Genomic DNA, 141,579 nt, shown 5'->3' with positions numbered 1-141,579 from the left:
TAAAATCCTTCTCCAAAAAATGCGTTGAGATAGAATAAGCCACACAAACAATTTTTCCAAATATTGTTACTCTTCAAATAATAATTGAAGGTATCCGTTTCAAAACACAAGAGCTTATTTGATTTCTATTTTTATATAATTCCAGACTAGATGGAGAAACCCAAATAGTTTCCTTGGCAAAGATATTTGGCATCAACAGAGGGATAGCATCAAAATCACGAGAAGTGATACTACAGCTTTAGACAGCATTAGTGAGGCCACACATGGAATATTACATCCAATTCAAGTCACTGATTTTTTAAAAAGGCTAAGGCCCTAGAAACAGTTCCAGAAAAAAGCAACAAAGATGATAAGGGATCTGGAAACTAAAGAGTATGATGAATGACTAAAGAAACTAGGTGTGTCTAGCCTAACAAGCAGAAGGCTTAAGGGTGATATGATAGTTGTCTGCCATGAGGGTCTCTCACAGATAAGAGAGAGTCAACTTATTCTCCAAAGCACCTAAGGACAAGGGCAAGAAGCAATGGGTGGAAGCTTGTGGAAGAGAGATCCAACCTGGAATTAGGGAGAAGTTTCCTAAGAGAACAATTAATCAATGGAACAACTTGCTCCCGGAATTGTGGGTACTCCCTTGCTGGAGGTTTTCAAGGAAAGATTGGACAACTATTTGTCCAGGATGGTATAAAGTCTCTTGCCTTGAGCATAGAGTTGGACTAGAAGTCCTCCAAGGTCCCTTCCATCTCTTTGAATTCTATTCTATTCCATTCCATTCCAACATCATAATAAATATAGAGCTAGTACTACACTCTAATATTTCTAATATCCACTTCAAGGAGATGTTCTGCATGGGGGTGAGGGGGTGGGATGGGGGCTTCCTTTGAAATTGACCCAGAGTTTAAGTACCACAGAACAAAGAATGGTGGTCTTGAGCCTGGTAGGATTTGATTTGATCAGATCAGTGTTGAGGAAACTACTCTGGCTGTCTTTTTTCATCTCCATGGTCCTCATTTACAGCTTATATAAAATTCCATAAATCTAGTATATATAAATGCATTATCATTATTAATCATTTATTTGACTATAACTATTATTACTTTGTCTTATACATAATACTCAAAGTTTAAGTTTAACTTAATTTTATTGTGACATTTCATGTCATCATCTTGTATCCTTCCAGTAGTAGTGCAGTCCAATATCTCTTGCCATTTGTAAAATCCGTATTCTAGGTGTTTTCTTGATAAGTCTTATATAAACTTTTCTTAGCAACTTGCTGTTCATTGCATATTTTGTAAAGACTTGAAACCCTCCATCTGTTCCTTTCATCAGCTTGCCTTTGGTTATCACTGGTGCTTCTGCCAAAGATACTCTCATTGTTTCTGCCACGTTTTCTCCCCTTTCTTCATCTATGTTTTGAAGCATGAGATAGAGATCCAGTTTGTCTAACTCTCCTTTCAGTATTCCATACATATCATTTCTCTCCACTCTCAGTTTGCTGTCAGTATCAACAATTTTCTTGTCACTTTGGTCATATTTCTCTGCAATGTTTTGAGCTCTATCTTCAAGTTTCATAATTGTTTCACCAATATCCTCAACTCTTCCCTCCATTCTTTCTGTTCTTTGTTCTATAACCCCCCAGATTCTTTTCAATTTTTCTGTGCTTATTAGGACTTTTTGAATTTCTAGCATAATTTTTTGCAAAGTTATTTCCTCTTCTTCTTCATATTGCAGGTTTTTCCAGGTTGTAAACACTGCCACTAGGACATCCAAGGCCTTTTACTAGGTTTCAAATACATTCACTATAATCTTTCAAGTCAAGGCTTTTTCTTTACTGTAGTCCAGTTCCTGATAATATTCCAGAAGAGCACCTGTGTAAACAAACTGTACTCTTCCCACTATTCTTTCAATAAACAAATTCTGAAGCCTTGAAGCATGAGATATACGTCAAATATTTTTAAAAAAATATTTCCAAGCCTCCAGCCTCTAGATGGCAGTGTTACTTCTTTTTCCTCTGCTTTTAGCTCTCTCTTTAAGCTTTCTTTGAGTTAAGAAAAAAATGTTTAAAAAGAACAATCCTGCCATGTGTTGAAGAAAAGATAAGAAAGGAATCTTTTAACCAGCTCACAGCCATGAAAAGAACAGTTCCTCTTCAGAGCAACCCTGCAAATTTGCATTCAGCATCTCCAAGCATATTTATTAGGTAATTATATCAGGGTCAACATTTATTTCCCATTCAGTAATGTAGGATTACTAGCAAATCTCAATCCTATGTGTTTTTAGGCAGAAATAAAAATAATTATAAACATATTTTACTACGCTCCATAGGATCTACTTCTGAGTAAATGGGTCTAGTCTTTCAGTGAAAGGTCCTTTATGATTAAGAGGTAAGTATTGCAAAATTAAGATGATTTATAGCAAACAAAGATGCTTTTAGCTCTCTCTTTAAGCTTTCTTTGAGTTAAGAAAAAAATGTTTAAAAAGAACAATCCTGCCATGTGTTGAAGAAAAGATAAGAAAGGAATCCTTAATCCACAAATATAAAAAATGAGAAAAAATAGAAGAAGAAGGGAAAAAAAGACAAGTCCAATTTAAAAAGTAAGAGGCATTTGTAAAAATTTCTTCCATAAAAAGGAAACAAAATTAAAGAAAAAAAGAACACAATAGTTTTAATTCAGGCTAATCCACCCCTTACTTTCTTCTGTCTTCAATTTTAACTTTACTCTAAATCTTTTTGGGTGTTCTCTAAAAATAAAATTTATTTCACCAATTCCGATACACTCTCTGTCCTGCTGAGCTTCTGTTCAGGGGTCTGTCCCAACCTTATGCAGTTTTAAAATGGCTGCTTCTCTTGTAGCCTGCAAAAAGAGCTTTCTCCTGGATCGATCAGGGACTTTGTGATGTCCCTGAGATCAGCAGGACATGCTCTTCTCTATCACCGTCTCTTCAGGACGGTTTAGGTCCAAAAGGATCATCCAGCAACAGAGATAGCAACAGCAATCCTGGAGCTCCAAGATTGCATGTTGTGTTGTAGCGACGTCAGCACCGCCTTTCCCTTTCTCTCATTTTTTTTGTCTCTTGCTGACAATACAATATTAACATTAGTAAACTGCCTTTTGTTGAAAACCAAGTTTGTAGAAAGGGCGTTGGTACTTACCTGATACATCTCTTCTAATAAGGTGGAGATAGCATCCATGAATGGGTTAACACGGTCTGTGCTCTGATTGGACTGAGTCTGATTATTAATTAATTACCTGCCTATATAACCCGCCTTGTGAGTGTCCCCACCCAGCTTTCTGGTGAAGTAAATAATCACAGATGCAACATGTTTTCCAACCATAATTTACTTGTACTCAAATTCAATAGACTAATGAGAAAATTTCAAACTCTCCCAACCATCGATCAGAATAACAGTATGACAACAATAACCAGGAGGAATAGTCCTCCTACACGGGCGGATGCTATTTCCACCTTATTAGAAGAGGCGTATCAGGTAAGTACCAACGCCCTTTCTCAATAAGGGTGGAGATAGCATCCATGAATGGGAAATACCTAAGCCTGGCTAATTCAAGGGTGAGCTGTAGACTTGAGCTCTGAAAACTTGAGAGCCTACAGCCTGTAAAACCCTGCGCCTGAACGCGACATCTGCTGATGCGAATTTATCTAATTTCTAATTTCTAATGAATGGCGAAGGGGACACCCACGCCACAGCCCTACATATTTTGCCAAGAGACACCTGAGTGGCCCATGTCATGGTGGTAGATGCACTCCTAGTAGAGTGGGCAGTAACACCCTCGGGCACCAGTTCCTAACAGGCCTCATAGGCTGCTGCTATGCATTTACATACCCACCTTCCTATGGTGGCCACGGATATCTTCTTACCCAGTGTGGATTCTAGGAATGAGACAAATAGTGCCTCTGATCGGCGTAAGCCTGACGTGCATTGAATGTAAATCTCAAGTGCCCGGCGCACATTCAATATGTGCCACCGTTGTTCTAAATGGTGCACTGGGGGGGCAGAAATTGGGAAGGGCCATCTCCTGGGCCCTATGGAACCAGGACCCCACTGACAACTTTGTGGATCACCCTGGGTAGTAGAGGCACCAGGGGGAAGGCATATAGGGGGCCCCTGGGCCAGGCGCAGCAGAGGGCATCCATACCCTTCAATCCAGGTGCGCAGAACCTCAAAAAGAACGTGGGGAGTTGGGTGTTGTGCTGAGAGGCAAACAGGTCTACGATCGGGTCCCCAAACCGCTGTGCAATCTCCTGAAAAAGGGAGGATGTAATTGCAATTCGGCCTGGTCAATTCTGGACCTGCTGAGCCAATCTGCTTGTACATTAGCCTCCCCCGATATGTGTTCCGCCCTGATGGATAGCAAATTCCCTTCTGCCCAGGAGCCCAAGATGTTGGCTTCTAGCATGAGATCCCGAGACCTAGTGCCCCTTTGTCTGTTAACATGGGCCTTGGCTGTTGTGTTATCTGTGAAGATGAGCACGTGCTGACCCTCAATGGAGTTGAAAACTCAATAACGCCAATCTGATAGCCCGTAGTTCTAACCAGTTTATGCTCATCTCCGCCTCCTCCTGGCACCACTGACCCTGGGCCATTTGAACTCCCCTGTGCGCACCCCAGCCACAAAGGCTGGCATCCGTGTTGATAGTGACCCTGTGGAGGACTCTAAAATGGCATCCCCTCTCTATGGCCCCAGATTCCCACCAACCAGTTCCTTGAGCAAAGACACTTTAACCAGTGAGGTATTGATCCTCCTCTTCTGAAAGGGGAGTAGGAACCACTGTAATTTTCTCGTGTGGAGACGAGCCCAGGGGACAATATGGATGGCCGAAACCATTTTACCCAGCAATTTAGATAAAGTGGCAAGAGACACCCTACGATGCCCCCTCACTCCGGTCACGACTGCCTGCAGGCTACGTATGCGATCCTCCGAGAGGAAGACCTGGCCAGCCACCGAATCTATCCAGGCTCCTAGGTGGAGAATTCTGGTGATAGGTGTGAAATGACTTTTGCCCTCATTGAAGGAAAACCCATGGGCCCGAAACACATGTAATGCCATGGTAAGATCAGCTGTGGCTGCCTCCCGGGAGCTCGACTGGACCAAGATGTCATCCAGGTAAAGTTGGACCCTGATGGGAATGGTGCATAAGTATGCAGCCAGGGCTGCCAAAAACCTTAGTAAACACACGGGGCGCAGAAGAAAGGCCAAAAAGCAAAGCCGTGTATTGATAGTGGTGAGAATCATTACAAAAACAGATAAACTGTCGGTGCTCCTGCAAAATAGGAACGTGCAGGTAAGCCTCCGTGAGGTCAACAGAGGTAAGCATATCCCCATCTCGAACACCCTCCAAAATAGTATTTAGTGATTGCATCTTAAAACGTCTATAACGAACGTGACAGTTTAACCTTTTAAAATTCAAAATGACCCTCGGGCCCCCCGAGGCTTTGGGAATGACAAACAAGATTGAGGAAAACCCTTGTCCGACCTGCACGGCTGGAACCTCCTGAATGGCTTTAATATCTAAAAGATGCTGGATGGCCAATCCTATCAGGAGGTGCCTCTGGGGGTTACCAAAAACCGGACACCTAACAAAGAACTTGGATGTTATGGCTTCCCTCCGATCAGCAAAAAATTGCAATCTGCCGCCAGTGGGAGGCCCGTCCCGAGTCAGATTAGGGCTTGCGGTAGTTGCGGTTACCGCCCTCCCGAAAGGGACGCTGAGATTGATTACCCCTCTGTTGTCAGTATGGCTGCTGCCTTGACCGCTGGCCGTAATTAGCCTGGGGTTGGCAGCCTGAGGGGGAGTAATCTGAATACCTAAATGACCCCCCATACTCCTGAGCCCCCCAAAATCTTCTATCGTTAGCGGAGGGAGCATGCCCAGATGTTGGCGATGACCACTGCCTCTGCACTGTGTCCACAAAGAGCTGGGGAGCCGGAATGACATCGGCTTCTAACTTGTGTTCTTTGAACAGAGTGCTGGCTGTAGCTGGTTGTGGTGTGACAGCAGAGGCCTCTGTCTGAGTCCCCAGGTCAGAAGCTGCCTTGGCCTTACTCAGCAGTGGCTTGAACAACATGGGGGGGGGGGGGACTGTGCAGACTGGCTTGTCTGGGGTTGCCCCTTCATCGAGGCCGGCGATGGGCTGTGCTGTGCCTCGATGAGAGATAGATGATCAATCCCATCCTATGTCAGGCGAGAAGCAGTTCGGGGCGTGGCCACTAGCGTGGCCTGGACTTTCTGTTGGAGCCCAGCTACAATACCGTCGAATGGCTTCTGCAATGAAGTCCTGAATACCCAAGGAGGGTGGCACTGTGACCATGGGGGGTACACTCAGCATCACTGTTGGGGGTCCCTCTTGCGGAAGGCCAGCCGCAGTCGGGGTGAAGGTGGCCTCGGGGGTCCTGCCCAGCATGCGTGGCACAACGTCACCCCAGAGGCCAGATATATTGATGGGCAGCATTGGGCTGAAAGGCACTTGCATGATGTCCATTTGCAGCAGGGGCAATGGACTGGGGCAAGAATTTGGGACCTCCCCTTTTTTTGCGTGTGTAGGTGAGTGCCCTTGCTTCTCCTGGTGTTTAGTTTTAGCTGTGGTCTTAGCAACTTTCTTGGAGTTAGAGCCCTTGTGTGATGAGGAAGGAGGCCTTAGCACTGGCCTTGTCCCCTGGAGCTGCCTGCGGCAGAGAAGACCTGGCTTGGGAATGAGGAGCCTGGCCTACCACAAGGAGGCCCTGGTTGGGCTCCGCTGTCTCTGTGGGCCTCGGTAGTGACCTCTGGAATGCTACTGTCTGCCATCTCGCTCTGACTGCAGAATTTGCGAGGTAAAATGGCACCCATTATGTGGCTTCGCCCAATTCAAAATGGTGGCTGCGCCTCTTATTCGTGCTCTTTGCCTCAGGCTTTGCAATGCCCCGGGCCTGTAATTGCTGAAGAGTGCTGACTGCCAGTCGACGCTGAGGTCTTTGGCGCGGCCCCGGCATCCCTGCGCTGAACTTTGCGCCCAGGAGGTTGTCAGGCGAACTGGCACCGGCGCTGTGATTTGCGTCTCAACGTGATCAGCCTCACTAGGGGACGCATCGGCTGACCCGACAGGTGTCCCAATCCACGCTATCGCACAATTAGCCTTGCAGCTGGAGCCACGTAAAAAGGCCTCTTGACACTTTAAAGTGCCACAGTCTGTGGATAAGCCTCCAAGGTACAGATGGTCGTTCCCTCCAGAAGCAAAGGCAGGGCCTCTGGGGCAAAGCCCAGCGGCCAGTGGGTGACAATCTGAAACCCACTATTATAAAGGTGGCAGCCAGAAACTCACGTAAGTTGAAGTTCAGCAGGTATAATAATAATTGAAGGAAGGAATGGATAACACGACCGTCCCAGAGTGAACTGAGTCGGAAAGCTGGGTGGGGACACTCAAAAGGCGGGTTATATAGGCAGGTAATTAATTAATAATCAGACTCAGTCCAATCAGAGCACGGACTATGTTAACCCATTCATGGATGCTATCTCCACCCTTATTGAGAAAAACATAAGAGCTTTCAGAGCTGTACTGCATAGACCTGAATGTCCACAGGAAGGCAGCAAAGCATTGTAGTTTCTGCATCTCTTTGCTACCATCTACTGGTCATTTCGATTTTTGGACTATAGATGTCATAACCTTACAAGTAACTATGCCATTTGTTTCCAAGTGCCAACACTAGGCCTGATGATGAACTTCTGATTATTCAATACAAGTTTTGATAAGACATTTAGTTTCTGTAAGGAAAAAGAACAGAACAAGTAATACCTGAGCTACAGCAGCTTTGTCCTCTGTGGCCAGTGATTGTGCTGGTTAAATTTTTTGTAAGCTGTCGTTCCAAACATCTGGAGGAAATCAGGTTTAAAAACACACCAAACAGATTAATAAAAGCCCAGATAAATCAATAATAGCAAGTTGTGTTGTTGCAATGGGACTCTATTGGCATTTATGAAACTCAAGCCAGAAGTCAACTTTAGAAGTCATCCAAACTCCAGGAGGAATCCCAATTGTCCAGAATGAAAATATCAGATTCATTAGATTCATTTGGAAACCTGTCTTATTCTTTTTTTAAAAAATTGATATTAATAGATTGCAAAATTGAACCAGTCATCAAGTTAGCTCATGGAGCTGATAAGAAAAATATCTAAAATGTGTCATGTTAAAAATAAATGGATGACAGATGTATTTTAAAACGGCACCAAAATAAAATTACACGGCAATAACTTACTGAGGCTGTAGAACTATGGAGAAATCACTGTTTCTTTGATGAAATAATCAACATAAAATAACATTTTGATATTAAGTGAAATGGCAGTCATGGGATGTTGTTTGGTAAGTTATTGGTTCTGGCAATGAAAACAGATTCACATATACTGTTGAATTCACACCCCCTGCAATTTTCCAGCATCTAATGTGTTGTGTACATTCAGCAGGGGGGACTGTTCTTAATCCTTGCAAATAAGTGTAGAACAGCCTTTGGGACTTGGCTCACCCATGGCTGTGCCATTGCTCATTCCTTATGTCCATTGAAAAGATCTCTAGAACCTTCTGCTTTTCAGCCTCTGATATTCCCACCATGGAAGCCAGCCCTGAAAGAGGCAGCCACAGGTTGGAATGATAAGCATGCACGAGCCAGACTCAGGTTTACTCAGACTGAGTTCCAACACTACCTTTGGTTCCTGAAATTATGTCCTATTGTTGTTAAGAAAGAATAAGAAGAACTGGTTTACCTAAAGATTGCTGCTTGGGCTTACGACTGGTAGAGGTTAAAATGTTAAATCACTCAAATATTGCCATATGCTAAATAAAACAAAATAGATTCAACTATTTGGATTGTATTAAAGGAGAGGGAATGAGCTAATCCATCAGAGTTAGCTTTTTAAAAATAAAATACTCATGTTACTGCATGCATAAGCATCAAATCCCATTTATCCAAGTGCACTCAATTTACAGATTTTTGGGGTGTGTGTGTGAAGTATTCTGGATTGAGGTCTATTTAGGTTATTTTGTGAATCAGTAAATGTTACAGATTAAGTAGTCATATTAAATGTATTAAGGCAATGGATTCAAGCTTCTTAGACACTGATATTCTATTTATTCTCTTGATTCTGGTACCAAAAGCAGAAGAAAGCCCCATTTTGGTAAAATCTATGTTTTGATGATTAGCTAAATAAAGAGTAAGGAAGCCCAAAACTCTTCAGCCATTCCTTTCTCTTTTCCGCTAATTGAAATGAAAAGTAAACATTAAAGACCAACCACACAGCATATTCTCCTTTCAACTTCTGTTAACAGGGGTATTAAAAGACTTCCCCAATATCAGCTAGAAAACACCAAGTCATAAAACCCCTACTTAAAAGATGGAGAGGTGTAAATTCAGCACATGGGACTGTTTTCATCTAGGGAACCAGTTGATTAGAGGCCAGATGTCTTAATGAATTGGGAAGTTGCTGTCACGTCTCAGGTAGTTGAGATTGCCACTTCTCAGAGGATCAAATGTTCACATGGAAGGGTTTCGAAGAGCATGTGATCTTACAAGTGTGTGAACAAAGCATACCACTTGCAGAAGATCCTACTCAGAACAATACTGGTGCTTAGGGATATACAGACAGTGACCGCTTTAACTTCGCTTATAGACAAGTGCCAACAAAGTCAACATAGGTTGCCTGCTTCCCTGCCAACCTGAAAGACAAAGCCTGCACAACCTCCTGGATTCATTCATGTATTTGAGACTGGTGGTTACACAATAGCTGCCTTTTTTCTCAATATTCATATCAAACAGTCTCATGAAATAATCCATAAATCTTGGAGAGTGATGGCAATGTTATGCCACTGTGTTTTCAAGCTCTGGTGACTGTCAGTTTTAACCTGCAGGCATTTTCCAGCTCAATAAAGATGGTAACCTTGCTTCACAGATGGTTCAAACTCAACCTTTCCCAATCTGATACCTTCCAGAAGTGCCAGCTTTTCAATCTTCCACAACTTTGTCTCAGCTGTCAAGATGATTATGAATGACAAATCATGACACTAGTAGCCAGACTGTAGATTGCATTCTCAAGAAAATCCATATTGTTTCTGTCTAGTATGATTAGCTCCCAGGTTGAAATGGTTTAATTCCAAAGGAAGAGTAGAAATAAATGAGTTGTGATTATTTGTTTAACCATACTTGTAATGTTTTGCACTATAATCTTTACAGATCAAATTTATCTGGTTGTTTGTATTTAAGAGATAATTTCCGTTTTGGCTGCTCTGGATCCATTCAGACTGTCTCTAAATAAATAAAATAAAAATGATTAAGTATGGGTAGCCAAGACTGGTCAAGACTTATGTTGAAAATCATATTTGATTAAATAGATGAAAGGAATCATGAATTAAAGTACAGTTTTATTACAGGAAAAAAAATCAGTGCAATCTTTTCTGATGCATATCTCGAATGGAATCCCCCCTCCCAAAAATTGAATTTGACACAAGACTATCTCTCTTTAAGATTTAAATTATTCAATAGAGATTTATGAAATGCATAAAACAAATCTTAATTTGTTTTCATTTCAAAAGTATCCACTTTTTTTCTGCTACTAAGAAAAGCATCTGCTTCTTCTCTGTAGCATTTTAAAGAAAAAACTGCTCATTAGTAACATTTTACTACTGATATTTGTTTATTTTAGCATCGTACTTATGCACTTGGAATTAGGACGAAGGAACTCATTATCAACAGTGAATGAAGACTGAATGTCTGCCTTCAGATTGCTGAATAAATTAATGGAGTGAAAAATAAAGCTGCCATTCAGGCAGAAAATGCCTCTATCATTTTTCAAAGTGTCACTGAGCAGACCTATAATATTAGCTCCATAACTCAAATAACCTTCAGTGTTATGGGATTACTATATGACAAAAATGATCCCACCCAGATTTGTGAGAGGTGGAGGAAAAGGTAGAGGTCAGAGATACAAATTTGTGCTTTTAAATTTGCTCAAGTTACACAGTATGTACAACTCACCCATTTCAGCTCTTTCCTTTTCTGATCAGGGCAAAAAAGCAAACAGATCCATGAACCTATTTACAGTATATGAGCAATTTATAGTGTCCTCCATTTGTCACCTTAATATATCACTAATGTGGATGGACATTACTGCACACTGCCACCATAAATTTGTGTTAATGCTGTACATTGCTTCAGTAGTACGTTTTATATTTTATTTCTTCTTTAACAGCTTAGAGAACATTTAATATTCATTTCTGTAACATTAGTACTTCTGCAGCAAGTCATACAAACAGCAACAATTTACCTCACAACTGTACATTTGTCAATATTAGATCATTTCAAACATGTGCTTTCAAATAGGCCTTAACAAATCTAATCAGTAAATTAAAATCCATAAATAATAAATGTTTACAAGTTTCACTATAGGAAGCCACTTTCTACCACCCAAGCACTCTAACCAGTAATTGTCCTTTAATTCGTCAGACATAAATCACAAATATGAACTGGAGGAATTAGTTGGTAATCTTTCCAAAAGCAAAAACCTGGACCCCCAAAATATATCTCAAAAGTATACCAGACTTTGAAATGACATGATTTTAAAGAGAGCCCGTTTCTACTTTTTCTCCCATTTATTGGTCTCCATAAATGGCTGCTTAAAAGAACTGGCTTGTGTCCTCAACTATCCATGCGTCAAGAGAACAAACAATACAGTACTTATAGCAGGAAGAAACATCTCTCTTGCAACCTCTGCATGGCCATCTTAATATCCACAGGAGAAATCAGATGTGTGGGAAGCACAGAAAGTGCAGAAATGAAAACAGAAAAGGGATTACCTGTGGATGTGAGGTTGGAGGCAGCTCACTGCTTAGTCATTTATGACACTATTTAGTAAAGAGACCTGTATGACATGGAATCCCTTTGGCTATGGTAAATAACCAGCTCTATTCCCAAGCTGCCTAAAAAGAGACTTCTGCTAAGCCACTGTCTGTGATAAGCAACAGGAAAAAGGAATGGAAAATTAATTTTATTCTTACTAGCACTGAATAAAGAGATGCTTAAGATGCATGGGGGGGGGGGGTTATGGTCATTAGAGGAGGAGGAGGAGGGGGGGAGGAGGAGGAGGATACAGCCTGACAGCAGGTGGGATAGAATTTCATCTGAATTGGTGATCCTCTAGACTGTAGCCTCTGGTCTGTGCCCAATAGTTCAGTCCTAGCACCACTACTGAGGACAAAACAACTCAACTATTAATAGCCACTAATTGGGGTCTCAAGTTTAAGAAGCTACTCTAGAATAGAATAGAATAGAATAGAATAGAATAGAATAGAATAGAATAGAATAGAATTATTTATTGGCCAAGTGTGGTTGGACATACAAGGAATTTGTCTTTGGTGCATATGTTCTCAGTGTACATAAGAAGAATAAACTACATTCATCAAGAATAAAAAGATATAATACTTAGTGATAGTCAAGGTTACTAATAAGCTATCAAATAGTACCAGTAAATATAAAAAAATATAAATTGAAAGATACAAGCAACATGGTTATAGTCATAAGTGGGAAGAGATAGGTACTACCAAGGAAGAGAAGAATAATAGTAATACAGTCTTAGTAAATTATTTGACAGTGCTCTATTTACCCTTCTCAAGATTTGGAGAGCACTGCATTTCTCCTTGCCTATCAGAACTCTCTGAATATGTTTCTCTGGATTCGTTTCATGCTCTAAGGAGAGGTTACCAAAACATTGGAAAACTAAAACCACTGAACACACACTAGGAGAGAAACATGCTGAGATAATAAGAGGCACAGAAAAGGCAGAGGTGAGGATTTTGACCTTCACATCAAGACTGGTACAATTCTACATCTCACCTATCACACTCCTGGTGCTTAACATTTGATGACACATCCTTTGGGAGAGGTAAATTCTGCTCACAAATTTTAGTACCACTTTTGGAAACAGTTTTATGGAGCATCACTTCCTGCTTAAGCTCGTTTATATATGAGACTAAATTAAATAACATTTCCTTCACCATATTCTTGAAAATATCGTTTGGAGAATAACTAGACAACTATAATGGGAAATTATTAGTCTTCTCACAAAATTGCTCTTCATATTGTTCCCTGGGGAAATGAGGATATTGAAACTCATTTTAAGCCATTCTTCAGCTACAACACAGAAATATCCTTATTCCTCTTTCAATACAGTGCTATGTCATTTTTCATGATCACAATAAAAGCAAAGGGAAGAATGACCAAAAAACCCCCACATAAGAGCCATGAATATGCCCTAGAAATTAAATATTGAGTTTTGCTCAATGCAATGTGGATTGAAAATTCTTCCTCACTGTAAAAAGAAATGCATGAAAACAAATAATAAAAGTTTATGGAATTAAAATAATACATCATCCTATAATATCTACAATAACTAAGAAATTGTTCTTAAGGGCAAATTATATATTAAGTTGAGCACATATTTTTAATGCTGTTTAAACTGGTATTTAGTTTGAATAAAAAAAATTGTCAGCCCAAAGCATATTCTTGATCCCAAACCAATTCCCATCAGAAATCATCTTTGACTTCTATTTGTACCAATTATGCTTATAAGTCTTTCCTATCCTTTAAACAGGTAGTTAAAATATTTTTGTTCCCATTAGATTTTAGTACAACAAAATGCTTAATGTTCATAGCTATGGCTGTTTTATTTTCTTCTGACACTGAATGTTGTATTCCATTGTATTCCTATTATATTGTTATATATGGCTTTGAGACCTTTTTATGGAAATAAAATAAAATATTGAACTAAAGGGCTGTGTCAAATAGTTCCATGTCAAATATTTCTATTTGATGGTGGTTATTTTAACATTAATGTAAATTAAAAGTAAATACTATCAACAGAATGCTACACACAGTCTGAAGATAAGGTATGGGTGAAGGAAGGGAGAGAGGGAGGGAGGGAGGGGAAGAGAGAGAGAAAGAGAGAGAGGGAGGGGGAGAGAGATTGTGCAATGTTGCATATCACAGTTTATACTCCAGAAGCACTTCCTTCATACACAAATTAAATGGGAAGTGTAATCAGAGATGCCCATGGAAAATATCAGACCAACAAGAGACATCAGAAACAACAACCCCTAACTACGATTATAAGGCTTTTGGAATAATTTATTTTTAAAGTATGGGGTGCATAGTGTATCTTGCAAACTCATTCAATTTTATTTATCAAATTTGGAAATTTCCCATCTCCCACGTAGGGAGACTCTGGGTAGTATGCAAGTAAAATATTTTTTAAAAGTGTATAAAATGTAAGAGGCAAGGTTGAATAAAAATCAGTATTAAAAGGTAATTAAAAGGAAAGTGGGAGGCTTTCGGAGTGCTAACCAACCCCATAGCTGGGTTGTCCTGAATCCCAAGCAAAGCAGCAGTCATTTTTCACATCTTTCTAGGCTGGGAGAGTGGTTGCCTGCCTCACTTCTGGGGGTGAAGGGATATTCCGTAGGGCAATTGCAATGGCAGAAAAGGCTCTCTTTATGGACCCTCCAATTGAAATTCTTTAACTGATGGGATCTGTAATATGCCTTCCCTGGCAGAGCGGGTGGGACAGGCTGATATAATGGGAAGAAAAATGGTTGTGTAGATAACCTGGTCCTATGGCATGCAGGATTTTAAAAGTCATAACCAATACTTCCAATTGGACCCAGAAGCAAACTAGCACTCACTGCAGCAATGTATAGCAAAATGTGCATATTTAAGGAAACATATAACATGTTAACAGCACATTCAATGTAAAATAGTTATCAGAGTTTATGAGCCTGATCAAACTCATCAAGATACTTTTTTCTGCCATTTCAAGGCTGGGCAACTCAGCAGTGGGAAGGGGTTTTAGGACAGAATTCTGTAGGTTCCCTAAGACCTTGAGTGAGTTTAGAGCAAAGGGATCATTGAAATCAAAACTGGTCTCAACTTTAGCTCAGCAGTTTTAGCTCAACTCAGTTTTGGTCGCCACGATTTGGAAAAGATGTGGAGACTCTAGAAAGAGTGCAGAGAAAAGCAACAAAGATGATTAGGGGACTGGAGGCTAAAACATATGAAGAACGGTTGCAGGAACCTGGTATGTCTAGTTTAATGAAAAGAAGGACTAGGGGAGACATGATAGCAGTCTTCCAATATCTCAGGGGTTGCCACAAAGAAGAGGGAGTCAAATTATTTTCCAAAGCACCAAAAAGCAATGGATGGAAACTAATCAAGAAGAGAAGCGATCTAGAACTAAGGAGAAATTTCCTGACCATTAGAACAATTAACCAAAGGAACAACTTGCCTCCAGAAGTTGTGAATGCTCCAACACTGGAAGTTTTTAAGAAGAGATTGGACAACCCTTTGTCTGAGGGGGTTTGACTAGAAGACTTCCAAAGTCCCTTCCAACTCTGTTATTCTGTTAGTTGTATCCAAAAGTGTGTCTTTTGAAGAAATGGCATCTGCCAGAAGAAAAAGATTTTTCTTCCCCCTGCCTTCCATCAAGCTCTTTCAAGTAGAAAGATCTAGGGCACATCTGGCAGAGTGCAAAATGGAAAAGAACAGGGAAACTCCCATGAAATGAGCACAAGCATGTTCATGTGATGTTGGATATGACCAACAATATACAACACAACATTTTCCAAATAGTATTATTAAAGAGTTGAAGAGACTAGAGATAAAACACAAAACTTTCCTATAAAACAATTTGTGTTTACAGTGTCCTGTAAAAACCACTTGGGAGATTTGGGTCAACCACTTGGGAGGTTTGGGTCAACTTACACCGCAGGATGCTTTTGTGGTGAAAAATAAACCCTATGTATGCAAACTTGAGAGGGATGAGGTGGCTCAGTGGCTGACACTGACCTTGTCGATCAGAATGGTTGGCAGTTCAGTGGTTTGAATCCCTAGCGCCGTGTAACCGAGTGAGCTCCCATTACTTGTCCCAGCTTCTGCCAACCTAGCAGTTCGAAAGCAAGTAAAAATGTAAGTAGAAAATTAGGAACCACCTTTGGTGGGAAGGTAACAGCGTTCCATGAGCCTTCGGCATTTAGTCATGGTGGCCACATGACCATGGAGACGTCTTCGGACAGCGCTGGCTCCTCGGCTTTGAAATGGAGATGAGCACCGCCTCCTAGAGTCGGGAATGACTAGCACATATGTGCAAGGGGAACCTTTACCTATGCAAACTTGACCTCCTGGAAAAACAGCCCAAAATGTACATTTGTATGATACGAAGTATGGTATACATTTGAATGAAATACCTTTGTTATCAAATAAAAAGTGCTCCTTAGAGCACAAGCGGAATAAATAATACTCAGAAGCCCCCTTTTCGCCTGCTTCATTCAACATTTGATACTGCCGTGCTTTTGCTTTTTTTTTAAAGGAAAGCCAGCATTCAGAAAAGGTGCAGAACTCATGCCTTTTTGGCGCGCTAGCAAAGAGAAGATGCGTCCGGAGAGACGGGATGCCCGGCTGGAAAAGGAAAGAGAAGCTGCCCTCCTGACTTTTAATTCCTCACGGGATGTTTATGTGATGGGTTTCCCCGCCAAATCCCCGTTAACATATCAAGCAGCCTAGCCCGACGGCTTTGCCAGGCGCTGCCCCTGCTCCCTGCCCGGGCCTCCCCCTCCTCTTTCTCGCCCTCGCCTGCGACTCAGCCGAAATGGCCCTTTAGCCGAAAGGCGCTAATTATCCTGGAGGAGACGCCGGGAGTTCATTTGGGCCTCCCCGAGTGAGCTTCATTTGAATGCCCGCCACTCCCTTGGCACCCGGTGGCCCCTTTGGTCACCAAGCCCTCCCCACTCCTCCCGCTCCCATAAAAGCCTCTCCCGGGGCCGGGGAACCCCCCGACGTGGCTCGCATGCCGCCGCGGCTTTTCGTCCGCCTAAGCCTCCGACTCAGGAAGGGCCAACGGAGAGCATGGACGCCGAACCCCCGCCTTTCTTCTCCTCCTCCTCCTCCTCCTCTTCCTGGGACTGGAAGGGCAGCGGCGGCGGCGGCTCTCTGGAGCTGGGCCAGAGCTCGCCCGCGCAAAGCCTGTCCCCGTCCCCGTCCTTCGACTCGTACGCCTCTTCGCCTTATCCCCTGCTGGTGGACGTGCCCTGTGGCCCCGGCGACGGGAGCGAGGCGGGGAGCAGCCTGGGAGGGTACCCACTAGGGGAGTTTCCCTCCGTTTACCTTTCGCGGCCCGGGCAGGGCCCAGGTCACAAAGGGCCCAAAGGGCGGATGTCGGTGCAGCGCAGGCGAAAGGCCAGCGAGAGGGAGAAGCTGCGGATGAGGACGCTGGCCGAAGCCTTGCACACGCTGCGCAATTACCTGCCGCCCATGTACACCCAGCGGGGCCAGCCGCTCACCAAGATACAGACGCTGAAATACACCATCAAGTACATCGGAGAACTCACGGATTTGCTGAACACCGTCAAGCAAGGACAAATGCCTTGAAGGCTTTGGGGAGCTTATGCCTTCTCTGGAAGGCAGCCGCCTATCTATCCGATGCTCTTCCCCCCACCCCACTTCCACTTGACAGCCTTCTGCTTGTCTTTTTTTGTGTGTGTGTGACATTTTTACGAACAAATGTGGGTCAAAACCACTTTCCCCAGTGGGAGGACAGGCTTTGTAGGGAACAGTACCGAAAAAGCGGTTTGTCAGTTGCTTTCTTCTGGGATGTGTCTTTTTCACTGACTTTTTGATCCGCCGTCCTGGGATTTCCTCGTGGTCTCCCATCCAAGTGCTGCTCCTACTTCACTTTCAAGATGGATCGGGCCCGTGCTAGTTGCCCAGAGTTGGACAATTATGGACTTGTTCAAAAGACAATTTGGGTCAATCTGTCATTCTAAGGAGTAGCTCATGACAAGAGTTTGTGGTATTTTGGGATGCTGCACAGAAGGCTCATGTTGGACAGACATTGAATCAAACATACTGTTGATGGGACTTCCTTTTTTAAAAAAATGCAATTAATGTTAGTGTGCCAAATTTCATCTAATTGGGTATGTCTTGAAGTTGCAATCAATGGATTTCTTAAAAGAAAAATATTTCTCATATCCCTATCTATTTTTTAGTTATGTCTGTTGGTTGGGAGGCCCCTTTATATCAGCAAGAATATTTTTATGCTTATACATTATGGTACATTTCAAGTTTCGATGGGAAGAATCCTAAAATGTATCAAAAGTTGGTTCTGATTGGAGCTACTTGTGTTACAAGCCTATTGTAATTGAGTTTACGTAGATGTAAATTGCATTTTTGATCAAAAAATAATCACTGTGTTTTTTAGTATGGGACATCATCAGTCTGGCCCAAATCGGTTCTCTTCATAACATGGAGGTTAGTTTTAATGTATATTCATTTACTGATTTTGTAAATATAGAACTATTTTTAAATTGATAATAGGGGGTTGCTGAATCTCTCAATCATCAGAGCCAGGGGAAAGTAAGTTGTGGGCGGGCTGATGTTTTTTTTTTTAATTTTTGTTTGTAAATATCGATAATCCATATAAGGGATATGCTAAATTGGATATAGTCCAGCTAGGATTAATCCCAATGAAAGCAATGAACTTAATCATGACTGGGCAAAAAAAATCATTGACTTCAGTGGAAATTATCCTCAACTATTTATTCCCCCCCCCCCTACCAAGTGATATACACATTTCTCTATAAACCTAAGTGTTTACCCAATAGCTGGTTACAACACCCCAGATGTTTTTAGCATGATAGAAGTCGATTGTACAAATTCATTTGAAATGCTTCTGTAGGGGAAACTCTGAAATCCAAATCAATATGTATGTTTTCATCTCATGTGCAGACAAATTGTGACTCCTCATGCGAGGATATATATGCCATTCACAGTGGAACCTTATGGGCACTGACGCATTGATTGTACACCGTTCTTAGATGAAAATGCCTTTGAACAGGGGCATTATCAAATCTGAAGCAGCCCTATCCTGGTAATTTGATTGCTGCCTTATTAGTTGCAAGGCACACATTCAGCATATTTTCTTTATGCTTGAGGATATGTTAGACTCCACATGCATGTGTTAAATGCCAGACAGCAGGTTTCCTGCTCTTGAGTTCAGTCTGTCCGTTGCTGAGTGAGCAGGGCTCCCTTGATAGACGGTATCTGCCCAGCTGATCTGGCAGCAGCACATTGCCTAGGGAGTTCATCACACACATTTCACTTTGAGAGATAACAAACTTTCAGCATGATAACAAAATAAGCTATATCCCTCAGAGCCATCGGAGTAGTCTGGGCTGAGATATCAGGAGATGCTAAGATTTGTGATGCTGCATTTAAAGTATAGTGTATCTAACTTTTGGTTCCCCTCTGAATGTGACTGTTATTTTTCCAGAGAACATGCTGGCAAGTTTTCTACAGTATTACAAATGAAGGGGAGGAAAGTAGATTTGCATACTCACAAATCATGTTTTATTCATGTATATTTCAAAAGTATCTCAGGGCTTTGGGGACGAGCATAATCAGCTGGAGAGAATAAAAGAAAGAACAGGAAGGTTTTGTCTTCTTAAATAAAGCATCATATAATCTCTTAGTCTTGATAAATCATTTCAAGTGATAGCAAAGCTATGCAATGGCCTAAAACCTATCATTACAATGCAGAAATTCTCCTTAGCCTAACAGCCAGCTTTCATTTCCAAAATCATGCCCTTAGCAAAGGCTATTATCTTTTTGGAAAAGCTGTGTGTTGTTCCATCACATGGAGGGAGAATGCTGCTTCAGAAGCGGAGTGTCGATCTTAATTCAACATAACATTCAGGAAATCAATGTCAGAGGCTACATATTGCACATCACAAGGTAAAAAGAAAAGAGAAAATGTACATTATCAATTTTGATAGAAAATAGATTGCACATGACCTCCCCTTCCCTTCTTCCACCCTCTCATAGCAACCAAAGCAGGAGAAAGAAGAACTGGTGTGCTGCTGCAATGCAGATGGATAGTGAAAAATAAAAGAAAGCAAGTTCACCCTTTCCCTGGAACAGAACAAACAGTAGTCCCACATTATACAGTCCATGACATGAGATGAAAAAAGAATGATTAGAAACAATAATACAGAGGGCTAGGTTTTCCAGAGTATCTGATTTGCACTACTAGCACATCCAATTGCACGGTCAACAGTTTGGGTTATTTATTTCACTTTCTTTTTACTTTTTCTTATATAGATAGAATGGATATTTTTTTTTGTATTTTCTCCTTTCATGTGTTAACTGCAAACATTTTGAATTAAAAAGAATAGGTTTAAAGAAAGGGGGCTACCGTCATTCCTTCCCACTCTGACTTTTCCATTTGGTATGGGATTTATTCTCAGGATATTAGTGAGTTGGGGTTATGATGATGAACCAAGAAATGAATTTGAAGGATGGTTACACACCCAAAATTTTTGACTATATCTACGGAATTGCACCTGCCAGTGAAACTTCTCTCCATAGAATTCAAATCTGCTTTTGAGGGGGGTGTTGGTAGTCATGCAGAGGAGTGAAGGGCTAAGCAGGGGAAGCTGTGCGCGCGCACGCACGCACACACACACACACACAGACACAGATCTAGAAAGAGTGCAGAGAAGAGCAACAAAGATGATGAAAGAGGATCTTGAGGCTAAATCATTGAATGGTTAAGGGAACTAGATATGTTAAGACTAATGAAGAAAAGGCTCAAGGGAGACATGAAAGCCGTCTTCCAATACTTGGAGGAATGTCACAGGGAAGAGGGAGTTGCTTTATTAACCATACTGATGGGTGGAAACTCATCAAAGGGAGATTCAACCTGGAAAGGAGGAGGAATTTCCTGACAGCAAGAAAGATTAGTCAATGGAATAGCTTGCCTCATGGAGTTGTGGGTGCCCCATCATTGGAGGTTTACAAGAAAAGATTGGACAAACATTTGTCCAGGTTGGTCAAAGAAATCCTACTTTGGACAGAGGGTGGGACTAGAAGACCTCTAAGGTCCCTTTACGTCGCATAATTGTAAGTATTTTGAATAATGTTAGATTTGGCCAACATTTCAGTAAAGGTTGCAGGAAAGGCGGGGGGGGGGAGTCATATTGATTTGTTTATAACTTATTCTAGCTTGTATTTTATTAAAAGTGATTATGTAGGGAAAATACAATAATAAAATAATACAAATGTCAAGAATTAAAACAATGCACACACTTAAATTACAGTACTTACAAACATATCAGATTACAAATAATGATGATGATGATAATAATAATAAACAGGACAGGTTAATAACCAAACCAGACTGTGCCGTGTTGAGTATGAGTTCAGCCAATGAAAGAAAATAAATGGAAGGATCTCAAAAACAGCCCAAAGAGGATGGGTAGAGGGCAGTGGATGGGCAGCCTATAGAAATTGTCCTTTGGGTGGAAGGAAACGGGAGAGGCATGTAAGGAGAAAATAATTGGATGTTCAGAAGGAGAAGGAAGGGGTGGAGCAGGAGGAGGAAGAATAGGAGGAGGAGGAGGAAGAGGAGGAGGAGAAGAGGAAGAGAAGGAGAAAGAGGATGAAAAGAGAGGAGGAGGAGAAAGAATCCTTTCTGCAAATGTGTTAAAGATTCTGCTTGTTAAAACTAAACAGATTTTGAGACTGAGATGGCATTACACTGGCTGTACAGCTACAAAAAGGCTACTAAAAATCAGGTGGATATCAAAATATTAGAAAACACCTAAAACCTGCAAAGTTGAGTGGAGGGAGAGAATTAAGAAAGAATGGGGGGAAAAAACCCTCCAGGATAACTTGCTTGATTTAATAAAGATTTCAAGGAGGATGGAGCATGCTCTGTGTTGCTAGGTGGGTGGGGAGGAGTGACAATTGTCAAAACAGCAGGTGTGGTGGTCTCCCTTCTTAGCCTTTCACCCCTCTACATGAACCACAACACAAAGAGCGATGTATCCCTGGTTTTTGGAATGGTTGAATTAATCTGAAAGCGAGCCTGACTGCCTGTCTGAAAGAACCCCTCAAGGGGCAAGTCTCTCTGACCCCCCCCCCACTTTCTAAAAGCTTAAATAAGAAAAGGTCATCAGAGAGAAGGCTTGCTGTCAGTTTGAACCCCATCTTTTCAATCCCTTCTTGGGGCTTTCCAGACATGTTGTTGAGCTGGCTGGGGACTATTGCATAGTCCAATAGCTGTAGAAGGCCCTTTAAACAACTGGCCCTTTAAAAACATTTCCAAAAGAAAAACAGAAATGGCACCTCCCCACTTCCCTCAGCCGCACAAAGGGAAGCTACTGGTGCCTTTGTCTGAAATTACCCAAAGTGCCCTCTGGAGGGAGCCCCATATCCCTCCCAATGGGAAAGTCAGTTTAAAAATGATGCTTTGGGGATCTGTTTTTAAAGAAGAGATAATTGTAAACAGAGAGGGGATGAAAAATCACTAGCCTTGTTTATATTTGTGGTGGAAGTTGGAAATAACTTCTTTATATATTTCTTTTACTTTATTCTTTCTTTTTTCTATTCTTTCCCTCTCATTTTTTTCCTTGTACCCTTTTCCCTTCCTTCCTTCCTCTTTTCCTTTCCTTTCCTTTCCTTTCCTTCCTTCCTTCCTTCCTTCCTTCCTTCCTTCCTTCCTTCCTTCCTTCCTTCCTTCCTTCCTTCCTTCCTTCCTTCCTTCCTTCCTTCCTTCCTTCCTTCCTTCCTTCCTTCCTGTCATCTTTTTAAGGTTCAGTTCATGTTACATTTTACTGTTACAATTAAATAGCTTTAATTGTATCTCCTTTAAGTTATCTCCTTTACTTAATTTAATTTGGTATTTCCTTTAGCTCAAAAAAAGTAATGTATTCCAGGCTCAACTTCTGTCATTTTGCTTCTGGAATGCATTTCTAATTTCCACCAGGGTTGGACATTGTTTTCCAAGGCTCCACCAACGGTCCAAATAGCATCCTCATAAGAGATAGCAGCCAAGTGTTATATGATGGCAGTTAATATTTCACCTGAGATTTTTTTACACTAAGTTACCGGGTAGTACATCTTATTTATGTTCATAATCTAGGGGCGTCATCTTGCACTCCATTTAGAATAGGATTTCTATTTTTATTGGCAAGTATCATGTACAAACAACAATTTGAACAATTATGACAAAATATATCAGGGACTATATAGTGAAGAAACCCTATATATATATCATGATTAAAATCTAAAAAAATAAGGAAAGAAACAGAAAATAATAAATGGAAAAGAAAGATAATCTAATATATTTAATATAAAATTAATCCATAAACTTATTACTAATTCTAAACCACAAGGAAACATATGAAACATATTACTCCATCTTTTCATTTGGACAACAAAAAGACGTTTAAAAAAATGGGGGGGAATAACAAACACCTATCTTGAATTCATTCTTTAATATTAGGAGGATACATTTCTTTCAAATTATACAAAATTATTTTGGTTGAGTCCCAAGCTCCATATGGCGAAATCTCTTCATAAAATGACAGATTCTATATTTTTTAAAATATAATTCAACGTAGCTTAACCGTCTTTACTATTACTAGATAAATCATGTCCTACTAGGTCATTGGTATTTCCACCCCAAATTCCTCAATGCTATGAGCAATAATTTTAATGTTCTGCCTAAAAATTGGGATGTATTTGCTCTGCAAACAGCCAATGTTGAACTGTAAAGCACAAACATCAGGCCAGGAAATGATTTATGACATTTTGTATTATGTCTTAAATTGTTTTATGATAATGCTTAAATCATAATACATTTTGAAAAAAAAAATGGCCAAATTTCAATTCCATGAGAATCATGGGTCCTGGATTTTGGATATTTCTGTAACCTAGCTCATCTGAGTATCTTGGTTCAAAATATTTTCCTACGGTACACCGTTTCACTCAGTTAAAGATTACAGGAATCATAGTTTTAGTATAGTTTACAGATATTTGTTTCCTGAAATTGTACTAACACATACTATAGCTTGAAACTTGAAAGGGGCTATGGCTGGACAAGACCAAATGATATGAGTTGAAGTTTGGTCTAGTGGTCAAGGCACCAGGATAGAAAGCAGAAGATGGAGACCATGAGTTCTAGTCCTGATTTAGTCATGAAAACCAGTTGGTCTAGTGGTCAAGGCACCAGGATAGAAAGTAGAAGATGGAGACCATGAGTTCTAGTCCTAATATAGTCATGAAAACCAGTTGGTCTAGTGGTCAAGGCACCAGGATAGAAAGCAGAAGATGGAGACCATGAGTTCTAGTCCTGATTTAGTCATGAAAACCAGTTGGGTGATCTTGGGCCAGTCATTCTCTCTCAGCTCAGCTCACCTCACAGGATTAATATTGTAGGGACAATAGGAGGAAGAAGATTTATTGTATATAAATTCGTCACTTTGAGCTATTTGGAAAAATAATAAAGGCAGGGCACAGGCAAACATACAAATAAATGAATATATATTTCTTACATTTTAAAGTAGAATGTTCAAAGATGGTTTTAATTTAAGATGGTTTGAAAATACTGTTTCCTGTTACAAAATGCTATTTTGTACACAACTGCTTTTCAATACGCTTCTTTTATTTTAAATTCCTAAGGGCTATGTTACCGGTAGCCCCCCTTGTGTTCCAAATGTAGTACAATATTAAGATATTATAGTAGAAACAGATACATAAGCCCATACCATAGCACATTGATTAAAGTTACTGATCTTTCCCACAGATCTGAACAACTACAAATCAATATGGTTTGGGACAATCCCACAAAAACTGAAAAATCTCGGCTTCTCCAGGGAGGTGTTTCTTACATACAGTATTTTTAAACAACACACCCAAGACCTGGAAGTCCGACAGGACCAGCATGCTCTCTCTAAGAATGTCTTTCTCACCAGCCAAGCCCCCTTTTACAAACCAGCAAAACACTTACACATTGTTTCCAAATTCCAAGGAGCACTAACTGTTTAGCTTTTGTATTTAGAAGGCCAATACAAAAAAAGTCCCCAATAAGGTAAGTCTGTGCCCTGTGGAGAAGGGGCTGTTTAAACTACAACTCGTGTCCTTTTAAACTGTACCCTTTTCTAAGGATGCAAGGGCCCTCTATAAGGACTTAAGGACTATATTGCCTTACCTGGTAAAAGAGCAGGGAAATTCTAATCTTGTTAATGTGCAGCTGTTGTTATCAGATCAGTGTGATTCAGTCTCTTTAAATGTAGCTAAATTTTGTTATAAAGGTAAAGGTAAAGGTTCCCTTGCACATGCGTGCTAATCGTTTCCGGCTCTACGGGGCGGTGCTCATCTCCGTTTCTAAGCCGAAGAGCCAGCGCTGTATGAAGATGTCTCCATGGTCATGTGGCCGACATGACTCAACGCCGAAGGCGCAGAAAGCGCTGTTACCTTCCCACCAAAGTGGACCCTAATTTTCTACTTGCATTTTTTACATGCTTTCAAACTGCTAGGTTGGCAGAAGCTGGGACATGTAATGGGAGCTCACTCCGTTACGCAGCGCTAGGGATTCAAACCACCGACTTTTCTGATCGACAAGCTCAGAATCTTAGCTACTGAGCCTAAAATTAGGAACTTTTATTATTCAGTGATGAAAACATCAATTGTAACACTTTATCTTGCTTTGTTTTTACTTTATTTTTTATTTTTAATGTGGTTTTTTTTGCACTTCTGGTCAGTAGTCATAATTGAAATATTCCTTCATTCATTAATAGATACAAACTGATATAATGTTAGTGATAATTGTAGATATAAATATCTAAAGTTAACTTACAACAGAGAGCTTTTTGGGAAAGAAGTAGAATATAAATCTTAGCAATAAATTATATGAAAACCAGTTTGATATAATGGCAAAAGCACCAGGCTAGAAACCAGAAGGTTGTGAGTTAGTTGGGTGACTTCAGGCCACTTTCTCAGCCCTTGGAAGAAGGCAAACCATTTCTGAAAATTTTGCCAAGAAAACTACAAGGACTTGTCCAATTACCAAGAATTGAGAACGATTTGAAGAATGATTTGATCTGCATCTGCATCTGCATGTACACACACACACACACACACACACACATTCACACACTGCAGTATCAGGAGCTCTGTTGGTTGCAAAACTTCTCCTAAAACTAAAGTAGGCTGAGGAACCATCTGTAACAGTTAATGACCAATTGTAGGACAATGAAAATAATGATGCCAGCTGGGATTTTTACAAGTGTCAACTTAATTGCAAGGAGAAAGCAGAAGAACGCTTATCACCCAAAATATTCTCTCTCATTTTCTCTAAATTAGTTTACAATCTCCTCTAATGAGACTCAACAAAATATCACATGGAGGCTTCCTAGCCAATGATGATTAGACAAAAGCAATGAGATGGCTGTGAAATCATTAAGATTGTTGTAGAGACACACACCAGAAGAAACTACAGAGAGTGGGGGAGGGGAGGGAGGGAGGGATGGAAAGAGGTAATCTTAATGTTATTTGTGGATTTTCTCCATAATTGCCATTTTGTAATTTCACCAATCAAGCCCTACTTACATTCAGCCAAGTTTTATTCAAGATCCCGCTCCCCCCCCCCAAATTGTAGGTTCACTGACACACTCTGAGGGCTGGATGGTGCTGATACTTCATGGCTCTGTTTTCAGAATATCCCCTGCATATAGATGGCTTTATTCATATTCCAGTCTTCACTGAGTAGCAAGAAAGATAATTTTATAGCACTTAGGAACAATATTTCCAGCAATGAAATACTGCCGATTAAAAAAAGAAAATATGTTAATTTATAGTAGTTCCTTTTGTAATACTATAGAATGAAAAGATAGTAATGTTCTTGCAAATAGCTTCCTTCTCCAACTTGATATCCAACAAATATTATGGCTGGAAAATATTGCAAATTGTAGTCCAGCATATCTGAAAGGTATCAGTGAAGTGACCAATGAAGTTTGCATTAGTTTGAAAAATGTGCCCAATGTTGATCTGTCCTCCCCCTCCCAAAACCAGGACCAGTAATCTTGTGTGTGTAACAGGTCCTATGTATGTTCATTAATGATGTAAGTTGACTTATTACATCACTGGACTCTGTTGCAAAATTTACAAATAACAATGTAAAAATAAAAATGTAAAACTCAGCATAGAGTTGTAAATCCTCTCTTTTCTCCAAACTAATTTTTTTTGTTAATTAATTGCTAAAGTTACAGTGATTCTAGGCAACAACAAGCAGATTAAAAACAAAAACCACTACGTTGAAACAATTAAAAAAATTGACAGTTGGAGAACAAAAAAATAAATCAGAAAAGAATAAGAGGAAAAGACTCTTTCAGTCAAGGTTAAGGGCAGCATATGTTTTGCTGCCCCCCTCCCCATTCATTTGAATATATAAAAGAACAAAAACTCAAGGTGGTATTTCTTAGCAGTTAATTTTACTTAGGTGAACTATACTTTTACTAAATTATAGGCATATCATCAGCTTTTTTGGAAGCCACTCAGTTTTATAAAGAAAGGCGAAGCATAAACGATCATAATCATATGATTTTGATGATTTATCACCTGTTGCTTGTATGTACACAGAAAGATTACCCACCAGAGACAAATTCCTTGTGTATCCAATCACACTTGGCCAATAAATAATTCTAAATCTAATTACAAATGTATACACACACCCAGGAATTAAATATGGGTTTTGTAGCAGAACTGCTGAGGCATAGAGGGCTGGAGATCTCAAAGGACCCAAGAGGTTCTCTAGAATTTCATACCCTGGCTTCATCTCCAGTTTTGCGGTAGCAGCTTGTTAATTCCCACTGCCTCATCTAAAGGCATGGTTCAATACCATCCTCTCCCTAACCCAGTGCATGAGAGGTAGGACTCTCTCATATTGTTCTTTACGACAGTTCAAAGGTAAAGAATGCATAAGTTGAAATATTTTTTTACATTGCATTCTCTGACCGCATAGCTTATAAGCAGCAATTCAAGATTTCAGCCCATCTCCCCACTTTGAAACCTAAACCAATCAATACCAGGACCAAACAAGACCAAACCTTATTTTCAAAAGACAAAGATAAAAAGTCTGCAGTCTGAAAGAGATATTTATTGAGAACATTGCAGTTGTTCTGGCTGGCAAGAGAACTATATTTCTAACGAGTTTACATCGTACAATCAATAGTATGTTGATATTTATGTTACAGCATTGGTAGTATTAATTGGTTATAATGTTAAAATATTACTTGACAAAAGATGGACAAAAAAGTGATATGATACTGTTCATGTATTGATGTTGATGTATATATATAAATAAAAAAAAACATTAAAAAAAAGTGATGATAGTGGTTCTATAGTTAAACATGCCCACTTGAATGACCTCCTATAAAGTGGAGACACGGGCTACTGAAAACATTTGGTCCCAACTAAAATGTTGTACAGTACTTAATGATGGAACACAATGTAAGTAAGTGCTGAAGTCAATGCTTTGGATATCAACATTCTCTGGATGAAAATGGTGATAAAGTGTTATAATACTTATATCACCTGAGTTTTAAGTTTCTTGAATATCCTTAATAAATGCTACCATGTCTATAGTGTTGTTTCTATTATTCAGATTCCTAACATTATATTTGGATGCACCTTCATATCCAAGTTTAATTTCAGAATGACAACAAAATGCAACAATGCATCAGGTTACATATTAAGTCAAGGATCAACAATATGCCACTTCCAGGCACCGCTATGTACCGATGCTATAACACTGATGTGCACCAGGTTCTGGGTCCCATCTAAACATTTCTTTAATAAAAATAAATACATAAACAAGAAGCTGGTGCAGGCAAAGCGAAATATACTCCTTCAGCATGTTATTTTCAAAAATGTTTTTGAGCCCCATGGATAGCAGGTAACATTTTCAGAAGGATAATTTATCTATTAGTGCTTTTTTCCCCAGTAGTCACAGCCAGTAATTTTATTAACAGATCATTCTTATAGGGCAGCCATTTTATAAGTGTGCCCACTAAATGCACTGAACATTTTGAATGTGCTCCTATCTCTAAAAGATTGCTTACTTTTGTTCTAGGAAGCAAGGGACTATGTAAACCTCCTATGGGAGACTCATATGGACATTAAATGTGTGGTAAAGGTAAAGGTTCCCCTTGCACATATGTGCTAGTCGTTCCCGACTCTAGGGGATGGTGCTCATCTCTGTTTCAAAGCTGAAGAGCCAGCGCTGTCTGAAGAAGTCTCCGTGGTCATGTGGCCGGCATGACTAAATACCAAAGGCGCATGAAATGCTGTTCCCTTCTCACTAAAGATGGTTCCTATTTTTCTATTTGCATTTTTACATGCTTTTGAACTGCTAGGTTGGCAGAAGCTGGGACAAGTAACGGGAGCTCACTCTGTTATGCGGCGCTAAGGATTCGATCCACCGAACTGCTGACCTTTCTGATTGATAAGCTCAGTGTCTTAGCCACTGAGCCACTGAGTCCCTAAATATGTGGTATAGTGCTTACATTTATTTATTTATTTATTTATTTGTATCCTGCCTTTATTAGTTTTTTTTAAAATCACACTATCACCGCTCCTGCGCGAGCTGCACTGGCTTCCTGTGGCCTATCGGGTGCGTTTCAAGGTTTTGATAACTATCTTTAAAGCGCTCCATGGCTTAGGACCTAGTTACTTGCGGGATCGTATTCTGCCCCATACATCCCTGCGACCAATTCGCTCGCACAGAGAGGGGCTCCTCCAGGTGCCGTCCGCTAGACAATGTCGTGGGGCGGCGCCTAGGAGTAGAGCCTTCTCTGTGGCGGGCCCAGCCCTGTGGAATGACCTCCCTCCGGATATTAGGAATACCTCTGACCTCCGCTCCTTCCGTATTAAGCTTAAGACCCACCTATTCCAAGCAGCTGGCCTGGCTCAACTTTGATTTAACCATATCGCTCCTGACGGGTTTTTAACTGGGTTTTTTAATTACATTTAATTTCTAGGGGTTTTAAATACAGTATTTTAATTGTTTTTATTAATCGATCTCCTCCTTATATATATGTATGTATGTTTTAGTGTACCTTGTTATATGTTTGTTTTGTTTGCATATTTATTTCGAATGTTTTGTTGTACGCCGCCCCGAGTCCTTCGGGAGAGGGCGCAGCTAAGAAATAAATATATTATTATTATTATTATTATTATTATTATTATTATTATTATTATTATTATTATTATTATTATTATTATTATTATCAGCAAAGATATCGAACACACTTTCCTCCTATTTTCCACACAACAATCTTCTGAGGTAGGTTGGGTTGAGAGAGAGAGAAAGTGATTGGCCCAAAGCTACCATGCTGGCTTGGACAGCAAAGCCAGAACTTGAACTTCACAGTCTCCTGCTTTCTAACCTGCTGCCTTAACCACTAGACCAAACTGGTTCTGGTTGGACTGACACTGAGAAGACAAAAACTGAAAACCTTTATTCAGTGACTTTGGGCCAGTCATTATCTCCCTCAGCCCAATCCATCTTCACAAGTTGTTGTGAAGAAAATTTGTAGAACAGAATGTTACATACAATGCCCTTAGCTTCTAAAGAAAAAACAGGTCTAATAGTAAATCAATAAGTGCTGAGACTGCATCCCCCAAAAGACATATGTGAAACTAAAAACCATGTCAAGTTTGAAAGATTCTAGATATTATGTGGAAAATACAGCTGAAATTGACCAGAAAATCTTTTCAATTTACCACACCCTTGTTTTTGAAGAGTTCAGAAAAAGTTATTCTTCATAGTTGAGGGCCTTTTCTGAACTCAGCATTTGATTCTTGAATTGTGAAGTGCCTATTATAGCAAAGCACAAAATACATTTAGGGGTTTATAGTTATAAGAGGAAAATTCTTTCCCGCAACCCTAAAATGTAGCATGTTTCTAAAAGAATGCTATCTGTGCCACATGAGAGAAATTCAAGAATTTCACTTCATGATTGCTTTGCTCAATGATAGCAATAGACCATAATTGGTCTCTCAACTAACGGTACAGCACTTAAAGCTCATTGTGTATTCCAGATTGATGCCGAGAATGCTGCCACAATAGTCCCAGGCTGCCTTGATAACAGTTGTGAGATGACACAAATCCAGCATTGGTACAAAGAACCCTCTTTGCAATTCGGCAGGAGTCTTTTTAGAACTTATTATGGCAGGGATATCTTTGGCGGAGGTGGGGTGGGAGTGAGTGGGGAAAGAGGAGCGATAGCAACCAGATTTATTTTTCCTCTTGAATCCCTTCTACACTTTAAGGCTATTCTCTTCAGCAGGAGTCTTTCATTCTCACTTCCATTCCATGCATCAGGAGGCCGAGGTTCACTGAAACACTGGTTCATCACTGCAAAGTTTGACTGGAATAGAAGTAAATATAGCAGGTGCTGGAGAGGTTAATCTCAAGATGTGTCTGGGGGTATTTTGTTTTGTGGCAAGAACAGGGCCTGAGTGGCAGTGATGGGTTTCTAACCGGTTTACTATTGGTTCGCTGAGAGAGGGCGTTTTGTGCATGCGCAAAGAAGAGACCGGGGAACTGATTTGGGGGTGTGACAGGCCTGGGTCGCTGCCGGTTGCACTGACCCAGGCTGGAAAACCACTACCGCTAGGAACCCACCTCTGCTAAGTGGGCAAATGTGAGCTCTGCTGGGATTGGATCAAAAGTCACAGGGTCCAGCTTTCAACCTGTGCACTCAACCAGGTGTCTCCAGAAAGATCATAAACAAGGTATCATCTTCTACAGTACTTATTTCTCAGCGTCCTCAGCATTTCAGTTCTGAAGTTCATGTAGAACACTCATGAAAACTGTAGTAATCATGGTTAGGCTTATCTTCATGGCATGAGGTGGCACAGCGGTTAGATTGCATTATTGCAGGCTAATTCTGCCGATTGCCAGCAGTTTGATCCTGTCCGGCTTAAGGTGACTCAGCCTTCCATTCTTCTGAGGTTGGTAAAATGAAGACCCAGATTGTTGGGGGTGATATGCTGACTCTGTAAACCCCTTAGAGAGGGATGTATGAAGCGGTATATATGTCTAAATGCTATTGCTATGTATGATGTCTGGTTCTTGAGAACTTCCATCATGCAGTGGTTGAGATGTTGGACTAGGACTGGGAGATGCCGATTGAAATTAATCCTCTGCAACTCAGTTAATGACTCTGACCAATCACCCTTTTTGCCCAATCTCCCTTACAGAAATGTTATTGTCGTTGTTGCTATTGTTGTTGTAAGGATATACTGAAGGAGAGTCCCATGTAAGCTTCTTTGATTTCTAGGAGAAAAGGTGAAGCAAAAATAAATTCCCCTTAGAGCTGGTAATCAAGCTGTTTGACCATTCCAGTTGTGACTATATCACTGTCTCACTATATCCTGCACATTTGTCCCACCCTTTTGAGAGGAGCAGCCAGATAAATATGATAAATAACTTAACATCTGTTGGCAATTTCTTCTCTGGGTTTGTTATTTTGCTTTAAAGGTTTCTTTAATTGATTACTATATTATTTAAAAGTACAACAGCACTCTTACAGTATTCCTTATTGTTCCTCTCTGCTCTCCAAATTTCTAGACTATTGGTACAGGAGTGACATATCAAGCCTTGGAACATAGGACCAGGAACTTCTTACACATAAGGCTTCAGCTGTAACCACCACAGTGCAAGATATTATGACATCATTTTGCTGGGAATGAATTATGTAATCTTAAATGCAGTTGCAGTTTAGTTTTAATTAAAGAATGTAAGACTGCCAAATTTTAACCGGGCCTTTCTTTTACTCATATGCTTTTTCTCTGAATGAGTCTTTCTGTTCAGAACGATGTTTCAGTGGGAAATGTGATTTATTTTAGAATAACTTTAAGTATGTGTTGATTTTTGTACTGATTAGGTCTTATTTTGGGGGGGAAGTCTTCCACTGTCTCACCTCATGGCAGTGGCACCAACAGCCTCGCCCAGCAGGAGCCATGTGGCTTCAAGAAAGGCCTCTGCATCTGAGAAATGAACTCCAGATTGACATGCCTGGCGCCCCTCTCTCCCCCCGCTGTTTCACCATCAGAGGCCTTCGGAAAGGCTTCTGATGGTGAAAGGGAGGCTGGAGGGTGCTGCGCCCGTCAATCTGGAGTTCATTTCTTGGCTGCAGAGGCCTTTCCTGAAGACCTCTGATGGCAAAACAGAGGCTGGGGGCAACGCACAAGCGGTAGCAAGAAGCCACAGAGGAAGTGGGCTGACAAGGCGAGGCATGTGTCGGGGTGTGGGAGGCCTGGCTGCAACTGTCGTGAGGTAGGTTGGTGTGGGGCACATGGGGAAGCTCCACCCTAGCTTGATTTTTACCCATGTACCTCTCCCCATCTTGTGCAACCAGGTGCAACAGAGTGGGCGGGGTCTTAACTAGGGCTTATTTGGGGGATAGGGCTTATATTGAATGCACGTGTAAAAATCAAGCTAGGCCTTATTTTCCGAGTTGGTCTTATTTTCAGGAAAACACAGTAAATGTATTTATTATGTAAATAATAATGTTGCTTGAAGCAAAGAGCAAGATGCTTTCCTCGGTGCCATATCTGGTGGCACCAAACCAGATTGGCTACTAAATCTCAAATCAGTACTGGCAATGGAACAGATTCCTCCATAATTCTTGAGGACATCAGACTGGTTAGGGTGGTTCATCTCTCTTCAACATCTATTGTATAAGCAGCGCATGCTCTGCCAAATTCAAAACAATGGTTCTGATAAGAAAGGATTAATTAATTCCATGCATACCTATATGCATTTATTTGTGTGGATGTGTGTGTGTTCAGATTGCATATCCATCTTCTCACAAAGTCAGGAAATCAGGTGCTACCACATATAAGGTTCATTTTGTATGCATCAAAGAGGAGCACGGCCCATTCTATACATTTTTGGTATATAAATGATTTATATTCCCAGTGTATCTCAATTGTACTTAAGTACATACAGTTAATTACACACAGTTGCAACCTCTTCAGACAGAATGAGGGCATCACAATGGGGCTGAATCCCTGCACATTTCATTTTAATTATTACGGAGCATTAAAGCTTTTGTGGCTTGGCCCTATTTTCATTGTGAACCTTCTGCTCCTAGAAATGTGCAGGGATTCAGCCCCTCCTAGCATGAATGTTGTTTTGCAGCCTTATATATTTCTCTATAATGCTATAACGTATTGTGTCTTTCTAAGTTAATATAAAATAATATATTGATTTTATTGGAGGTAAATATATGGATTAAAATCCCCTTTGTATTCAGATGCATTAAATCACAATTCCTGTTACTCTAGAACAGAGGTCTTCAAATTTGGTAACTTTAAGACTTGTGGACTTCAATTCCCAGAATTCTCCAGCCAGAATTCGATGCATCCAGCCAGAATTCTCCAGCTGGCTAGAGAATTCTGGGAGTTGAAGTCCACAAGTCTTAAAGTTATCAAGTCTGGGGACCCCTGCTCTAGAATGAAGGTGATAACAATTTAAATCTAAGTAGACAACCTGTGACCAATGGGGTCATTCTTTTCACATATAATATAGGCTGGTACCATTTTCCTTCTCCTCATGACCCTCAGAACTGCCCCAGAGAAGCCTCCTCTTCCTCCTCCTTAGCTGACTCGCTAGCCAGTGAACTGCCTGCCATTTTGCTGGAAGGAGAAAGAACAAAAGGGAGCTGCAGACCATGAGGAAAACTGTACCCCGACTCTGCATTCCAGCATGTCCCCAAGGGCCTATTCCCTGCAGGGAGAAAGGGGGCTCACCCATCAACCACCAGTGCCCTCCAGCCAACCCTATCTTGCCATCAGGCGTCTGAGTCACTCCTTTGTCCATTTCTCACTGATCACCACCATTAAGAGTTTTTAAATTTCAGCATCAGTTGCAAAGCAGCCAATGGTCTCAGAGAGAGGCGGGAAAGAGAGTGGTGATATGCCCTCCCATTTTTCTTTCTACCACACACAACCTTCACGTTTCTGGGAAGTATAATTGGAAAAGTGTGATGGCGCTGAAGCAGCTACAACCTCACAGATTACCCCTACATGGCATGGGACCAGGATACCTGAAAAGCCATTGCTCCCCAATGGGACTACCCCACTCGTGCCAGTGGGAGAAGCCTGCTATGTATCTTATTTACAAATGAATTCCAGCAAGTGGATTCAAAGAAAAGAGCCTGCTGTGTTGTGGTCCCATCCCTGTGGAATTCTCTATCACCAGATAATTGCTTCTACCCTTCGGGAACGACATTCAAACTTGGATTTGCTGGTTAACCTGGGGCCCTGAGAGGTATGCTCACCGATGGAGGTGGCTGGGGGTGTAAGAAGACCTTGTTTCCCTATCTTTCCCTATCTTAGTCTCTTAGTTCTGGTTTCAATATAATATTAAAATCTTAATCTGTGTAGTTTTAATATTTTAATAATTTTTCAACTTGTTTTATAACTTGTAGGCTGCCCAGTCACCTTATAGGGGAAATGGGCAGCATAAAATTTAGTAAATTTTTAAAAAATCATTCCCATTGGAGTCATAGTCCCTGTAAGTTAGCCCATTTGAGTTACCTTTGTTTAATCATTGTTGCCCCTATACCTTCCAATTTTGCCCAATTGAAGGTGATAATTAGACAACAGAGTTATAATAGCATTCTAGATAGATCTGCTAGGCACTAGACAGGGAAGGTCTGGCCTAGTGTGACATTTGATGGAAGGTCCAATACAGTGGCTGGTTCCTATTGCTTCGGGCGAACTGGTAGTGGTTTGGTGCCTGGGTCACTGGAACCAAACCAGTTCTCCCAGTGGCAGCATAGGCACCACCAGTTTGTTTTTTGCTTCTATGCATGTGCAGAAGCATTTTTATAGTCCTTGAATGTCAAGATGCGGCTCTGGTGATTGCATCTGCTCTATGGGACAACCTGCCTTCAGTGGCCAGTGGTTAAGAGTATCCTGAAAACTGGTAAAGAAATGTTCAGGGAGCTTTCAGAGAATAATGGACTAGATACTTTTTTTGATTTTGGTAAGTTCAGTTTCTGTTTTATGAATCTTTTTTTTTAAAATCTATTTTTGCTTTATTACATTTTCTGATATTAGCAATCAGGGTTCTAGTGTGTCATTATAGCATACAAAAACATGTAAATAAAGATTATTTCCAAACAAGCAATTCCTTTGATGGATGGGATGAAGTTCTCCACCACTGGTCTATAGTCATGGGTTGAGACGCTAAATTGTGACACTGGCTGGTTCACACAATATTCTAAATCTTGTTTTGTTGCATATATATTTTGTTGAAGAAGTCACAATTGTCTCATTTTCCTAGGGTACAAAGCCAATAATCAGAATTTACTATCGTAACAGCTTGGTTTGCACATAAGTCATAATGTGGTTTTTTTGGTTTTGGCTGAATGTACTATGTGAATCCAAGTGTTGTTTGTAAACCATGATTTATGGCTCAGAGTCTTGTATGACCCCAGCCAGTTGAAGTTTAGTCCATAAACCTTAGTTAAAGAAATTGTGTCAATCCATCCATCCAGAATTTATTTCAGTACGCAATGAAACTACAAAAGGCATCATCTATATCTTTAGACTCTTTTTAAACAGGAAATAAGGGAGAAATAAATTGACTCAGATGTCTAGGAAGCTGGATTTTTTACCCCTACTGTGATCCAAATAACTCTATATGTGCTTCTAATTGCAAACTATTATAATATAATCCAAACTTTCCTTTTTGTCTAATATTTTATTAGTTGTATTTCCATATTTGTGCAATCTACTAATTCATTTAAAAAGATGTTTCAAATTTGAGTAATACCAGTTCAAAATAGTGTTATTGAGACTTATAAAGGCATTATATTGGTAACACTCATGATAAACAACAACAACAAAAGGAATAAGCTGGAAGAAAATTTTTTAAAAATGGAAAAACATAGGAATAGAATTAAAAATAAAAGCCATGCCAGCTGATTGAATTTGGGCAGGTTACTCTCTCTGTCTGTTCAACTATTTCGTAGGGTTGTTGTAGTGGGGAAACTAGGAGGAGAAAAGGAGATTAGATATGTTTGTTGCCTTGCTTAGAAAAACAATAAAGACTGAATATAAGTAAAATACTCATAAAAGTAAATGAAACAAAAACCTGAAGTACAGATAGTCCTCAGCTTATAACCATTTGTTTGAAGTTATAATGGCACTGAAAAAAGTGATTTATGACTATTTCTCATACTTACGACCCTTACAGCATCCCCATGATCACATCAAAAGTTGGATCCTTGACATCTGACTCATATTTATGACGGATGCAGTGTCCCGGGGTCATGCAACATTGCAACCTTCTGATGAATTGTAATTGTCAATTGGAGATGCCAGATTCACTTAACAACCATGTTATTCACTTAACAGCTGCAATGATTCACTTAGCAATTGTGGCAAGAAAAGTTGTAGAATGGGGCAAAATATTACTTAACAGCTGTCTTGCTTAGCAACAGAAAAGTTTGCACTCAGTTGTAGTTGTAATTCAAGGACTACCTATATACCTTTGGATCCAGTTACCACAGGTGGGACTACTCTGTCTGCAATAGCCAAATGACTACTAAATAATAATAAAAAAGAGCTACTGGGAAATTTAACTCTACTGATTGTCCAGATATATGGTCCTGCCATAGCTACTTCTAGAAATCAAATTGTTTAATTGTTAATCTTTTTTTTCAATGTTGTCCCTTCTTTGCAAGTGGAGGCTTGGTTTTTCATTTCATAAATCCATACACGCAGCAACTCTCCAGCCCAGGCTGTGACACTGAACAGAAGCAACACACAGTTAGTCTTAACTTCTGCATCTCAATACACAGTACAGAACAACTGAGTTGACTTTGTGTGGCTCACTCTCTCAATAGATACAAAAGTAAGGTAAATTGCTCCAAACTCGATTGCAGAAAATACTTCAGCAACAGAATGGTCAATGCCTGGAATGCACTACCTGCCTTTGTGGTTTCATCCCCAAACTCCCCAAACTTTAACCTTAGTCTGTCTACTGTCGACCTCATCTCACACCCCATCCTAAGAGGTCTGTAAGGGGCGTGCATAAATGCACCAGCGTGCCTATAGTCCCTGTCCTACTGTCCCCACTTATTCATAGCCATTTCCTGTATTCTTATTTATGTTTATACTTATATCTGTTATCTTATACATGCTTGACAAAATTAAAAATAGATCAGAAGAAAACTGGGGGAAATAGAAACTTCCATTATTTATGGAAAAGAGTAGCAAATCCACTAAACAATCTAGGATCCCAAATACTTCATCCTCTCCTCAATCAACCCTATTTTCTAGAACATAGAAATATGAATTCCACGTGTTCGTCTTCTTAAACTTGGGAGTGTTCTAAAACCCGCAGACTTCAGTCCCAATCCTGCTCTGGTGAACCTGGAGCACCGCATAACAGCCATTCAAAATTTCAACGTTCAGAACAATCTTTCTGAAGACACTTGGCTCTAAAGCAGCAGTTCCCAACCTTTTGGGCACCGGGGACCGGTTCCGCGGTTTCTTACGCCGACCAGTATCGGGGAGGAGGGTTTTTTTCGCGCTCTACCTGCATCCCCGCGCGTGCGCGGATGGGGGCTTCCCTGGCTTGCGCGGTTGGAGGAACACCTTCTCTAAAGTAAAAAAGAGAGAAATGAGCTCCGCTGGGCAATGCATTTCATTCTTGGCAGTACAAAGTAGATGCCCTCCAGAACTGTCGGATCAGTTCCAATTCCACAGCACAGGGATAATGGGACGAGGAAGTTGAAACACACGGAGGGTGCCAAGTTAAGGAAGAGTGGAATAGATTTCAAGAACTGTGGAAAAAGCTGGTTGGACTCTCTTGTACAATACGATTCTTTTGGCAACCTGAACATTTCTAAGTGCTATTAAGATTTTTAATCTGTTGAAAACAAATACTGAAGGCATAAACTGAGAATGCCCGGACATTCCTATCCCTCAAACAAAACAAAAGTACCTTAAATTATTTTTCTACAGGTGCCACATGATGGGAAAGGCCACTGGCCAATGAACCCTAACCCAAAGCTATTTACAAAATTAGGCACGGTGGTCCCTGAACACCTTTGAGGGCATCAGGTTGGAGATAAGCCTTTCTCAGCCCTACCTGCAGATGGCTGGGCAAGACTTTAACCCTTTCTACATTCAACCCCCACCTTCTCCCATTGAGCTACGGTGGGAGTTCCCGATGGGCGTGCTCCAGTACAGCCTTCTCCCAAAGGTGCTTTTTCAGGAGGCAACGGGACTTTCTTGTTTTTCTTCTTTGAAGTCCTTTCGCTGCTCACCCAAGCAGCTTCTTCAGCTCTGACAGGATAGTGGGGGAGCTGAAGAAGCTTCTTGGACTAGAAGCGAAACGTCTTCTAAAAACAACAAAAGAAAGTCCAGCTGCGTCCTGAAAAAGCACCTTTGTGACAACCGTGACCTTCCTGGACGACTGAAAATCTCTCCAGACTTTTAGCACAGCGTTCGTTTTTTAGCATGGTTCCCAATCCGGTCCTTTCATTGCAGCAGAAAGTGACTGCACATATATCTTATTATTTTATTTCCTGGAATACTGGAGTCGGGAGTGTGTGTGAGGGAGAGACAGGTGGAAGACAGAACACAAACAAGTCGCCCTGCACCATTTTATATAGCAGCCTTCCCACCAACCTGCTTACACGCGTTGGACTTCAACTCCCATCATTCCCGATCTGCAAACTTGTTAGCCGCGCTGGCAGAGAGAAGCGCTCCCTTCCCGTCGCGTTGCAAACAAAAAACAAAAGCAAAAAACAACCCACCGCCCGGGGGAAAGGGAGCTCTCACCTGCCCTCCCGAAACTGCTCGCGGTCGCTTCCCCGCAGGGACGACGGAGGGGGACGGGGCACCACCCGAAGACGGCGGGAGGGAGGAGGCCCGGCGTTCCTCAAGCCCTGCCCTTTTCCTTGCTTCGCGCTCCTCCTCTGCCTCTCCCCCCCCCCCCTTCCACTTCCACTGCTGCACCGGGACGTCTTTCAAAGCTGCGGGACGCCCATGTTGTTTAGGCTCTCCGCTGCGGCGCCCACAAACAGAGCCCCCTGCTCTGCTCGATCCCGTTGCGCTCTGCAGGTATTTGCAACCCTCTTTCCCGGAAGAGGGGCGCGCTCGGTCTCTTCTTCCAACCCTCCGAGGTGTCGCTGCTGGGCATCCGCAAACCAGCCCCATAGCCGGTAGCGCCAAAGTTTCGTGCCACCGCTTCATTTTTTTCCTCCGGCTCCCCACTTTTGCTGCCTCCCACCACCCACATCCCTTCCTCTATCGTCCCGGGGCAAAGGAAACTTCGCTCCGTGCGCTGCTGCAGCTCGGATGCCCTTCTTCGCGGCTTCTGGTGCTTTCAAGTTTTCCCGGCACCGGCGAGTGATAAAGAGCCTGGGTGGTGTGATTTCTCTTTTTCTCGGTTGGGACGTCCTTCTTTATACCCGGCTACAAAACGGAATCTCTCTCCCGGTGAAGGAGGAGGAGGAAAGGAAAGCAGAGTCCGGTTTTATACTAGTTAGAAAATCGGAGCCCTAAGCCGGGACGGTGCATCTGGGACTGACTGGGATCTGAAATCTCCGCTCGGACAGCCGGGATTTGGTTGGGACGTCGCCCCTTTGCGTTGCAAGTGTGCAATGGTTTACTAGAGGAGGCGCTGGCTGCAGGGCAGCGTACTCTTTATCTAAACTCGCCGGTTCCCAAGGCTGAATTTTAACTAAGTTATACGTGTTTTGAAGTAGGATTAAAAGGCGCCGCCGGAGGGGAGGAGTGTCAGTTTGAGGTGGATCTTTTCTTAAAAGCCAGGCGTTAAAGTACCGTACAGGCACGGTAGAATGGGGATGAGGAAAGTGTGTGTGTTGTGTGTGTGTTGTGTGTTGTGTGTTTGGATGGAGGTGCTTTCCTTCACTTTGAACAATGGTGATCCCGTTCCTTGCGAGATATTTTACCTTCTAAACTTGAAACTGCTCTAGCTAGTAGCGTCTGTGGAATTGGACTGTCTGTCCCTGTTTCTGACTGCGCTTGGTGGAGAGAAATGTGTAGGGTGCCCAGCAAGGGTATTGTGCTCCCTTCTGGTACGGTATGATAGCTCCTGAAAGGCTTGTTATTTCCAAGGGAAGAAAGTCAGGCTGCAGAGAGCTATCGTATTTTCCCAAAATATATTTTTGATAGGAGGTTAGATTGATTTCCTTTAAAGCATTGTTTACAACTGCAACCATTGCACTGTTCCTTAGCCTGTCGGCTGTAGTAGTAATTGGAGCCCTAGAAGCAGAATATCCTTTTCAAATCAAGAGTTTGTTTGCTTTTTAGAACATCTTACTTGAATTTTAAAAGTGTGTTTGGAAGGGTTTAATGTTTTTCTTTTATGGTTCTTCCCAGAAGATGGAAGGAGAGTTGATCAGCAATAAACATGTCAGTGGTCCAAGTCTTACGTAAAGAGAAGTATGGGAACAAATTTCCACAAGCAAAGGAATAAAGCAGGCAGAAAATTCAGATGCATTAATGACAGACTATGGAATGAGCTTGCTGTACAATTTATATTTCTATAATGTGACCCATCAGTGAGAAATTGCAGTATCTGTTTCTGCAAACATTGACCCTTGTTCTGCCTTGCTGTGCTGAATCTTAGTCTAGTTTGTCAGCAAAAGTGGAAAGTCATTAATTACATGAGTACTGAAATATATTTCAATGCATTTCAGCAAGAGAAGGAACAAGGGGGAGAAGAGCTGGATTGATGACTGCTGTGGATTTGTACCTGTGCCTCTGTGGTGGAATTGGGTGGCTTAGGTTTTTATTATGGTAGATGTTTTATGTGTCCATTTTTTTAAAAAATAATTAAACTGCAACTTACATGCTTTGTTAGTAGAAGCAAGTGTGGTAGAACACAAGGGGATTTCTAAGGGCTATATGCCTTGTTACAGTAGTAGTATATTGTTATGCCTTGTTAGTTCTTAAAAAGAGCAGTTGTGATATGCATGCATTTCCGGGGAATCTGAAGCAATATTGTAGCCAAGAACATCATTAAAGGGCATTTTATGAGAAAAGAACGCAGGAGGGACAAATAAAATTTGTTCGCATCACATTGTGGTCCCAGTCTGGGTTCTTGCCCATTCCTAACTCTGATTACTTTTTGGATAAGAAAGAACAAGCTGCAGGCCCCCCCTCCCATGTCTTCCTTTACAGATGTTGAGTTATAGTTTTGCCCAGCATCTGTGACTGGTTTCACTATCCAGGCTAAAAGTCAAAGTTTGGGTCTTTTAGAAATTCCCAAGTGGCCAGCAGGGATATTTGTGAGGTTTTCCACATGCGCCTGAAGTTTTAGTGGATGACATGAAGTCTTTACCCTTGCTGCAGAAATTGTCGTGGGAAATTGACTTTGCAGGTAACTGCATAAGATGGCCTATTGCTGGATGTCTTGCTGAACTTGCTTTCTGACCAGTGATGACAGGCTGAGAAATTTTTGCAAGCTCATCTGCAGAGTTATGCAACCTGCCAACCTCTGGGCCAAGGTTCCAGAAACGATCAAACTTTGCAGCGAGATATTCCTTTCTACCTTTGTAAAAAATTGGAAATGGATTGTTTACATTTGGCTACAGAATGCATTTTTTGATGTACATCAAATCAGGATTCTATTCTACACCCCCACCCCACCCACACCCCGGAACAAACTTAAGAGTCCTTAATTCACTGCAAAGAAATCCAGTAATTCCAGTGTGGGTATACCTTCGGGTTTACTTCTAGACCGCTGCATGTAAATTTAAGACTTGGGATCCAATCACACATAGTTTCAGTCTGATAGCAAAACAGATGAGGGTTTAAAGAGATGACTTGTTTATGCCTGTTTAAGAGGCAGCCTTGTTATTTAAATGTGTAAATGTACCTTATGCAAGTGAAAACATTTTCACTTCTGTTGCAATTGAAATGAAGAAACTTATACTTCACTTTAGAAAATAAATGTTTAATTGACTCTTCCAGGGTATGCAGAATTAAGTGTATTCTCTTTAGAGTCTAGGGAGTGCAGCTGATAAGTGGGCCCCAAAACAAGTGCCAAATTCTGAGTTGCATAATCTCATTGTATGTAGAAGCAGTGAGAAGCCAAGAATAATCTCAGCTTCTTCTGATTGAGTACTTAGGTTTCTTTCATGGACATGTTTGGATAGACACACCGAACTTTTAAGTATACACTTACTCCTTTAAAAAGAAAAACATACATTGAACATCCATCACAAGGTGTAAATGATTTAACAACAACCAGAAAATGTGTGTAATGCTGGGCTAGAATTATTTCCTAAAATGAAAAGTAATACAATGCTATAATCTTGCTGTATGTATACTGCATGGGGAGGAAGCTTCATTCAACTCCACAGATTTCTTAGTAATACGAAATAAGAGCTTCACTACAAACTTTGTAAAGAAAAAGAAAACCAACAATAGTGATTTGGTGTCAGGAATAAATTTTACTGAAAGGAGAAAAAGGGAAAGAGAAAAAGGGCAGTGAATGAATGAGCTGACAGATGTTTAAAGAATTCCCTTCTTACTTTTTATTTCTTATTGTAGTTTTCACTGTATAGGAATTTGAAATTGGTAGTAATAACAAGAATGCTAATGGACTATAAAACCAGGACTTCTCTTATAAATAGAAGATGACCTTTAGAAAAGATGAGAACATCTGATTTGAATAATTCTTTAGAGACAAAAAGTACAGAGGGTAGGTCATTTTTCACCCTGTCTTGACCCCCTGAGAAACACAAGCTTGTATCAGGAAACATTCCCACAATTACAGTTCAAAACACAAGCCAGCATGGTCCAGTTGAGGAAGATGAGATGGGGGAACTGAATGAATGACTGGCATTTGGCCCTCAGGGTAATCCTAATTATTTAATACACTCTCCCACAGCAGTGAAAAGTCTTAATGGCCAAATCAATGTCACCTAGGAAGTGTAATCATGTGAAAGCTTTTGGCTCCAATTCAGCTTTTGCTGAATCACTTTGCTCAGAGAGTCTCACTGCAGCGATCTGGAGGATTAGCTGGGTGACTGATGATATATAGTAATGGCTTTGCAAGTCCTCACAATACTCCAAAATGAAAGCGGGGCTGGATTAGACATTTTACCTTTTTTCTGGCAAAAGCCACCAAGGATCGCCCCTCTTCCTCCAGTCCGTAATGTGTGGGTTCCACTGAGTCAGAAAAGCTGAATGAAGCTGCGTGTATAACATCACCCATCATCCAACATCAAATCACCGAGTAGCCAAACTAGAAAGGACTTATTACCAAAGCTACATATATTTTCAATTGCTCTTTGGCTACAAAGCATCTGTAGAGAGATTGATACCATTCAGGCTTCTACCTAGATGGGTTTGTTTGCTTTTGCTATAGGTTTTTTCAGCAATTTAAACAGCCTGTGCCAAACTGCAGCTGCAGGAATGCTTTCTCCAGCCGGGCGGAATTGAACCTCTACAAACGATCTCCTTATTGTGTTGCTGCAAATATGATCTACAAGATGGAAATTTCTTAAGCAATATCATTCCGTGTTCTGTCTTTGATTTTGTAAGGCAGGGCAATAAAACTGGCTGAAGTAAATGTAAAATGTTTTTTTCTTCCTTTCTGAAAGGAAAAACAATGATGCTCACATTTGAAAAGGAAATATTTTGCACAGTTTGCTCGCTGGGCTGCATAAACTGTTATTCCTAGGTAAGAATAGCATTAGCACTTAGACTTATATACCGCTTCACAGTGCTTTACAGCCCTCTCTAAGCGGTTTACAGAGTCAGCATATTTTCCCCAACAACCTGAGTCCTCATTTTACCCACTTTGGAAGGATGGAAGGCTGAGTCAACCTTGAGCCCGGTGAGATTTGATCAGCCAAATTGCAGGCAGCTGGCAGGCAGGCAGCAGACGTAGCCTGCAGTTCTATACTCTAACTACTGTTTCACTACAGCAAGAATAAGAAACATTTCTAAATTGGAGAAAAAATACATTTATACATACACAAGTGTCACCTTAAGTAATTGGTCTCTAGGTTCATTTAGGATGGTGATGAACCTAGAGACCAGTTTACTTAAGGTTTCATTATGGCTCGGTGACACTTGTGGGACAAGTTCCCAAACCATCTTCCTTTTGCTTTGTTTTTTCCCCCTCTAAAACTGAGTTTATTATGATATTCCTTGTTGATTGTGCTTGTAAATTCTAATTAGAGTGGTATTTTCCAACTGTATGTCAGCTCTCACTTGTGGGAATTTTGAAGTCTGGCCTTCTGGAAGTTTGGTTGACTGAGAGGAATAAGGATGGGGCCTGCCAGAATTTCTGCAAGACAAAGACAGTGATCCATCATTTAAATAGCAGAGCAATGCTGATAAAGAAGATTAAAGGAAAAACAAATAACATATCTTCTGGATCACAGCCAATAGGAAAAATATTAGCTTCAACCTGAGGTCCAGAATGGGAGCAAAGAAGATGGGGGGTTAAAGAAGGGAATAGGTATTTGCAAAACGTTCTGTGTGTAGAACTGCTCATGTCCAAACTGGGCATTCAAGCATGGATTGAAGTACACTTGGTTTAGTTCATAGGCAAACCTGGTGTAGAGATATTCTGATGTGGAAACAATGGGGGGGGGGAATGCTTGGCAAATGAGGGGCAGAGAGTTTGGGTAGGGTTAGGGTTAGCTTGTAGGTTGTGGGGATGAGGGCAGAGAAAGGAGAAGGTAAGGAGGGTGCCCCTTGGGTTAAGCAAATATATTGTAATCTTTTTATTCTAATTCCCAATTCATTAGAACCTTCTAAGTTATTAAAACGTAGTGTTTTAAGAATCTTTGGCCATGGTCTCCAGGAAGTAGATCAGAACCTCTTGAAGAGTGCTAGCTCAACTATTTCACAAACCATTTAGACCATGGGTGTCAAACTTGCCGTGTCACGTTGCTGTCACGTGATGTTTCGTGATGCTTTCCCCCTTCACGGAGCTGGGGTAGGCGTGGCCTACACATGATGCATCCGGCCCGCAGCCTGCCAGTTTGACACCCTTGATTTAGGCCATTTAAATTTGAATGGACCATTTAGTACTTTGCTGAAGATGGCCACCTTAGAATTAGCGTCAGGTGCAAGCAATCAGAACCACTCATCAATATTCTCAAGTAGAAGCTTTATTGTTAGTCACCTATGTTACAGGAATCTTACCAAACTCACTAATTCCCTTGGAAATGTTCAGTTAAGGCTTAAGGATTCTGGGGAGAGATAAGGCCTGTGTCACGTTCTGCAATGCAAGGCCTCTAAGCTCAGTACCTTCTTAACACCTCCTTCTAATCTAGCTGGATATTCCACCATCGTTGGTAATGAAATATAACTGAGAATTCCTTTAATGATGTTAGATGTATATCTGTTTTTTTAAAAAAATATTGATTAGAAATCAACTAGTTTTTCTGATGTATTTGTGTATAGTATTTTGCAATCTGGAGACTCTTCCTTTGCCATGAGTATAGGTGTGAAACTGTACTGCAAGTCTCCTTGGGTGAAATTGCTGGTTAGGTGATACTATATTTTTAAAATGTCTTTTGACTTCAAATTGTTGTTACAGTACAGTTATAGTTTAGATGAATGTTGGAGGCCTCTGGTGGAAACAACAGTTAGCAGCTCGCCTCTTTTGTATTAGAAAGCCCCCTAGAAGTCTGGTATGGAATTTTTTTACCATGTTTGAAATGCTGATTGCAAGCAAAAATGATTTTCAAAAGCCCTTGGCATTGGAGAAGGCAAATTAACTCCAAGAGGTTCAATGAGCTAATTTTCTCCATCCAAAATATTGAATAGAAATAGAAATACTTGGAATGGAATGGACCTTGTGTATTAATCTGATGCCTATCAATGTATTGGAAATGTGTTACAATTCACTTAATAGTAAATATTTTTATTGCCATGGAAATTTGGGGAGGGAGATGCATTGTTACTCATGACTCTGGAATCATTCTTGAGAAAGAGTAGTAACTATTATACATTCATAGTGAATAGCGGAGAGAGGTTAAAAGGGACTTTATATGAAAAATTATACAGAAGTTATATTTAAAAGATTTTGATGGCTACCCATTTTGAAACACAACTCTGGATAGCTCACAACAGTCGAATCTCAAACTATAACAATTAAATAAAACCACAAAGCGCCATAAAACATCTGGTGATATTGCGTTCCTCATTAGTTTGTTTATTAAAATTTCCATAACGATAATTGTACACTTTTTTATTAAAAAGAAGACAAATTAGTTATCCTTAATCTGCCTACATCTCTGCTGGCATATCACCTGTGCAAGCTACTTGATCATGTTATGCACAGTTGAATTATGATAGGATTGAGTACCCATGCTGGATGGAGTTTCAAGCCAAATGCAATGCAGTGCCTTTTGCGAGAATTTATTGCGTGTACATTTCCGCACGTGGCTGAGAATAGGTGCAAAACTGATTTTTGGGACAAGTAGTCCCAGTTAACTTAATCTTTTCTATTATTTAATGGTCCCAGCTTGCATTTTTCTGAAATGCCTGATCTATAACTTGCAGATCTCCCAACCAGTCAAAGTATTTGATCATAGTGGTTGTCTTGAAGGCAACGGATGGAGAGGAGTCTAGCATTAACCTTCTAATTAGATGCACTATGTTTTATTCAAGTGATATAAACTGTCAGGATTTATCTTTATTTAGATCAGAGTGCCTAAAGCTGTGTTGATTATCTTGGCCCAAATAAAGCTAGGCTGTAGTTGAAGCAATACTTATATGTTTTAGGTGAATGAGCTTCATACAAAGAATCATAGTGAATATTTGTTTATGGTATATTCTAACGTTCCCTTTTTAAATTGCCCAATTCATGTCTTGCACATTCTCACATTTCAAATTTTGTGGAATCAGCGTCCTACTGTTGGAGGTTGAACAAAATGAAGCTAATGATCCATATATAAATACAGTGAACTGTCTTCCCACTACATTTTTCTTTTTCTGCTTAGCAGTCCATTAACCTTAATTAACCTTTTATTTTAAAAAACCTCTTTTTTTTGCTATACCAAAGTCACTACAATGTGATGTTATTTTTTTTTTGTAGGAGCAGCCATCTCTTGAGTGCTCACTAGTATCTATAGTATAGGTCAGTGATCGCTAACCTTTTTTTGGCTTGCGTTCCAAAAGCGGGGGGAGTGCAGGGGGGTCGTGCACAGGTGTGCCACACCCATAATGCTATGTGTGCGACCCAGTGCACATGTGTGTACACCCCACACACACACATGCGCGCGACCAGCACTCCCTTCCAGAAACTTTCTAGGGGCCTGGGGAGGGCGAAAACAGCCTTCCCCCCCCCAGGCCCTCCTCCAGTTTGTTCGTAGGGCCGTTTTTCGCCCTCTGGAGCCTCCAGGGAAGCCTCCTGAAGGCTCCGGAGGGTAAAAAACGGCCCTATGAACAAACCAGAAGTCCGTTCTTTAATTTCCGGTTTGCCCGCTTGGCCAGTTTTTCGCACTCTGGATGCTTCAAGGAAACCTCCGGGGGGACAAAACAGCCTCAAAAGAAGGCCGAAGCCAATTGGCCAGCGCGCACATGCGCTGGAGCTGACAAGGCAACGCCCAGGGCAATAGCTCTGTGTGCCACATAGGTTTGCCATCATGGGTATAGGTAGTCCTTGTCATATGGCCACAGTTGGAACTTGAATCTTGGGCACTGGATGAGTAGTCATTAAGCGAGACATCTATGTATCCTTTTCAGGATTTTATTATTAACATCAAAATAGAACACTTTGGGTCATTTTGGAAATGGTATAATACATTTCTATAGGATTATTTGTTTAGTGTATGGCATATCATACATGGACTAGCAATATACGTATATATTAACATTTCATCTAGAGGAGTAGAACACAATGGAATACAAATGTTAAAAAGATCTATCTTCAAATTCCAAGGTCAAGGCCATGATCTAACCATTGAAGCAAAGCATCGTTTATATTTTAAAAATCAGATACTGGAGTGATATATGCCCTCAGCTTACAGCCGGTCATGATGTGATCTACAGTTTGACATGGCATGCTGCAGAGGAGGCTACTATGCCCCATTTATAGAGAAACGCCATGTTAGGTGTGAATTCTATTCAGGATTGTCCACTGCTGATGTGGTAGTTCGAAGCCTGGCATCTTTTTGTGGGGTCATTTATGTTACTTTTATTGTTTCAGATGATACTGTTTTTGACAAGTCAATGTTCTCTATCACTCCAACATACAGACACAAAATAATAATAATTATTATTAGATTCTCTCCCCCTCCCTTAATACTTTTATAAGGAACTCAAGATGGCAAACATATATGATGTTCCTTTAAGTCACAAGAAGACAAATTTCACTGAATGGCAAGACCATTTTCCTAATAGTAACACCATTTGGAAGGGAAAGTCAGTTACTCAGAGAAATAGTGTTTGCTGAACATGACCAAGCAGACCTTAAATAGTCATATATCACAAATACTTTAATCTGAATGACTGCATTGAACAGAAAATTGGATTTAATAACCTCAGTGGCCCCTGCCAACATTCAGAATTTATGATGACTATCAACATCTTTATTTTTGTGGAGGGACCTAGGTTGTAGCATCAACTGCTATTGGTATTTTATTTGTATATCATTTATGTCATAATAAATTAGAATTACAGAGTAATAAACTTAAGAACAAGCTGCTACTGAAATTGAACTCCTATCATTGTTAAAGTTTAGAAAGGAACTTAAAACATATTTACCCAGAACTTTTAATGTTCCCTCTTTTATTTCAAGTTTCTTTTAAGCTTTTAATGTTATTGTCATCTATGTTTTAGTGATTGTAAGTCTTCCAAAGCCAATGAGAGATTGGACAGAATGTAAATTTTCTAAATAATACTTAATTGCAGTGATTATCCTGATATTTTGTGGCACCTGCAATTTGGCAGTTCAAATCTCACCAGGCTCAAGGCTGACTCAGCCTTCTATCCTTCCAAGGGGGTTAAAATGAGGACCCAGATTGTTGGGGGCAAGAGGCTGACTCTGTAAATCTTTTAGAAAAGGCTGTGAAAGCACTGTAAAGTGGTATGTAAATCTAAGTGCTATTGCTATGTGATATTTTGAAGGTACAATAAGTTAGATCTAGAGCAGAGGTGGGTTGCAAATCCCGGTGCCACCGATTCACTCGTGCTCGTGCATGATGCTTCTGCACATGTGCAGAAGCGTCTGTGTGGATGGGTGGAGCCTCCCGCCACTGCCACTACCAGTTCGCCTGGTCCTGGCCGAATTGGGAGCAGCCCACCTCTGATCTAGATGTGGCTATAGGAAATGTGTCTCCTGTAAATGCCAATAGCATATATATGTATAAATGTATATAAGTGGGGGTTGCGTATTTGTGTTTGTGTATGCAAACATACACATATACACACACAATCTCCACAGGAGTTACTTGGTGCTTTGTGCCTATAAAAAATCTTTATAATCCTAGCTATTTATTTAAAAAGAATGTCCAGAGACATCATCATTTCAAGATGGGAATTCTTATTAAAATGTAGCAATATACAAAATTTACCTGTAAATGAATAAAATAATTTTTAATTTTGCAACTTGAAGGGTTTTCTAGTCCTTAGGATTAGGATTTTTGAGCCTTAAATAAGGATGATGCTATGCAGAGAAAGAGCATACGGAAGTCTGAGTCAGCTAATAAAACCACAGATTGCATGAGGAAACCCCGAAGTAGAGACAAACCATTTGGACCACAAAACCTCAACCATCAAATCACGGTTTCCAAGGGATCTGCACTGCAGATACATAGAAGTGAGAACCTGTGCGTTTGTTATGGCTGTACTGCAGAGGTGGGTTGCTACTGGCATTACTGCCAGTTCGGCACATGCGCATTTGCACCTAAAAAGGTCTGTGCATGTGCTGAATGTAAGAAAAGGGGAAAAATACATTTCTGCAATGGAGATTGTTCTGCACTTGCGCAGAAGCAAAAAATAAAGATGGTGCCGCCTCAATAGAACCGGTTCGGGTGCGTGGGCAGCCGAGTTACTATCTACTCGGCCAAACTGATAGGAACCCACCTCTGCTGTACTGGTTTCCCTGCTGTGCTGCGACATTCCTGCCCAATTTGGTGCCGGATCTTGTAATTGATAATCTTAAGTAATTTCAACTTGGCTCAGGGGCGGGTTCCTGCCAGTTCTAACCTCTTCTATAGAAGAAGTTCCACAAATCTACCGTGCCCTTTAGAACCGGTTCCAGCTCCCTCCCCCTGCTTGTCCGCACCACGCTTGCCCCACCTGCCACTCACTGATTGGCTGGCTCACCAATCGCCTCGCCCGCCTCTAAGAGTCCTATCTAAACCTTAAAGTCTTAAAGCTGTCAAGTTTGAACACCCCTGGGGTTTTTTTTCTAAAGGGTTAGGGGTGCAAGGATCTTGTAACTTGACAGCTTTAAGACTTGCACACTTCAGTGCCAGAGTTCCTGAGCCAACATGCTGGAGGAGTAATTCTGGGAGTTGAAGTCCACAAGTCTTAAAGCTGTCAAGTTTGAACACCCCTGGGTTTTTTTCTCTCTAAAGGGTTAGGGGTGCAAGGGTCTTGTAACTTGACAGCTTTAAGACTTGCGTGCTTCAAATGCCAGAGTTTCTGAGCCAACATTTTGGTTGCTAAGCAAGAGCGCTGTTAAGTGAGTTTCAACACATTTTACAAGTTGGCCACGCCCACCCAATCGCATGACTGTCAAGCCACTCCCACTCAGTCACATGACTGGCAAGCCACTCCCACAAAGCAGGCCACACCTACAGAAGAGGTTCTAAAAAATTTGAAACCCACTACTGGCTTGGCCTTATGTGGGAATTGAGTTTTGGGAGCAGCTCAACAGTTTATGGCCCCAATGGCAACCATGGATCAATTCAGAGGTCATGAAAACCTCTAACATGAATCTTTTGTAATCACATTTCTTATATCTCTTTTTTTTCTGATCAACATTGCTTTCATCACCACTTGTCTTAAAAGCTGTGTGGGTAATATAATAATCATGACCTGTTTGTTTTGTTTTTTTGTCCTCAGGTATCTTTGAATGTTTTGGAACGTGCAAAATTTTGGCAGCTTGAAAGTCATTTCAGTTCTGGTTTGGTTGCAGCACCTGAATACTTGTAGATACAATCTGCTACAGTAGGAAATGCTTCTAGAACTGGCAAATGCCTTAAGAAGAGACTTTTTATCTTTCCTGGTAAGTAGCAAAATAAGGATTGTCAGAAAACGAAGAGAGGGGAAAAAAGGACAATCAGTTATTTCCCAGTGAATTAAAATGTCAATATTAAGTACTATGCCTTTGCTTGTTTTAGGGATATTAAACTGGACATGATCACATAACCAGTTTAATATCAAAAACAAATAACAGGAGAGATAAATGGATGCTAAAAACAAGCCTTTGCAGACTATAAAATCATATCTATTATTCATACACCCACACAAGTCATTGATGACGTTACCTAATTGGGTAATGAAACATCTGCAAGCAAACAACCAAGCTCATAGAACACCGAGGACTTCACAGTTCAACCCTGAACAGTATATTTATATATTCTCTTCTTTGGGACCCAAATCCTAAGCATGTTCATATGGGATGAACCAGTTCCATGTGGAGGAGACAGTCCTGAAGATACCTGAGAGCCAAGCCTTCTAGCTTTTAAAGGTTAATTTTGGCCTTTTGGATTCTCCCTGAAATCCTACATGAAACTAATCCTGTGCCCACAACACAAGCATTATATGGTTCTCACCCACCACCGTGTGGGTATCTGCATTGGGCAGCAATAGCAGTTTCCAGATGGATTTCCAAACAACCTCACATTCCAATTTCATTGTATACATGATGTACAATGACAATAGAGGCAATGCTATACATAGAACATGTGGCAGTAATGCATTCTAGGTGTGGTAAGTGTGAGTTGTCAAGGCCTCTTGCTTCAGATATCCTGGCCATGGCATCTACCTGTCAATCTAGCAATAACTGGGAGTCGTCCAAATTGCAGATCTGTTCTTTCAAATAAAATGACAGAGTTAGAACTAGAACAGATCAGGAACCAAAATCCATTCTGGGCTTTTTTCCTAGTGAAAAAAAGGAAAAATAAGTTTGCCTGGAAAAAAGGTGTTAATTATCTGAAATATTAATATTAATTCAAGTGAAACAACTGTGAGAACAATAAAATTACTATTTTGTATTTTTAGATAGCTGGGTTGATGGAAAAGGAAAGAGAGTGTGAGGCATTCTTTATTGTATTTGCTACTTCTAATCTAATTAACTGTCTTTTAAGTAATTTAACAGCACGTCATTGAAAACATTTAGTACTGCAAGATCCAATATGGTTTGGTCAACAGAACCAGAAATTTAGTCTTTCGAGCTTTCAAACTCATGCTGGAGCCCATCCTGGAGAAACCTCTCTCTACCGGAATATGTTCTGCTAGAGAGAAGTTCCTTGAGAATGGGTCCAGCATGAGTCCGAAAGCTCTGAAGACAAAACCGCTGGTTCCGGTGACTGACCTATAATGGAACCAGCAACATTGTTTGCCTTCATTCATGATATTTAGTATTGTTCATAATTTTCCTCCTTCCATTTTAAACCGTTGCAATGAACAGACTAGACTAGATTGGGTCACCTGCCTGTGTTTTGTGTTGCCTTTTTAGGTGCAGTGTAATATTATGTGCCTTGCAAGCAGAGCTCACGGTGATCAAAATGGTGTATGGTGAATTCTTCCACAGACCAGGACAAGATGAGGAGCTGGTCAATTTGAATGTTGGTGGTTTTAAACAGTCCATTGGTCAAAGCACACTGCTCAAATTTCCTCATACAAGGCTTGGGAAGCTACTCAGGTGCCATTCAGAAGAGGCAATTCTGGAACTTTGTGATGACTACAGTGTGGCAGACAAGGAATATTACTTTGATAGGAACCCTTCTTTGTTCAGATACGTGCTGAATTTTTATTACACAGGTAAACTCCATGTTATGGAAGAACTTTGTGTCTTCTCCTTTTGCCAGGAAATAGAGTACTGGGGGATCAACGAACTCTTCATTGATACGTGTTGCAGTGGTTGGTACCAAGAAAGAAAAGAAGAATGTCCTGATAGAGAATGGGATCAAAGAAGCCCAGGTGGGAGTCTAGATTCCTCTGATGATGAGACCTCTTCCATCTTTGAGAAGGAGCTTGAGAAGTTTGATAACCAGTGGTTTGGAGAGTTGCGCAAGAAAATATGGATCCGAATGGAGAACCCTGCGCATTGTTTATCAGCCAAACTGATTGCTGTGTCTTCCTTAAGTGTGGTCCTGGCATCTATTGTGACTATGTGCATTCACAGCATGCCAGAGTTCCAGAAGGTGGGTGTCAATGACAAAGAGGTTGAAAACCCAATCCTGGATGTTGTGGAGCTGATATGCATCATCTGGTTCACCTCTGAGCTTATAATCAGGTTAGCTGCTGCTCCGAGTCAGAAGAAGTTCTGGAAGAACCCGCTGAATATCATTGACTTTGTATCGATCATTCCATTTTATGCCACTTTGGCTGTTGACACCAAAGACGAAGAAAGCGAAGATATTGAAAACATGGGGAAGGTGGTTCAAATTCTGCGCTTAATGAGGATATTCCGAATATTGAAATTAGCACGGCATTCTGTTGGATTGCGGTCTTTGGGGGCAACCTTAAGGCACAGCTATCATGAAGTTGGACTTCTGCTTTTGTTCTTGGCTGTTGGGATTTCTATTTTTTCTGTTCTGGTCTACTCAGTGGAAAAAGATAGCGACAGTTCAGAGCTGACTAATATCCCTATTTGCTGGTGGTGGGCCACAATCAGCATGACTACCGTTGGCTACGGGGATACTTTCCCAGTCACCCTTGGAGGAAAGATCATTGGCACAAGCTGCATTATCTGTGGAATATTGGTGGTCGCTCTTCCCATCACTATCATTTTCAACAAGTTTTCAAAATACTATCAGAAGCAGAAGGATATTGATACAGATCAGTGCAATAACACTCCCAAGGAAAAGACAAACGATCTCCCTTATTTTAACATTAGGGATATTTATGCAAAAAGGATGCACTCCTTTATTTCTAGCCTTTCTTCCATAGGAATTGTAGCCAACGATCAAGATTCAACCGATGCTTCCAGTATTCAAGATCTTGATGATGTTTATAACGCAACATCTTTGCAGAATGGTACAGGAAAATGAGTTGAATCTCTCTCTCTCTCTCTCTCTATTTCTTTACGGTTTCCTTCTAATATCAGCACAGCTTTTTTATAAAGACCACTTAATTCTCAGGGTATTTAACTCGCTGCCATATTAGGGCATTCTTTGCTCTGAAGATGTCGCACATTCTTTACTGTTTAGATGAGGCTTAAGGATAGACAGAGGATGGTTTAGCTTTTAACATGACATAGGAAAAAGGGATTGAATGTTTGTTTCTGGATTTACATCAGTGGTGGGTTGCTAACCGGTTTACTACCGGTTCACTCATGCACATGACCGCAATGCTTCTGTGCATGCACAGAAGTTTGGGCAGGTGGGTGGAGCCTCCCGCCGCTCCCACTACCATTTTGGTCAAACTGGCAGCAACCCACCTCTGACTTACATGTATTAAATTGAGGTCTCCAGAGAAAGGAAGAATTGTGTGCAAGTAGGAAATGTGCCCCAATGAGGTGGAATTCTTGGAGATATTCTTGGGAATGTATAGATGAAAACCTGTTAATGTGGGTTACAAATGCTCTTAACGTCAATCATGGGTGCCTGCTAGCACAGAAACTCCTGTTCCACAGAGAGGCTTCGTTTCTCAGCCATACTTCTGTTGGTCCCAAAGGTGCTTTTCCAAGAAGCACCTTCCATTCTGGAAGCATTTATTCCCTGCCATCCAGCCAGAGCTGAAGAAGCTTCTTGGATGAGAAGCCAAACGTCTTCAAAGAAAACCAGAAAGTCCAGTTGCCTCTTGAAAAAGCACCTTTGGGGCAACCATGACCTGGATGATTGAGAATCTCCATAGGCATACTTTGTTAGGTTTCCTTAAACTTACAAAAGTGTCAGGTGTTAATCAGCAACCCCAACTGAAGAGATAAGTTTCATCTCTGCTTCCCATTTATAAAATGCAATGTATAGCTTCACATTTATCTTGCGAGATGTGGACATCAAACTTGCATGCCTGACCATAAGAGATTAATACATTGTATCTCCTAGGCAGCCCCTTAGGCTTCTGTTATGCTGTTTGAATCTGCCTTCTTGTGAATCAGATTGTGGTAACAATGGGAGTGTCAGGTTGTCATTTCACTGACCTTGAAATTTTTACATAAGGTAGAGCTATAAGGATCCTCAAAGCCATAGTTTGTTTACAAACCTGTACAATCCAAATCAAAGTCTCATGATTACTGAGAATAACCCACATAGTGTCCTTTGAATCAGCAGAGCAGAACTATATAACAGGAAGTGAATTTCAGAACTGTTCTTGACCCACCTTAAAACCTCACCTTTCCATCCATTCACATGAATCTGGTCTTCCATGGCTATTTCTGCTTTGGCTACTGGGGAGAATAGAATAATCCCTGGCAACCAAGAGGTTTGGCTTTGGTTGCTCAGGAAGAATAATGAGCTCATGGAAGAGCTTCCATGAGGTCAATATTTACATTTCTACACAATAATGACCAATTCCACCATTGGTCCAAGTTCTGATCTCCATGTTTGCATCCTTCCTACTTCCACCTAGTAATAGAGCTGCTGCTGTTGTCACTACTGTATGTCACAACGCAGTCCATAAAGGCAGAGTTGCTTGTTAGATTCTAGGTAGCCCATTGCCTACTGTTGACCAGGTATCGCAAGTTGCCAGCTGTGGCTCCAGGGCCAGAAAAGAATGGAATGGTAGCAGCAGTATTTGCAGTACAATAGTGCCAATTGCATGGGTAGTGGAGAGGCAGTTCATCCAGACAGCCTTATTGAGAGTCCCAGTGCCTAGCTAGCCACATAGAATTGCTGCTCAACCTGACCTTCTTATGTGATAAGAAGAACCTGGGAAGAGAACAGGAGACTATAGAAGTTTTGAGGCTGACCTCTTTTCCTTCTTTATTGATGAAGCTCAGTTGTGCCTCTTTTACTACTCTGGATCCAGAGGTGGTATTCAGCCGGTTCGGACTGGTTCAGGTGAATGGTAGTGACGATCTGCGGGTCATTCACCCATGCCAGCTCTATGCCATCCTATTTAGCCACGTTTTCTAAGCCGTGCACATGTGTGCAAGCTGCATGTGTGAGCAAAGTGCGTGTGCTGAAGGCGCACATGCTCACTAAGCAAGTGTGCACGCGCGCAGTGAACCAGTGGTAAACTTACGTGAAACCCACCTCTGTCTGGATCCAGGACTATTTGAGGGAATTTATTCCAGTATGATAAAAATGTGGTGATTCTTTTTTTCTTTAGATTGGTTTCTGGTTTGGAAAAGCACAATCCCCTCTCTTTCCTTAGTGTGGTAGACTTTGTCAAATGACTGAATAAAAAGTCTGGATGTCAAGATGTGCCTTTGCGTTATGGGGAGAGTTGTGCCTTCTCGCCTGGGTACTTTATTTGTTTTGGTAATGGTAACAGGAATCAGGATGATCCAGGAAGAAGCTAGTTTATTTTTTTTCTATACCGATAACATGGAAGGAATTCATTAGGAGCTGCTACAAATGGTACTGCCTTTCTTGCTTATGGAATTCATTCTAATAGATTGACATCAGCCAACCAGTGTCTGAAATCTTGGGGAATCCTTGTATAATGTCAGATTACCAGATGAGCTCACACACAGAGAGCCAGAGAACCTATTGCAATACACTTTCTGCAACAGAATGACCAGGTTCCAGTCAGTGATGGGATTCAAATTTTTTTGCTACCCGTTGGGTGGGCATGGCTTGGTGGGCATGGCATGGCTTGGTGGGCGTGGCAGGGGAAGGATACTGTAAAATCTCCATTCCCTCCCCACTCCAGGAGAAGGTTACTGCAAAATCCCCATTTCCTCCCGATCAGCTAGGACGGGGAGGCAGAGAATAGATGGAGGCAGGGCCAGTCAGAGGTGGTATTTACCGGTTCTCCGAACTACTCAAAATTTATCATTTTAGTAGAAAGTATCAACTAGAAAACTTCAAGGTATTGTTATCTTAGCTGTAAGCTCACCTGCTCCAGTATTTGCAAAAATTACCCCAACTCACAAAACTAAAACAAAAGCAAATAAACTCAATAATAACAACTCTAATGTTGAAGTGCAAGAAGAAGTGAGATGTTTTCTGACTTGCAGTGAAATACATGTGTATTTTCTTGAAGAGTCGCCAGACTTAAAGGAAATTACTTTGTAGAAGTTAGAGGGATATTGTGATTACGCTTCTCTATACTGCAAAATAGTATTTTCCAATCTCATTGGTCCTGTGTTCTTGAATTATACATTAATAAAGTTAATACACATTGGCTACGGATATGGGGATCAAAAGTTAACATAGCATAGCAGCACCTTTTGCCAGCTGTGATTATGCAAAAAATGACAATGTTGCTGTAATACATCACCTTCTCGAGCTGCATGTTAATAAAAAGAGCAATCTTCCCTGGGCCATGTAGAAACTAAAATAGAGGAAGTCCCCCCCACCCTGTTTTTTCCATGAATGGGTGGTGTTCCTTTACTAATGAAGATAGATCTTGTCCATTATCACTTTACTACAAGCCTTTCCTTCTTCCTAGGTGAGAATGTTGAACTGCCGCGATCAGTAAAGATTAAATTTCAACTCAACCACAAAGTTTCCTTGATAACATTGAACCAGTAAGGATCTCCCAGTCACACCTACTTGCAACTTGTTATACCATAATTTGGGGGGGGGGGGGGGGGAGGGGATAACCCTGAATCTTTCTAACTGAAAAGACAAATAATTCATACATATTGGCTCAACCGGCTCATGACATCACAGTGTTACTAAGTACATCTCCAAGGCCCCAGGCAGAGCACGGAAAAATTAACCATCTGGATTTGAAAGGGAGAAAAAATCCTCTACCAAATTTCATGCCTATTCTATCAGGAAACTCAAAAGAGTTTTTGGCTGCACTGACTGAGCTCCCAGCATATCTGGAGGGCAGCAGGTTGAGAATAACTGATGTCGTTTCTTGGTTTTATTCATATTTCACATCTTTCCTTCAGTGAATCCCATATTCTCTCATCTGCACACTAAATGTATAACTCTGCATAATTGTGCTGGATGTATTGGATCGCTGACCTCTTTTAATTCAAATTACCTGAGTAATTAATATTCACGATATGTAGTCCACTTCTCAAAATGGTCATTTCTACAAGTGGAATAACAAGTTCTGCTGTTTGAAGAGTCATTCTATCTAGTCAGGTTATAAAACAAGTTCAGGGGTGGGTTCCAGCTTCTGTTACTGCCAGTTCGCTCACGGGCGTGCTTTGCGCACTATGCGCGCATGCACAGTAGTAAAAAAATGACTTCTGCGCATGCACAGAAGCAAAAAACAAGATAGAACCGGTTCAGGGGTGTGGCCGGCCGAGTTACTACCTATTCGGCTGAACCGGTAGGAACCCACCTCTGAACAAGCTGTGTTGTATCTAGTCAGGTTATGCTGGATTTAGTGATACACAGATATTATTAATCACTAAAGTTGTCAAATCTTTAGCTGAATTCTAGAAGATTCTCACCACTAGGCACAACACTGTTAATATGTCATAATTTTTAGGAAATATTATTCCTTAGAAATATTTCCTCTTCTTTCAGCTGTCTCCTACATTAAGTTTACATGAATTTATGCACAAATTCAAATCCTGTGTTCCTGCATCCTGTGGGTTTGGCTGTTATGCGTAACTGCTAGCAGGTTGCTCATTCTTGGGTTAGGAGAAAAGTGGTTTTGAGGCAATATTGAACAAGACTTCTGGTAGCAGCAGTTAATAGTCCAAGGCTAAGCCCTGAGTCCTGGGTGTCCAACTTTGGCAACTTTAAGACTTGTGGACTTCCAACTCCCAGAATTCTGGCTGGGGAATTCTGGGAGTTGAAGTACATATATCTTAAAATTGCCAAGGTTGGATAGACCTCCTGTGGGTCTTCAAAGCAAATGCAGGAAGAGCACATATATAGCCTAGATATAGAACTCACTTCTCACTTACAAAGAAGTAAGTCTTAGTCAACCATTAATAATAGAAGCAAGATTGAGAACTGGGGTAGATGACTTTTGAGGCCCCTTCCAAATTATGCCTTTATCCCTTTTTGTGCTTTAGATTGTAATAATCTGTTGCTGCAGGGACCTTTCCTGCTATTTTAGATGCAAGCCTTGCTTTTGAAATGCAGATGAAATACGGGGTTCATTATATACATTTATTTTGTGGATGTAACTTTTAAGATTGTTTTGTACAGTACGAACAGATGGAAGTTGTAAATGGTTCACTGGAAATGGTTCAGTTTATGAAAGCAGTTTGTCGTTTCCTTGCTTTTTCTTCACTCAGCTGGTCTGTCAGTCTGAAAATGCAAAAACCCTTTTGGTTTCCTTTTTTTTTTTTTAAGTGAGTTTGGGAAATTTGATTGAGAAAAGTAGTGCAATAACTCTGGCTTCTTGAATGCCGCAATTCATTGGGTGTTTATTCCCAGCACTCATCCATAATCTCCTGTGTTTCCTGCAGCAGATGTTGAAAAAGACTGAAATCTATTAGAAATCTGGAGAAAGTTCTTTCAGAAGAATTGATAGCTTTTATAAAACCATTACCTCTTTTTGATCCTCTTGTTCCCTGATGCTCTCTTTTTTTAAAAGGCCTAAGTAACCACATTCTGCAATTTGTGTAATTTAACAGGGTTTATAAAAATCCCTGTGGCTGATGTGAAAGGATCTGTTGGGTATGCCTCTTAGCATTATCAGTCATTTAATCGCAATGAAGTGAAAATCATTAAAAAGTCAGCTACACCCTGCATTGTGCTCACTTTTCTAAGATCCCTTTCTCTTTCTGTTGTCTTTGAACTTTTAGGATTAAAAGTCATTTTATCCAATGGAATTAATAAATCAGAAGCCTCCTGCAGTAATATTCATTGTAGAAGCATATAAACTTGAGAATACTTTTCAAAACGAAAATGATTAAGTAGAATCATTAATTGTTGTATCTTAGTTCTGTTTAGGGATGCGGTGGCTCAGTGGCTAAGACACTGAGCTTGTCGATCAGAAATGTCGGCAGTTCGAATCCCTAGCACCGCATAACGGAGTGAACTCTTGTTACTTGTCCCAGCTTCTGCCAACTAGCAGTTCAAAAGCAGGTAAAAATGCAAGTAGAAAAATAGGAATCACCTTTGGTGGGAAAGTAATAGTGTTCTGTGCGCCTTTGGAGTTTAGTCATGCCGGCCACATGACCACGGAGACATCTTCGGACAGCACTGGCTCTTTGGCTTTGAAATGGAGATGAGCACCGCCCCCTAGAGTCAGGAACGATTAGCACATATGTCTGAGGGGAACCTTTACCTTTAATCACCAAAGATTGTGTGGAAAAGCCAGGTTGCACCTATTCTCCAGAAGGCTACAAGAATCAGGGTAATTAACTGGTATACCAAACTCCCTTTATGAGCGGGCAAATATGTAGCAGATATTAGTAGTAGCATAAACACCAGAATGTTTTTGCACTCCTGAGAGAGGCATCTGAGTATATCTGTATGTATGTATTTGTGTTCAACCCCTGGTATGCCCAAATATGGGAGGGAACTCACTACTCCCCCTTTCTGTCTATCGACTCACTGCAGGAGACCATCCAGGCAGAAAACCATATTTTTAATGTTGCCTTTTTAATATTTGTGTTGTATTTGTGCTGATAAATAAATAGAAGGAGAGTAGTATAGATCTATTTCAAGCCATTTAGCTCTCATCAGCTAGCCATACCCTTACTGGGATTTGAGCCTGGGCTGTATTACATATTAGGTAGATGTATTAGCCACTAAGCCACAGGCTCTCTTCCTATATATATGTACATTATTTTGAATAACTGCTGTCAAGCATCATGGAAACCAGGAGATCGAGACAGTTCAAATGGGTATAAAGATTGCAAGTGTAAGCTTTCTATAGGAATCTGAACTACTAATGATCCAAGCAAATTGGTGGTAGATAAGGAATTCATGGTGGGCTGGACTTAGATCTCTTGTGGGCACGACAGGACTCATGACTGATGACGGTTTGATTGTTCCCTCGGGCTCAATCTGGTCGTCATCTACAACTTTATGCGGGTCTGTAACTACTATAAAAAAGGTTGTTTTCATAGGAAGGCTTCAGATGTCTTCAATCCTATTAATAAATTAATCCATTGCTAAATAGTGAAACACTTTTGCATTTTCATGGAAAGGATGGGGAATTTGCTGGGAGACAAGGCTCCAACCTAGGATATTGCTACACTCAGCCTGTACCATGACATTATTATCAACTATTATTCACGGTTCCTTGTCTTTTTATGGGGCATTTATGTGTCTTCTTTGAACCTGGAAGCTGTGCTCTCCTGAGAAAGCATGCAGCTAAGTTAAGTGGCAATAACAGGGCACCCCTGCTTGCTCCATAGTGCCTGTTGCACTCTGTTGGCTCCTCCTGAACCTAACTGTATATTTTTCTGTGGTTTGTGTGATTCCTGTGAGTCCAGGAAAAGATTAAAGAGGTGTTGGCAATATGGTCTGAACACCCAAACCTACCCTAAAGCATCTTTTTGGCTTCAAATTCAAAGCCAAAATTCAAAGTACATCCCTATTTCAAGTTTATCTTAAACAAATATTTAATGTTATTTCTCCCCTCCCTTTTCATTAATGTACTTGTTGAGTACTGCATGAGATTTGAAGTATCTGTGCAGTAAATGTTGCTATAATTTTTTTCTCTTTTCCTCTGTCCCATATGCGCATGCACGCATGCACGCACACACACTTAGATATTACCTTCTTGCTTCAGAGGTTCTAAGTTGTGTATACAACCAAACACAATACAAAACATAGTAGATTTTTTTAAAAAAATCTGGAAACAATAACAAACCATAACAGCACAAATTTACTCCAGACTAATCCACCAAAGGGTGATTAGGGATGCAGTGGCTCAGTGGCTAAGACACTGAGCTTGTTGATCAGAAGGTCGGCAGTTTGGCGGTTCAAATTCCTAGCGCCGCGTAACGGAGTGACATAACGGCGTGAGCTCCTGTTACTTGTCCCAGCTTCTGCCAACCTAGCAGTTCAAAAGCATGTAAAAATGCAGATAGAAACCACCTTTGGTGGGAAGGTAACAGCGTTCCATGCACCTTCGGTGTTTAGTCATGCCGGCCACATGACCACAGAGACGTCTTCGGACAGCGCTGGCTCTTTGGCTTTGAAACGGAGATGAGCACCGCCCCCTAGAGTCAGGAACAACTAGCACATATGTCTGAGGGAAACCTTTACCTTTACCTTTTAATCACCAAAGATTGTGTGGAAAAGCCAGGTTGCACCTATTCTCCAGAAGGCTACAAGAATCAGGGTAATTAACTGGTATACCAAACTCCCTTTATGAGCGGGCAAATATGTAGCAGATATTAGTAGTAGCATAAACACCAGAATGTTTTTGCACTCCTGAGAGAAGCATCTGAGTATATCTGCTTCCCAGTTCAAGAGTTCTCTTTGATCACCATTGGTAAACCCAATTTCCTTTTAAGTAGAGACTAAAATTACCTGCGTTGACACTCAGATGGCTTATCATCGTTTTAAAAAGTAAAGATGCAGATGTTGATGCCAAGAACCCAAGAGAACAGAGGGGGATTGTCAGCTGCAGTCTCCAGTTACCAACATTTCCCCATTTCCGCCATAGAATTTGTCCCAAACTCTTACTTAGTTCCCTATTCTTTGTGGTTGCCTTCTATATATAGACGAGGGATAAATTTTCCTTGGTGTGGTGAGGTTGCATATGTACTGTAATTAATGGATCTGGTACTCTGTGGTTATGGAACCCTTTCAGCTCCAGGGCTTCTAGCCCTAGAGACTATGAAGAATGCGATGAAACCCGACACTGGGATGACTGACACCCAGACATTTTGTTCTAGGGAGAACATCACCACCATCAAATCCCTGCTTAGATTTTAAGGACCTTTTCGCAGGGCTGCTCTCGAATTGTTCCTCTCTGCTCCCGAAGTAGAGATGATAGGCTGCTTATAAGGATTTGAATGGTGACATTCTGCATTGTACAAATAGGGCACGAAGCACAAGGTTAGCACAATGTCTCCACAGGAGGACACCCTTTATATTAGGGGAGGAAGGTGGAGGTCCAGATGCTATTAAAGTGCCACTGTTTTCATCCCCATAGCCACAGATTGCAAGTGTTCCACCCAGGGGTGGTATTTACTTCCCTTCCTTACTGGTTCGCAAATGTGAGTGCTCTGCACTAAGCAGAGGTGATATTCAGCAGGTTCTCACCAGTTCTGGAGAAACGGCCCCGCCCCATCTTTTATCTGCCTCCCGAGTCCCAGCAGCTGATTGGGAGGGAATGGGGATTTTGCAGTAACCTTCGCCTGCAGTGTGGAGGGAATGGAGATTTTGCAGTATCCTTCCCCTGCCACACCCACCATGCCATGCCCACAGAACTGGTAGTAAAAAAATTTGAATCCCACCACTGGCGCTAAGCCTTCCGCGCATACGCTTTTTGCTAAAAAGGATGCTAAATGAGATAGCGCTGCGGGGGGTGGGCGGGGCCACCCATTATTTCAGCTACCGGTTCAGGCGAATCGGTCCGAAATGGTAGAATACCACCTCTGGCTCCACCCCATGTGGCTTGTGTTCTCCTATGTATAAGATTGGAACATTTTAAAAATCTACCGTCGATGCGTAGCATTGATAGCCTTATTCATTTTAATGACGACAGCTGTTTATATCACCACTGTCTAAATTATAAACGTGTCTGCTGAACTGGGGTGCAAGCAGATCTAAAAAGATCCCAGTGTTTCCTGTAGGGACCAGCCAGGCAAGGAATCTTCCACTAAAAAATATAACCTTTAAGCATCAAAAAGCCTAATTTTTGAGCCCTGGTTTTTTTGGCCATTGCCCAGTAATCTCCGCAGATAACATCTCTTTGAGCTGAAAAAGTTGTACTTTGTACTGTTCTATGAGTTAGTCCTATTCAGAGTCTCCTTGCTATAAAATAATGGCCTTTGTTTGGGCTGCGAGGAGCTCTGAAATTATACTGAGATAAATGCATATTAAATGGCAGTGTTTTCAGGAGATAGAAGACAGTCACTGATGGGCTTTACTTCTGATGGCTTGAAATGTTGAAAACAAGGACTAAAAATCACTGCGCATACTGGTGCAGTTTCTAAATTTAGAGGAAAGCAGTGAATACATCTGTGCTTAGTTGTGCAAGATTTATCAGTTTTGTCCTCATTGTGGCTGAAAGAAGATGGCAATTATATATGCACACACAATGTGGGCGTGCATTCTCTTTATCTATCATCTATCTTCCATCCATCCATCCATTTTAAAAGCCTTTCCTAATCTATAGAGCTGAAGAAAAGCAAATCTCCTTGCTTTCAACTCTAGGGATGAAGCACCTGAGGCCTTTTGCGATGTTGCTCAATCACAACTTCCAGGACCTATTAACATTGTTCATGATGGCCTGGGCTACTGATCTAGCAGTATCAGGCAGGCCCAAAGTTACTCATTCCTGCTGTATCCCCAAGGTTAATGCAGCGTCTAGCTGGAAAGCAAGCTCTTTTGCTTTCTCCCTTCTCTGGTTAGGAGATGGCCATGATGTTTTTCCTAGGACAGTGATGGCAAACCTTTTAGGCACTGAGTGCGCACATGCCCAAATTGGAAGATGTGGGTGCATGTGCGCATGCTACATATATGCGTCCGTGCCCCGCACAAACTGTAAGGCACGGGTGCATGTGTGCCCCAGTGGTGGGATTTTTACTACCAATTCTGTGGATGTGGCTTGGTAGGCATGGCAGGGGAAGGATACTATAAAATCTCAATTTCCTCCCGATCAGCTGGGACTCGGGAGGCAGAGAATAGATGTGAGCGGGGCCAGTCAGAGGTGGTATTTACCAGTTCTCCGAACTACTCAACATTTTCTCTACCCATTATCCAGAACCTGCTGAATACCACCTCTGGTGTGCCTGCGGATCCACACAGAGAAAGACACTGAAAATATGGAGGCTGATTGGAAATATGTTTATTGATGGGCAGGACTCCATGGGTTTGAGGTCCTGGGCAGCTGACCACATGGAATGGAGAGTGAGGGTTATTTATACCCTCTCCTGGCCCTTGCCCTTGAACTTCCTGTTCCTGTGCAAGAAATGTATTGGGTATAGTCAGACTCCCATGGGGCCATGTGGGGTCATGTTTGTCTGAATTAAGTTTGATTGAAACTTGGGCTGATGTAATGTCCCTAGGTGATTTTGCAATGCAGTGAGCCCTGCTGATATATTATCCTATTATGTCCTCGAGGGTCATGTCTTAATCCCATCGTCCTGGATCTGAAGGTCTAATTGTCTTGTAGATAGGCTGGCCCAGTTGTGCTGGGCTATTAAGAAAAGTGGGGGCTGCTGTCCAAGAACATGTTTCTCCTTTAGGGAATTATACTATTCTGCCTTTTTAATATTTCTCAAAATATTTCATTTTTCTAGGAGAGGGATGGTTGCTAACTTTCTACACTGAACACTGCACTTCAGTGTTTGGGCCTACTTCAGTGGTGGGTTTCAAATTTTTTTAGAACCTCTTCTGTAGGTGTGGCCTGATTTGTGGGAGTGGCTTGCCAGCCATGTGACCGGGTAGGAGTGGCTTGCCAGCCATGTGACTGAGTGGGAGTGGATTGGCAGTCATGTGACTGGGTGGGAGTGACCAACTTGTAAAATGTGGTGAAACTCACTTAACAACACTCTTGGATAGCAACCAAAATGTTGGCTCAGAAACTCTGGCATTTGAAGCACGCAAGTCTTAAAGCTGTCAAGTTACAAGACCCTTGCACTCCTAACCCTTTAGGAAAAAAAAACCCCGGGGTGTTCAAACTTGACAGCTTTAAGACTTGTGGACTTCAACTCCCAGAATTCCTCCTCTCGCTCTTCATCTTGATGATGTGCGGACGGGCGGGGGGAGGGAGTTGGAACCGGTTCTAAACGGCACTGTAGACTCCTCTAGAGAAGAGGTTGGAACTGGCAGGAACCCACCCCTGGCCTACTTGTGTGGTTTTAAGTAAGTGAAACAGAATTAACAATATGAAATCTTCCGAAGTCTCTGCTTGGGGAAGATAAGACTCTAGAAACACAAAATATAAATAAATACATAAATAAATAAAATATGCTGACTCCCTCCACACTTGAGAAGTTTCACTCAATGAGCCACAAATGGTTAGATTTACTGTAGAGATTTACTTGCATTGTTGTTAGGTATACATTTAAACGCTCAGCTCCACTCAGTCGCTCTGGCCCCACCCTAAAGCAAGGGATTACAGAGTCATTAAAAAGCAGAAAAAGTGACAGGTATATATGGTCTGCATCCAGATTGGAAGTTTTAACTATCTGCAGTTGTGGGTGATTTTCAGGGGCGGGATTCTACTGCTTCGGGCGAACCAGTAACTCTGACTATCAGCTGGGAGCAAACTGGTTCGCTCCAACTTCAGCTGGGCCCACCCTGCGCTATACTCACCTATCTTCCCTTTTCTGAAGCCCAGCTGACAGGCGCAGCAGAGTGGATTGCTGCACCTCAGATGTTTTCCTCCCCAACAGTAATGCATAAGGTAATTTCTCTGTAAACTGCGAAGCGCATGCTCAGCAAACCGGTTGTTAAACCAGTAGGATCCCACCCCTGGTGATTTTTCTCCTGACTCCACTATCTCCAAAATGCAAATTTTAAACACTTAAATAACTCACTTATTTTAAAACTTTACTTGGACTTTGTTAACTACTTTGAGTATACTTTGTTTTTAAGCTAAAGAAATAGAAATGTTTGGGCAGTAAGGATAAGGAGATGTCTGCACAGAATTATTTTCAACAAAAATAATGACTTTTTCTTTAGATTAGCCCTATGTGACACTCCATTTGAAGTTCCTGATTTACTTTATCCCTGTTAGAGAGTTTCATCTGTTCTGATTGGTAATCATATGAGAATATAGTTGGGGCTGCCTCATCTCATTGTCACATTCCTTTGCCCCCCAGCAGGTAAGGAGAAACATCATTACAGAGGAAAACCATCTGTGTGCACAAAGGATTTAAAATTCCTGATCGTGTAGCGTTTAAATCATAGCAAAAGCCTGTGTGCATAGAATAGTCTTTTCTTAATTAATGTTTCTCCCTGCTGTAAGTGTAGAGGTGCTCTAGGAATGCTAATGCTCTCGATCCTTACCAGACTTCAAAATAGGTCCAGAATGTTCAACCCTCCCCAATCCTGAAGGCCCTAAAGGGATCCTTAGGAGCTGCTTGCAACCCGCTTAATCTTTTTCCACTTAAATTGAAGGGAGGAAGTCTGGTTCTTGAAGGCACCAGTGTGCTGTCAGACATTTTCCTTGATACCCACAGTTTTTTTTCCTTTTAATTAAAGAGATTATTTTAATTTTAAAAGTAGGTGGCTGTCATGCTGTAAGGCTAAATGTGAATCTGTAGCATAATATTTATTTGCAACATACAAATATTATCATAGTGGAATAATGGAAATGCCTCTGAGGGTAGGACTAGTTTGATATGTGGTAAATTGGTATTTTGTGTTCTAAAATGCCAGGCATTTTGTAAGTAATTCTCGATGCTAGCCTTTTTCTCCATGAACCAATCAGAAAATTCAAAGTGGGCTCATGGTCTCCCCCAAATGTCTACTTTAAGGTAAATGTTTGATTCTTCCTGCATATGCTAGTTGTTGGATAGAAGTTGGGTAAATAAAGTTAAAGACTCTTGTATATCCAAGAATGGATTGGATATGAGTTAGACTGAGTCAATTACGTGTGGGAGTAGAATAGATATGCGAAAGTGGAGGTGTGATAATAGATGCAAGGCCATTTGACTTAGATACAGTATACTGTTTCCCTCATAAACTGCATGAAAAAAAGTCTGGGTTGAGTTATATCACATATCATAATATAGCTATCATCTACCAGCTTTTCCTAACTTGTTTGTTATGAATAGAGGGCCAACCCCTTGTACTGTATTTGTAGCTTGGAATTCTGGAAGCTGAAGATCCTCCTCCTCCCCCTGACCCTGCAGGTGTAGGATCCATCCCCGTCCCTGAAATTTGTCCACACAAAGCAGCCACCATAATATTGGATTGTTCCACTATTCCAGACACTGTCTTGGAAGGAATTTGCATGAATGGAGAGTATATTCTCCAGTTTTGTTTTGCTGTAGGGAAGAGAGAGTCTGTTGAATACAAAGGGAAAGAGTGAATAGCATCATGTACAGTAGCTACATCTTGGAAATTTCCCACTGATGCAGAAACTTCTGATGCAATCACATTTTCTGCTGATTGTGAGCTCTTGGTAAGAGAAATAATTTTGGAACCGATCTTATTTTAGTTGATGCCAAAATAGCCATTAGTATCGTTTCCTTTTATCATTTAGGATGCACGGGGAACTTTTGCTGATTGCCAACAAAATTCCTCCATTTTTTGTAAGCTTTAAAATGTCATGTTGCTATGTTTGTTTTTACATCATCATCAAAACAAAGGCATTGTGGGCTGCAGCTCAGCTCTAAAATGAAAAGAAAGAAAAAGAAGACAATATTTTCATGTAGACAAATTATAAGTAAGATTTCAGACCAGCAAATCACATTAATTTAAATAAACTAAAATAGATATATGAAGAATACTTCTGATGGCTTCTTAGAACTGTCTTGGTTGGGCGCATGAACAGAAGTATGAATTGAAAATAAATCTACCAGGTACTCTAAATAGTTGGGTTTCACAAGGAAAATAAATAATTGTAAATGATACTTGTAATCCTCACTTAACTACTGTCCTTTTTACCAACCATTCAGAATTGTGATGGGGTTGATATCTTTATAACCAGTCATCACATTTACAACAGTTGCAATGTTCCAGCAGTTGTGTGATCGACACTTGTGGAGTTTCACAGCCAGGTTGTGATAGGCAGAAGCCAATAAAGAAGACTTCAGTAAAATTGCAACTCATAGTCACAAGATGTCTCACTTTGTTGCAAACCCATTGCAATTATATGATGTCTTGCTTAATTGCTGCATTGTTTAGTTACTGATTTGCTGGAGCCTATTGTGGTTATTAATCGAGGACTACCCATATATAAATGGTGAAAAACTAGACCAAGTGGATAATTATGTGTACTTTACTACCTTGCTAAAGATGAGGAAATTGATATAGAAGCTTTAAGACATGCAAACGTGGGTAGAATAGTAGTGATTGTATTTGATCTGTTGTAAGACATGAATATTTGTTGAGTGAACATTATATAACTATTGGTTTCTGCCCATCTGTTATATGGAATAAGAACTGGGTATGTCAGAAGCACCATAAAAATTGGAAGCAGTGAGCAGATACTCAATGTGTGTGATAAAACAAGAAGAGACAGAATGAATGGTTGAAGAATATATGTGGGCTGAATACAAAATAAGGTATCTGTCTGAAATATTGAGGTGGTTTGGTCATAATGAGAGCATCAAAAAGAAATACAGAAGAGTGGATGGGTTAAAAGGAAGACTGAGAAGGTTGTAGCTGGAAGGAGTTGAGATTTTCTGAAAGAAGTGGGAAATCTAAGGAACAAAAAGCAATGCATGACATGGTATATGGATGTGTGTTGGGAGCAATAGTTGGGACTTATTCCAAGGGTAGAAATGAATGGAGAAGTATAAACATATAGTATATTTATATACTATACTATAAGTATACAGATAAATTATATTTCATTATTGCAGGTCGATCACAACTGAGCCCAGAATTTCTGTTGCTAAATGAGACATTCGATAAAGAAAAATTTGCCCCATTCTTGCCACACTTGTTAAGTGAATCACAGCATTGTTAAGTTAGTAACACGGTTGTTAAGTGAATCTGGCTTCCCCATTCACTTTGCTTGTCAGAAACTCACAAAAGGTGATCACATGACCCCAGGATCCTGCAACCATCATAAAATATGAGTCAGTTGCCAAGCATCCAAATTTTAATCACATGACCATGGGGGATGCTGCAAAGGTCATAAGTGTGAAAGATTGCCACAGGTCACTTTTTTCAGTGCTGTTGTAACTTGGAATGGTTGCTAAGCAACTAATGTCAGGGTTCCAAATAGTATCCTCCATCAAATAAGAATCCAAGGCTAGAAGTTCCTCAACATTCAAATTTATTAAAGAATTATTATAAGTTGGGGACTACCTATAGTTTATTTTTTCACCAATTTCTTATGTTTATTCGCCGTATAACCTGCAGTTGGTCTTATACATAGAAATGGCAGCTTGCTATCATGTTTTTGTTAACTTGTGACCCATGACTAACGAGGTTGATTCTTAATTACCTGGATTCAACTAGTAAAGACACTGATCTTTAAATCAAGTGCCCAACCATGATTGTGGCATATTGTAAGTGGACCTCAATTCTTGCATTTGCATTTCTTAGAAAACAGACCATGTAGCCCTATATTTATTTAAACCTGCTAAGAGCTAACTTAATGGTATGTAACATTTCTGTCCAGGCGGCTGGATCACAGTATAACTGATTATCGGTCCCTGTCAGTCTGTATTTATCTGTGCAAAACACTTAGAAAAGTGCTTTGGCAGGCATAGTAGTACGGCTGCAGCTTTGTCCTCGGAGTATTAAAGCAGCCAAGGTTTGCACAGCTGTCTTGAAGGCTGGACACTGGCATTTTTCTCAGCAAAGCCAAATGGTTCTGTATTCCTTTGCAGGTGGAAGCAGTTGTGAGCAGTGAGCCTGGGAAAGGACATATTTGCATCAACAGTTTGAAAATTGGTATTTTATACATGCTGTCATGTATAACATTGACCCAGAGGGTGAATGTAACAGTAGAAGAGAACGATCATTGGTACTTACCTGAATGTCGATTCTAATGATGAAAGCTGGAGGTGCTATCAGTGGGCTATTGTCAATCCTGGTCGGTCCATAGACTGAGAGAAATTGTTGCAGCCACGCCTCTACTCCTTCTGCCCAGTTCCTTGAGGTCGTAGGGAGTAAATCTGAAATAAATATCACAAGGGAAAAAAAAACACCTCTCCCCAAGCCACTACTTTAATTAGGGTGGGAAGATAGCACCTCCTGCTTTCATCATTAGAATCGACGTTCAGGTAAGTACCAATGATCGTTCTCAATGATGAAGAGCGGGAGATGCTACCAGTGGGACGTACCCAAGCTACCGTCTAAAGGGAGGGAATCATTCAGGACTCTGTAGCGGCTGATGAGACCACCACCTGCTGCAACACTCTATGTCCGAATGATGCTTCAGCTGACGCATAAGCGTCCAGTCTGTAGTGTCGAATAAATGAAGTAGGAGACTCCCAAGCAGGTGTCCTACAGATATCCTCAAATGGCGCTCTAGTCGCCCATGCCGCTGTGGTGGCCGCACTACGAGTAAAATACGTGGTGATACCTTGAGGTGGGACCTTGCCTTTAGCTTCGTACGCCAAGGAAATAGCTTTCCTTAACCACCTACCTATTGTGTTTGATGTCACCCTTGCTCCCTGCATGGATGGTTGAAATGACACCAGAAGAGCTTCCAACTCACAAAATGCAGCTGTTTGCTTAAGATAAATTCTTAGTGCCCTACAGACATCCAGCCTGTGCCAGAGATGCTCCCTAGTGTAAGATGGAGCTGGGCAAAAATTGGGCAACACTATCTCCTGTACCCTATGAAACGGAGTATTAATTTTGGGTAGGAAGGCAGGATCTAATTGCAAGGTTACCCTATCCTGGTAGAAAATATATCAATCGTTATGGAAAGATAGAGCCCCAAGCTCTAAAATGCATCTAGCCGATGTTATAGCAATTAAAAATGTCACTTTCAGAGTTAGAAGCTGAAGGGAGACTGAGCGAATCGGTTCAAAGGGAGTGTCCGCCATAGCCTGTAGAACCAAAGGCAAGTCCCATGTAGGAAACCTGTGTATAACCGGGGGGGGGGGGGGGCAAGATTGGCTGCCCCTTTCAAAAATCTAACTAAAGGAAGATGAGATAAGGGGACCTGACCTTTGCCCGGCAGGATAGTGGACAGCGCCGCCATTTGGCGTCGTAAGGTGCTGAATGCTAGATCCTTGTCTAACCACCCCTTCCCCGGAATTGATAACTGCTCCCAGATGTAATAACCTAGTAACGGGACTTAGGTGGCTTTTATCAAAACTGACTGAGAACCCGACCCGTTGGAGGGTGTTAATGGTGAGTTGGACATCCCTTAGAGCCTGTTCATAAGAATGAGCCTGTACTAAGACATCATCCAGATAAAGTAGTAGTCTTACAGGTATGGACCTAAGGTAGGCTGCCACTGCCGCCATGACCTTGGTGAATGTCCTCGGGGCTGAAGCCAGACCAAAAAGTAACACTCTATACTGATAATGAGCTCCCTCTTTAGCGAACCTAAGATACCTGCGATGGGAAGGCAAGATAGGAATATGTAGATAGGCTTCGGTGAGATCTGTGGAGGCCATAAAGTCACCCTGTCTAACACCTTGCAAGATGGAAGTCAATGACGCCATTGTAAATTGGCGGTATACAATAAATTTGTTCAGACTTTTCAGATCTAGGATTGCTCTCCACCCCCAGCCCCCCGAACACTTTGGAACTATAAAAAGGTTGGAATAAAACCTCAAACGTTGCTCCTCCAAGGGGACCGTCTCTCTTGCCCGAATTTCCAATAAGTGTTGAATTGCAAGCCGAACAAGGTCACGCTTTACCGGGTCCCGGGACGAAGGGAAAGATCTGAAGCAATTGGGAGGGGAAGAGAGGAATTCCAGTCTGATGCCCTGTTGCACAGTAGAGAGAACCCAAGCATCCGACGTTATGCGTTCCCACTGTGACACAAAATGATACAGGCAGCCGCCTATGGGAAGAGGGATTTGACTCACCTCCCTCTGCAGAAGGGATGACACCCGCCCCCCATGAAAGGGCCATTTAGACTGACTCTGGCCTCTATTCCTGTCCTGGAAAAAATTCATGGACTGGAATCTATCCCCCCTGGAGCCCCAATACCTGTTCGGTTGGAATTTGGACTCAGAGGGACGGAAGAAATGTCTACTGCGATACGGCACAGGGCAGATCTGTTGGTGTTTAGTTGTAGATGGGAGAACTTTCTTTTTCTCCTTGTTCTCAACCAAAATGGGATCCAAGGATTCGCCAAAGAGGTTTCCGCCAGCATATGGTGCTGATGTTATGTGAAACTTCGACTTATTATCAACCTGCCAGTTTTTCAGCCACAGGAGACGTCTTGAGGCTACAGAGGCAGACAAAGCTCGAGAAGCAAATTTAACAGGATCAAGAGTGGCATCCGCTGAATATTGGGTTGCCGCAATGATCTTACTGAGATCTTTAATTGTGCGGGTGTCCTCCGGGGATGTGCGCTTCTGTAATTGCTGCCACCACAACAAGGTAGTCCTATTGAAAAAGGAAGCTGCGGCTGCTGCTTTAATGGTCCAAGCTGAAGCCTGAAAACCCTTCCTGAGGATGAGTTCCGCTTTATTATCCTCAGGCTTTAGCTTATCCACTACATCTCCTGCCACTACCGCTGCTGAGGAGATAGAGCCGCAACAGGGGTGTCAACCGTAGGAAACTGGAGAGCCTGGGAGAAGGTCTGCTCCATATTATAGAGCTTCCTGTCATTTACCCCAGGATTTGGGAATGTGGCCGGTTGGGCCCACTGACTCTTGACCACCTCCAAGAATAGAGGTGGAGCTGGTACTTCTTCCTTGTCTAGGGATGTCTTGGCAAACATAGTTTGTGTTAGATCCTTACGAGAATCTGGAGCGGGGTAAAAGAGCCTCCACCCAGCTTAGTTGTAGATTTTGCCTTGCTTAACAACTGTTTGAATAGAGAAGGCTGAAAGAGACCAGCAAAGGTTGGGGTGTCCTGCTTTCCTGAATCCTCATCGTCTGACATTACCAGCCCGTGCATGGGCTCCTCTCCAGTCACTGACCCCTCACTGGCTAAGGAGGGCAATCCTGGAGCATTGCCTTCCTCTGGTGGATGGGCTGCCTCAAAAGCCTTATTTACTATAGATGGCCGACTCGTTAGAGATTTCTTTGGACTTGCGACTTTTTTATTTTGAGATTTTGTGCCTGAGGCAATGCCATGGGATATCGCAGAGGCAATTAATTTTTGAATATTAGGAGGCAAATTCTGTAATTCCTCAAAATCATCATCATGTCCTCTATGCTGGGAACCTCAGCCTGAGGGGCCAACGTGGGATGAGGGATGAGAAAGTCCCATGAAGAGCCCTCTAATGGATCCCCCATCACACCCCTAATGGCCCTAGGAGAGACAGAGGGAGAAGGGGAAACATCCACCTGGACAACCCTGCTTTCTCTAGTTGGAGATGGAGCTAAGGAAGAAACAGGGCTAGAAGCTCTGGAAGGAGATCTGCTAAACCGCTCCTGTTGACTTTGGAGCAAACATTCTGCCTGGACCACACATTTTTCCAGGGCTCTTTGTCTACATTGCTTGTCTCCCAACGTGGCCCTGGATGGTCTCTGTGCCGCTGTTGCCTTTACGGCTGTGGGCCTAGGCCTCGCTCCAGCAACTGACACCCTGGAGCCTTGAGCTACATTGGGGTCTTCCCGAGTGGAATCCATTCCTGCAATTTCTGCCCCATTTGCTCCACTACTAACCCTGCAGAATACAGCTCAGTGGCTCCTCCTTCCCTTACTTGAATTGCTGCTCAAAGTTATTTAAATGTTCAATTCAGTTCAGTTCAGTTTAATCTGACTACGTTGTTTCCAGCCTCGTGTTATACAAAATGGCCACTGCTTGTCTTTTGGAATCCAAAATGGCTGCTGACTCAATTAACAGCCACCTGCTTCATTAGAAATGGCGGGCAGCTAAATAAAGCCCTTGAGTCCAGTGGCGTAGCGTGGGGGGTGCAGGGGGGGCCGGGCGCACCGGGCGCAACATCTGGGGGGGGGCGCTCGCACTCGCAGCTCTCTGCTGTTGACTTGCATGTATTTCAAGGCTGAATTTGAATTGAATGAAGCCGAGGAACGCTTCCCACGTTTAATACAAAAGAGACGCGAGCAGGTCTTCCCCGGGGTCGAGAGCACGAAAGAGGGCCAAAGTTTTCTTCTGCAGATCTGGGTCTCTTGAAGACTGCTGGGCAGGGCGAGGGACGTTAATAATGTGATACGTTTAAATTAGAGCAAGTGAAGACCTCGGGCGGCTTTCCTTTTCCTATTTTCCCAGAACCGAGGGAAGAAAATGATTCTGCTTCGGGCCTATAGAGGGCGCTGCGAGCTTTGCTAAGGAGGACGGCTGCTTCAGAGCTCCCTTCATGTCCCGAGTCCAGTGGCGTAGCATGGGTTGCCACGGGTTAGGGGGCGCAAATTACTTGCCTTGCCCCGGGTGCTGACAACCCACGCTACGCCACTGCTTGAGTCTACAGCAAAAAGTAGAAAAACCATGCTCAGGCAGCTTGCAGGGAACCCCCTACAAGGACAATGCTGGCGCGATTGCCAAACTCCACAAATTGCGCTTTTGATGGTGGCTGCTGGCTTGCTGCAAGGGAAGGAGAAGGGCTGTCAGGAAAAAACTTTTAAAATAACCACGGCTTTTCCCACTACCCGGGGCTACAGCTGTTCGAGCCAGCAATATTTTACTTAATGGTCACACTCTTACCTCAACTCCTGCAGTGGAGCGAGTAAATTTGAAACTGCCGGATCCAGCCAATTGCGATCCGGTGTCACGCGAGGCAGAGATGATGCCTAACACCTACCCCACTCACAGAATCATATAATTAAAGTTTCAGAGTAAAATTTGGTATAAGAGGTCGAATGAGCCTAATCAATCTCTAATTTGAGAAATCTCAAGGTAATTAGCAACAACTAAAAAAAACACCAGCCTATTTGGACCATAGACTGAGAGGAACTGGGCAGAAGGAGTAGAGGCGTGGCTGCAACAATTTATCTCAGTCTATGGACCAATCAGGATTGACGATAGCCCACTGGTAGCACCTCCCGCTCTTCATCATTGAGAATACTTGTATCTCAGGGCTGAACTGAGTGGTCCTTGATGCTCTCTGAGCTTGGTGGTTTTCTTGCAGACATTTCATTACCAAACTAGGTAACATCATCATGGCGATTACCAGCACCAGCACCAAGGACCCCACAGAAGGCTTGCTAGTTAAGTGACCTGTCCTTCCAAAATGAATGACAGGAAATGAGATTGTGCTTTTCCCTTTGAAATAAACATGAGAAGTGTTTTTTTTTCTAGTGGGGGTGATGAGAATGAAGATGAGTTGGATTGCTTTATCCAAGGAACCTTCCTTAAAGTAGGGTGAAGATATTGGTTACTGGTTCTTCTGGGCATGCAAATACTTAATATATTTTCCATTTTCTGGGAATAATGATGTATCTTAAATTAAATCCTTAATTATTCATTCCCTCTTCCAGATGAATTAATATTTTTATTGTAATTTAAAAAACCCATAGGAAATAGCATGCACAAATTTCAAAAAGTAGATATACACATACCCCATCCCAACAGTTATAAGTAACTGGCATCCCATAAATATTGCTGTAAGGTTTTTAAAAGATGAGATTTATTTTTTTAGACATTTAGAGTTTCCAGAGGATTCCCTAATAAAAAGGTGGGATGTAGAAATTTAGACACATTGCCCTTCCTATGACTTTGAGAACTTAGAGTCACGCAGGATGTGCACTTTACTCAGTCTGTGAGGCTTTGACTGATAGCAAAGTTTTGCACTCGATTGAATCAGCACTTACAAGAGCCAAAATTGACCATTAGGATGAATTGGAAAATTACTTTGAAATTCTCATGGCTGACGACAACTCTAAAATTAGGTCCCAATTTGTTCAGTGGGCTATGGTTATGGCCTGAATGGCTTTTTAAATTTGAAGTTCAAAAGGAGGGCACTCTGATTCATGTCTGAAACTAAGTCAGAGGACTTTAATCTTTGTCTCCCACAATGACCTGTGCTGTGCATTGGATATTTTCATTGAAGCGCTAAGTCACACATCATTGGAAGCTTTTCCAGGGCAACCAGGAGGTGTAAGGAACGTAAGACAGTATAGAACCACAGCAGTAAACAAACAAACTGCATGCCACTGTGGTGCATTAGCCTCTTGCATTTGCTGTTTGCTTTAAAACTTACAATGTAAATAGTTTTTCACAAAATTCATTGGTGTATTAGCTCAAGGAATATTATTATGGTTTGTCGCAGAGTTAGCCAGATGTTCGGATTTAATATGGCATTTTTGTCTAGCTATTGAGTCCTTCCTAATTATTATTGACATTATTTTTATACGTCCTTTCCATTTCATTTGACTTGGTTAAATCCTATTTTCAGTCTCTTAAGTACATAAACTTACGTACATAAACATAAGCAGAAATTACTTTGTCTATACTAAATGAATAGTTTTGGGGTTTTTTAGCCCGGGTCTTGAGTCTGCAAAGAACAACAGCCCAAGGTTAGCATTAAATCACCCTAGAACAGGGGTGTCAAACTCGATTTCATTGAGGGCTGCATCAGCATTGTGTTTGACCTTGGGAGGCGGGGTGGGGGTGGCCGGCTATACATCACTCATGTCAGGGGGTGCCTGTGGTGGCTCTGCCAGCGAAAATTGACTGTTTCTAGGGTGGCCCTGTAGGTCAAATCAAACCCCCCCCGCGCGGACCGGATCTGGGCCCCGGGCCTTGAGTTTGACACCCCTGCTCTAGAATGTTTAAACCAGCAGTGGGATTCACTTATCTTCCCTACCAGTTCACAAATGTGAGCGTGTGTGTGCGCTTGCTTCATGTGGACATGCCACGTCTGGGCATGCGCATCACCTGTGCATGTGCAAAGCTCGCACATAATGTTGGTGTGGGTGGTTGGAGTCTCCAACAGCCGCCAGTACTGATTTGCCCGAACTGGAGAGAACCGGCTGCATACCACCTCTGGTTTAAGCTAAAGGCAGATTTACACATCGCCCAGTCCAATATTTTAAGGCACACACAGTTCTGTTCAATAGTCAAGGACTTGTGGATGAAGCAATAAAGCATTCTCAGGTTGATGTATCAAGTGTCAGAGCTTCCAGATAGCTGGGTAAGTTTTGTAGATAAGACAGAGAAAATACAGGGGGCTGGTTATGCCAGCGTTTAAATCTCAATGCAAAGGCTCAGATACTGGAAGTTTTAGGTTCTGATCATAGTTGTGAAAGAAAGGCTACTCAAGAGCAATAATCTATATCCGGGTAGATCACTGTTGCCAAGAGGTTCTTCCAAAAAGCTCTCCCTGCAGGTCTTTCTGTGGCAATGGCATTGTAGGGCAGAATCAAACTTGCCCAGGGATCCACCTGGCCAATGCTCATCTAGTTCAGATGTAGCTCTGTCCTCCAAAGTCAATGGCTAACTGGAAAGTCCATTGGTGAAAGCACTTTTTAAAAAAAAAAAAACAGAAAACCTGTAAGATTCCTAATATTGTGCTGTAGCTGCAGTCAGTCAAGCAGGATGCTGCAGGTCAGGATAAAACATTGTAAAGTTCCATGAATTTCAGTGGGAACAATTAAGCATCCATTGAATTCTCATCCTGAAATCAATAGAATTTGAAAGTACTTTATTTTTCAGAGTATAAGACGCACCCGAGTATAAGACGCACCCAGGTTTTGAAGAGGCAATTTTTTAAAAAAAGTAGGTAGGTAGATAGAGGGATAGAGAGGGAAAGAAAAAGAGAGAAATACAGTAGGTAGGTAGGGAGAGAGAGAGAGAGTGAGTAGTTAGGTAGGTAGGTAGATAAAGGGATAGAGAGAGAGAGAGAAATAGAGAGAGAGAGAGAAATGCAGTAGGTAGGTAGGGTGAGAGAGTGTAGATAGGTAGGTAGGTAGGTAGTGGGATAGAGAGAGAGAGAGAGAAAGAGAGAAATACAGTAGCTAGGTAGGGAGAGAGAGAGAGTAAGTAGGTTGGTAGCTAGATAAAGGGATAGAGAGAAAGAGAAAGAGAGAAAGAGAAATACAGTAGGTAGGTAGGTAAAGAGAGAGTGTAGATAGGTAGGGAGAGGGATAGAGAGAGAAATAGAGATAGAAAGAAATACAATAGATAGGTAGGGAGAGGGAGAGAGTAGGTTGGTAGGTATATAAGTAGATAGATAGAGAAATAGATAGAGAAATACAGATAGGTAGAGAGAGAGAGAGTAGTAGGTAGGTAGATAAAGAGATAGAGAAAGATATATATATATATATAAATAGAGAGATAAATACAGTAGGTAGGTAGGGAGAGAGAGTGAGTAGGTAAGTAGGTAGATGTTTCCAGGTGTATTTATCCATGTGCTGGAGAAGGAAATCGCTGACAACCTGTACTGCCTAAAACTCAACAACCACTCTAACTAAACAGCTTTCCGAAAGGAAAAAAAAAGATTTTGCACTCTGCAAACCTCCCTCAAACGGGCCCATTTTTCGTGAAAATGAGCCCATTTTTTTCAAATAAAAGGCATGAATAGCCATGGGGGGGGGGTGTCTTGCAGAGTGCTCCTGGGGAGGTGGTGGGAAAGAGAAAAAAAAACGGCCCATTTTTTCGCGAAAACAGGCATTTTTTTGTAAAAACAAAATGCTTGCATAGCCTTATGGAGTCTTATAGAGTGCTGCTGGGGGGCAAAAAATGGCCCATTTCTTGCTCATTTCTGCCCTCCCCAGCCCCCAGGAGCTGTCTGAAAGCCTTCATAAGGCTATGCACAGCCATTCTGGTGAAGGGGCGGGGCTTCAGGAGGCAAAAAATGCTGTATTTGGTGTATAAGGTGCACCTAGATTTTCAGCCTCTTTTTAGAGGAAAAAAGGTGTGTCTTATACTCTGAAAAATACAGTATTTTCCAGCATGAGAAGCAATGATGATCACACAGCATAGATCCAATATTAAAAACCTTTGTATGGGGTTGCTTGATCAATGAAAGTCATTTGGAAAAATGTGAAATTCTTAATATAAATACTACACTGGATATGTTTCAGGTGATCATGAATGAAACTATGTCTAAATTTTCTTGATAGGATTCAGTGGCTCTACATTCCCCCCCCCCCCCCTTCAGACAAAGGAGAATACTTCTTACTCCCATCCTCTCACTCCATTCAACATAAACATCATGATTTGGAGCCTTAGTATTGAATGAGTAAGGGAGACATGAACCTGTTTTCAGTTGATTCCTCATTCTTTCTCCTTCTTGTCCGTCAGACATAGTTGGTACTTGGTGAAAAATAGAACCAGGAAAGATCCTTTATATACCCAAACAGCATGTGAATTGGAACAAAGGTGGGTTGCTCCCAGTTCGGCACGGTTCAATCGAACCAGTACTGGCGATTTGACCTGGGTCGCAGAACCAGTAACGACTCAGGCTGGCCACGCCCCCATACCAGTTCCCTAGTCTCTTCTGCTGTCACGGTTCTGCACATGCACAGGACAATTTTCAGTCAATTTAACATGCGCGAGCAACACACGGCTGGTGGGTGCGCGAAGCAAACCGGTACCAACCAGTACAGGAGCCCACCCCTGAACTGGAAGATGTCTGATCAGTAGTATTCACGGGGGGGGGGGGGGAGGTTTTCCTAACAAAATAACAGTATTGTAATAAAAGTCTTTTTCTATGTGTGTAGCAAATGTCTCTCTCTCTCACACACACACGTCACAAAATAAAAAAAACAGCTTGCAGTGGAATGCTGCAACATTGTTTTTATCAGAATAAGGAAAGCAGCAACCTTCTGCAAATGCCCCTTTATCTGACTTCGAACAGCATAATCAGATCTAATATTTCATAGTTGGCTATGTTGCATTATTTTGTGAGGTGAAAGTGAAAAGGAGCAGATCAGTGCTGAACGGTTTCATTATAATATTCTTCTAAAAGAGCATTTTAGCTACTGTAGCTTCTCTGAATCATTGCATTTTTAAGGAGGGAAAAAAAAACCTTGTGTAACCTCTATAAAGTCCAGGCATTCGATAACTAGAAGGAAGGAAGGAGGACTGTGGGATAGTCCTATTCTTTAGGGACACAAAGAATGATTTGAACCCCATTAGAGCAGGGGTGGCACAGTGGTTAGAATGCGGTATTATGGGCTTATTCTGACGACTGCCAGCAGTTTGATCCCGACCAGCTAAAGGTTGACTCAGCCTTCCATTCTTCCATGGTCGGTAAAATGAGGACTTAGATTGTTGGGGGCAAGATGCTAAGTCTGTAAACCACTTAAAGAGGGCTATAAAGCACTGTGAAGCTGTATTTAAGTCTTAAGTGCTATTGCTGTTACCATGCCAGTGTTATTGTTTCCAAGCACATCCTTGACTTGTGTATAAAAAAGTTGACTTTGAAGAAACCAAGCATTATCGTTTATATATGTATATAAGCACATGTATATATATATGTGTTGTGTGTGTTTGTCTCCCTCATTTAGAACGGGCATCTCTAGTCTCTTCGAAGACCCATCTGTGACTGAACCTATCTGGGTACCTCGGGCACTAAGCACAGCCATATGAATCCATGTAATGTTGACGAGATGCTTCAGCAACCCAACTAAATCAGGATGGTTAAAGGCGCTCTCTCTCTCTCTCACAGCACTAGGGGAGAAGCAGTAAGTGGCAAACATGAGGCACTATTAGCAAATCTCGCTACTGCTTACTGTGCATTTGCTGCTGCGGCTTCCTGCCAACCTCCATTTCACCGTAAGCAAGCCATATGTACCATTAATAGCCTCATTTTATACTATGGCCCAGGGAAAGAATTTATACGGAACCCAGCTCCCCCACATGACCTTCTTTTCATGTTCCCTCCCCCGCCCCGTGAATTGACAAAGCACCAGTCCTTCGAGTCCCTTCAAACACTCCCCCCCTCCCATCATAACTGCTGCCATTGACTTTGGCTGCTGGATGACAATGACGATACTGAGAACTATGTATTTGCTTGCTGCTCTTCTGCTTGTTGTTGTTACCAATGTTACCAATAAAATCGAAACTTCAGCAGGGGAACTCTGCAAATATCTCACCCAACTTCTTCCCAAGAAGGAAGGCTACCTCAACACTAATAAAAGTTTTGACATGAACAATTTTCCTTGGCGAGTGTGAGTGTTCTTGCTTGCATTTTTACACTGAGTGACGGGAATTTCTGCAGAGATTTTAAAATGCATAATCTAGGACTATGCAAATGGCTGAATTCAGGGCTCAGCAGGCAGTCTGCAAAATGCAGAGAAATCTGGATTAATTGCTTTGTGGTGCATTTGTTTTGTTTTCTTGTCTAGCCGAGGTATTCTCTGGTGTCTTCTCTAACCCCAACCTTTAAAGGCGTCGATATTCTTTTTATTCTTAAAGGCCACTAATAAAAATTCACATTGTATTTGTGTGATGATGTTATGCACATTTCACCAGCCGCCTTCGCTGTAGATATCCAAGCTAAGTACAGGTCGTCCTTGACTTAAAAATCACAATTGAGCCTAAATTTTCTGTTGCTAAGTGAGACATTTGTTAAGTGATTTTTGCCCCATTTACCGTATTTTTTGGAATATAAGACACATCATTCCCCCCCCCCCCGAAGAGGGTGAAAATCTGGGTGGGTCTTATACACTGAATACAGCATTTTTGGCCTACCAAAACGCCACCCCCTTTGCAAAAATGGCCGTGCAGAGGGTTTGGGAGGCTTCCGGGGGCTAGGGAGGGCAAAAACGAGCATAAAACGGGCCGTTTTTGCTCATTTTTGCCTCCCCCCCCCCAGCCGCCAGGAGCACTCTACAAGCCTCCCAAAGCTCTGCATGTCCCCTCTTTTTTTGCATAAAATGAGGCATGCAGAAGGGTTGGGAGGCCTGCAGAGTGCAAAAACTTTTTAAAATTTACCTCTTCAAAATCATGGTGCATCTTATACTCCGGTGCGCCTTATAGCCCGAAAAATACGGTAACCACCTTTTTTGCCACAGTTGTGAAGCAAGTTGGTAAATTAGTAAGATGGTTCTTAAGTGAAACTGGTTTTCCCCATTGACTTTGCTTGTCAGAGAGTTATGATCACATGACCCTGGGGCACTGTGACCGTCATAAAAATGAGTCAGTTGCCAAGTGCCTGAATTTTGATCACATGATCACACTGTCACTTTTTTTCATTGCTGTTGTAACTTCGAATGGTGCTGTAAATCGAGCACTCACCTGTACATCTTACATTGCTCATCCTTCCTAGGGATGCTGGGAATTAAAGTTCAGCAATATCCAGAGTGCCATTCTATGAGGAGCTCAGATTTCAGCTGCGGAGAAATAGGTTCAAATCTTAACTGGAGAAGCTCATTTTGTAACTTGAGTAAGCCATCCTACCATAACAGATATGTTTGTCTTGAGATGCACAAAGTTAACAGTTTTGCATACTCCACTGCCTCTGCCTACCTTGGGAAGACTAGCAAACAAAATACTGTTGGGCTTCTCTGAAATAAGACAGCTAGAAGATATGGCAGTGCAACATAGTTTTATGTTAAGGTAGGAAGAACAAAAATCTCCCAATGCCGTGATGACGAACCTATGGCACGCGTGCCACAGGTGGCACACAGAGCCTTCTCTGTGGGCAAGTGAGCTGTCGCCCAGCTTAGCTCCACCGTGCATGCCTCCGCACCTTCCACCGGCCAGCTGATTTTTGGGTCTCTGTTGTGCATGCGAGAGACTCGTGAGAATGCACGGGGGCGGAGGGGTCATACATGCATGGATGGGGGAAAGTGCAGGAGGGTGTGGTGCGCCCCCCTGTGCCCTGTTTTTGGTCCCGAGAGGCTTTAGGGAGGCCTGCTAGACCCAAAACGGGATAGGGGGGGTCGCACATGCATACCCGGGGGAGGGGAGCACATGGGCGGTTGCACGTGTGTGCATGTGGGGTGCACAGGGGGATGTCGCACATGCACTGCATTATGGATGTGGGCACGCACGTACACGCTGTCATGTGCATGCACATGCTCTTGGTACGCAACAACAAAAAGGTTAGCCGTTACTGTCCTAATGTGTCCACAATACCCAGAAGATTCCAGTCATTTGGTACTATCCAATTGGAGGAGAACAGCTGTCCCTCCCTAGTCCATATATTTCTATGGGGCGGGGAGGAAGAAACTTGGGAGAGGAGTTGCTCTCCTTCCCATTCCACCAAGCAATCTCAATTCTGAAATGTTGTTTCCGCCCCGATGGATTTAGCTCATTGTATGTCACAATGGGAAGCTCAATAGTATTTTATTAGAATTTTATTTTCATATTAGTTATCAAGTCACATACATCATAAAGAGCAGGCAAACAACATTTCAGTCTGATTAAAAAACATGGCCATAGGCAGATGGTGCATGACCACTTAATTGAAAATTGCCTTCTGTTTTTTAAATTTGCATAATACTAGTGGATACAGCAGCTGGCTCACTTTGTGCTTTATGCTGTTGCTTTTTTTAAAAAAATCAGCTCCATTTTCTTTCTTTAATAGTTTTAATTCAATGATGTGTTCATTTCATGATTATTTTGTCTCTGTGTTGAAAAAGATTATGTGCTATCAAAGTTTGCTTACGGCACTTAGTTAAACCAATGTTTTCCAAGGTTGGCAACTTTAAGGTGCATGGACTTCAACTCCCATAATTTCTTGGCCAACATGTTGGATAAGGAATTTTGGGAGCTGAAGTATGCACTTTAAGACAAATAGTTCCAAATGTTCACAAATTAAGCTGTAATCCAAAAGAGACATTGCAATAAATAAAGCTACCATAAGTCATAGGACATAATAGCCTTTCATAGAAGCATTTGATAACAGTCATTACACACTTCATAGTCATTTTACATTTATTGATTTGAAAACTAGTAGCTGCATTTGTGTGTGATTCCAATCAAAAGTTTTAGATCTGTGGTGATGAAACTCATAATTAGTTCCTACAGTTTAGGAATATCACCTATTTATGAGGACGCTCCAAATTATTGGCATCTTAATATGTAAACTAGCTCTATTGCAAAATCAGAATGTGTACGTCGGCAAGTAATCTTCTGGTCAGGAAAACCTGCTCGTAGTGTACATGACAGGTTAAACTCAGAAACTCAGTTAATCCACATATCACCATTTTCTCTCACAAACTGCATTTCATCAAGGTCGGAGAAATGTACCATTTGAAATAGTTCCAGTTTGGGATTTGTGCAGGCGTGGCTACAATTTCCACAGTGTGTAAATCCCTAATGTGATTGAAGTTTGGACAGTAGGGTAAGCCTCAAACTGTTATTAAAACAGTGTGAAATAGGGAATAAAATTATGATGTATTCTCTACAGCAGGGGTGTCCAAACTTGGGAACTTTAAGACTTGTGGACTTCAACTCCTAGAATTCCCCAGTCAGCTGGCTGGGGAATTCTGGGAGTTGAAGTCCACAAGTCTTAAAGTTCCCAAGTTTGGACACCCCTGCTCTACAGCATGGGTGTCAAACTTGATTGCGTCATGTGACTTACTGCGATTTTTTTTGCCTTTGCTGAGCCACCAGTTTGACACCTGGGGTGGGCGTGGCCTGTGCGTGATGCATCCGGCCCGCGGGCCGCCAGTTTGACACCCCTGTGCCTACAGAGTTTTTTATTTTGTAAATAAAGGGCAAATAATCCCAAATGACATATTGTCAGAGTTTGTTGCAGTAATCACATCTAGAAAGCACACACAGGTAACTGATTCAGCAGGATTCATTAACTTCACTTTATATATAATATAACACATGAATTAAATATACAATACCAAAAGCAGGTTTTCCAACATGATAGTAAATACAAGCAAACACAGGCAAAGAACAGTTTAAGTCAGTTCAGAGCTGCAGACTAGTTTCTGAGCTCAGCACAGACTCAGAGCTTCAGCACAGAGCTAAGCCACACTCTGGCTCCTTGCTGTCTCTATGTTGCTCACACAGCAAATACTGTTTCAGTTTCCAAACAGTTCCCATTGGCTGACCTGTTGCCATGTCTATCCAAACAGTCCTCATTGGCTGATCTGTGGCCTATTCCAGGCTATGAATATTCATACTCTGTCACATATACAGTCACTCACATGCATGACACTCACAATTACCCTTATGGCTGTTGCTAGGCAGATAATTGCAGAGGTTGAGGGTGAGGAGAAGGCCCAACTAATGGTTTTCAGAGTCCTTCCTTTCACTTATTTTGTGCATGAGGAGTTAAACTGGCAAATCTACCAATATAAATTCTCACGGGATAAAAAAGCTAGTCATGAATGCCTTCATGTAGTATATTTTCCTTGTTTCTGCAAACTCAACATGACTTTATGTGCTTATCATTTCTCTCTTGCTTTCTGCTTTCCTCTCGCAAAATAAATGCTTTACATTCCTTGTGGGAGGGATTTATCATCTTCTGTCTCCATTTGTATGTACATTGGTAGTAATATTTCATAGCCCAGAACACCTCAGAATTCAGAAGCTTTAAACTTTTAAGTTCCTTCAAAGAAAACAAAAAATACTTTTCTATCTGCAAAATAAAGAGGTAGAAATGTTAGAGAAAACTGGGATTGTGTAGGTATGGGACCTGGAATCTTTCAGATAAAATCTGGAACCTGTCCTTGAACTAATACCATGCACATCAGTGGTGGGTTGCAGGCAGTACACCCCGGTACGGGTGTACCGGAGCCTGCCCGGAGCACTGGGTACCGTTCTGGTACAGTGCTCTGGAGGGCCCACCCGCCCGCCCGCCTGAGCTCCTTACCTGCCCTTTAAAGCCTTCGGCGCTTCCGCGCATGCACGTACAGTGCCTGCACGACGCTCTGCCGAGCAGCTGGAGCATCCTAGAGGCTTGCGGAAGCATCACCAGCAGGTATGATCTGGAACCCACCACTGATGCACATACAGGTTGTCCTCGACTTACAACCATTTTGTTAAGCAGCCATTCAAAGTTATAATGACACTAAAAAAGTGACATACAACGAACACTTGGACCAATGACTGCCACAGCATCAACACACTCAAGCGATCAAAATGTGGGTACTTGGCAACCGGCATGTATTTACAACAATCACAGTGCTCCGGGGTCAAGTGATCGCCCTTTGTGATCTTCCCAGCTGGCTTCTGACCGGCAAAGTCAGTGGGGGAACCTGGATTCGCATAACAACCATATGATTCACTTAGCAACTACAGCAGTTTGCTTTAACAACCATGATGAAAGAGGCCATAAAACTGAACACGACTCGACAGCTACCTTGCATAGCAAGTGAAATTCTGGTCCCAGTTGTGGTTGCGAGTCAAGGACTCTCAGTTACTATCCTGAAGGAAAAGCACTATGAAAACCTATTTTAGTAAACGAAAGAGTAAAGTCAGAAGAAAGTGGGAGAAAACACTACATTTCCTGTTAAGGTCAAGAGATTGTCATACAGTTCAGTAATCCAATGAAATTGCCGCGATAATGCAAATCAATTTCATCCACCCACATTGGATTAAAACTCCAATTCTCCCTCCCACAAATATTCATGGTTGTAATGACTTAAGATGAGAGTTATACATTTATTTTTTATTTATTTATTCAATTTCTATAGCTACCCATCTCAGGCAATGACTCTGGGCAGCTTACAGTTCAGAAAATACATTACGGTTAAAACACGGAGAACATTTTAAAACAATAAAAAAATAATATACTCGTTTTAAAACAACCTAGCTGAAACCATTTAGCTGCTTTTGTGCTTTGAAAAAGCTGGCCACTTTTAGTGATTTGCAGCACTTGCCCGAAGACATCCACGTTTGCATTGACATTTTATTTATTGGCTGGCATCTTTTACCTCCAAGGTTTTATTCCCATTAATTCATATTTCCACCCTCATTTTGTTCACAGAGGAGACGCACGTGAGTTTTGTTGAGGACATAGTAATGTTCCATCTGAAGTTATTGTGTCATAGCAGCGGTGGGATTCAATTTTTTTTACTACTGGCTCTGTGGGCGTGGCTTGGTGGGTGTGGTGTGGCTTGGTGGGTGTGGCTTGGTGGGCATGGCAGGGGAAGGATACTGTAAAATCTCCATTCCCTCCCCACTCCAGGGGAAGGTTACTGCAAAGTCCCCATTCCCTCCCGATCTGCTGGGACTTGGGAGGCAGAGAATAGATGGGGGCTGGGCCAGTCAGAAGTAGTATTTACCGGTTCTCCGAACTCAAAATTTCCACTACTGGTTCTCCAGAACTGGTCAGAACCTGCTGAATACCACCTCTGTGTCATAGACTGGAAGTTTCATAAAGAAACAGCTTGTCATAGCTGGTCAGCATACAATAAACGGTAGCGTGAGCAAAGGATATAGGGGAGGTGAACCCTAAAGGACAGAAATGGGGAAAGAACGCAAATGTTTGATGAGCTGCTTTATTTTTATCATTACTTCATTTGCAGTATTTGAATTTGGAAAAATTATTTTCAGTGTGAATGAGGGGGTAAGGGTGGGGAGGATGCAAATTGGCCCTGTTTCATATGGACTCAGAAAAATCAATAAGTTTTAAATTAGTCATGGCTGACTGAAATCCCATTGATTTCAGTGAAACTCCTAAATTATTCGCATGAAATTTGGAACCAACCTACTGACATGAGATAATATTTTAAATTTAAGGGATGAAATGGTTTCTTAAACTTTACTGAAATACAATAAACAGACAAGGGGACTGGAGGCTAAAACATATGAAGAACGGTTGCAGGAACTGGGTATGTCTAGTCTGACGAAAAGAAGGACTAGAGGAGACATGATAGCATTGTTCCAATATCTCAGGGGCTACCACAAAGAAGAGGGAGCCAAGCTATTCTCCAAAGCACCTAAGGGCAGGACAAGAAGCAATGGGTGGAAACTAATCAAGGAGAGAAGCAACTTAGAACTGAGGAGAAATTTCCTGACAGTTAGAACAATTAATCAGTGGAACAACTTGCCTCCAGAAGTTGTGAATGCTTCAACACTGGAAGCTTTTAAGAAGAGATTGAACAACCATTTGTCTAGTGGTGTGGGGTTTCCTGCCTAAGCAGGGGGTTGGACTAGAAGACCTCCAAGGTCCCTTCCAATTCTGTTATTCTATTTTATTCATCCCTAGATTGCACTCAGAGAGAGTGCTAGCAACCAGATGACTGCAAATAAATATAATCTTTTCACTCCTCCCAACATCCTGTCAGAAATAATTCTTCCCCACCACCACCTCCAGCCAGCCAGAACTGATGAAGCTTCCTGGATGAGAAGTGAAACATCTTCCTCAAGGGAAAAAAAACATAATCCAGTTGCCTTTTGGAAAAGCACCTTTGAGACAACCATGAACTGGATGAATGAGAATCTCCATAGACATATAATACTTAATACTTTTTTTTTCCAAAAGAAAGAAAGGAAGAAGGGAGGGAAAGGGAGAAAGAGATGAGGGATCAGAAAAAATTGTGACGTTTCGAATTACGATTGTTTCAGTGCTTCAACTTGGGAATACATGGGAAATTTGAAGCTGGGGTCTCGACAGCTACATGCAGTTTCGATGGAGTATATTATAGCTCAGGGTTGAACTGGAGTCTTTAGTGCTCTCTAAATTTGATTATTTGCTTGCAGTTTTTTTCAAAATGCAACCTCTCCAGATTAGCAGGGTTTAACAGCAGACAATCAAGCAAAAAACAATAATTTACTCAAGAAACCAGTTAGAGAAAATCACAACCCATCAGCACTGGGAAGGCAAGGAAACTACATTCCCTAACACTGATGATGTTACTTAGTCAGGTAATAAAAGAGGCAGGCAAACAACCAAGCTAAGAGAGCAGCAAGAATCCACAGCTACGTGCACCTTTGAGTCACAGGTTGTCCTCAGGTCTGCTTAAGGTTGCATCTTGATGATAATCTAAACTGCATTTAGAGCTCAGCTTCTCAAATAAATGTTCTGGCTTCGATGGACCTCTCATATCACAAGTCAAAATAACATTTTCAAAAGATCGCATTGACTGGGTGACTTATGTAAATAAAGAAAGAAAAAACCTATTTGCTTAGTTGCAAGCCATGACAAAAAGAACAAAACATACACAAAGACTTTAAGCCATTAAAAAAAAAACCCTCGCATATCAAAACATATATACTTATATACAGTCCTGAAATTCAAATAATTTTGATCCCTCCCCTACTTTTTCCTAACCATCAAAGCTGCCCAAACATAGCTAACAGTTCACTGTATAAGAAGAATGATTTGATCCCACAATAAATAAGCTTTGTGGAATTTATGGAATTTAGACTTTCTATCTGGGTAATTCAACATTAGTAGTAGAAAAACTGCTACCTTTATCCCTATAAAATCCACAGAACAATGCTTTATGGTTTGCTTCTCTGTGGCCCATGAGAGACTTCATGAGTTTCTCCCGTGCTAGCTTTCTCAAACTTTTTCAAACCACAGATGGAAAAATGACACAGTTAGCCAAAGGAAAACATTAATGTCATGCAGTTTGGAGTTATCCAATTAAACAAAAAGTGATGATTATTTCCTTTCTTAAATGTATATGTGTCCCTTAGCTCTTGCAAAATAGTTTTCATATTCAAAATATAGTATCTTATGTTTTATTGTCTTCATACCACCCACCCAAGCCCCCTTCCCAATCTGTGCCAACTCACTTGCACGTCCCCGGCATGCCTTCCCCAACCTGCACAGCACCTCTTGTGCACATTGCACAACCTTCCTGACCTGTGCTGCTCCCCATGCTTTGTCCCTGATCTACACAGCACCTCTTATATACTCCCATATCCCCAGGCTTCCTTTCCAACCTATCCCACACCACTAGTAGGTCTCCCGGCTCTACTCTAAGTCTGTATAGGTAGTTCTTACTTAACTTTGGCAATTGAGATCTGCAACTCTGTTGTGAAGTGATAAGATTGTAAAGCATAATAGCAATGGCACTTAAACTTACATACCACTTCACGGTGGTTTCCAGCCTTCTCTAAGTGGTTTACAGAATCAGCCTATTGCCCCCCCCCCCAACAATCTGAGTCCTCATTTTAGTGACCTGGGATGGAAGGCTGAGTCAACCTTGAGCCGGTCAGGATCGAACTTCTCACAGTGGGAAGAATTAACCTGCAATTCTAACCACTTTGCCACACGAATACACTGACTTAGGACAGCATTTGCAGCAGTCCCACTTGCTATTGTTAAGTGAATCCCATACCCAAATTATAATCATGTGATGATGTGGGGACAGTCAACTGCAACAACAAGGGATATCTCAGGTCTCACTATTCAACACCATTGTTAAGTTCAAACAGTTGCTGAACAATTGCTGAATAAGGACTATCGGCATGGTTTTGAAGCAAATAAAATGAAGCCCTGGATCTACAAACAATTCTTAAATTTTAGAAGAAATCAATAGATTGGGCTAGAAGCATAATCTTAGTAGAAATAAATAAATAAAAGCCAGTTTGTATTCAACTGATGCCATTTCTGCTTCCACGGATATAACTGCATTAAGAAGAACATTTTTAATACCCTTGAATGTGCCCGCAAAAATCTGTATACTATTAAAACTCTTCTGTCTGTAATTGGGCGAAATGGTGCAACACAGGGCAAAACTTTGTCAACAAATATACCTCAAATAGGCTAATTTGCATAACTCTGGAAGGAAAAAAAATTAAGGACGTTGTGGCTGTTTCAAGCTACCAGGTCACCTCCGATGGAAACCCTAATTAAATCATGAGCCTCGAGCCAAGCTTCAAAAGAAATCCAGTTATTTATTAGGAGAAACAAGTTTATTTTTAAGCCAAATGGTTCCACTGCTTTGTGCAGCTTCTGTATGTGTCTTTGTAACTCTTCTGGGTCTTGTGAGAAGAGAACAACATCATCTGCAAATTTCTTAAGTGATTTAAATAGTCAGTGTTGATTTTTATTCCATCTTTTGCCCAGTTTGTGAAATACTTCTTCAAGGGGCTTCTCTACATGGGGCTTCCCTTGAGATGCACTCGGAGACTGCAGTTGGTCCAGAACGCGGCCGCGCGGGTGATTATGGGGAGGACTAGGTACTCCCCTGTAACACCTCTCCTGCGCGAGCTGCACTGGCTTCCTGTAGTCTTCCGAGTGCGTTTCAAGGTTTTGATCATGATCTTTAAAGCGCTTCATGGCACAGGACCTAGTTACATGCAGGATCGCATCCTGCCCCATACATCCCTACGACCAATCCGCTCACACAGAGAGGGACTTCTTCGGGTGCCGTCCGCCAAACAGTGTCGGGGGGCGACACCCAGGAGCAGAGCCTTCTCTGTGATGGGCCCAGCCCTATGGAATGACCTCCCCCGTGACATCAGGACTACTTCCGATCTCCGCTCCTTCCGTGTACAGTTGAAGACCCACCTCTTTCAATTATCTGGCCTGGCTCAACCGTAAATTTTTCTTACTCCTCCTGGCAGTTCTTTTAATTTTTTTTAAAATTTTAAATTGCGTTTTTACAATTGGGGTATTTTAATGGTGACTTTTAATTGTCCAATGTGATGTAATTTGTTACCTCCTCCGTGCATGTATGTCCTGTATATATGTATGTTTATGTGTTTGTATACATGTTTTATGTTTTATATACTCCATTGTACGCCGCCCCGAGTCCGGTCTGGAAAGGGAGAGGCTAATAAATTTAAATTTTATTATTATTATTATTATTATTATTATTATTATTATTATTATTATTATTATTATTATTAAGGCTGGCTGAGAAAAAGGATGGGTGATTTAGTGTCCCCTTGTCATACACCTCATTCTATGTTGATTTCCATTTTAAGATCATTAAGGCAAATCGTTCAGCAAAATCTGTCCCTGAAGGACAGGGACTTCTGCTTTCTTTTCCCACAGTCATTCAACTTCTACTTGCATGGTCTCTGTATTTTAGGATTTTTCTCTTTTTCTTTTCTACCTTTGTATGCATTTTATCTCAAGCCTTGGTCTTATGCAGCTTTGTCTCTTTCTTCAACTTTCCTGCTTTCAGCCATTGCCCGACCATGTTACCCTCTGCTTTGCCTGCTACTTTTTAAAAATACAACGGCCATATAATACTTTGTGTTTCCATATCTCTTTTCTGTTCTTCATTTGGTCTTTCCTGTAGGCCAGTTTGGTCTCTCTCTAATATTCAGCAATCCTTCCTGGTGTTCAGCTTCAGCACATCTTCTTCACTAACCTTCAGATATTCTTCCAATACTCTTCCCCCTTCCCACTTCAATTGTCTGAGCTACTTGCAACATTCTACCCATTTTCTTGGTAAGTAGAGTCTATCATAATTGCTGTGTTGATGAAGGGCATGATTCCTTTTTTTTGTTACCTTTCTGGTCTTCCTATCTGGGTCCTTTAGTTCTGTTTGAGTCCAGTCCACTGTTCCAGGTTTGCATTTAATGATAGAAATTGCCCAGGCTCTCATTGCCTTGATGCTATTTCCTCCACTGAGTTTGGACTTTAGGCTCTTCTTCACTCTCTTCATGTATTCACTTCCAACCTTTTTCTTGAATTCAGTGTGTTTGATGATGTCAGCTTGAAAGATGCTCAGGTATTCATTGTGATCATCTTCATCCAGACGCTTGATGTTATTTCTGTAGGGCATGTTTATTCCTTCAGTTTTCACTATTTTATCCTGTTTGATGGTGAGGGTGGCAATTTGTCCAGTCCAAACTCCACTGCAATATCTTGGCTGTATATACAGACAGTGTTGAGCTGTTATTCTATTTCAGATGGGCTTTTTTCATGCAGCTTCAGATTGTCCTCTAAAGGAGATGGGATAGTCTGGCAGGTGTTTTTGATGTTTCAGAGACATGGCCTGAGTTATTCAGTATTTTTGACAGAGGAATCAGTGCAATGACAAATAGTATTGGTGACACGAATCTCCTTGAAATATTCCTCTCTTGATATTAATCTCTCCCATTCTCTCACCATTGACTGGTAATATCTTCCATTGTGCATAGATCATGGGCAAAGCTTCTGCTGTTTCTATTGACTTATGTTATTTCTAGGCACCATGTGGCATGGAGTCAAGTGCCTTCTTGTAATCAATCTGTGCTACATTCAACTTGGTCTTGTTTTTCTTGCAGTTTCCCTGAATCATCTTGTCTTTCAGCAGTTGAACTTTTGTTCCTCTGCTGTTGGGGCAGTTTCCTTTCTGCTCAGGTGGGAAGAGCTTGTTTTCAGCTAGATGTTTGGACTGTATCAGTTACCACACATTAGCAATTTGAAAGCTTTTGTTAAGCAGGTAACTGGCCTGTAGTTGCCTGGTGCTCCCCTTTTGCTGGAGTTTTCATTATCAGCTAGGTTTTACTAGACGTTAACCACTCTTCAATTGTATCTCCTTGCAATATGTTACTAAACTGCTTGGCAATGAGTGGGTGTAGACCAGTTAGATTTTTCAACCAAAAACCATGCCATTCATTTTTACCCTGTGGTGATCAATTCTTGATCTTTGCTTTTTCTCTCTCCATCATTTCTGAGGCTATTACAAGTTCTTTCATTTCAACCTTTTTTTAAGTTTAATCTCTCTTGGATGTATATGGATTGATGGATTGATAGGAATGTTTCTGATTGTGTTAAAACTGAAGATTCAGATGTGGAATTTGAACTTTATTCTGCTGATCTTCTAGGCTGTAGCTGTTATTTGCTGCTTTATTATTTCAACGCTTCCTTAATCTTCCTTGTTTTTAGGTGATATTTCTTGAGCCAGTATGATTTGGTCTTGTTCTTCAGCTTCTTTTCTTTCATTTGTTCTACCCTGCTTGCATCTGATCTTGTCCTATTTTCCATCCCGATCTTCCATTTGGAAGTATACCATTTAGCTGTTTTTCCTCTTTATTGATTTTGCATCCCAGGTATTCAGTTATAACTGCAGCTACTCTGTATATTAGTTGGATGTTTCTTGCAGTGAGCTGCTGTTTATATTACAGTATTGGCATCTCTCAATGTTTGTGCTAGCTGTTTCTTTGGAACTTCTTTGGAGGTTTCAGTGTAGGCAACTTTATTCTGTGTTTTTGTGAGATGCTCAGTGATTCTTTCTTTCAATTCTTCTACTACTTTCATTAGAGAGCTTTGCTGTTTCTGAGGTAAAGAATAGGGTCCTAGTTGCCGAATATAAACAATTCAGTAGCTGTGCTGACTTCTTCTACTGCCAACTCCCCATGGTTTGCCTTTTCAATTTGTGGTACTTCTGCCAAGGCTGCTGACCCTGATTACTCAGCCAGCAGCCAGCAGCCCTGCCTATTTTCCACCAAATGTCCAGAAACTTCAAAACCTAGCAAGGTTCCTGTAGCCCAGGCAATGACCGAGCTGGAATGCATCTCTTTTAATTACATCTCACCATACGTTTATGGCAGAGACACTGTTTGTCTGGCTCCTCCTGAGGAGGAGGTTGGACATTTGGGCAGATGGAACATATTAACTTGGCTGGAATGGATATTGCCCAAAGGATGCTTGATGGCTTTCATTTGGGCATTCTTGAGGTTTTCTTTCTTAATATTCCAGGTACTCAGGACAGAAACCTGCAGGACACGACCACCTGCATCACATTTAAATTGTTGGAAGCCTTTCCCTCACTTTGATCTCCAGACAAGAAGAGGATGCCAAAAGCAATTTCTTCAGGAGCATAATTGGTGGTGAAAGAGAATTTTCATAATAAAGGTAGTCATCATGTTACAATTTCAAATGGTATGAAATTTGGACCAATTGCCACTAGTGTTTTAAATGAAGAGGTGCAAAAGCGAATGCCACTGCATCTCTTAGCCACAACAATCCAGCCAGTCCTGGTTGTCCTAGTTGATTGGATTAAGCCATAAGCAGACGGAGTCCCAAAAAGGAGTACAGGTGTCTTTGAATTCACTGAAATAGATTAAAAAGAAGTAGGTTACAATAGAATCACATTAGTACAATCCTGCATTTGAGGACTGTATTTGAAGAGAAACCAGATCTTCCTATTTATAAGTATTTCAAAGGAAAAAACAACCAACACATTAAATTATATACCAAACAGCAGTTTTATCCAATAAAAACTAGCTAAATTGAAAGAGCCAATAATGTAAGCTGATGAATAACTTCTCAGCAAAATTTACCAGGCAGAATATTAGCAAGATTTTTCATCACGTTGGCCTTTGGAACAATTCAGCCAAACATATCAAGAGGAACTATCTAAATTCTATTTCTAATGCCATGAGAGAGTGCATTAAAATCTAAAACCTCTTATTTTATGGCTGAATTTTATAGCCTAATTATGTGCCATCCTTGGCTCTTCTACATCCCTGGTACAGAATTCTGAAGAATTTGAAAATCTTGGAAAAATTAATAGAAAAAAATTGTCTTCACTTTTTTTGCATGACTCCTATGTAGCCTATTTTCTGGTGTATAAGACACACTTTCCAACCCCCCAAAAGTGGGTGGAAATGTCTGTGCGTCTTATACAGCAAATTTTATCAAAGCCCCACCTACCCGCCAGTCCCTACCCTTCAGCTTCTGCCTCCTAGCAATTTGCCTCCTTGCAGCAAAGGACAAACAGCCTGGTCAGCTTCAGCACAGCCTGATTTAGCACGAGCAGCTGATTGGCGGTTGGATCATCTTTCCGGAATACCGCCTATCAGCTGTTCCAGGCTGCGGGGAATGCCACTGCCCATTGCCGTCTTTGCACGCCCCATTTCCGGCCTCCGTACTTCCCGTTTTCAGCCTCCACATGCTCCATTTTTGGCCTCTGTGCACCTAATTTTCAGCCTGTTCCAGGCAGCAGGAATAGATGGTGGCGGCAGTGATCCCCACTGCCTGGAACAGGCCAAAAATGGGGTGCACAGAGGCTGAAAATGGGGCACGCGGAGGTGGTGATAGGTAGCAGGGGCAATGGGCGGCAACAGCAGTGATGGGCAGTGGCGATCCCCGCAGCCTTGAACAGTTGATAGGCGGCATTCTGGGAGGATGATCCAACCACCAATCAGCTGCTCGTGCTAAATCAGGCTGTGCTGAAGCTGACCAGGCTGTTTGCTATTTGCTGCAAGATGCACAGGCAGAATTTTTTTTTCTTGTTTTCCTTCCCAAAAACTAAGTGTGTCTTATAATCCAAAGCATCTTATAGTCCGAAAAATATGGTAAATTTCCTATAAAACAACTGCTGCTCAATATGATTATTTCAGGTTCGTTCAATAAACAGGGCATCTCATTTTTGTGTACGTTGTATTTGGTTAAACAAAAATGTTCTCTGTTCTGCCGAATAAGATTGTGCAACATTTCTAGGGCAGAAAACCAAGCATTGCCTCATAACCTTTCTTTTGCTAACAAAACCCTGTCTCATAATTAATGCTAAATTTAGCATCATTAGATCAGTGTTTCTCAACCTTGGCCAGCTGAAGAAGTGTAGACTTCAACTCCCAGAATTCATGCTGGTGAGAGAATTTTGGGAGTTGAAATCCATACATCTTAAAGTGGTCAAGGTTGAGATACACTGCCCCAGTTAATGGAGATGGGGAGGGGGAGAGAGAGAGTGAGGCCCCCTACTGACTATATCCATGCTTTCATTAATTTTTGTGGCAGCACAAATCAATGGTTGGTAAATGTCTTCTTTCAGATTTTTTTTTTAAAAAAAGCATTTCTGTGAAATTACACTTCCAAAGCTTTTTTTTCAGATGCTCTTTGCTATTGGGGCCAAAGCAAGTCAACTCAATTTTTAAAGAAAGGATGCTAAACACAGAAGGCAATTGGGTTTTTTAAAAAATACACATATGGTAGATTTTCCCAGTTATTAAAAAAAAGATTAACAAGAACAAAGTTCAGTTGGATCCCATATGCTAATCTTATTTAGAGAGTTAGAGTGAATCAAATCAGCTAGTTCATCCTCATGTCCCTCTAACTCAATGGTTCCCAATGTGGGGCCCATGCCCCACAGGGGAGCTATTTGATTTTTAATGGGGGCAATTTGAACCTTGTTTAAACCAAGTTAATGGCTTTTTTGGCTTTCTCCGCTTGAGTAGAGGTCGCTTTTTGAGTAAAGTAAGAATTATATGCCACTGGAGTGGGGGGGGCATCCTGATTTTAGAGATGCTTAGGTGAGGCATGGCCAAAAAAAGATTGGGAACCACTGCTCTAACCATAGCATGAAGACCTTCACTAACCATTGTTAAGCAACAGCCAATCAGCTGAATTTCACCTCTAGCCAGGTGCAGCGCATCTTTTATTTCCCATAACTGGTATCACCAACCTAAGACACAGAAGAATCACTACAAGTTGCTCTCAACTTCCTATCCTTGTAAGCAGTCCGGGAAGTTTTGGTGAATAATACTGAAGCCTCTAGAAATGTAAAAGAACCAAGAAAGGGGCACTTCCCCAACTATCCACAAGGGGCAACCAGTGCTGCTTCTGCCCAAGTCTTGAGGCTCACTACTTTTTCAACAATTTCCCTAAAGAAATTGCCAAAGAAGCAGGTAGAATTTTGAATCCTTAACTAAACCTAGAGTCACACATGCAAGTTGACAAGGAAATAAATACCATAAAGAAAACAAAGGATCTCTTACCTCAAAGAGATTCCCCGCATAATAGAGGAAAGTCTCCGTCCCCAATGCCATGAACTACACTAATCCTAAATGAAATATATTAAATATAAATATAATATATAAATAAATATAATATATAAATAAATAAATAGAATGAGTAAAGATAAATTAATATAATTGCGGGATCGCATCCTCCCACATACATCCCTGCGGCCAATTCGCTCACACAGGGAGGGACTTCTCCTGGTGCCGTCCACTAGGCAATGCCAACGGGCGACACCAAGGAGTAGGGCCTTCTCTGTGATGGGCCCAACCCTCTGGAATGACCTCCCCCCGACATTAGAACCACTTCTGACCTCCGCTCCTTCCGGCAAAAATTGAAGACTCACCTGTTCCGATTAGCAGGCCTGGCATAATTACAACTGTCCCTCCTGGCAAATGTATTATTATCTGGTTATTTTAGGGTTTTTTAATCTGTTGTGTCTGTTTTAGGGATTTTAAAAAATATATATTTATTTAGCTTTGTACAGTTCTTTTAATTGCATTTTAACCTCCTCCAAACTGTACATATTTAATTTTTTATTGTATTTTTGTGATATTCTCTATGGACTGTACACCGCCCCGAGTCCCTTCTGGGAGAGGGGGCGGTCTAGAAGCACAAATAAATTGAAATTGAAATTGAAATAATAAATAAATAAAAAATAAATGTGTGTAAAGGAATCTAAATAAATAAGTAGATTAAATAAGATAAATAAGCAAACAAACACTGAAAAGTTAAATAAAGCCAAAATCTGATCTAAGCTACTAGTAGTCAAAATGCACACAAAGCTCATGATCTCAAGTTTCACTAGCCCACACAAATATTTTATTTACTTCTCCTTCGTGAGCTCATCTACCTCTCAGCACCATTACGAAGCAGAACCTCACAAAGGAAAAGCCAAGCAAAGTGATGGGCTGAAGGAAGGCTACTCAGAGTTTTGTTTGTTTTTCAATATTGGTAAAAGTGTCAGTATAAAAACCCATTGATAAGTTTGGTGGAATCAGAGGATTAGCTAACAAGAAAAATGCCATAGAAAAATGAGTGCCACTGAAGAAAGCAGGGAGATCTCTAGAGAAATATGCACAATTTAGAAAGAAAAATGGTGCAGAGGAGAGAACTGGAGAGTAAACTACAGTAGGGCTCTTGCTTCACCATACTATACTTGCCTTTTACTCTTGGGGAGGGAAACCCCTCAAGACAAACACAATATTCAAACTGAATTCTGTAACAGTCCTTTATTTTCTGCAGTTTATTTTCTAAACTGCAATATGTTGCATGGCCATTATTATGGCGGCTGGCGTTTTTGAGCCGGAGCGGCGGAGCGGCGGAACGCCGGCGGAGCGGCGACACGGTAAAGGCCTGAGCGGAGGGGGCGGAGGAGGCTGGAGGAGGTTGGAGGACGGCGGCGGTGGTCTGTTTGACTGAAAGCATTCAGAGAGATGGTGGCGACCCAGGAGAGCCGAGCGGCCCGAATTGCGATCCAGGGGACGCTGAGCTCCAAACTGGCCGGCGATTGTGAGTCTAGACCGGCGAGAGGGCCGCGGGAAGGAGAGCGAGGCCAGAGGGAGGCCCGAGAGACCCGAGGCGCTGGAGGGAAGAAGGGAAGGAGAGTGAGGCCTGAGGCGCCGGAGGAAGTGGAAAGTGGAAAGATTGGCACCCGGGCCCAATAACAACGACTGTGGGTGGCCAAATGGATGGAGGACTATTTATAATAAAGGCAGGCCATGGAACGGAGGCGTTGGAATATCAGAGGCCCATGCAGAAGGTCTGACCCTGTACTTTGCTGTGCTCACTACTACCCGCCCCCCCCCCCACTCATTTACCACCTACTTATTATGGGCTACCCGCCCTACCGCCCATTACGAACTACCCCTTAGCTGCAGCCTTTTATTCACCAGCTGGCTATTTTATTTCCATCAGCCCATCATTTCCATCTAGATGTGGACTATCTCCATCTGCCTATCCCCTTGCCAGGACTATCCCCTTGCCAGGATTATCCCCTTAGTGGGAATTGCGGCTGCTAACGCATATTAACATCGACAGCTCCCACTTGATGAACTTGGCCCTGTCCAATATGTTATATACGAGGCTAGACCTGCTACAGCTACGAGAGTCCCCCCTCTCGCAGTTATGGCCTCCTGCCCTTTCAAGGGCCCACCTTGAGGACGGGTTTATTAACCCAGAGAGGTGGAGGAAGCGCACACTGAGGGGTTTTTTAATTAATTGTCTTTTAAAAATTGTAAGGGGTTCCAGGGATGGGGGGGGGGGACCAGGTCAGGAGTGATGGTAGAGCCAGGCATCTAGGTGTGGTCGAAGGAGGAGGGAGCAGAGTGGGGGAGGAGAGGGAAGATAGCATTCCAGTGCAGGGCTCTTTGATACCAACGGTCGTGGGGAGGGGCAGGTGCGAGGACAGATCAAGAGCGCGTAGTCGGTTCGGAGACCGGGGTTTTTGGTCATACCCGGTTGTTTGTACCAACCCCTGCATACTAGGTGGTCAGGATCTACAGACCCAAGGCCTGAGACTGTTGTTATGCAATGCGAGGTCCGTTGTCAATAAGGCCCCCCTCATCCACGATCTAATTTTGGAGGGGGAGCCGGACCTCGCAGGAATAACTGAGACCTGGTTGGGCCACGAGGGAGGTCTACCCCTCGTGGAAATGTGCCCGCCAGGTTATCGAGCATTTCACCAGCCTCGGGCCCAGGGAAGGGGCGGTGGGGTAGCAGTGATTATCCGGGAAGACTTGGAGCCGAGAGAGTTCACTGTGCCGCAGACATCCGGGTGTGAGTCCCTTGTCGTGAGATGGGGCCCAGGGAGGCAGTTGGGCCTGCTGATAGTATACCTGGCTCCTCGCTATACATCAGCGGCCCTGCCTGAACTCCTCGAGCTGATCTCATCGGTGGCGGTTGAGACCCCCAAACTTTTAGTGATGGGGGATTTTAACCTGCCGTCGATGGGAGAAGCGTCTGAGGGGGTTCGGGAGTTCATGGCGTCCATGACAGCCATGGACCTGACCCAATTAATTCAGGGCCCTACTCACGAGGGAGGCCACACGCTGGACCTTGTCTTTGTCTCTGGCCAGTGGATGAGTGATCTGGGAATAGGGGATTCAACTATTATTCCCCTGTCATGGTCAGATCACTCACTTCTCCGACTTGACTTCCCTGGTGCTACCCCCCGCTGTGGGGAGGCGGAACCGGAAGGTATTAGATGGTTCTGCCCCAAGCGCCTGATGGAACCAGATAAGTTCCAGACGGAGCTTGGGCCACCTCCTGTAGACCTGACCCGCCCCCGGGTGGAGGACCTGGTAGACGCATGGAATAGTGCGACTGCCGGGGCCCTAGACCGAGTGGCGCCTTTGCGGCCTCTCCTGCGGCGATGAACCACCCTGGCCCCTTGGTTCACCGAGGAGCTAAGGGTGATGAAACGCCACAAGAGATGCCTAGAGAGTCGTTGGAGATCCTCCCATTCCGAATTTGACCGAGCACAGGCACGAGCCTATTTGAGGACGTACCTTGTGGCATTAAGAGCGCCCAAACGTCAAAATTGTGCCGCTCTTATTGCGTCCGCAGATAACCGCCCTGCCGCCCTGTTTCGGGTGACACGCTCCCTCTTGTTTGAGAGGCCGCGGGAAGCCCCTTTACAGGGCAGAGCAGAGGAGTTTGGGAAATATCTACAGGACAAAGTCGCTCAAATCTGGATGGGATGGGCCCCTTTCAGTGGTCCAGTGGAGGCGCCCGAGGCGAGTCTTGAGGGACCATTCTGGGAGGAGTTTGACTCGGTTGCCATCGAGGATTTGGACAGGTTGCGTGGACGTCTGCGACCTACCACATGTTTATTGGACCCGTGTCCCTCCTGGCTTGTACTGGCATCCTGGGAGGTTACACGCGACTGGCTCCTGGGCCTAGTGAACGCTTCGTTGGGCGAGGGGTTTCTGCCGGCCGCCTTGAAAGAGGCGGTTGTGAGGCCCCTGCTCAAGAAGCCTTCCCTGGACCCAACGGAGCTAGTCAATTATCGTCCAGTCTCCAACCTTCCCTTTTTAGCGAAGGTTGTAGAGAGTGTGGTGGCATAACAGTTTCCACGTCACCTGGAGGAGAATGATTATCTAGACCCGCGCCAGTCCGGCTTCCGACCCGGGCACAGCACGGAGACGGCCTTGGTCGCGTTGGTCGATGATCTCTGGAGGGCCAGAGATAGGGGTTGTTCCTCTATCCTGGTCCTATTAGATCTCTCGGCGGCGTTCGATACCATCGACCATGGTATCCTGTTGCACCGGCTAGAGGGGCTGGGAGTCAGAGGCACCGTTTTATGGTGGTTTGGCTCCTACCTCTCTGGCCGGACGCAACGTGTGTTGGCAGGGGAGCAGAGATCGACCCTGAGCCCCCTCACATGTGGGGTGCCACAGGGGTCGGTGCTCTCGCCTCTCCTGTTCAACACATACATGAAACCGCTGGGCGAGATCATCCGTGGTTTTGGGGTGGGATATCATCTGTATGCTGATGATACTCAGCTATACATTTCCACCCCGAACCACCCCAACGAGGCCGTTGAAATGATGTCCCGGTGTTTGGAGGCCGTACGGGTCTGGATGGATGGCAACCGACTAAAACTCAACCCCTCCAAGACGGAGTGGCTGTGGCTTCCGGCCCCCCGGTTCAACCAGTTGCTTCCATCTCTGGCCATTGGGGGCGAGCAACTGGCCCCCGTGGAACGGGTGCGCAATTTGGGCGTCCTCCTGGATGCCCGGCTGTCCATGGATGACCATGTAACAGCCGTGGCAAGGGGGGCGTTCCATCAGGTTCGCCTGATGCGCCAATTGCGCCCCTTATTGGACCGGGATGCCCTACGCACAGTCACCCATGCGCTGGTGACTTCTCGCCTGGACTACTGCAATGCTCTCTACATGGGGCTTCCCTTGAGATGCACTCGGAGACTGCAGTTGGTCCAGAATGCGGCCGCGCGGGTGATTATGGGGAGGACTAGATACTCCCCTGTAACACCTCTCCTGCGCGAGCTGCACTGGCTTCCTGTAGTCTACCGAGTGCGTTTCAAGGTTTTGATTACGATCTTTAAAGCGCTTCATGGCACAGGACCTAGTTACATGCGGGATCGCATCCTGCCCCATACATCCCTACGACCAATCCGCTCACACAGAGAGGGACTTCTTCGGGTGCCGTCCACTAAACAGTGTCGGGGGGCAACACCCAGGAGCAGAGCCTTCTCTGTGATGGGCCCAGCCCTGTGGAATGACCTCCCCCGTGACATCAGGATTACTTCCGATCTCCGCTCCTTCCGTGTACAGCTGAAGACCCACCTCTTTCAATTATCTGGCCTGGCTCAACCGTAATTTTTTCTTATTCCTCCTGACAGTCCTTTTGAATTTTAAATTGTGTTATTATTAATGGGGTATTTTAATGGCTGATTTTTAACATTCCTAATGTGATGTAATTTGTTACCTCCTCCGTGCATGTATGTCTTTGTATATGTGTGTATTTGGATGTTTATGTGTTTGCACATATGTTTTATGTTTTATATGTTTTATTGTACTCCGCCCCGAGTCCTGTGTGGAGAGGGAGCGGCTAATAAATTCAAATTTATTATTATTATTACTGTGATACAGTGCATTTTCCTTCCTGTTTTTCTGTCCACAGCAGAGGCTTTTGGATGATTAGAATAAGTGAGAGAAAATCTCTTACATTTAGGCAGCATCTGTATTGAGCATTTAAAGAGAAAGCATTCCTATGATAACTGGCTCATGATGATGTCATTATTTAATCCATACAAGACACTGAATCTTAATTACAGAGGGTGGATTTAATCAACAGTCTAGACTTGTGTTTGTGGGACAAATATAATACATTGTGCTGAGACCGCACAATAAAAACACTGTCCAACCCACACCAAATTAGGGAAGTCTGGATGACCAACAATAGCCTGCACTGGGTTTTTTTAAAAAAAATATTATTAACTGAATGCGAAAAACAAATGAAAATACACAATATCTAAACATTTAAAAGGGTAAAATCGAAGCAACAAACATACCAGATGTATATTTACAGACAATAAATTGATGCCCTAATTCATTGCAGTTTTTTTGAGTCATGTTTGCATTTCTGGTGCTGAACTTTTGATTCTATTTTCTTTGTCCAAAAGTAAACGATAAAGTGTTAATTTCTGGTTTAACATAGATTTTTTCACAGATCTCCTGATGTGGATGAAGTATATACATTTATCTCTTAGCTTTAAAATCGGGCTTAACGTCAAGGGATTGAACAAAAAGTTGATGTGGTACAGGAAGACATCAGGCATAAATGTTTACGCTTCAGTTCTGCAATGCATAGCTGTTCTGACCCCCCTTCCTCCGTTGCCCACACAGCACACACACTCCGGAACAGTACAAGGGAACAAGGTTTATTACACGAACAGACAAGAGGTTTCGTGGCAACAAGCCACCAAGACAGAACTCACAGGGACAGAACACAAAAGCAGCTATCCAGCTTGCCAGGATCCCAGACTAGAGTTGCTGGCATAAGTCCTTTGTTGACTGCTACGCAGAGCCTCTCCAGAGTCAACCCTTTTATAACCTAAAAAGGGTGTCTCCCAAACAGCACCTGAGAGCTCTTTACTGCCTATAATTATGCCCACGCTCCTTGCGTCTGTGGGCGCACCGGAAACGGGCATCTAGAAACGCCCTGCTAAGTCCTGAGTCACTGTCCTCCCCGCTGCTCCAAGGCAGGGCATCGGGAGTCCTCCTCCTCTGGCTCTCACTGCTGCTCCATGCCTCTGGCGCCACCTGGTGGCCGACCAGACTCTCAGATTCCTGCTCAGCCTCCAAATCCTGTCCAGGATCGCCCATCTCCTCTGGAGCTGACTCGTATCACTCTCGGAGTCTGGTGACAGCGGCACCGGCTGGGCCACAACACATAGCCTTGATGGTTAAATTACATTTAACCCAGGGCTGGGTTGCTGCTGGTCTTACTACCGGTTTGCAACACGCAGGCAATGCGTTCGTGCACACCAGACACACGCTGCACGCATGTGTGGTGTTCGAAGTAAATTGTTCTTCGTGCATGCATAGAACAATTTAGAGTGAATTGCACACGCGCAGTCACTAAAAACTAAAATGGTGCCAGCCCAGCGGCGGCAAGGGAAGCAGCTTGGGGGCATGGCAGGCCTGGCTCACTGCCAGTTCTGCGACCCTGGCCTGAATTCCACTACTGGTTTGGCCAAACCATCCCGAACCGGGAGCAACACACCTCTCATTTAACCTAGCTTTTTACTTTTATGAAAGAACATACATCTTGCTACTTGTATGGTACTTAGCATATCTTTTACTTCTATAGTGTGTTGTTATTGTTGTTGTTGTTGCTATTATTATTATTATTATTATTATTATTATTATTATTATCATTATTATTATTATTATTATTATTATTGTGTGTGTATATGTGTGGAGAGGGATGCGGTGGCTCAGTGGCTAAGATGCTGAGCTTGTCGATCAGAAAGGTCAGCAGTTTGGCAGTTCGAATCCCTAGCTTAACAGAGTGACATAACAGAGTGAGCTCCTGTTACTTGTTCTAGCTTCTGCCAATCTAGCAGTTTGAAAGCATGTAAAAAATGCAAGTAGAAAAATAAGAAGCACCCTTGGTGGGAAGGTAACAGCGCTCTGTGCCCCTTCAGCATTGAGTCATGCTGGCTACATGATCACAGAGATGTCTTTGGACAGCACTGGCTCTTTGGCTTTGAAACGGAGATGAGCACTGCCCTCTAGAGTCGGCAATGACTAACACATATGTGCAAGGGGGAACCTTTATATTTATCTTTATGTGTGGTATTCTAAATGGTAAAATTAAGAGAATAATCAGGTTGTGAGAATGACAGCAATACCTGAAGATTTTGAATTCAGCTCATTACAAGTCATTTGCAGAGAAAAGTTATGCATTTTTATTCTAGTGACCTAATAGTGACCCAGAGGGCACTCTTGTGTGCCCCCATGTACCCTTCCCAACCCATACCACTTACCCATGTGCACTTCCCAACATATGCATTTCTTGCACACTGTTCCCAAAAATCCCCTCTGTGTAATCTCTGATTTCCTGAACCATCAGGAAGCAGCCATTTTTCTGCTTGCCTTGGCCTTGCTCTTGCTGTTGCAACTTCCTTGTTAGATTCGGGCAACGAGAGAACAGACTCCGGACACGTAGTGACTTAACAGCTCTTTATTAGTAGTAGTAGTGATCCAGCTTGCTCTGTGGCCGGAGGGTTCCCCTTTTATAGGGATCGGGTACGCCTCTCGACCAATCAGAACGATACCTGTTTCCCGCCGTAGCGGCGGACCAGAGAGGAGACCAGAGTGGTAGCGTCTGGCTGTATTGTACTAGCAGCGAATCGGTGGTGAGCAGGCGCTTGACTGCTGCGAAAGCTGCTGCTTCGGATCGTCCCCATCTCCATGTTGCGTTCCTTTGGAGTAGTCGATGAAGTGGCTCAGCAACGGTCGCCTTCTGTCTCAGAAAAACACTGTAGAAGTTAAGTAGTCCGAGGAAGGCCTGCAACTCGGTCTGATTTCGTGGTGTGGGGGCGTCCTGGATCGCCTTAATTTTCTTAGAAGTGGGGTGGATTCCCTGACCATCAATTCTATATCCCAGGAATTCTACACTAGGCACGTTAATTTGGCATTTCTCTTTTTTGAGGCGGAGACCCTTTTCTCTGATTCTGGCCAAAACAGTTCTGACTCTTTTTAATAGCTGCTCCTCGTTTGCAGCGGACACCAAGATGTCGTCAAAATAGGGGACGACTCCCGGTATCGCTTGCAAAAGCCGTTCCATGACGCTCTGGAACAGACCTGGAGCAATACTCACACCGAATTGTAGCCGGTTGCATTTGAATGCTCCTCTGTGCGTCACAATCGTTTGGGCCTCCGCTGTGGCACTATCCACGGGCAACTGCTGGTAAGCTTGTGCCATGTCTAATTTAGCAAATATCTTTCCTGGCCCCAACGAGTGCAATAAGTGTTGTACCACGGGCACAGGATATGCGCTTTGTTGTAGCGCGACATTAATTGTGCATTTATAGTCCGCGCAGATGCGGACTGATCCGTCTGGTTTGACTGGGGTCACAATGGGAGTTTCCCAGCGCGCGTGATCCACCGGCTCAAGGATTCCTTGCTCTACTAACTTATCGATCTCTTTATCTATTTTTGGGCGGAGTGCAAAAGGCACTCGTCTCGGTTTAAGTCGGATTGGCGCCACTTTGGGGTCTAAATTGAATGAGATTGGTTTACCCACATACTTACCAAGACCGGGGCTGAACACGTCCTCGAACTCCTTAAAAATCTGTTCAGCGCTGCTGTTCTCCACGGCGTTGATCCCGGTGACTTCTAACCCCAAGGCTTCAAACCAATCTAGTCCTAGAAGGTTCTGTAACGGAGCGCTGGCGATGGTCACGGGCAGCTGGGCTATGATGTCCTTGAAACGGATTTGGACGTGCCTTGGCCCACGATGGGGACTCGGTTCCCCTGGTAGTCTCGTAGCAGGATGTCTGGTGCGCGTAGTTGGCTCTTTTTGAGGCTAGGGATAGCCCTTTTCATGGAAGCCCATGAAATGATCGTCAAGGACGATCCTGTGTCAACTTCCAGCTCGCAAGGAGAGCCCTCCAAGAGGACTGTGACTTTCAGCTTTTTAGGCCGCTTGGTGCGGACCTGACTTATTGTTGTGAGATAGGTTCGCAATTCCTCTCTCTGGGTCAACTCTATCTCAGCATCGGTATCCTGACAATACTCTCGTTGAGCGTCTTGGTAGAACGCTCTCTCAGCTCTTTGTGTGTAATCTCTCTGGGAATACGCCCTTTCAGCTCTTTGGGAATTGTCTCTCTGGGTAAACACTTGTGGATTTCTCTCTGGGCGCCCTTTTTGATTTCGCCAAGCCCCTGGGTTGGACTTCTGTTGGCGGTACATTGGAGGCTGCCGTGAGGAGGCAGGGACTTCGCTCTGGCACACTCGTGCGATGTGCCCAAGTTTGTTGCAGTGCGAACAAACAACGTTCCTGAACCGACAGGTAGATCGGGGGTGATTCCCTCTGCATCTTGCGCAGGGTGGCAAACGGAATCCGGATCTCCCCCCAGGCCTCATGTGACTGCTCCGCATCAGGTGACTGTCCTCGAACTCGGGATCCTCGTAGTTGGGGTTGGTGTCCTCGTAGTGGACTCTGGTGTGTCTGGGTGCTGGCTGGCTTACGTTGAATCCACGTTGTATGGTTTCCGATGATTTTTCCGCTGACTTGGATGCCCTTGCTTCATTTAGCGCTATTTGTAGGGTTAAATTTGGGTTTGCCAACAGCCTTTTTTGTAGCGAAATGTCCCTTAACCCACAAACAAGTCTTGCCAGGATATGCTCGTCCAGATCCCTGAACTCGCAGTGAGTTGCTGCTTTACGTAGGGCTGCAACATATTGGTTGATTGATTCTCCCGCCTTCTGGTTCCGCGAGTTGAATTCCTGGCGGCAAACATGGCGGGAAGGTTTTGGCGCGTAATGAGTTTGCAGAGTCTGTTGTAACGCCGCCCATGATACCGCTTGTATTGGAGTAGGCTCGGAGAGGTCCCTGGCTGTGTTGAAAACTTCTCGCCCACAGTAGCTGAGGAAAATGTTCTTTTTTCGGGAATCGGTTATTCCCGTGTATTCGTTTGCTTCGAGAAAACACTCGAAACGAATCATGTATGCCTCCCATTGGTCGTTCATCGGGTCGAACGGAGCGGGAGGAGTGTGCATCACCATCTTCTCCGCGTTGAATTTGCCGCGCTGCGATGGCCTGAGATGGCTGCCGGAATTTCTGCCGAATTCCTGGGCTGGATCGAATCCTGGGATTCTGGAGGTAGTTTCTTCGTCCTATCTGTCTCTCGATCCCACCTTCGTCGCCAATGTTAGATTCGGGCAACGAGAGAACAGACTCCGGACACGTAGTGACTTAACAGCTCTTTATTAGTAGTAGTAGTGATCCAGCTTGCTCTGTGGCCGGAGGGTTCCCCTTTTATAGGGATCGGGTACGCCTCTCGACCAATCAGAACGATACCTGTTTCCTGCCGTAGCGGCGGACCAGAGAGGAGACTTGCTGCGATATATGCTAATATCTAACATTCCTGTTGGCTTCCCCACTGATTTTCTTCCTGTAAGCTTCCCACAAGCAAAGTAAATGGGGAAGCCAACGGGAATTTGAGGAAGGGAAAGAAGGAAGGAACAGAGACAGATGGAGGAATACTGGGGAAATAAGAGAGGGAGGGAGGGAGGGAAGATTTCTGATGATCTCTGCCAGTTCCCCACAAGACAGCAGGAAGCCAATGGGAAAACCAGCAGGAAGCCAAAAGTCACTCTTGCTCCATGGTCATTCTGCTTCTGTTCAGGTAAGGAAATATCCCAACAGGATATCCCAACAGGACACTGGTTGTCTGGTATGAACTATAACTTTTCCTCGATAGTTAAGGATTCTGGGACCCCAGAAAAATATGCCTTCAGTAATTAACATTTTGGAAGTGATTGGCTTGGAAAACTTTAATTGCTGATACAAACACAACATATACAACACACCTACCCCAAGGTAGGGAAAAGAAACACAACTCCTTACATACTCTATTTTCTTGACAGTGTATTTCCTACATCATGTTTCATTTGAGCCTGAAGCCTAATATATTACGAGTTTTTAAAACTATCTACTGCATACATTTTTCTTCATTCAATTTGGGCTCTTCCTACTTTTAGTAAAAAAAAATATTACCTTGGTGCTTTTGCACTTAATAACAAGGGGTTGCTTCTTGAAGTAGGTCACCAATTATCTAAACAAGCTTCTTAAACCAACTAATATGAAGCAAGAGTTATCACCTCATTAGCATATTGCAATAATGGTACAGCTTTATCTGGCACCCTTGACTAGCCTCAGGTTTATATGAGCAACAAAGCCGTGCAGTTTTTAATTTCTCCCTTGCCCAAAACTCCTGAAACATAAAATAGCAAGTGCTCTAATGTTCAAAAAAAATATTTTACAATACAATACAGTAGCAGAGTTGGAAGGGGCCTTGGAAGTCTTCTAGTCCAACCTTCTGCCTAGGCAGGAAACCCTATACCGTTTCAGACAAATGGCTATCCAACATCTTCTTAAAAAGTGTTTTAACTTTTAAAAAGGTTTTTAAAAAGTTTAAACATAAAAAATAATTTCTCACCTTCTTTACTGACCACCTAGCTATCCTCCAGGAGAATGGAGAGGAGCAGGTCACATTGAGTTACCCAACAGTTGGATTCTGAGTCTAAATCAACCGTCTTATACCATGTTTTTATACCTTGTTTGATAATGATCCTTGATGGCTTCCCACATTTGTAATCTGCACCTGGGGATGGGATGGGTAGTGGGGTGGAAAAATAGGAGCATACCAGGGGTCAAATCCAGCAGGTTCTGACAGGTTCTGGAGAACCAGTAGCAGAAATTTTGAGTTGTTTGGAGAACTGGCAAATACCACCTCTGACTGGCCCCAGAGTGAAGTGGGAATGGAGATTTTGCAGTATCCTTCCCCTACCACGCCCACCGAACCGGAACTAAATATTTTTTAATTTCATCACTGGATTATACCAATCTAAGGGGATCAAGGCATCTTGGTGGCGCAGTGGTTAGAATGCAGTATTGCAGACTAACTCGGCCCACAGCCAGGAGTTCTATCCTGATGGGCTTAAGATCGACTCAGCCTTCCATCCTTCCGAGGTTGGTAAAATGAAGATTCAGATTGCTGGGGACAATATGCTGGCTCTGTAAACCACTTAGAGAGTGCTGTAAAACACTATGGGGCAGTATATAGGTCTACTGTGTTTCCCTGAAAATAAGACAGGGTCTTATTTTCTTTTGAACCCTCCCCCCAAAATAAGCACTTGGACTTATTTTCAGGGAGGTCTTATTATTTTTGAGGTGCAGGAGGTGGCGAGCATGGTCACCTCATGGCTGCTGCTGTGTTGCAATTTTTCATGGAGGGTTTATTTTCGGGAAGGGCTTATTTTAGTACATGTGCTCAAAAGCCTGATTGGGCTTATTATCCGGGGAGGTCTTATTTTCAGGGAAACAAGGTATTTCTATTGCTATAAACAGGTATCCTCATTATAGATGTTTGTGTTTTAGTTATAAAATTTCAGGATCTAAAGGGATATGAGATATGATATTGCTTGTATCTGCTAAGTTTTCCTAAATAGTCACATCTTGATTAATAGAAAATGCTCTGTATGATGCAGTCATACTTTCAGCTATATACCTTAATCATGTAGAGAAATTGTTAGTACAGGCAGTCCTTGACTTACAATAGTTCATTTAGTGACTGTTCAAGGTTACAACGGCACTGAAAAATTTGACTTAGGACCATTTTTCACACAAACAACCATTGCAGCACCTCCATGGCCACATGATCAAAATTCAGATGCTTGGTAAGTGGCTCATATTTATGATAGTTTCAGTGTCCTGTCCCGGGATTATGTGATCTCTTTGGGCGACCATCTGGCAAGCAAAATCAATGGGGAATCCAGATTCACTTAACAATCATGTGACCAACTAAACAAATGCAATGATTCACTTAAGAACTCTGGCAAGAAAAGTGATAGAATGGGGCAAACTCACTTAACAAATATTTCCCTTAGCAACATAAATGTTGGGCTCAATTATAGTCATAACTTGAGAACTACTGTATTGAACATTTTCTGGAGATTCAGTGAGATATAATGGCATCTTCCTTCAACATTTGTTCTCAAGAGGAATCTCAACACCCATATTATTTCCTTGTGTATCATCAACCTTCATTTCCTTATCCAGGTATACCAAAGGGGACTGAAACTTGCACTTTGCACAATTCATAATGTTCAATTGCCCATTTCTCATCTTGCAAAAAAGAAAAAAAAAGAAAAAAGAAAAGAAAAGTATTTTCTTCCTGGTATTACATTACTCCTCAGCATAATGAAAATTTTATAGCTAGGATGATCAAATTATAACAGATCTCCTTATCCATTTCAAGAGAATTCTAAAGATCCAAAATGATTTTCAAGCATCTGGGCGGAGTCCGAAATGCAATATTTTACTGAAGGTTTTAATTATTAATCTGAAGAATTCCATTCTGGAAGCTACTCATCTCGTAAAGGAAAGATTGCAAACAACAGAGGACTGCTGCAGAATCAGACTGCTTTTTTCCAGGAGAAAGATTGCATTGACAAATATTTATCTTATTCCTTATAATGCCTTTTAATCTTAAACAGCTCCCTTAGTGCTTTACCTTATAGTACTTTTTTTTTCTTATCACAGTTCTAACGGTTTGTTCAAACAATTCCACTTTTTCTTCCAAGCAAACCAATTTGCAAAAATGATCCTATCAGCTGTGGGGTCAATGACAGAACATTAATCTTCCATCAGTATTTGTATCTCCAAGTCTAATCACCTGATAACCCCCCCTTTCCCCCCCTCCATAGTTAATAGGGACAGTGGTGGGATTCAGCTAGTTTGCACCGGTTCAAGTGAACCAGTTGTTAAATTACTCAACCCTTCCCTCCCCCGCTATCAAAGTGAATCCTGGGCACTGCACTGCAATAGAGAAACGGGCAACGAAGCAGCTGCGCGAGGGAAGGAGAACGCTGCTTTCCCTCCTCCTTCCCTCATGCCAGCTGCTCTGTTGCCTCTTTCTCCATTGCAGCTCAGTTTAGCACCCAGGATCCACTTTGATGGTGGTAGTTGGTGGTGGTAATTTAACAATCGGTTCGCTCAGGGTCAGGTTGGCTGTGCGGGAGGCTCATCCCGCATGTGCGGCGGAGCTGGAGAATGGGGATGGACCACACCTCCCAAGACAGCCAACCTGACCCCGGGCGAACTGGTTGTTAAATTATTTGCATCCCATCACTGGGTGTATACCAAGCCAGGAAAACTCTTTTCTTCCAGGTTTGACAATTTCCAGGTGACAAATACATTGAAATAAGAGGGAAGGAAAATATTTTATTGCACCTCAGATATTTTTGTCTCCTGTTAGGCAAGGGAGCACTGGATTACTTGTATAGGGGCCTGCATGGTAATGGCACTTCTCCCTGAAGTTCATGAATTTTAATGCCTCATACATTTATTTAGGATTTCATAGGTTAAAGCAGTGTTTCTTAAAATTGGCATCTTTAAGGTGAACTTCAACTCCTAGAATTCCCCAGCCGGTATGACCCAACATCGTGCTCATCTCTTACAAACACTACTTATAAGACATGAATAGCTGTCTTATACACGCAAACTCTGTGATGGCCATTTGCAGTTTGTGCCAGAGACACAGTCACAAGCAGCTCGCACCCAATCACAACAGAATCAGTCACTGCATCATCCTAATAATAGGATTTAGATTGCCTTCCAGGTCTATTTTTAATCCTAAATGATACAGTCAAGATCACTATCTGATTTTCCTGAGACAGTGTGCTTCAGAGAATTTCCTAATGCTATAGGGCATTAGAACATCTGCTGTCATCGAGTCAAATACATTCGCAACAGAAATGGGTTGCTACCGGTTTGCACCAGTTCGGGCGAACAGGTAGTGGTGTTTTGGCTTGGGTTGCAGAACTAGCAGCAACCCAGGCTGGCCACGCCCCTGAACCTGTTCCTGATCTCTGCTGCCATTGCCGGCAAGGTTTTTATTAGGTTTTAATGGTCCTTGTGCATGCACCGAACAATTTACATTGAACTGCGCATGTGTGAGGAATACACGGCTGGCACATGCGCAAAGCGAACCGGCAACAACCACGCCTGATTCACAGCATGCTCAACTCTAAAGAAGTGCCAAGATCTGTGATTTTGTTTTATACCACTAGATTTTTTTCCACCTAAAGACCTTTAATTTCTGGATTACAGGACTGGTTGATAAATTATTGAGAAAAAATATATATTTTGGTGTGTGTGTGTGGGGGGGTATGATACGGTATGCAGGACGTAGGCACAACCCTTTCTGATACTCAGTGGACATCAGCAATCTATCTCAGCTATTCTTATTCATCATTAAGGATCTATCTTAAAGATTGGGCATCAGTGGTACTTAATTCCTGTGAATTTATACCCAGCTATTGACATTATTTTCTTTGTTTTGAACAAATATTAGAGGCGTAGGAATCCTAACACATAATTCAACCACTAGGAACTTTTTTCCTGGACTATCATTATTTAATCATTATTAAATGATTAATTTATGTATTCACTATTGCTCAGTCTGAGAAACTCACATACAATATTAAAAAGGTTAAGAGAATGGAATTGGAGCATCTATTGGCTAAAATCCTATTTCCTTTTATTGTGTTTATTATGAACCAAAGATGTCTCCCTGTTTTCCCCAAAGACTCAGCTAATCTTTTAAAGCTATATAGTTTAGGACTGAAAGGCAGTAAGAGAAATATATCATAGTTTTCATGGAGAAATTCCCTGCGTTGTACAAGCACAGACTATAATGAACAAAAAAAGTAATTAGATAAGAGAGAGCATCTCCGCTGTAGTTTTTATTGCCTATTTATGCTCTGGGATACTGTTGATATGTTCTATATATTTCAACAATTCTCCAAAATAAAATACTTTTTAAAAGAAGTCTCTGCAAATGGACCTCTACTTGCATTAGATCATGGGTGTCAAACTCAAATTCACGGATGGTGCATCAGGGCTGTGGTTGACCTTGGGGGGGGGGACTGTTTGGGCTTGGCCAGCTTGATGCCACTCACTGGGCATGGCCAGCTAGCTAGGCATGGCAGCTGGTGGGCGTGGCCAGCTTGAAGCTACTCCCCAAACTGCTGGCATGTTTCCTCTTTGCATTGGGTAGACTGGGTCGAAGTCAACCTGGCCTGATGTTACCTCCTCGCATTAAGTAGATCAGGCAAAAGTGATATAGGCTAGCCCCTTACATTTTCCAGGACAGCCCCACAGGCCAGATCTGACCACATCCGTAGGTCTTCAATTTGACACATCTGCATCAGAGGCTTCACCTTGGTTTATTTATTTATTCATTCATTCAGTTTGTCCTGCTGCCTGACTCCAAAATCTCCCTATATCCCATTTCTCCCTCTCTCCACAATAGATTTGGCTATGTGGTCTCAGAAGAAGAGAATGAATGGAAATTATTTTTATAGATTGATACTATCTTGTTAAGAGCCAGGCAATAATCATGACCATTCTCTGCTATTGACTATCCTTTTATCCCCTTTTCCTTGCTCCATTAACTGTGAATGATGATTTTCTTTTGATGTGAAATAGTGGCAACTAAAATCTCATCCTTGGGCTTCTTTCCATGTCTTCTGTTCACCCTGTCATAGGGTCAGACCAAAGCTACAAGAGCATGTAGCAGACCCAAAGCGCCATTGGATGTAGACAGGTCGCCAAGCTTTGTTGCCAGTGAATCCAGCTCTGCCTTCACTATGGTATACATTAACTAATTCAAAGTACCTAGACATGGAGGGCTTTTACTTTGGCACAATATCATGCCCTCCCTTCAGCTGCCCTACAAGGCCAATATAGGAAGATTCCTTTTGCCAGAGAGATAATGCTCCAGTGATTCTGGACTCACAGAAACAACAGAGCACATGCTTCTTCAGTCCCTCTATTACAGACATATTTGTACCAGCCTCCTCTTAACCACTACTGCAGAAATGTGCAGAGGGCACAGGTTAATTTTACACCTCCTTGTTGCTTCAAGATACCAACCCTGCACAACGCACAACGTTGCCAGGCCCTGCTCAGCAGTATTCAAAATTCATCAGATGAAGCGTTATAAATTAGAAGTGTTATAAATTAGACTTCACCATAATAGGATGTTCTGTAGTTTGCTAGATATTGTGTTCCACAAGCAGCCTTTACGGTTCCATAGACCCATCTAATGCCCCTGCCCCTCCTTTTAGATTCTTTTAGACCTCATTTTTTATACATACTTTCTTGTTTAAAGTATATACATTTATGTATCTTCTAGCTTTTTAAAAAAAGATTCTGATGTAGGTTCTATGTTTCTATGCTTTTTAATTGAGTGTACCTTATCCCCCTCAGCAGTAAATTTATACTTTGAATATATCCTAAAGTCTTCAAAATGTTGCTGAGACACTGCAGCACATACAAGTTTGCCAAGAGCCTGAATTTTGAATACATGACCGTGGGGATGCTGCAACAGTTATAGTTGCGAGGACTGGTCATAAATCATTTTTTTTAGTGGCTTTGTAACTCTGAAAAAAATCACTAAACAAATGGTTGTAAGTTGAGGATTACAGGTACCAAGGAATGATGACCTAGTGCCATGATGGCAAACCTATGGCACGTATGCCAGAAGTGATCTCCGGGCATCCCAACCATCACCCATTGCCTTTCCGGATTCCTGGTCTTTTTGCGCGCAGGAGCACAGGAAACTGGAAGAACCGCTTCCTGGCATGCATGTATGCACCAGGAAGCTGAGCTTCTGGTTTCTGGCAGAAAACACTGGTCTTCATGTGCGATTGACCAGCAGGCATGTGCATGCCAGAAACCAGAAGCTGTTCCGGTTTCTGGTGCTCCCATGAATGCGTTTCGGGGAGCTGCTCTTCCAGTTTCTGGTGCTCCTGCCTGTGCACTCCCATTTCAGCACTTGATGCCAAAAAGGTTCGCCAATACTGACCTAATGTCTCAAGCATTAGAAATGAAATGGCAACCCTTCAAAATTCACTGTGAGAAAAGATCCTCATCATCATCATTATCATCATCGCATTTTTCCTGCAGGTGCAAGTGCCATCTTCTGCAAACAAATGCATCATCCAGGTTCAATTGGGCATTTTTCATGCCCACATTTATTTTACCTTGTCCTCTTTGCTTTGGCTTTCCACCTGGGTATTAAAGTGGAAGGCTAGGTAGGCAATAGTGTGAGGTATTGCTTGTAGAACATGGGGGTACCACTGTAGGTATTGGCACATTGCTTCCGAACTGCCACAAAAGAGCAAAACAATGTCCAAGGGGAAGAAGGATAGAAAGATAGAGAGATAAGAAAGATAAGAGAGACTGAGAGATAGAAGATAGATAGATAGATAGGGAGGGAGGGAGGGAGGGAGGGAGGGAGGGAGAGGGGAGGGAGGGAGAGAGAGAGATCTGTACCTGTATCAACATTTATCAGTTTTGAATAGTTTAATTCATTGTAGTTTTAACAGATTGCCCCCAAGAACAGAATCAAAGAAATGCCATTCTGAAGATGCAACAACTGCCATCTATTTTCTCTTATGAGCACATCTTTAAACCAGGGATGGGTTGGCACAGATGACAAGAACATCTGGCCAGGACTAGATTACCGCGCTTGCTTAAAACATTCCCAAGATATATGGCTGCATTATTTCATAGCAACTATTGTATGTTGCTCTCATTAAAGTACAAGTTTTATGCAACAAAACTTTCTTTGGAAAAGGAGGTTGAACAGTGGATACTTTTATTTTCTAGCAAAATGTTTGCTCAGAAGCAAGCCCAATTTACTTCAGTGGGACCTACTACTATACTACTATATACTGGGGAAAATTTATAGGAAACTCAGTGGGGTTGAAATCTTTCTTACACATGCAGATTTGCAGTATAAGACAAGCACGTATGCTAAAGTTTGACCTCTGGAACCTGGAGAGGGTGAAAAAACCCTATCCGCGGGGGGGTCTCACATGCAGGGGGGATGGTTGTGCACTCATGCACAGGTGTGGGGGGTCATGTGTGCATGCACAGGTGGGTGGGCATCTGTGCAAGCGATAGCGGGTGCACAATTTTGGCACACCTTTAGAAAAAGGTTAGCCATCACTGTTCTAGTATGTCAACTTATCTATCATTCTAATACCTACATTCCAATACCTACATTCCATGTCCACCTAACTGGATTTTTTGGAATTCCAACTTCTACCTTGTATCTCTAACCATTGGTAGAATCTATTCCATGTAGCATAGTATTCTGTATCTCCTTTATCTTTTCATTTTTAGCGTTAGTCTGTCCATTTCCTCACAGACTAGTATCTTCCTTATCATCCAAAATGTTTAGCAATATGTCCCCAAACTATTGGAAATGTAAACAAATATCTGGCACATATTACCACATGTGGTGGACCTGTATAAAGGCAAGGAAACTTTGGATACTAATTCATATATGGTTAGAAAAAATAATTAGACAACATATAGAGTTTAAGCCAGTATCATTTTATTAGGCATTATATCAAATGGTTATGATAAAGGGATAATATACCGAATATTACACATTTTGATTGCAGCAAGAATTGTGTATGCGCAGCAATGGAAGAGTGAAAACACCCCTTCAGAGGAGGAGATGATAAAGAGAGTACACAATGTTTGTTTCCCTTACTTCATCCTATATGTTTTTCTATAGAAGCTTAAAAACATAGAAAGAGGATTGCATTATTTTTATTCACTGGCATCTTTCCTATAATATTCCTTAGGCAGCACCTTTTTATATCAAGCCCTTTCACATTGATTTTCCTGCTTTCAAACTTTGCAGGGGGAATGCTTAATCTCACCCTTGCATGGCTGCCTAACTTCTTTGAAGCAGAAGAGTAGAGGGAACATTTATACACAGAGTGTCAAAAAGTCCCATCCCACCCGTCCGCTCCCCTATGGGTTGTCTATAACCTAAGAAGTTGCTGTAAAATTGAGAAAATTAGTGAAGCTGCTGAAATTGATAGGGGTTTGCTATAAGAAGCAAGGCGATAACTTGAATGCTAGGAAACTGAGACTTTATGGCTGGTAATTAACAGAATGTGAGGCCTTGTGGGTGTAGGTGTGGATATAAAATAATTGGATCACTAGATGAAATAAATGACTTTTTTTAAAAAAACGAGAAGGAAGTCAAAATAAGGGAATGGAAGATTACCATAAAGAGGTGCAAGAAAGATATAAATGAATTTGGAAAACAAGTGGAGTTGTGGGTGAAACTAGTGCCTCTGCTGAATTGAAATGGACTCAATTTAGAGCGGGTGTCAGCAATCTGTGGCTCCAGAGCCATATGTGGCTCTTTCATCCCTCTGCTGTGGCTCCATGCTGGGTGATCCAAGTTTCCCACAGAAAGTAAAACACCAGGAGCCACAAAACCTGGGTAGGCATGACTGTGTGTGTGTGTGTGTGTCATGTGACTGGATGGGAGTGAGTGATGTCGAGTTGGCCGCACCCACCCAGGTTTTGTGGCTCCCGGTGTTTTCTTTTCTGTGGGAAATGGGTCTAAATGGCTCCTTGAGTGTTTAAGGTTGCCGACCCCTGGTCTAGAGAGACCAAGCTGGAAGAAACAGCTAGGAAAACAAAAAGAAAGTGGTTACCTTAAGGAAGCAACCTGAGGAAACAACAAGGATTTAGTAGTTTAAAATGAGACGAAAAGATCATTCGAGGGAAAGGAAAGAAAGAAAGAAAAAAGAAAGAAAGAGGAAAAGCTTTAAAATGAGTGAAATATTACTTCCTTGCGAGTCAGTTTAAGAAGCCAAAAGGGAGGGGGGGAAGATAAAATTAGGAAATAAAAGATTACTCATGAGCAGGGAGGAAACGGAGAACCCACAAGGCTTTCTTCCTGCTGGGCATTTTGCTGACTTGCAGTTAGCGATGTGGATCAGTGAGCAAGCCACCTTGAAGGGAATCTGTAAGGGGACCTATAACCTAACCTGTCAGCTGGAGAGAAGATTGAGTTTGAGAGAGTAAAGAGTGCCCGGGGGTTGGATTGTGACTGGAAGAATTGATGAGCAGCTGGCCTCGTTTTGACTGGAGCCAGTGAGGAGGAGACATTGGAGGAATCTAGCAGAGTCAAAAAGAAATGAGAGAAAAGTGCTTCCTGAGACTTTTGTAAGCCAATTAGGATCAATGATTAAGAACATTGACTGGTAAAGGTAAAGGTTCTCCTCGCACATATATGCTAGTCGTTCCCGACTCTAAGGGACGGTGCTCATCTCCGTTTCAAAGCCGAAGAGCCAGTGCTGTCAGAAGATGTTATCCGTGGTCATGTGGTCGGCATGACTAAATGCTGAAGGCATACAGAACACTATTACCTTCCCACCAAAGGTGGTTCCTATTTTTGTACTTGCATTTTTAATGTGCTTCCGAACTGCTAGGTTGGCAGAAGCTTGGACAAGTAAAGGGAGCTCACTCCATTATGCGGTGCTAGGGATTCGAACCACCAAACTGCTGACCTTTCTGATTGACAAGCTTGGTGTCTTAGCCACTGAGCCACCCTTCAAGTGGTGTTATACTTGGCATTTAAAATGGAAAGGTTTTTAACCATTGGGTGAAAAGAGACTGTATTCACCAAGAAAGCATGTTAGGTAATGGGAAATTCATTCTCACTCAGTTCAAACACTTTTGTGGTATAACATCATTCTTGAGTTTCTCTACAAGATAATCCTCAACTTAGAACCACAATTGAGCCCAAAATCTCTCTTGTGAAGTGAAACATTTGCTAAGTGAGTGTTGCCCCATTTTACGACCTTTCTTGCCACAGTTGTTAAGTGAATCTCTACAGTTGATAAGTTAGTAACCCGATTGTTAAATGAACCTGGCTTCCCCCATGGACTTTGCCTGTGAGAAGGTCTCAAAAGGAGATCACATGACCTTGGGGCACAGCAACGGTCATAAGTATGAACCGATTGCCAAGCATTTTTTTGATCACATGATCCTGGGGATGCTGCAAAGGGAGTAACTGAAAAATGGTCATAAGTCACATTTTTCAGTGTTGTACTAACTTTGGTCACTAAATGCACTGTTGTAAGTCAAGAACTGCCTGTATCTATAGAAGTAAAACAGAGGTGTTCTATATCTGACAAAGCAGAATTGGTGACATGACAATTGTGTTTCTTTTCCTATAACTGGAGAATCCTGCAGAATCAAAAGCTCAAGCAGAATAGACCTTGACTAACCATTCATACAACAATGAAGATTGTAACTCTAATGTTTCACCTCTCTCTCTGTCTTTTTCCCTCTGGCAACTATACCAATCAGGGATATTTCTGGAATAACGGCTCTTGCTTAAACTGTTGTTAGTTGGACAGGCGTCTCTCAACTTCCGCTAGTGCACCAATTATGAACCGTATTTTTGGAGTATAGGACGCAGCAAGGTTTTGAAGAGGCAAATTTTTAAAAAGTAGGTAGGTAGATAAAGGGATAGAGAGAGAGAGAAATAGACAGAGAGAGAGAGAGAGAAATGCAGTAGTTAGGTAGGGAGAGAGAGTGTAGGTAGGTAGGTAGATAGGTAGGTAGGTAGTGGGATAGAGAGAGAGAGAGAGAAAGAGAGAAATACAGTAGCTAGGTAGGGAGAGAGAGAGAGAGTAAGTAGGTTGGTAGCTAGGTAAAGTGATAGAGAGAGAGAAAGAGAAAGAGAGAAAGAGAAATACAGTAGGTAGGTAGGTAAAGAGAGAGTGTAGATAGGTAGGTAGAGGGATAGAGAGAGAAATAGAGATAGAAAGAAATACAATAGATAGGTAGGGAGAGGGAGAGAGTAGGTTGGTAGGTATATAAGTAGATAGATAGAGAAATACAGATAGGTAGGGAGAGAGAGAGAGAGTAGTAGGTAGGTAGATAAAGAGATATAGAGAGAGATAAATAGAGAGAGAGATAAATACAGTAGGTAGGTAGGGAGAGAGAGAGAGAGTAGATAGGTAGGTAGATGTTTCCAGGTGTATTTATCCATGTGTTGAAGAAGGAAATCGCTGACAATCTGCAGCACCTAAGACTTTGTCTCTACTGGCACAGCACTTGATCAATCTAATTCTCATCAATCACTCTAACTAAAGAGCTTTCCGAAAGAGAAAAAAAAAGTTTTTGCACTCTGCAAATCTTCCAAAAATGGCCCGTTTTTTGCGAAAACGGGCCTGCTTCTTTTTTAAAAAATGAAAAGCCTGAATAGCCTTGGGGGGAGGGGTCTTGCAGAGTGCTCCTGGGGGGCAAAACAAGCAAAAAATGGCCAGTTTTTCGTGAAAACAGGCCCGTTTCTTGTCAAAAAAATTGCATGCATATCTTTATGGAGGCTTATAGAGTGCTGCTGGGGGGCAAAAAACGGCCCTTTTTTGCTCATTTCTGCCCTCCCTAGCCCCCAGGAGCTCTCTGAAAGTCTCCATAAGGGTATGCATGGCCATTTTGGTAAAAGAGGGTAGGGCTTTGGGAGGCAAAAAATGCTGTATTCAATCTATTTGATGAACCCAGATTTTGAGCCTCTTTTTTGAGGAAAAAAGGTGTCTTATACTCCGAAAAATATGGTTCTTAGACCAGGATGGCCTGGTGGCCGTGACACACACTTAAACCCTACCTACTTGGATTGTTGCAATGTATTCTATAAAGGACTTGCCTTAGAGATGATACAGTGGTGGGATTCAAACGTTTTACTTCCGGTTCTATGGGTGTGGCTTGGTGGGTGTGGCAGGGGAAGGATACTGCAAAATCCCCATTCCCCTCCACTCCTGGGGGAAGGATACTGCAAAATCCCTATTCCCTCCAGGCCCACTAACCTGCTTTCCAGCTCCATTCTCTTGTGCAGGCAATAAAAAAAAAATCCAGCCAATCAGCTGGGACTCAAGAGGCAGCGAATAAATTGGAACCGGGGCCAGCCAGAGGTGGTATTTGCTGGTTCTCCAAACTACTCAAAATTTCCGCTACCAGTTCGCTAGAACCGGTCAGAACTGGCTGAATACTACCTCTGATACCAACTCTGCAGCTGACCCAAAATGTCTTGGCTAGATGTTGGTGGGGCAATGTCTCCATTGCAGAATAATATCAACTCTCATGTTGCCGAAGTACTGTCATTAGGTTTCTGGACTCAACTCAAATGTTCATTACAGCATAGTTCTTGGTTACATCAAGCACCATTTTAACAGAACAGAATCTGCCCATTCTGTCCAAACACCTAGAGAAGGTCTGCTGAGAACTCTTCTTCTTTGAGAAGGCATGAAGGATGGGCCAGATGGCAAACCATCTCTATTGAGGCCACTGTACACTGGCTGATATCCAGAACCCCTTCCTCTTCGCAGCCCACTTGGCAGGTAAAGTCATATTTTTCGTGATATGTTCAGCTCAAACTGATTGGGGGCATTTCTCATGGGCATGTATTATAGAGCTCTTTATTGTGCTATTAGTGTTTCCATTTTGCTTTACTGTTTGCAGCCCGGAGTCTTCAAACGATTGCAGAGGTCTAATCCATTTTATTTTATTCCTTTGTTTATTATTTTAAATGAATACATGATTTACAAATCAATAAAACGAGCATAAGAGAAAAGGTAGCCATGCAAAAAAGCTCTTAAAGCAAAATCTGCTTCGCTCAAAGCAACAGACTGAAGTTCATAGCCTTTCTCCAGCTGCGGTTTTGCCCACTGGCTTAGATTCGGACATGGCCTGATATATCCATCACTTTAAGCCAGCTGGGAATCCAGCCATCGTGGTTCATATAACACATTGCACATTGGGGGTAAGGGAAGCCATGGCAAAAAAAGAGAGAGACAGTGTGAAGTTTAAAAAACAAAAGGTAATGTGAGAAGGTGGGTAGGGATCTGCTTGAAACAAGAATAGAAAGGGTTTTTTTTTATTATGCATGGGGTTGGTTTAATTTTATTTCCTCTCGCATCCTGGACATAAACTGTTTCAACTCCTACCCTCAAAATGACACTGTAGAGCACTGTACACCAAGACAACTAGACACAAGGACAGGTTTTTCCCGAACGCCATCACTCTGCTAAACAAATAATTCCCTCATCACTGTCAAACCATTCACTAAGGCTGCATTACTATTACTATTAGTTTTCTCATTGTTCCTATCACCCATCTCCTCCCACTTATGACTATATGACTGTAACATTGTTGCTTGTATCCTTACGATTTATATTGATATTGATTGTTTCCTGATGGCTTATTTGTACCCGATGACTATCATTAAGTGCTGTACCTTATGATTCTTGACGAATGTATCTTAATCTTTTTATGTATACTGAGAGCATATTTACCAAAGACAAATTCCTTGTGTGTCCAATCACACTTGGCCAATAAAGAATTCAATTCTCTTCTCTTCTCTTCTCTTCTCTTCTCTTCTCTTCTCTTCTCTTCTCTTCTATTCTATTCTATTCTATTCTATTCATACCATTTCTTTCTTTGGCTTAGTATTTCTTTCTGCTTTTCTGCATTCTGTATCATGCGACTTCCTCCTAAAGGTGGTTAGGTGATGGTGTGTGTGTGTGTTAATTTGGTATGATATGACCTGGTCTCTTTTGCTTCTTTTCTGTTAATTTCTGACTAATAACTTATTTTCAGCCTCAAATGTGTCCCAGTGTAGTTATTCCCAGCCAACAACTGTTATTTATAATGCGATATACAGTGATACCTTGGTATACACTGCTTTAAAACTCATCTAATATGGTACTCTGTGCATTTTGACATGAACATTTTGTCTGGTATTCATTGTTTGTTTGGTACTCAATTATGAGCCACAGTGGCACAGTGGTTAGAGTGCAGTACTGCAGGCTACTTCTGCTGCCTGCTGGCTGACTGCAATTTGGCAATTCAAATCTCACCAGGCTCATGGTTGACTCAGCCTTCCATCCTTCCCAGATCGGTAAAATGAGAGTCCAGATTGTTGGGAGCTGACTCTGTAAACCGCTTAGAGAGGGCTGTAAAGCACTGTGAAGCGGTATATAAGTCTAAGTGCATTGCTAATGCACAAGCTAGAACTTTTTGGTGTCGGCTGCCTTGTGACTCACTACATTATTCCTATGGGAAAAATTTGTTTTGTACTCATTGTTTTGGGTACACATTGTACTTCCTGGAACCAATTAACAATGGGTACTGAGATACCACCATACTGTAAATAGTATCTTCTACCAGTCAATATCCAGCTCCTGATTCCTTTAATAACATTTGTTAGTCAGGAAAGATGCTACTAGAATCCTTTTACCTTTTTTTTTTTGCTCCCTGTGGTAGGAATTTAAGTAATGAATGATAAGATTCCATCATGAATGAGGCTACTGAGAAATGAAAAAGAAAGAACAATATGCTTGAAAAACAAAGATTTGCAGGATTACCCTTATATTTTTTTTCAGATTTCCCCAAGGAGGCCACAGCGAAGGCTTAATAGCCTAAGTGTTTGAAGTAGGGGAGAGAGCTGGAATGGAAAATCCATGGAACAAAATCCATGGAACAAAACTACCCAGAGTTCTCAGCTGAGGCACAAATGACCAGGTAGAAATGATCAGAGTTTGGTTACCAGAGTTTGGAGAAAGGAGGAAGGAAAGAAAGAAATAATCCAATCCACAGCAGGGTGGGTAGACAGTTACAGCATCAATGGATGTTGTATTTACATGATTGCTAAGATTCATTGCCAAGTTGATGATGCATAATAATTCGATCTCCAAAATAAGAGCCTCTTCTCAGAATGAGATGGGTGACATATTAAATAATGCCCTGGATATTAATACTTTTTAAGAGCTGTGGTAGCACAGTGGTTGGAACACAGTATTGTAGGCTAATTCTGCTTACTGCTGACTGCCAGCAGTTCGATTTTGACTCACTCAAGGTTGATTTAGCCTTCCATCCTTTGGAGGGCAGTAAAATGAGGACCCAGATTGTTGGGGGTAATAGGCTGACTCTGTAAACCACTTAGAGAGGGCTGCAAAGCACTGTTAGTGCTATTGCTATTTTCCATCTTTATGGAATTTCCTTTAATCAAGGAAATAGTAAGACAATCTTGGACTCCATGTAAGATGAATGGAATACAACCTGCCAATTCTGTTATATCTTTATTTTCTATGCCTATTCGGAAGATGGTTTACAATGCAGTTTGTAATATGGTTTCTTATTATTTTTGAGGCTTCCTGATCACAATCTTTATTCCATTATTTGGAATGAAAAGAATAAACTTTCTTAGATAACTGTTGAAAGAACTGCCAATGGTAGATGTCGCATAAAAATGAAAGATTTGGAGAATAAAATGGGTGGCTTGCAGCAAAGCCAGAGCACAACTTTGTAATCTGTTCTTAGTGTCACAGAACAACCCAGTAATGTGTGAAATAAAATGAAAATGATGAGGCTTCTCTTCCCTTAATTATAAATGAATGCAGTATTCCCTCATCAAAGTTCCTCAACCTGCCCACTTCTTGGTAGATGTCATATCTACTCACTGCCAGGATTGGGACATACCATAGTTTAACAGAAGCTTATAGTAGGTTATTTGACAGTGACATATACAATTTATTTCCAGCCAAATAACATTTCTGAAATAAGGAAACTGGATGATCAAAAAGTATGAGGTCTACTCAGCTCTGGACTCAAACAAATCTCAAGGCTCTAAATTCTTTTATCCCTTTAAATAAATCTGTCTGCCATCTATGACATTCAATTGAGTCTTGTCTCTTAGAGCATTCAGCCGAGAGGTGGTATTCAGCCGGTTCTCTCTGGTTCAGGCGAACCGGTAGCGGTGGTTGCAGGAGACTCCACCCGCTCCCCGCCCCTGATGCAATGTGCGAGCACTGCACATGTGGAGAAGGCGCTTGCGGTCACATTTGCAAAACAGTAGGGAAGGAAAGTAAATCTCACTGATTCAGCCCCATATCAGAAGGAAGGAAGGGAGGGAAGAAAGGAAGGAGAGAGAGAGAGAAAAGGAGAAAGAAGCAAGGAGGGGGGGGAAAGATGGGAGGGAGGGAGGGAGGGAGAGAGGAGAAAAGAAAGGAAGGAAAAGAGAAGGGAAGGGAGGGGAAAGGAAGGAAGGAAGCAATTGTTCTCATATGAAGCTCTTTCACAGAGCCTTGGTGATCAGTATTCTTCCTGCCTTTCAGCCAGCCAAGAAATAAATTGTGCTGGTGCCACAGCTGAGTTTTATTGTTCCTCAGCAACAAAGCTGGTCTTAGAGGTTTAGAGGCATGATGGTTTTGTGCCAGTGATTGGTGACTTTCCCAGCTTCATTTCCCTTCCCACCAAGTATTACCTGCTGTGGGAAAAGCAGCCATCCTTTGCTCTCTCTCTCTCTAGCAATCTCTCCCAGTTTATCCTGCCCCCCCCCCCCCGGCCCTGCCTCAAAGAATAAAATACGTTTGTATAAAATTATGCAGCACCTTCACTTTCCTTATTCCCTACCCAATAACTCAAAACATGTCATATTGGGAGACTGATATTCCCTTGTAAATAGCAAACAAACAAGCAGCAATCTGGGTGTGGGGAAGAAATGAAAAACAAAACCAAGTATCGGTGTGTCAATCTGGACAGTGCTTCTTTGCAGAACTTCATCTGATCCCCATCTAGAGCTCATTCTTCTTCTCACCTTGCAATCCATTAAACTTGCTTTGCCTAGGACTATCGATCTTGCAGGAGATCATTAGGTCCATTGGAGAGCAATCCCGCCACGAGTAGAGAGGCATGGTGCTCAGCAGGAGCAAACTTCCTGGTTCTCCGGTTCCAACTTCACAAAAATAACAGGGTTTTTCTTCTTCTCCTTCTCCAGCTTTTGTGTTCATGTAAAAACCATTAATCTCCTGACACAATTGGCTGTTCTCCTTTTACTCCTGTATAGTAGTGGCTGCTGTCACCCTGAGTTGCCGGGTATGAAACATTTATCTTTTTAAAGGGACTTTTTGTACTTCCATTTTGAAAACTGGCAGTCTATTTAAAGTTTTAGAAGGTTGGGAGTTTTAGTACATTGTAGAAAGAAATTAGAAAAAATCTCATACAGAGGCTGCTTTATTTGAAACCCAAAGAAAATCAAACTAGCTAAGGAATGCAAAACATTATTTTGATTTCTAATTCCAAACATGTGAGAAGTGATTATAATCCCCAAAAATCCTCAGATGAGATGATCAGGTCCCTTTGCCTGGAAGGTTGAATCTCTGGTCATCACTGCTCTTTTCATACCCTCATGGGCTCTGAACATGGGAACTGTCAGAGTTTTGTTTGTTGCAGCAGTACATCCAGCAAGCACACAAGTCAGCAAAATTCAATTATGTATAAGAAACTTCTTTATATACAATACCATGCAGCAGAATTCAGCATACAATATCAGGAACACAGAAGCAATATTCATAGAAACAAGTCATTACAGAGTAGAGAGATACAGAGGCTAATATTGTACAGAAGCTGAAAAATTACAGAGGCCAAACCAACTCTTATATACAGTTCAACAAATCTAAGCCACACCCAGACTTCAAATTGTCTCTTATGGCCTCATACAAACAAATACTACGTTTATTTCCAAACAGTCCCCATTGGCTGACCTGTTACTATGTCTATTCCAGTCTATGAACATACTGACAGGAATTGTATCTTATCTGGAACACTTCTGTATACGTACCACAGATATGTCTCTTGCAGTTTAAGGCTTCATCTTCTTAGCTTTTTTGCCGTAGATTGTAGATGCCCCGCTTACCATCCATTGACAACATGTCCTCCTAATGGAACTTCCATCTCTTTGCTAGCCTGCTGCTGTGGCATGTTGAAGCAAGTCCAGATTATTTTGGCTTGAAAGCAGCATTTGCCCGGGAAGGGGAGGGGGGGAACCAAGGAAAACCAGCCATGTGGACATTCTAAATGGCAAAAGAAGATGCAGCCCAGAGTCTTCTACTGGCCTGCTGCAGAACCATTTTCTTCCGAAATAAAAATAGAATCAATGAATCAATACAGGTGCATTTGCTGTTCTTCCGGAAAAGAAAAGGACCAGACTGCATCAAAGTTGGTAGCCTGGCTAACCTGCACAGCTCTGACATCTCACCCCTGTCTACCTCCACAGGCTCACAAGCACAGAGTGAATCCTGGATCAGCCTGACAGCACACACCATAGAGTGCTGGAGAAGAGGGAGTAGGGCTTGGAGAGACTATATACCCCCCATGCACAACATCCTTGTACTAGGGGACTTCTACTCAGAGAGGACTCTCACAAACCTCTACTGAAATTTCTTCTAATCCCTCCCCCCCAAAACGACTTATTTCTTTAAGGTGCTGAATCAGTGGTGGGATTCAATTTTTTTTTACTACTGGTTCTGTGGGCGTGGCTTGGTGGGTGTGGCATGGCATGGCTTGGTGGGAATGGCTTGGTGGGCATGGCAGGGGAAGGTTACTGCAAAATCCCCATTCCCTCCCAACCAGCTGGGACTCGGGAGGCAGAGAAAAGATGGGGGCGGGGCCAGTCAGAGGTGGTATTTACCGGTTCTCCGAACTACTCAAAATTTACACTACCAGTTCTTCAGAACCTCGTCAGAACCTGCTGAATGCCACCTCTGCTGCTGATCTTCCTTCTTTGATTACAGTTGGCTGTTGCCAACATAATAGATCTCGCCTGTATTAAACTTTTCCTGTCTCTACTAACTTATAAAAAATAATAATAAAATACAGCTCTTTATAACATAATGACCTTCTTTTCAGTAGAGGAGAACATCAAATAATGCTGCCTTTAGCTCTTATTATATTAGCTTTGGCTCTGATAGAACACAGTCCAAGGCAATTAATTTGAGTAAACCGGCTCCATGTTTACAAAAATCTAATGTTACAATCCTAGTAAAGACCAGGTTATTTGCCCAGGCATATGATGATGTTTGTCCATCGTGTTGGAAGAGGAGCTTGACATCTAACGGGTTGTGGGCTGTCCATGATGTGTCCATAGGGGGTTGGTAAGGCTTATACGGGCATGAAATGTTCTGCCACATGTTGGGCAGACATGTGTGGGCACCATTGTTGCACCATTTGCAGCTCTGGCTTCGCGGAGTGCTCGCTTCTTTTGTGCTATGGTTGTTCTTCTGTCCTCAGATGTCTGGCAACCTTGGTGGATCAGCGTGTGCCATGTTGAACGATCTTGTGCCAGGGTTTCCCAGGAGGTGGTGTCAATTTTCAGGGACTTGAAGGAGGCATATAAGAAGGAGGCATGTAAGAAAATCACAGGTTTTTCTGGTTATTTGCTCAGGAATAAAAGAAATTCTCTAGTGTTCCAAAGGGGCATTTCATTTTAGTGGAGATTTGAACAAAGTGTCCCTTTGAAGCTGTTTCACGAAACAGCAAAGCCCGCTCACTTCTAAGGGTGAAGTGACCACATTGCTTTATCTTACTCTGCTTTTCAGCAACTCTTAATCTTTCTCTGAAACGTATGAAAACCGCAGAAGAGGTTCCTGCAGATGTTCAGAGTCCTCGCTTGGTTTTGGTGAGAGCTGACAGAGAACATTGAGGAGGGCATCCAACGACGGCTTCATTTCCTTTATGGACTCTTCTTTGTAGTAGCACTTCTCCAACCAGAAGAGAACCCCTTTTCACCTTTAGCAAGAACCAATCTCAACACAGTGACTCATATTTCCTGGGAGGCATATTTCCTTTATCAAGATCGATATATGTTGACTTACACGGGCATACACTGAATAAAGTAAGAGAAGGAGCTGAAACACACAATTGACCCGAGAGCCACTGGAGACTTCACACCAAAAGAGAAGTTTGAGAAAAGTGGGCAGGTTCCAAAAGAGCACTTAGAACACTGTTTTGCTACCAAAGAAGGGGTCAAAGAGTAGAAAGGTCACCCCCAACAGCAAACTGCTAACCTAATTCAGACATAAAATAATCAGGTGATGAATCAACAGCTTTGGAGTCTCAAGGGAGGAGGATCTTATGGATCCAGCTGGTTTCTAGATTGTTTATTAGTTGAGTGGCCTCATGAATGTCACTCAGTTACTGTAAATAACCAACCATACAATATTTACATAACCTCACGTGTGCTCCCCAGCTAAAACAGTGTAGTTGTAAAAATTGTAAAAAAAAAAAAGAGCTAAATGGGAAAGTTCTAATGATAGGAAGTCACAAAGGGAAATCGATGTGATAAAAAGAAAAAGCAGAGCAGCAAATCCTGCTGAAAAGAAAAGTGCATGTGATGTTGCGATTATGGCAAAACCCTTCCTGAAATGCCGTTACAGGGGATAATCAAACTACAGGTAGTCTGTAGACCACAATTGAGACCACAATTTATACTGCTAAGTGAGGAATTTGTTAAGTGAGTTTTGCCCCATTTTATGACTTTTTTCCGCCACATTTGTTAAGTGAATCACTGAAGTGGTTAAATTAGCAACACGGCTGTTAAGTGAATCTGATTCCCCCATTGACCTTTTCTTGTCAGAAGGTCGTAAAAGGGGATCAGGTGACCCCAGGACACTGCAAGCATCATACATGTGAGTCAGTTGTCAAGCATCCAAATGTAAATCACACGAGCATACTGCAGTGGTCATACGTGTGAAAAATGGTCATACGTCACTTGTAAGTGCCATTGTAACTTTGAACGGTTACTAAAGGAACTATTGTAAGTCGAGGATTTCCTTTACTTACAATTTCTCAACATTATTAAGATATATACCAGAAAGTATAACTGCATCATGCAGAGCATTGTAATTTTCTCAATGTTTACGCATGTGTTTCAGCACTGATTTATTTATACCAGTGCTGCAGTTCTGTAGTCCAAGTGATCCCTGAAGAGAATCAAACTGTACAGATTTTGTTGTTGTTGTTGTAATTTTCTTTTCTCATATCTTTTAAATAATACCCATTGGCTATTATAATTATTTAGTTTCCGGCCTGAGGTCAATAGTTGCGTCCAAACATGTTTTTATTTTACACCCTTCTCGCTTCTCAACCTTCTGGAACAATTCGGCATATCTTTTCGTGGGAGGGATGTCCTTTATAAAATGAATATATTATTACACTGATTATTGAACTATAACAACACACTTGAAAAAAAGAATCATATCTGATGATAATAGCTATACATAAAACCTCAGGCAAATGGCTTTATTATACTGTTAATCATTCCCCAAAGCTATGCAGTATGAATATGCTCGAATATATATTTAATCACTTCTTATTTACATATCACCTTTGAACCATTTAGAATGTTTAAAATAATACCTTGATGTGGTTGTGGGGTTTGTGTGCTCCCAGGAAGATAAGACCGAACACAGAAGTTCAACCATACTGGACGGGTCTCATCAGAGAAGTTCAACAAAGAGTGTCTCTTCCACAAACAATGTGGTGAGATGTAATTTCCAGAAATCCTGGGTCATTACCTGGGTCAACAAGGACCACACTTCTGTAGATGTTAGCGTTCCTGGATATCTGGTGACAAATGGGCTGCAGGACTCAAGACTGCATGGCCAGTGGGAGAAAACATGTGTATAAATATATATAAAAATTGAAAACAAATGCCAATATCGTGACAAAGTAACAACAATGGTGCTTTGCAATGTCAGCAAGAAATACCACTTCCCTGCAAGCAAAAACTAGTGGGAACACAAAATAGATAAAGTAACTGAAAGGAAAGATGCTAAAGGGCTCTAAGAATTCAAACAGATTGGCATCTGCCACATAACACCTCAGGCTTAACAACTGTCAATATGAAAGATAAAAAAGGCTGGATAGTGGACATTGCAATACCTGGAAACAGCAGAATAGAAGGGAAAGAGCTGGAGAAAAATGGCAAAATACAAAGAGCTGCAAGCAGAAATAGAATGACTATGGCAAAAGAAAGCAAAGATAGTACCAATAGTAATAGGCTCCTTGGGTGCAATTCCAAAACATCTGGAGCATCACTTGAGCACCCTTAGCATTGACAGATTCACCATCATTCAATTGTAAAAGGCAGCTTTACTTAGAAAGGCCTATGTCCTGTGACATTAACACCATGAAACAACATCTGCTTATTCCAGGTCTTTGGGAAGGACTCAATAAGTAGACAAAAATGCCGAATCGTCTAAACATCTGGCTGACCTTGCAACCAACTGTCATAATTTGTTTGCTACCAGTAGGTCTGAGCAAAATATCAAGAACACACGTTAAAGCTCAATGAATGCAAATAAGTTGCCTCTTATGCAAATACCATTTAGCGGAGAAATGGGAATTCTAATCTGCATAATTGAATGTGTGTAGGGAACAGGAGGTGATAATCTTTACAGCTTAATTATTATAGAGTGCAAAGGTTGACATTGCTGTATGGATACTTATTTCATCAGAGGAGAATTGCTCCCTTATTTTCTCATTATTTTAATTACTTATTTTATCAGGTGTGTTTGGAGATTAATCATTTTTTAAAGAAGTATAATATGCCCCTAAGGCCATAATTCATACACAGAGCTGGTTTAAATATGTTTTTCAATTCTGATGAGACAGAAATAGAACCCACTTATGCATTGTTCATTGGACATTCAGGGAATTGCTACTTCCGATTCACTAATTGGAAGAAAAGTTAACATGAACTCATGCATAACAATGAGGAAGGACTCCATTCCAAAACAATGAGAAAAATGTAGCTTAGACAAACAGATCTGTTTTATGCATACATATAAACAAGAAATAAACATTAGTTTTGCAGAGGAAAAAATAAAGCAGCCTACGTCTCCTCAGGATTTCTCTGATGAGCTAGGCAATCAAAACAGGACAAAAAGAAAGAAAGGAACACAATATGTGTTTAATTTTAATTTTTAATCCAGCAAATATTTAACTCAGATTGTTGTGATCAGAGGACATCTTACAAGAAAAATGCTGTGCAATGTAAATTTCTTGCGAATGGAAGCAAAGAAAAATCACATAAAACAGAACCATCAAATCAACGTACAGGTAATGCATCAGGATTGGCAGTTTTGAAGATCTTCACTATATTTGCAGTGGTTTCAATGTTACAACTTGGAAAAAAAAAGGTGTAGCTGCTTTCAGAGCTGCATTAAATGTTAAGCATGAAGACTGTAAAGCATCTTCATTTTTTTCGGGCCCGGGTAGCACTTTGGATGGATTGCAGAGAGATGCTGTGCTCATCAGTGGTATGAAGCACTTATTCTAAAACCTGTGCAAAGTACACACAGCCCTAAAAAGGATCAATGTGTCCTGACATGCAGCAATGTGTGCTCTGCAGTGAATAAACCTTTATCAGGGGTCAGCAACCTTAAACGTTCAAAGAGCCACAAAGGTCCTAATCAAAAGCCCCCTGTTCAATTCTGGAGCCAACCGGAAGTCCAGTTCTGACATGATAGAGTCTTCTCCTAGCGCGCCGTCCTTTTTCCTCTGCCAACCAGAAGTCTGCTTCCCCCACCATAGAGTCTCTTCCTAGAACGACGTCATTTTTCTTCTACCTGTCCTACCTGTTCTGTACTGGTTGCCGAATAATTGAGGCGGAGGCAGGAATAAAGGCTAACAAGTTTATTCCTGAACAATAACAAGCTAACAGAGAGCAACCGGCTCCGGAACAGGCTCAGCTGAGCTTTCCATCTGACAGCTCCCTTTTATACTAGGAACTGTCAGACAGCAGCCAATCAGCTGTCAACTTTCTCCCACTCATACACGAACGTGGTGAGCGTGCTCAGAACGTAACGCTAACCAAAAGCCCTAAGCCTAACCCTATCAATTGTGGAGCCGACTGGCAACAGGGAGCTGCAGTAGAGGGATGAAAGAGCCACATGTGGCTCCAGAGCCATGGGTTGCTGATCCCTGACCTAAATCTAAATTTTCAAAGAATTTTCAAGCAAAAGCAAGGAAACGGGATTAAAATTTAGCTATAGAAATATGAACTATTAAGAAAAGAAATGAAATAATATGAGAAATATGGGTCAGCCCACGTGATGGCCTTCAAAAATAAATATGAGATCCTTCAAAGAGGAAACAAGTAGTGATAGGGGATATGGAGGCCTTCATGGCAGAAAAACATGGGACTGCTGCAAAGAAACAACTCCAAAATATTTTGGGACAGAAAACAAGCTAAATTGAGTCCTTCAAGTTTTCCGGAACTGTTAACAGACACAGGATATTAAGCAAACAAACAGAATTGATATTAAAAGAGAACATGAAGAACACTTCTCTATATCACCAACAACTCCATAATTATATGTGACCTGAAGCTTGAATTCAGACATCCAGGAGCCATACAAGTACAATACAATACAATACAATAGTAGAGTTGGAAGGGACCTTGGAGGTCTTCTAGTCCAACCCCCTGCCTAGGCAGGAAACCCTATACCGTTTCAGACAAATAGCTATCCAACATCTTCTTAAAGACTTCCAGTGTTGGGGCATTCACAACTTCTGGAGGCAATCTGTTCCACTGATTAATTGTTCTCACTGTCAGGAAATTTCTCCTCAGTTCTAAGTTGCTTCTCTCCTTGATTAGTTTCCACCCATTGCTTCTTGTTCTACCCTCAGGTGCTTTGGAGAATAGTTTGACTCCCTCTTCTTTGTGGCAACCTCTGAGATATTGGGATAATGCTATCATGTCTCCCCTAGTCCTTCTTTCTCTTAAGCTAAACATACCCAGTTCCTGCAACCGTTCTTCATATGTTTTAGTCTCCAGTCCCCTAATCATCTTTGTTGCTCTTCTCTGCACTCTTTCTAGAGTCTCCACATCTTTTTTACATCGTGGCGACCAGAACTGAATGCAGTATTCCAAGTGTGGCCTTACCAAGGCATTATAAAGTGGTATTAACACTTCACGTGATCTTGATTCTATCCCTCTGTTGATGCAGCCTAGAACTGTGTTGGCTTTTTTGGCAGCTGCTGCACACTGCTGGCTCATATTTAAATGGTTGTCCACTAGGACTCCAAGATCCCTTTCACAGCTACTACTACTGAGTAAGGTATCACCTATACTGTACCTGTGCATTCCGTTTTTGTTGCCTAAATGTAGAACCTTACTCTTTTCACCATTGAATTTCATTTTATTAGATAGTGCCCAATGTTCAAGTTTGTCAAGATCCTTCTGTATCTTAAGCCTATCTTCTGGAGTGTTGGCTATTCCTGCCAGCTTGGTATCAGCTTAAGCTTGGTACAGCTTAAAACATCTCTCTGTAGCCCTGTCATAATTTGACATCCCAATAAGGATGCCTCTGTAATTTCTGATGACGCAGCTGAGGTCAATATGTTAACTAGGACTAGAGAATCTGGCTCTGATTCCATTTGAAATGGAAATGGGAGAGTTGATGAAATCATGATTTGATCTGAGTTTGTGATTCAAAGACAACTCTGTACAACTCAAGCCACTTTGGGATTCAGTTGGAAAAATAGATTTCGTCACAAGCTATAATGGAGATTTTCAAAACGCCTGAAGCTTTTTCAGTTTTTGACACAAAGAAAATGAAGATAGCAAGAATGATTGACCTTTAAGAGATTATGACTGCCGTTGGAAACTTTCAAGGGTTTTAGCCATAATCATTTTTGAAATATCCTCCCTAATTCCTTTTTCAGGACAGAGATACCAGGGAGGAAAAAAGGCAGGACAAGAGCTTCCAGTTTTTCCACAAAGAACTATAGAGAATGTGGGAAGTTAGCTCCCACCTCTCTCCTAGAAAAACAAAATATTTTAGGAATCATTAAAAAGGCAGAATATTATATTTCCCTGAATCAGAAAAGGACAAACATGTTTTAAAAATAAAGCAGCTTCCTGCAGCTTCCTGCCCCCCTCCACCTTTGTCAATGGGCCATTAAGGCCTGAGCCAGTCTATTCTACATAACAAAGATCTACCTGCTCCAGCCAGCCATAATAGGAATCCCAAAGCCCTTTCTTCATCACCCAGCAACAGCTCAACCAAGCTTGGGATTGAAAAGATGGACAGCCTACAAAGTTACCTTAAGACCCCCACCCTTGGGAATCTGACCACCAAGCAGAGTGTATTTCTTGCACAGGAAGGAATGCTCTGGGATGGGGCCCAGAGAGGGCATAAAACCAGGGCACTCTCAGCATCTCTTCCCTTTTTCTTCAAGATCTTCAAGGCATGCGATCCCCTTTTCACCCAGGAGCTCCAAGGCTTTTGGTCCTGTCCACCATTAAACCATCGTTCCAAACAGCCTCCATGTTTCCAGTGTCTTTTTCCCCACTTGGAACTAAACTCAGATGGACATTTTTTCCAACAAGAATGTGGTTGAACCCCTTCAGTTGCCCTCATGAGACTTTTAAATAGACAGAGAGGTACTACCATGTTGTTTCTCCTGGATTCTTCAGCTAATTTTGGCATCAGTTACTGCAAAGGTTTGGACATTGATCTGTGAAGTCATAATAGGCTTGGGACAAAAGTACTTAAAATATTTTCTCCCCAACAAACAAGTAAGAGAACAACAAACGAAGCAATATCGTCATTCCATACATTGCAGAAATATCTGAAAAGCTCATCAGGAGGATTTTCAACCTGTATGCACACTTTAAACCCAAGAATACGTTAAGACAAAACCTTGTCCGTTCTAAGGATAAAACACCCAGACACAAACTAACCATTGTGGTATATGCTGTGCAATGCATTGAGATAGGTGCAGATCTGCATGTTGGGGAAACAAAACAACCACTTCACAAACGCAAGAGACAACACAGAAGAACCAACTCATTAGGAGAAGACTCAGCAGTCCATCCGCATCTGAAAGGCAAAAGCCTCTCTTCTGAAGACTGTAAAGTTCACATTCCCAACAGAGAGGACCTCTGGTTTGAAAGAGAAGTCAAAGAGGCCATCTATATTAAAATTGAACAGCCTTCCCTCAACAGAGGTGGAGTGATTGCATTGGCATCCTTCACTCTCAAAAGGCTATGGTATCGTGGTCTGGAAAGAGGTAAAGTTGGAATGTCCTCTCCAGAGCATGAGGCCTGGGTAGATTGATATGGAGGATAGACTGTTACCCAAGCAGCCGACCCCCCCTCTCCATGTTGCTGAAATAGTCCAATGGAACGCAGATCCGATACGAATGGTTACAGCTACGTCACAGGAGTTACCAGAACGTGGTTGTACACAATCACGAACTGCTTCCGGGTCTCCGGCTCCAGAGTTTGCCTCGAGGCTGACTCCCTTTCCCTTCTCCTAGAAGATGGCTTGGCTGCTTTTTCTGCTGTTGGGGCGTAGAGCCCTCTTCTGCCTTCAAAACTGTTGACTGTCTTCTCCTGTAACTCTGGAAAGGGGCCCTTATCAGGTGCTACCGACTGGGCCAGCTGGACTAAGGTTTTTAAGGAGGTGTTACTCCTCCATCACTGACCCTTTGTCCTGGCTTGTGACAGGCAGAGCCTGGCTTCCCAAACATTGGGCCCAGGATGGCAAGTTTGGTGGAGTGATACAATACCACTTATCTCCTAGCTACAACACAGGTCCTTTCAGCAGTTCCAAGAAAGTTTCATATCCATTTGCACTCTGATTCAAGTGACTCTGAGTATGCAGATAAACCCTAAAGTGGTCTCAATGCCATTCAGAAAGCTAAGGACTGACCTTCAGAATGCTAACGACCAGATGACTACAAAGAATATGTCCTTCTACTGCCTACCATTTTGTTGTGGCCCAGCAGGATCCGGTTGAGCTGCTGATGGATTCGGATAGCGAGGAACCATATGAGTCTGCCGTGGATGATGTGGAGGACCCTGTGCAGGGTTCAGACTCAGAGCAGGGACCAGAGAGGCTGGTTGGCCACCAGGAGGTGCCTGAGGCATGGAGCAGTGGGGAGGATCAAAGGCAGTTTGTCCCTGACGCTAGATTGAGAAGGGCTGAGAAACAGAAGCAGCAACTCTGTAGGCAGACTCACAGAAGATGATAAAGCACAGGTGGTTGTGGATTGGCCCCTCCCAAGAGAGATTATAGGTGAGGCGTTGGGAGGGGACATTTGCAGGAAACAACCGTTTGAATTAGTAGTTAAGAAAATCTATCTGTGTATTCTAGCCGTGTCTGCTCGTCTGGACTTTCTGCATTGCTTCATTTGAATTATTTGGGTTGCTCTATTGAACGTGAGTTGTCTGGGACCTCAGCCAAAGGATTCGTTATCTCAGTAATTAAAAAGTGGCAAAGAGCCAAACCTGTGTTCTGGGTTATTCACAGGCATGGAGAGGGGGGTCAGAACACACTTAGTCAAAAGTGAAGAAGCTTCTTGGATGAAAAGCGGGAAGTTTTCAAAAATCCTTCAGGGGACTTGACTCGGGGTGGAATTACATGCTCAAAAATGGTATTTCTTGCTGTTTCTAAAAATCAAGCTTTTTGCTCCCAGAGGAGGAAAACTCCTAACCCCGCGGTCAGAAAAAAGTGTGCTTGGGAGGCCAATTTTTTTTTGTGCCCAAATTGAAAAATCCTTCAGGGGACCGGACTCGGGGTGGAATTTCATGCTTAAAAATGGTATTTCTTGCTGTTTCTAAAAATCAAGCTTTTTGAACCCAGAGAAGGAAATCTCCTGACCAGAAAAAAGTGTGCTTGGGAGGCCAAATTTTTTTTGTCCCCAAATTGAAAAATCCTTCAGGGGCCTTGACTCGGGGTGGAATTTCATGATTAAAAATGGTATTTCTTGCTGTTTCTAAAAATCAAGCTTTTTGCACCCAGAGGAGGAAAACTCCTGACCCCGCGGTCAGAAAAAAGTGTTCTTGGGAGGCCAAATTTTTTCTGTGCCCAAATTGAAAAATCCTTCAGGGGACCGGACTCGGGGTGGAATTTCATGCTTAAAAATGGTATTTCTTGCTGTTTCTAAAAATCAAGCTTTTTGCACCCAGAGGAGGAAAACTCCTGACCCCACGGTAAGAAAAAAGTGTGCTTGGGAGGGAAATTTTTTTTGTGCCCAAATTGAAAAATCCTTCAGGGGACTTGACTCGGGGTGGAATTTCATGCTTAAAAATGGTATTTCTTGCTGTTTCTAAAAATCAAGCTTTTTGAACCCAGAGGAGGAAAACTCCTGACCCCGCGGTCAGAAAAAAGTGTGCTTGGGAGGCCAAAATTTTTTTGTGCCCAAATTGAAAAATCCTTCAGGGGACTTGACTCGGGGTGGAATTTCATGCTTAAAAATGGTATTTCTTGCTATTTCTAAAAATCAAGCTTTTTGCTCCCAGAAGAGGAAAACTCCTGACCCAGCGGTCAGAAAAAAGTGTGCTTGGGAGGCCAAATTTTTTTTGTGCCCAAATTGAAAAATCCTTCAGGGGACTTGACTCGGGGTGGAATTTCATGCTTAAAAATGGTATTTCTTGCTATTTCTAAAAATCAAGCTTTTTGCTCCCAGAAGAGGAAAACTCCTGACCCAGCGGTCAGAAAAAAGTGTGCTTGGGAGGCCAAATTTTTTTTGTGCCCAAATTGAAAAATCCTTCAGGGGACTTGACTCGGGGTGGAATTTCATGCTTAAATATGGTATTTCTTGCTATTTCTAAAAATCAAGCTTTTTGCTCCCAGAGGAGGAAAACTCCTGACCCCGCGGTCAGAAAAAAGTG

The 141,579-nt window shown here is 42.1% G+C and overlaps 2 protein-coding genes across 2 annotated transcripts; both read left to right on the top strand.

Moving 5' to 3' along the window:
- Positions 1–16,928: 16,928 nt before the first annotated feature.
- Positions 16,929–17,450, top strand: MSGN1 (mesogenin 1; the record flags this gene model as incomplete). Its single annotated transcript, XM_081943873.1, has 1 exon — positions 16,929–17,450. The coding sequence occupies one exon, from the start codon at positions 16,929–16,931 to the stop codon at positions 17,448–17,450; it is 522 nt and encodes a 173-aa protein (XP_081799999.1).
- A 22,055-nt stretch (positions 17,451–39,505) lies between these two features.
- On the top strand, positions 39,506–83,012 carry KCNS3 (potassium voltage-gated channel modifier subfamily S member 3). Its single transcript, XM_081945740.1, has 4 exons — positions 39,506–40,016; positions 51,969–52,131; positions 53,587–55,109; positions 82,417–83,012. Exons 3-4 carry the CDS (start codon positions 53,636–53,638, stop codon positions 82,452–82,454), a joined length of 1,512 nt encoding a protein of 503 aa, XP_081801866.1. The 5' UTR covers positions 39,506–40,016; positions 51,969–52,131; positions 53,587–53,635; the 3' UTR covers positions 82,455–83,012.
- Positions 83,013–141,579: the final 58,567 nt, after the last annotated feature.

The sequence above is a fragment of the Natrix helvetica genome (assembly GCF_964273705.1).
Source record: "Natrix helvetica genome assembly, chromosome: 2".
In the NCBI taxonomy this organism is placed as follows: Eukaryota; Metazoa; Chordata; class Lepidosauria; order Squamata; family Natricidae; genus Natrix; species Natrix helvetica.
Note: the sequence above shows the minus strand (reverse complement) of the source record. Positions and strands in the feature narration are given on the sequence as shown.

Excerpts from the sequence above, each read along its gene's own strand:
- KCNS3 (XM_081945740.1), top strand. The coding sequence starts at position 53,636 with ATGGTGTATGGTGAATTCTTCCACAGACCAGGACAAGATGAGGAGCTG. Across the intron at positions 55,110-82,416 it reads CGCAACATCTTTGCAGAATG|AACGGGCATCTCTAGTCTCT; the intron begins GTACAGGAAAAT and ends TCCCTCATTTAG.